The sequence below is a fragment of the Pygocentrus nattereri genome, chromosome 11 (genome assembly GCF_015220715.1).
Source record: "Pygocentrus nattereri isolate fPygNat1 chromosome 11, fPygNat1.pri, whole genome shotgun sequence".
Taxonomy (NCBI): domain Eukaryota; kingdom Metazoa; phylum Chordata; class Actinopteri; order Characiformes; family Serrasalmidae; genus Pygocentrus; species Pygocentrus nattereri.
This window is the reverse complement of record NC_051221.1, coordinates 6,287,071-6,431,249: the sequence shown is the minus strand read 5'-3', so window position 1 is coordinate 6,431,249 and position 144,179 is coordinate 6,287,071. Positions and strand designations below refer to the sequence as shown.

General features: G+C 41.1%; 4 protein-coding genes across 10 annotated transcripts in view; 1 reads left to right on the top strand and 3 right to left on the bottom strand.

The window, feature by feature from the left end:
- Nucleotides 1-190: 190 nt before the first annotated feature.
- Nucleotides 191-14,243, bottom strand: LOC108444540. 2 transcript variants are annotated; one of them, XM_017725760.2, is made up of 5 exons: nucleotides 14,184-14,243; nucleotides 3,091-3,182; nucleotides 2,634-2,975; nucleotides 1,077-1,112; nucleotides 191-678 (listed from the first exon to the last, which is right to left on the bottom strand). In XM_017725760.2, the coding sequence occupies exons 2-5, from the start codon at nucleotides 3,155-3,157 to the stop codon at nucleotides 599-601; spliced, it is 525 nt and encodes a 174-aa protein (XP_017581249.2). In that variant the 5' UTR covers nucleotides 3,158-3,182; nucleotides 14,184-14,243; the 3' UTR covers nucleotides 191-598. The 2 variants fall into 2 exon arrangements, with proteins under 2 accessions (XP_017581249.2, XP_017581248.2); XM_017725759.2 differs by lacking the exon at nucleotides 14,184-14,243 and adding an exon at nucleotides 3,963-4,108.
- A 15,444-nt stretch (nucleotides 14,244-29,687) lies between these two features.
- LOC108444532 lies at nucleotides 29,688-56,308 on the bottom strand. Of its 6 annotated transcripts, XM_037542366.1 has the most exons (10): nucleotides 47,193-47,423; nucleotides 46,852-46,920; nucleotides 44,490-44,565; nucleotides 40,864-40,930; nucleotides 38,792-38,858; nucleotides 38,343-38,702; nucleotides 35,820-35,846; nucleotides 35,485-35,526; nucleotides 32,540-32,627; nucleotides 29,688-31,351 (listed from the first exon to the last, which is right to left on the bottom strand). In XM_037542366.1, the coding sequence occupies exons 3-9, from the start codon at nucleotides 44,525-44,527 to the stop codon at nucleotides 32,557-32,559; spliced, it is 672 nt and encodes a 223-aa protein (XP_037398263.1). In that variant the 5' UTR covers nucleotides 44,528-44,565; nucleotides 46,852-46,920; nucleotides 47,193-47,423; the 3' UTR covers nucleotides 29,688-31,351; nucleotides 32,540-32,556. The 6 variants fall into 6 exon arrangements, with proteins under 6 accessions (XP_037398263.1, XP_017581236.2, XP_017581240.2 ...); XM_017725747.2 differs by lacking the exons at nucleotides 46,852-46,920; nucleotides 47,193-47,423 and adding an exon at nucleotides 56,283-56,308; XM_017725751.2 differs by lacking the exon at nucleotides 40,864-40,930 and having other exon boundaries at nucleotides 47,193-47,421.
- A 23,090-nt stretch (nucleotides 56,309-79,398) lies between these two features.
- Nucleotides 79,399-86,490, top strand: LOC108412064. Its single transcript, XM_017683933.2, has 5 exons — nucleotides 79,399-79,466; nucleotides 80,323-80,667; nucleotides 81,669-81,836; nucleotides 85,098-85,147; nucleotides 85,296-86,490. The coding sequence occupies exons 1-5, from the start codon at nucleotides 79,424-79,426 to the stop codon at nucleotides 85,431-85,433; spliced, it is 744 nt and encodes a 247-aa protein (XP_017539422.1). The 5' UTR covers nucleotides 79,399-79,423; the 3' UTR covers nucleotides 85,434-86,490.
- A 53,792-nt stretch (nucleotides 86,491-140,282) lies between these two features.
- Nucleotides 140,283-144,179, bottom strand: part of LOC108412063 (programmed cell death 1 ligand 1-like) — a 10,647-nt gene continuing 6,750 nt past the window's right edge. Inside the window, exons 4-5 of the mRNA XM_037542609.1 lie at nucleotides 143,340-143,390; nucleotides 140,283-141,267 (exon numbers count right to left, since the gene is read on the bottom strand). Coding sequence (XP_037398506.1) covers nucleotides 141,185-141,267; nucleotides 143,340-143,390 — 134 coding nt within the window. The 3' untranslated portion in view covers nucleotides 140,283-141,184. The remainder of the gene's footprint in view (nucleotides 141,268-143,339; nucleotides 143,391-144,179) is intronic.

Sequence of the window (144,179 nt, the reverse complement as noted above, 5' to 3'; positions counted from 1 at the left end):
TTCTCTGTCTCAGCATCAGTCCAGCTATAAATACATTGTGTAGCTTGTTCCCAACATAAAAGACGCACCAGTAAAGCAGCATCTTTGGAGACGTTTAGTCAGGAGATTAAGCCTAACAAACATTTCTTTGATCAAATATTTATTCACTTGTTCAGAGAAACACCTTATTCAAACAGCACCCTCATCTCACCCAGTTATATGGTTAAAAAAGAATTGGGTTAAGCTTAAAATCAATACATCTCTAACATATGAGGCAGCCATCACACTTGCACAGTCATGTCCAGGCGTGAAACAGCACATTGTACTTTCAGCAGTACTTAGTTAGTATAGAATATATTCCTGATAATGGTACAACCAGCCATCAAATTCTGGCCCAGTTCCCACCAGCCAAAGCCTGTCACAACTGGTCCAGTGTCAGTAGAATGGGATATCATTTCCTGTTATTCTCTACTCTCACCACATGCTTTACAGTGATTTTACCAACATTGTTTTATTATGTCTTTCCACATCCATGAGAGTCTTCCAGATGATGTTCAGAGGACTTCATACCACCTCTCCAGTGAGTCTGTATAGACGTATTTTACGGAGTTTACATAGTTTATGGAAAAAGAATGCATAAAATCAGAATGAATGCTATGATCCCTGTTAAATCCAATGCCTGTTGTGTTGCAATGTCATCTGGAGAGAGAGAGAGAGAGAGAGAGAGAGAGACTTTAAAGAAGTGCTCATGGTAATTGATATTCAGTCATTATAAACATTACATGCTAGAGAAGTTCAGTTCTGAGACAACTGGATTTCCACACTGAACAAAAATCCAGGCTGGCTTAAAATAACGAGGTCACTTAAGTTCTAGTAGTGAGTTAATAGGACTGTCTGTGTTTTACGTCATGTTAACTTAGAATTTGAAGTTTAATAAACTCAAAATGTTATGACAAACACGTTACTAATGTTTTAAAGTAAACCTTTACACACACACACACACACACACACACACACACACACACACACACACACACACACCTACACACACACTTTTTTTTTTAATTAACTATGTGGGAAATGCTAAAATCACTCACCTTCAAGAAACCCTTTGACAAATTCTTGATCTGTTTCTTTGGGGATCAACAAAAGTAAATAAATGTTAGCATTCTGTTCAGCACATCAGCTGTTCATTCAGCTGTTCTTCCACCTTTACAATTCCACCTTTACAGCTCCCCGTCTGGTTCAGTAGCAGGTAACATGTCTTTGTATTGAAGTATGATGACATGTCACAGTCTGCTAACCAGTCAAACAGCATTACCGCCCCCTGATGCGCCCTATTAGCACTGCACTCATAAATATGAACGCACAGGAGCCAAGAGCGAGGAGAGAACCACACTCACACACTGAGCTAAACACCCCCAGCACCTCCTCACTAGGCTGTGATACGCCAGCTGTGTGTACCAACTGTAAATAACCCCCTTAATCTGAGCTTAGTCTGTAATAAAGATGTTGGTCAGAAGTTCAAGTCTCCATAAAGCTGCTAGTCTTGCATCCAATTCATGTTTCCCTTCACAACTTGGACCCTCAGCCACGACTCACTGAACAGAAATCAACGGCAAGCAACACTGGAACTACGGAAAGCTAAACGGTTCAGGAAGGGTTAACGTTAAATAGCCACTGATACCGACTGTGTCAGCCTTTTGTTCATGTAGCCTCTCTTGAACTTTTTTCCAGCTTTCTGTAGTTCTAGTGGCGCTTGTTGTTGATTTCTGGTCAGTGAGTGCACATGCCTTGGGATCGATGTATGAAGGGTAATGTGAATTTGAGAGGGAACAGAATTGGATGTAACACCTGTAAGTGCCATGAACAGCTTGAAGAACGTAAGGATTTAGGGCCACTGCAGCAGACCCTGGCTGACCGGCCATGCAGTCTGCGACCTTGATGTCGAAGTGAATGAAACTTGGAGTTCAAAGAAATCCACATTATTAATTCAGAATTCAGACTATCTAAGAAATCAGGACTCAAATATGGACCTGCTGAACAGATCATGAAAAGCAAGCCGTCGTGTTTTTGAGGAACGTTCTACCGTTCGGTACCATTTCGAGTCAGTGGCTCATACTGTTAAGGCTCAAGAAGCGCTACCTGATCAGAAACACCTTACCTCATCAAAGATGGGATGCTAGTGGAGAAAAATGGTCAGCCTCGTAAGACTTGTAAGACTAACTAACATGCGCTGGCCCTTAAACCACAGCAACCCAGCCCCCCTGTTTCCCTCACAGCCCCACCTCCAAACCCGAATATTACTGCAGGGCCCTTCCCAGCGTGCCCCTCCCATTTTTGAGCATTTTTAAAGTTGGGCCAGGGGTGCAGTTAGCTGAAAGTAGTGGGGTGTAGACGCTCTTTAAGTTAAATAATCTCATCATAAGCTTACAACTGTCTCAATATGAGAAATATATTTTGAATAGATTTAAGAGATTTAATCTCTTGCCAGGATATCATTTTTTGCAGTGAATGGCAGATGTACCCCACAATGAGAACAACTAATTGATAGTGAACAGCTTTTGCTACACAGCCTTTACAATAATGTGTTATTTTTTACATTATTGTATATTTGGTGTGTTCAGTGCGTGTTCTACTGATCTTAGTCTTACCTTCAACTGAAAGCTTCACTCTCTGGATGAAAACCCTTTTAGAACGGTCACCTTCCTTCAAAATCAGGTAGCTTTCATAAACCCCTTCATCATCAAGTCTGATGTTCTTCAACTCCAGTGAACAGTTCCCCTTCAGCAGGTTATGTTCAGGAACGTCCACACGGTCTGTATAGCCATCAGCCTGATGCAGATCCTGCCCGAAACGCTCAAACACCGTCTCAGCATTATTTTGCCACTCAACCTGAGGAGTTTCAGTGGGCACGTTTCTCAACTGACACGGCAGAACAGCTGAGGAACCAACTCTGGCAGATATGGAGATCTGAGAGTCTGCGGAGAGGAAGGCTGGAGAGAAAACATTCGATTGTAAATACATTTTAGGTCCTGTAACACTAAACATCTTATTTTAGACGGATCTTCGGAAATCTAGTTTATAGAAACCGTCCAGTTGTCCACTCACAGACACAGACAGCAGGCCATAAAATGGTGGCAGTGTACAGGAGTGAGGTCATGATGTTCAGGGTCATCTCTGAAGAGGTGTGTGCAGGTGGTCTAAAACAAAAGCCAGTTAAATGTTCAGTCAGCTGTCAGTGCATGTACAGTAGTGACTTACATACACTACCAGTTATATATATATATATATATATATATATATATTATATAACATATACACACACACACACATATACACATAACTGGGGATACAAATGATTCACGCTAGCAGTGGAGATCAGACTGCACTTGTCTGCAGGGAGCAGACAATAAGTCCAAATCACCAGCACCTGTAGTAACACAGGAGTCCAGGAGTCGCTCTTGCTTTCTGTCATTTGCTATTTATGTTAGCAGTCTGTACAGACCGGCACACACTGAGCACTCGTACATTTAAAACAGCCTTTTCTGTAGAAGATAACAGAGAGCTTGATCTGGTAGGTGACAGATCAAAACAGTTCAAAGCTCCAGAGTTTCAGTGTTTGTATATGTGAAAGTGAAAGTTCCTTGAAGGGGATTTCCAACCTGAAGATCCAAATATCTGGAAAAGGTGGGCTGGGGGCTGAAATACAGAACAAACGTGCACTAACTCAGTTCCAGAAGACTGAGTCAGAAGTGACTAGCCATATATTGATTTCATTATCTACTAATCCATGAGCTCAATCAGGCCCACGCTGCCCTAACAAACCTCAATAACTCTTTCAGCTGGAGAACAATGATCTCCAAAATAATAACAGCTGATCTTCAGAACTGACTGTCTGCCACCCAATTCTGTCAACTTCAGGGATTCACATGAGATTTAAACAGCCCAGCTCTGGCGTGTAAAACTGAAGATGTATTTACCTTTTCCCGCTCTGAGCACTCCTCACTGCAAGGAACACCTCACCAGAAGAACAAACTTCATGTATGTCCCAAAACTTTTTCCATATTGTCATCCATAAATTAAGTTTCTAATTATACTATCAGACAGGTAAAGCCCATGGAGTGCTCACTCTCACAGCCACAGCTCACTGGCAAGGAGTGACTACTTAGGCTTCTATTGTGCTGCTAACATTATTTTAAAAAATTTCTTCCTTGTTCCTGTAAGGCATGTTTGAATTTGTCTTTGCCGATTTTTTCCATTGAGGGTAGAAGTTCTAACCAGCAGACACGGGCCATGGTCTTGAGAGGCCACAAACTCAAAACTACATGCAAGTGTATATATTAAAAAAATGTGAGATGATACTACAGTTCACCTTGTTCTTATTCTTTCAAGCCATAAAGCAAAAAGAGAAATAGTCTTATGTGCTTTGAAGGGCAAAGGCTAAACCATCTGTCAGGCTCTGTGTTGAACCTCCCATTTCAACGGCAACAACAACGTCAGACATGTTAAACTTGAGGGAGCCTGAGAAGAGATAACCTGTATTTGTTTATTTCACGTATTTGTACACATTCAGTGGCCGCATTTGCAGCTGATTTGTACATTCGCAATAGATTGTTCCAAGTATTTGAGCCCCCCCGGGGCCGTGTGGTCTGAGGCCACATTATGTGTAAGCAAGCATTATGTAATTTGTTTTGTTTTGGTTTGTGCATCTGTCTCTCTTTCCCATTGTCTGTCCCTCCCCTCTACAGATATATCTGCTTTCTGTCATCAATCATGTGAGGAGGACCTCTGACCAATCAGAATAATGCCTGGTGTAAAAGGAGGGATTCAAAATGCCATTCATTCTTTAAATTCTATTGAAAACGAGTTCAGTGCTCGAAGCTTTTAAAACCAGTGCACATTAGTGACATCTGGTGGTTAAAAACACAAGCAGCAGCTGTAAATCGAATGGGGAATTTTTATGATAAAAGTGCAACGCTTTATCTGATGACTGCTTTAACATAAGCACTAAAGGAAATTAGTTACATATCGATTTTGTTGGCAAAAAACCTCGTATCTCCAAAATGGTAACTTTCCAGGAGAAGGAAAAAACCTACTTTACTTTTAATGTAAGTCAAAGGAACCAGAGTTTTTTTCAAGCCATTGTGGTTAATTTCTTTTAGTCCATTCATCATTAAATTTACACACAATGTAAAGATCAACAGGCACTTTGAATCCAAGGAGTGAGGGAGAGACACCCGTTTTCTGGCAGAATTCCCTTCAACCAATTGACCCAGCAGCAAGTCCTGCAGTCATCTAGCCCAACCAACAAGGAAGCCTGAGCTTAACCCAATGCATGCTCACCATGCCTAAATACTGGCGCTAAATGACCAAACACCCAACGTGACAGGGAGGGGAGGGGGAGCTGCTCCTCAACTATGGTGGCCGCCCAAGCCCAAAAATGAAAGCTCAGTGACAGCTTTGCCTGTTACAAGCGCAAAGTTCAAAAGCCAGCATCTCTGATGGTGTGGGGGTGTGTTAGTGCCCATGGCAGGGGTAACTGGCACATCTGTGAAGGCCCCATTAATGCTGAAAGGTCCATACAGGTTTTGGAGCAACATCTGCTGCCATCCAAGCAGCGTCTTTTTCAGGGACATCCCTGTTTATTTCAGCAAGACGATGCCAAGCCACATTCTGCACGTGTTACAACAGCATGGCTTCATAGTAAAAGAGTGCAGGTACTAGACTGGCCTGCCTGCAGTCCAGACAGGTCTCCCATTGAAAATGTGTGGCGCATTATGAAGCTCAAAATACGACAACAGAGACCCCGGACTGCTGAACAACTGAAGCTGTACATCAAGCAGGAATGGGAAAGAATTCCACCTACAAAGCTTCAACAATCAGTTTCCTCAGTTCCCAAACACTTACTGAGTGTAGTTAAAAGGAAAGGCGATGTTACATAGTGGGAAACACACCCCTGTCCCAACTTCTTTGGAACGTGTTGCAGGCATCAAATTCACAATGAGTGAATATTTGCAAAAAACTATAAAGTTTATCTGTTTGAACATTAAATATCTCGTCTTTGCAGTGTACATAGTTTACACAACGTCCCAACTTCATTGGAATTAGGGTTGTACTAGTCAGCAAGCTAAAGACAGACACAACAGCCCTCAGGCAGACAAGACCACCAGGGACATCTCATGAGCCTGCTTTAGATAAGAGGGTACACTATTACCTCTACCACTGAGTAATCTGCTCACTGTGGACTTGGGTGTAACTGGTTCTGACAGTTCGGTCATGAATAAACCATACAGTACTGTATGTCTACTAGATGGTGATCAGGGTCCATCTATAAAGAGCTCCTCAAACCCACTTTAATAGAAATGATAATCATAGGTAGCCATTACTGTAACCTCCTCAAAGCAGTAAAACCATGAAACCATGCTGACCTTAACCCAACATGCCAAGAAGGCGAGTAACCACAGCAGTTTAATCCTCGAACTGTAGTGAGTCTGACATTAAAATATATCATATTTGTGTAACTGCACACACACGTGTTGGTTTTCTATAGAAATATTATAAAAGCATTTATTCACTGCTAATTAGTGAAAGATGCAGTTCTGCCGCTGTGTTTATGGGTTTAAATCGCCCACAGAGAACTTCCTGAACTGTCTGAAGTCTGTGTGAGTCGTGTGTCCAGGAAGGAAGGAGGGGCGTCTCGTATTTCCTACTGGTTCTACAGTTTGTGTTTCAGTTCAGCTGAAAGATCTCGACGTCCTGCCTGGTGAGTACGAGCTGCTGCAGCACAGACTTCACTGCACAACACTTGCAGGCATTAAAACAACATGATCACATGCAGTTCTACTGATTCATCCCTGATGCTTTGACAAAAAGACTGGGGTGTCGCTTTCAGGTGGAGATTCCAGACGCCTAAACAAAAGCATTAAGAAGACAGTATACCTGGTGCGATTGTGGTGCAAACCTATTTCTGAGCAGCTGTTTGAACTGTTTCTGCTGGATAGTTTCCAGGTTTTATATATATATATATATATATATATATATATATATATATATATATATATATATACACACACACATACACACACACACACAACCCCAATTCCAATGAAGTTGGGACGCTGTGTAAAATATAAATAAAAACAGAAAACGATGGTTTGCAAATCCTTTTCAACCTATATTCAATTGAATACACTACAAACACAAGATATCTAATGTTCAAATGGATAAATTTGACTGTTTTTTGCAAATATTCCCTCATTTTGAATTTGATGCCTGCAACACGCTCCAAAGAAGTTGGGACAGGGGCATGTTTCCCACTGTGTTACATCACCTTTCCTTTTAACACTCAATAAGCGTTTGGGAACTGAGGACACTGATTGTTGAAGCTTTGTTGAATTATTGAATCACTAAATGTTGAAACTACTAGTTGCTCAACAGTCCGGGGTCTTTTGTAATTTGCGCTTTATAATGTGCCACACATTTTCAATGGGAGACGGTCTGGACTGCAGGCAGGCCAGTCTAGTACCCGCACTCTTTTACTACGAAGCCACGCTGTTGTAACACGTGCAGAATGTGGCTCGGCATCGTCTTGCTGAAATAAGCAGGACATCCCTGAAAAAGACGCTGCTTGGATGGCAGCAGATGTTGCTCCAAAACCTGTATGTACCTTTCAGCATTAATGGGGCCTTCACAGATGTGCAGGTTACCCCTGCCATGGGCACTAACACCCCCCCCACACCATCAGAGATGCTGGCTTTTGAACTTTGTGCTGAAAACAATCCGGACAGTCCTTTTCCTCTTTGGCCCGGAGGACACGACGTCCATGATTTCCAGAAACAGTGTGAAATGTGGACGCGTCAGACCTTAAGAGTTACAACCCATTCCTGCTCGCTGTTTATTCCCTCACTATAACTTGCTTTTAACAAAAAGACCGTATTTCTTACAGCTCATATCTGCGGATCTCTCAAGGCCTTCTAAGCAGTGCCAGGCACAGACACCTCTTGCCTAGAAGCATTAGGCCTAACTTTCCTACCTAAGGCTGCCTGGGCCTGAGATACAATGACTCTGTACTCTAGTTTAATGGTTTCTAAATTAATAATTGCTGCAAACATTTTATTAATGATAACTCAAAGATATATTTTATCAATTAATCTCTACACTGCCATGACAAGCCAACCAAACGTGTTTCCTCTGTGGTGTCGCTCCAAAGAACCCTTTGACTCCATGTGAAAACGCATAGGTGTATTTTGTAGGTTTACAGTTACAAACTGAGACTCGTTTGTTGCTGCCGAATTTATCAGTGCCATCTACCCCGTTCATCAATGGAAAAGGATCACAACAGGGCCACCACTTACCAGATATTATATGGGGGGCTGATGCAGTCCTACCAACACCACACACACCCATGCCACCATATTGTGGTTGGTTAGTGTAGTGGTTAACACCTTTGGCCTGTAGACTGGGGTTCAGTCCCCCACCAGGGCAAGAGCCCTACACTATACCAATAAGGGTCCTAGGGCAAGAGTCCTCACACCATCTTGGCCTTCCTGTGTAAAATGATCAAATTGTAAGTTGCTCTGGATAAGAGCGTCAGCCAAATGCCGTAAATGTAAATATTGGTGTCACAGCTGTCCTGAGAATAGTTTACTACCCAAATAATGTCTGGTCAGTGGTGGGTGGTCCATAGCTAATGGGGTACAGGGGGTGTTGTTTAACTGTACAGAAAGACTACATTTTGTAAAAACAAAGTTCACTGTAGATGTATCTAATAAAATGGCCAATGAGTATCTAATAAACTGGTATATAGATTTGTCGTAATGAAAGTAATCATGCATACAGTGTCAGCATAAAGAAACACAGAGATCTTGTGCAGATCGGATTACGTAAACATGGTAAAGTGCTTAAAATATGGAATAAACTCCTGATTCAGTCTATATTCCCAGGATGTCCAGGATTCAGGGGTTTTCTAATTGTATTCTACTAACAAATAAATAATATTGTAAACAACATATTTACAGTATTTATGCTTATTTATGGGGTTTGCCAGTGAGGCAAAATCTCAAAGTGGTTTTAGACTAACAGATTCACTCAACAACAATTTTAATTCACCCAAGAAACAATGACTACACAGTGCTGTGCAAAAGTCTTGAAATTGATTTATAAAGAATAGTAAGAATTAATTTGAGGGAAAAACAATAACTTTAGAATAAATATACCAATCAGACATAAAATTATGAGCACCTTGTTTCTACGCTCATTGTCCACTTTATCAGCTCCACTTACTGTATAGCTGCACTCTGTAGTTCTACAGTTACAGACTGTAGTCCATCTGTTTCTCTGATACTCTGTTACCCTGTTCTTCAGTGGTCAGGACCCCCATGGACCCTCACAGAGTAGGTACTGTTTGGGTGGTGGATCATTCTCAGCACTGCAGTGCTGAGCTACCAACACTGACGTGGTGGTACTGTGTTAGTGTGTGTTGCACTGGTATGAGTGGCTCACACTGCAGCGCTGCTGGAGTTTTTAAACACCTCAGTGTCACTGCTATGAACAGTCCACCAACCAAAAATATCCAGCCAACAGCGTCCTGTGGGCAGCGTCCTGTGGGCAGCGTCCTGTGGGCAGCGTCCTGTGGGCAGAGCAGTTTGTGCAGCATTGTTAGAGGGCATGACAGAAGGCCTGTGCTTCCCTCATGACCACCACTAATACCAGGAAGCAGGGGGCAGACCGCAAGAGGTGCCTGGCACCCACTTTCTGGCCAGGCCAGTGGGTCTGGCTCTCAGCTAAGGATCTTCCACTCCATGTGGAAGATATGTGGGGCCCTAGGTATGTGGGGCCTCTTCTGACCGGATTTTCATTTCCTCGCTTGGGTCCGCCTCCCCACCATCCCATAAGAATAATCTTAAATTATTCATTATCTTAAACTCATTAATCATTTAAAAACTTAACTACTCCTTTGTGTAAAGCTGCACTTTAAACATTATTTTAAATGTCTGTATGGTGCTGACCAATCAAAAATGCTGCTAAACATCGTGTATGTGTGAAAAAGGGTAAATAAAATGAATACAGTGCTGCACAACTGAGTCTGTGGGCTGCTGATTTCTTCCTTTAGGGGAGTAGAATATTTATTTCACAGTTTGAGCATGATGTTATTTAAATGGCTAAGTTAAGGAAAGTTCATCCAGACAAATGTAAAATGAACAGATTAGCTATTCAAGAGAAGTCAGTATAGAATTGATATCAGTATGGGCAGATACTCAAGGTTGCGGTATCAGCATCTAACAGGAAAACTGGTATCGAGCCATTGGTAATTTTAAGGTTAAGGACTTTTTTTTGCCACGATGAATTTAATTACAGTTTGTTCAAGAAACTACTGTTATTGATGAATTCAAGCTGGACTAAGGTGTTTTTGCCAATATATAAAGCATTTTTTCCTCTCTGTCTCTTTAGTACAGCATTTTTAATACATGAAATAATACAGGGAATGTAAGGTAAATACAAATATATTTGGATCATGTAAAGCAAGTACAGTAATCGTAGAGATATTAATATAATAATTTAACACCAGACACTCAATTTCGTGTCTATGATACAAAATTAATTGTAAGAAGGATAATATAGAAATTGTGCATGGTGGTTGGTTAGTGTAGCGGGTAACACCTCTGCCTTCTATGCTGTAGACTGGGGTTCAATCCCATGCTTATGACAATTAAGACAGGGTAATCATGTGGTTGGATAGTGTAGTGGGTAAAATCTCTGCCTTCTACACTGTAGATTGGGGGTTCCACCCCCACCTTGGCAAGCACCCTACACTATACCAATAAGGGTCCTTGGGCAAGACTCCTAACACCACCTTCACCTACCTGTGTAAAATGATCAAATGGTAAGTCGCTCTGGATAAGAGCGTCAGCCAAATGCTGTAAATGTAAATGTAAATTCTTACCACAAACCCCACATCCTGTTCTGCAGTCTGCAGCCTTCTACAAACGCCACAATGCTTATTACTGGTCAGAAGACACACTACATACATACCAAGGAGAGAAAGAATAAAGAGTATCACGCTTCAAAGCACTTGACTCTCAATGGGCCTCATTCTCCAACAAGCTTCTAAGCTTGTTCTTAAATGTGCTCTTGAGAAAGATTCATGACGTGTTCTTAAAGTGCAGACCTGTTCTCACCTTCGTGCTCTTGAGTGTGTGAACACTGGTGAATGTCAGAGTCCTCCTGAAAGCTGCATACCTAGGTTTTTAAAAGCAATTTCTCCTTAAATGGTCAGGGGCTGTTCTATTACACACTTCTATAACCTAAGAACAACTCGGCCAGTTTGCATTGCATCTCCTGTAGTTACTGAATAATAAGCCTTAGTATGTAATAAGCCTGAGATTGTAAGAGGTTTAGAGCAGTTGGTGAATGAGGCCCAATATTAGAGTTAATTACAGATAAACACTCAATTCACCATCTCAGGAACAAATGTGTATGGTCAGACACTAACTACAGCACTGAGCCAAAAGACTAACACAGAGGGTGTTAGAACAGAATGAAGAGAAAGCCACTGTGATATACTAACTGACATGCTTATTTGTGATAAACTGCTTTAAAGGTGATGTACATAAGATGTTTTAAATGAAAGAAACATTAGTGGATCAACAGTAATAAGCTAAAATACAGTGTCTGCTTTTAGTTACCCTGCAAAGCCTAAAACATTCATTCAAATTCAGCGATGTTGGCTTGGTCAGTTTGTGAAATTTCTGCCCGGCTGGCTCTGCCCTGGCCAAGTATAAGCGCAATTTTTGTAAAACAGAAACATCCAGGAGCAACAGCTCAGCCAGGAAGTGGTAGACCACCCAAACTTACAGACTACAAAGGTATCAAATAACAATTGCCTATCCTCTGTTGCATAACTGACTACAGAGCTCCAAACTGCCTCTGGAAGCAACATCAGCACAAGGACTTTGTGTCAGGAGCTTCATGAAATGGGTTTCCATGACAGTGACGCACAAGCCTAAGATCACTATCCACAATGCCAAGTGTCAGCTGGAGGGGTGTAAAGGGCCACCACTGTACTCTGGAGCAGTAAATCAGCTTCTCTCTGTCAGTCTGATGATGAATCTGGGTTTGGTGGATGCCAGAACACTACCTACCAGAAAGCACAGTGTCAAAAGTAAAGTTTGGTAGAGGAGGGATGATGGGTTGGTGTTGCTTTTCAGGCAACATTCTGTCGGAAAACTGACCCAAGCCAGCCCATCATCACCCAAAGGGGCAAATAAAACCTGACAGGACAGCACCAGTTATATAGTGTAGTGTCCAAATTTAAATCCTGCTTTAACAATGTATTTGTCAAATAGTGCTTTTAAACAGCATTTTAAAGGAATAATCTTTCTATACTGTTCTCACACTGTACAATGCTGATATAGTGAGATGTTTCCTTTACTTATCCAATCCTGAAGCTCTACATATGTACATACAACACATATAAAAGAAAATATTCCTGGCTGAGCAAATTAAACATTCACACTTAAGATGGCTCAAGGAGTTATCTGTAAAATTGGGAAATTTTCCCTGAGTTCTTGTTATCTGGAGACGCCGTGGAGAGCGATCTGCTACATGCAGCATCCTTCAGCATGACCGGTTTGTGAGTGGGTCAGTAATGGTGTGGGGTGGCATTTCTTTGGAGGGACGCACAGCCCTCCATGTGCTCTCCAGAGGTAGCCTGACTGCCATTAGGTACCGAGATGAGATCCTCAGACCCCTTGTGAGACCATATGCTGGTGCAGTTGGCCCTGGGTTCCTCCTAATGCAGGACCATGCTAGACCTCATGTGGCTGGAGTGTGTCAGCAGTTGGAGGCCACACACAATACTGAGCCTCATTTTGACTTGTTTTAAGGACATCACATCAAAGTTGGATCAGCCTGTCGTGTGTTTTCCCACTTTAATTTTGTGTGTGACTCCAAATCCAGGCCTCCATTGGTTAATACATTTGATTTCCATTGATGATTTTTGTGGGATTTTGTTGTCAGCACATTCAACTTTGTACAGAACAAAGTATTCAATGAGAATATTTCATTCATTCAGATCTAGGATGAGTTATTTGAGTGTTCCCTTTATTTTTTTGAGCAGTGTACATTGACATGCCAAAAGTCACGGGACAGGAACTACTATCGTCTAGGACCCCTTCTAGCCTGGTCAAGTGCAGCAAATCAACGTGACATTAATTCCACATGTGGACAGAAGGCGTCTGGACGTACGTTGAGCTGTTTGGACAGCCACCATAGCACTCTGGTGTTTGTAGGTGCAGGATCTCTAGATTGAATGAACCTCTCAACCAGATCCCATAAATACTCAATGGGGGCAAATATGCAGGCCATATAATTCATCAGAACTCTTCAGAATGACATCAGCCTGAAACAATTGGTACTGTGACTCATCGGACCATGCCACATGTTGCCAGACACCTCACAACTTATACAAGCATGGACGTTCCCTAGATGTCCACTGAGGTAACGCTACTTCATAATCAATCTAAACACTGCTATCACATGACTTTTGGCATGTCACTTTAATATGATTAGTTAATTAGAACTATTAGTTACTATTAATTAACCTAAAAAAACAATCTATCTAAAATTCTCTCTCAAAATTTTGCTAAATCGGCCCACTCACCCCGTTCTGTTTCAGTATTATAGCATCACACTCTGTAAACGGAGCATCATAAGTAGTGCAGTAGAAAGTTAGCTCCTGGAACACTCCACTACTCTCTTCGGCTCATTACACTGCCTCTTTCCTCGAAGTAGAAAAGCTAATGTCTGTCAATTCTCTTTACTTCCTGTCTAAGATTTGAGTCATGAATCGATACCACAAACTGGTCTCTGAGAACACAATCTTTATCAGGCACTTCCTCGGGGCTCCAGTGAATCATATTCTTCAATAAACCCATTTAGAGCATTTGAAAACACTAAGTACTGCCACAGACCAGTCATCCTCAAAATACGTCTTTTATATGTGAGATTTAATCTTATCTGGATTCTTCTGCTCTCTGCTGAACAGGAACCAGACTGATCTGAAGATCTGAAGCATTACCATCTAAATATTCATCAATGAAGCCAGCTTCCTCTGACATCCCTGGAGGCTGCAGCCAGCTCAATGTCTTCTAGAAAGATACTGACAGGAAAAGAAAAACTTCCAGAAAATTTCTTACACTTACATTCCCTGGTATACACTGCTCTTCGTTCACCCCGTCCTTTATTTGTTCTCCATGCAGTAGCTCCATGGACCATGCAGAGCTCTGGGTGCCATGCATCTGTAACTCAAGGCTTTGTTACATCTCCCACTGGTCCTGATTCTGATAGACAGAAAAAAAATGAAGCAAACTCAAATAAATTATGCTCAGTAAGAAGACATGCATGTTTGTCTCTGAGTCTCAAAGTCAACAGGTGTCAGGCACAAGCATTAGTTTATCCTTTTAAAAGATTCACAAAAGACTCTACGCTATCAAAACCTATTTTTGTGTGTGTGTGTGTGTGTGTGTGTGTGTGTGTGTGTGTGTGTGTGTGTGTGTGTGTGTGTGACTGTCCAGCAGGTGGCAGAATTTAACCAAAACTAAATGTAGATTCTAAAGACACTTTTAACTGTGTTTCATACAGCTGAAGTGAAGTGTGATGGTTTTAAGACATTATTCTGTTTAACATTAATATTTATTAGTTATCAATTAGCAATAATAATATGCCCAGTAAGAATTATATGTACATGCGTATGTGTTTTTAGTAATATATCCATATGCATATATGTTATATTCCATACATATTGCATATATGAAAAGTATTATATGTAATAACATAGCCTATTAGTATTATATATCTATATGTATGTGCATATCGTGCACAAAAAATCATGCACCCTGCCCGGGAAAGGGTCACTGGGACCTACCCCTGGAGCCAGGCCTGGGGGTAGTGTTCCACGGCGAGCGCCTGGTGGCCGGGCAGCCCACATAATCCGGCCGGGCTCAGCCCGAAGAGGCAACGTGGGGAGGCCACCACCTGCAAGGTCCAGCATGGGGGAGTGGTGCAGTGCCATATTGGCAGTGGGAGATTGCGGGGAGGCCCTAGGTGGCCTAGGCCCCTGCAGCAGAAACTAGCTCTTGGTACATGGAACGTAACCTCACTGGGGGGGAAGGAGCCGGAACTTGTGCAGGAGGTTGAGAGGTACCAACTAGATATAGTTGGGCTCACCTCCACCCACAGTGTCGGCTCTGGAACCAAACTCCTGGATAGGGGTTGGTCTCTCTCCTACTCAGGGGTTGCACAGGGTGAGAGGTGCTGGGTGGATGTGGGGATACTCACAAGTCCCCGGCTGGTGACCAGGCAGTTGGAGTTTGTCCCGGTGGACGAGAGGGTCGCCTCAATGCGAATTAAAATCGCAGAGAGGAAAACTTTGACTGTTGTCTGTGCCTATGCACCAAACAACAGGTCAGAGTATTCGGCCTTCCTGGAGCGAGTGGGCGGGGTTCTGGAAAGGGTCCCGCCTACAGACTCCATAGTCCTACTGGGAGACTTCAATGCTCACGTTGGCAATGACTGGGAGACCTGGAGAGGCGTGACTGGGAAGAACAGCCTGCCTGATCTAAACCCGAATGGTGAGTTGTTATTGGACTTCTGGGACAGGGTCATCTGGGATTCTCTGCTCTCCCAACTGCTACCGCGACCCTGTCTGGACTAGCAGTCAACGACAATGATGATGATGATGGTTTTAAGACATGAAGTAGGGAGTTTTTGTCTTTCTTGTTTGTCTTGTTTTCACTGCAAGGTCACTGTGATGACCTCCTGAAAATGTACACAAACAAACACACATTGTCACCACATGATATGAGTCACCACCACAATTTCTCCTTTGAAAAGGTGATTATTATTATCGTTACATGGTCCAGATGTCACATACTGTTTACAGACAACAGGAACTCAGGAGAAACCAGCATGACTATGAATAAGCAAATACGACAAACACAATCCAAACCACAGGAACTCTCCTCTCACATGACGCACCATCCTCTGTTCAGTCTGCTGGATCAGAGTGATGTACGATCAGCTGAGCTCACTGTGACCCGCACAGCCTGGCAAAACCCCTTTCACAGTCCATTTACACACAAAACACTTTGTGTTGTTTTGTTGATCATTTTCTGAAGTGATCAGACCCATTCAGTGGTGTTGAGGTCTGGACTCTCGGGTGGTCAGTCCATCATTCAGCTTCTTTGTTTGATGTGTCCGTCTCCTTTTCTCAGTGAGGTTCTTCTTGATCAGCTACATGTCCTTTCAGACCAACAGAGCTGAGTGGTCTTTTCACTGTGGAAGAATGGACAGAAACACCTGTGGATGTTTTCAGATCTGAAGCAGCTGGATTTTCTCCTCTCTCTCAGAGATGAAAGCTTTACTGTTTGGGGGTCTACCAGCTTTTCTAGGTGGTTGTTAGGAGTCCTGTAGCTTAGAAATCCAGATTTGTAGACTCCTGTTCTTTCACTTTTTTCCATTGACTTTCTCCTTCCTTATAAAAGTGGGGGTCCGACTGTATTTGGATAGTCCACTATAGATTCTCTACAGATGTTCAAATTGTTAACAAACCCTCTGTTGGAACCCTCTGTTGATTCTAAACAATAGTGTGGTTTCAGTTAGGATCTGCACCAGGGTGAGGGTTGGGTTTAGGTTTAGGGTTGAGGTTAAGGTTAGGGTTTGGATTAGAGCAGGTTTGGAGTTGATGAAAATGATGGTCAATCTAGTAGATATTTAGTTGAATGTGACTTGAGAGTAAATGTAATATCAATAAAGCCCCTAAACTGGACTGTCCAAATAAAGTGCTACCCAAATGGGCTGTGTTGTATCTTACATCCTCAGAAACATCTCCTAATAATCAATCACATGAGAGAATTTCTGGTTAAATCAAGGCTGGTGGTCTGTCCCATTTTGCTCTGTAGTGGTCCAGAAAAAGCATAGAAACAAACACCAAAAGAACGACTATTGCTGAGCTTGGAATTTGCTTTGCTTGTAGTCTGTTTGATGTGTGAAGAATGGAATGAAAGCATGATGCTCTGTGTTAAATGCTTTTTCAGAATTGTGAAATCAGCTGTTTGTTTGCTGACGACTCCAGGCGACGCCATCTCCAACAGACGATGCCATCTCCACCACACTCCACCTGGCTCTCTCCCACCTGGACAATAACTACCTACAGCAGAATGCTGTTCATAGACTTCAGTTCAATGTTCAACACCATCATTCCTCAGCAGCTGATTGGAAAACTGAGCATGTGGGGCCTGAACGCCTCCCTCTCTAACTGGATCCTGGATTTCCTGACTGAGAGACCTCAGTCAGGTCTCCAATGCCACCACACTGAGTACTGCTGCCCCTCAGGGCTGTGTGCTCAGTCCACTGCTGTCCACTCTACTGACTTACGACTGTACTGCAAAGTACAGTTCAAATCACATCATCAAGTTCGCTGCACTGTCCTGTCTGTTTACTGTGTCTAGTGTCTGTTTAATTTATTGTATTTATTGTTTCTAGTTAAATTTTTTGTTTGCACACGACGTCTGCACGTTCACACTTTGTACTTTTATTCCTAGTTGCACTGTGATGTTCCTGGAGGAATGTAATTTCACTCCGCTGTGTATAGAGATGGAATGACAATAAAAGCCTCTTGACTTGACTAGATGTTTCTTATTATCACTCAGTGAGAGTTTGGAAGTGGATTCCAGACACTATAATGTACCACCACACACCAAACCTCAGACACTCAGACAGAAACTCACAAAACCAAAACGGAAAGTCTGAGTGACCGCAGTAGATCATTATCTGTGTTTTCATATTTTCAATTTACTTTTGAGTATTTATATTTGACCTGTTTACTTAATAACATTTATAATACTCCAATAACACATAGTTCACTGGGTTACAGGGGTATAAAAATGTTGTGTTAAATGTAGTTTAAAAGCTCAAACGCTTTCACATCAAAGCTGAATGACGGTTTATCTCTGGACCAGTGAATGAGGAAATTTTGAACAATCAGTGGAGTTCCCCTTTAACAGGTCTGAGGCTTGTTTGGATGTTTTCTGTCAAAAAGTCCAAAACTGACCCGTTTCAGTACAGAAGCAGTTTCAGTTTTTGTTCGTGTCCCAGTTTAGCCGTTACTCATGTAGGTGGAGAAAAGCAGATCATATAACTAAATATAGTAGCAGCTGGAGCCTCAGAGCCTGGAGTTATAAACAGCATCCCCCAGAAGTCCCCTCATTTATCAGACTCCATTTCCTCTCATTCATCCATCTCTTTTACTTTCACTCTGTTCTTTTCTTTCACTTTAGTTTTTAAAATTTTGTATTATTCAGAAAACAATGTATATATAATAGTCTAAAAGGGATAAAATGGCACATATTCTTGTTATTATTATTGTTGCTGTTGTTATATTGCAGTAATAACAGTAAAGTAATTCTAAAGTAATAACCTGCACAGTCATTTAAAGTGTAATCAGAGTAAATTCTGTGCCCTATAAAAATTTATTACCACAAATGTTGTTACACAGTGTGTCACAATAGCATGAGCTGTACGGAAACCGATGGCAGTGATTAACCACTGATGGAGCGACACGTCGTCTGCTGTATTTACAGAAACTCAAACATTAGTCATGAGGCTGAGGTAAAACAGAGGGCACTGCACTCATGCTATTTGTCTTTAAAGAGGATATGACGAGTTGTTTTGTGTGACTGTATTCTTTTATAGTTACTATCAGTTCCAAATGGACTATGTAGTTCAAACATGCCTCACATAGTGTTTTCTTCCTTCCTTGAATTGAAAGGGAGAAAACCGGCAAGAACTCACATCAGCAGGAACTGACAAAATGCTAATATTTTAAGTAAAAATAAAAAAAGCAAAAATTCGGCTTGTTCTTTTCTAATATTCCCAGTTAATTCTCACAGTCAGCAAGCTAACCTACGAGACTTTACTGATGTGCAAAGGGCTGGCTGCTGTACACACCCTGATAAACCATCGGTTTTAGGCCCCACCACAGCACAGAGATGTCTCACCACAGCACAGAGATATCTTAGTTAAGATAACAAATGAGCTTCTTCTTGTCTCTGATCAAGGCTACGTATCTCTGCTGGTGCAGCTTTTGACACTATAGATCACTCTTTTCTCTTAGGCAGATTAGAAAACATGGTTGGAATCATAGGAACAGAGTTATCCTGGTTCACATCCTACCTCACTGACCGGTTTCAGTTCATACAATTAAGTAATGTATCATCTAATTATACAAAAGTGAAATATGGAGTTCCACAAGGCTCTGGTTTAGGTCCTCTGTTATTCACATTACACATGTTGCCATTAGGCTTAGTTATAAATAGACATGGAATGAGTTTCCACTGCTAGGCTGATGATACACAGCTGTACATACCAGCCAAAACAGATATTAAATTCAGAATAAATAAAATAGAAGATTGTCTAAAAGATATGACACTGGATGCTGCAGAACTTACTTCTTTTTCAAAAGTCTGTAAAGCTGCTTTGTGACAATATCGTTGTAAAAAGCGCTATACAAATAAACTTGAATTGAATAAACACTGAATTGTGACAGCATTTCTGCAAAGAATAGTGTTCAATAAAACAGAGTCTCCAAATTCTGCACATTTTCATGTTTAAATTTGAAATTTACTTTAAAGTTTTGAGTTTTGTGATTCTGTCCATGTTCTCCACATTTCAGTAATCATTTGGCTGTAAGGGAGCAAGACAATGCATTATGAGCATAAATGAAATGAAGAGGAATTATTTGTGATCACATATTATTTTGTGCTGAAATTAACATTTTTGGCCAAAACTGAGATTCATGGCAGACTTGGCTGAAAATAACAATAACATAGAAAAATAGAAAAAAGAGAAATAAATAAAATATAAACAAAAAAAATTGGGGGGAAAAAAATCTTAAGATTCCAGTATGTACAGTGCTTTGATTTCTGCATCTTTTTCACACTTGAATGTTTCAGATCATCAAACTACTTTTAATAATAGATAAAGATGATCCAACTGAACACAAAATGCTGTTTTTAAATGATGATTTCATTAACTGAAGGAAAAACACTGTTCAGTCAATTTAGTTGACTATATTGAGTGCAGTCACTATCCACACCCAGGCATCACTTAAATAGAACCTGTCTGGAAATGTGAAGCAGGTCTCAAAAAAGCAACACATGATGCCATGTCATAAAGAGATCCAAGTACAGACGTGAAACACTGTCGCTGGAAAAGTTTACAAAGCCATCGCTGAGGCTCTGAGACTCTAGCGAACCACAGTGAGAGTCATTATTCACAAATGGAGAAAACATGAAACAGTAGTAAACCTTCTGAAGGAGTAAATGTCCTACCAAAAATCAGCCAAGAGTGTATTGACAGGTCATCCAGGAGGTCACAAAAGAACACGGTTTTTGTAGGCATTGGTTACTTTCACTTTCAGATCCTCAGTCATCTACTTGATGGAGCTCATGGTTGTTAAGTGTTAGCACAAAGTCTGAGGAGTCAGAGAATTTATTATTTTTTTTTAATCATCAATATCAGCTTAGAGAATGAATGAATGAATGAATGAATGAATGAATGCAATGATCAATTCCTAACGACAGTTCGTGGACTAACCAGGCCTGTTATGACAATTAAGACCTAACAGGGTAATTATGTGGTTGGTTAGTGTAGTGGGTAAAATCTCTGCCTTCTACACTGTAGACTGGGGTTCCACCCCCACCTTGGCAAACACCCTACACTATACCAATAAGGGTATATATACCAATAAGGGTATCTTCACAACTAGAACAGCCTCCAAACTTTAGCATGTATAAAATAACTAACTTGTGGTTTAAGCAGTTAAAAATAGTCACTTCAAAAATCAACAAAATATGTAGTTTGACCAGGGGTGCCAAAACCTTTGCATGCAACTGTGCACATGCAGATAATATCCAGCGATTAGATCCCAATCTCGGTGTCCTCATTGTGCTTTGTGTTTGCGGAGTTAAAACTGGCTTTTTGTTCTTAAAACAACAGCTCTGAGCAAACCACTCTAATCTGAAAATGAAAGTAACCTGCGGAGTGTTTATAAAACGTGTCAGTGGAGAGGTTATCAGTCTCAGGCTGCTCAAAGCCAGTGGGTGCAGTTATATAAGCACACAGCATACCTCAGTGGAGTTCACTTTCACTTTTGTGTGCCCTGGAATCCTCCCTGGAGTTTCCACTGTCAATCAACTGAACTTACACGCAAAGTCAGTCTAAGTGGGCTTATAAAATGTTTGATTCATATTCCCCTCACATATTTTTACTTCATCACTGGGTAGGAATTTCAGCACCAATTGAGTCTGCTTGTGTGATCAAATATGACCTTGAATTCTTGGAAACTACACTATATTGGTACAGGGCCGGGGGTGGTGGACCCAAGTGTGGAGTTGTAATTTATATTTATTTATTTATTTAGTTAGTTAGTTAGTTAGTTAGTTAGTTAACTAAATGAAATTAAACCACTTCATTTGAGTCCATGAGAATATGGATTGAGACACAGCCCGAGTTTATCGCTGTTTCCTTTAATGTAAAAATAAAACTGTCCAAATAAATGTTTGTCCTTTTTTACATTTGTTTCAAGGTTACTGCTCTTCAAACACGAGTGTTGACAGAAAAACGGTTGAGGGAAAAAAGTTTGTCCAGCACATCCATTTCTCAGAAATGCTGTGATGGGTGATATACAGGCCTGGAACTTTGCTACAGGCTGTCAACCACAGATATGTGTGTGCTGAAAAAGCACTTACTGTGTTTTTCAGTTGAGAAAACTGCATGTGTAGTACAAACTTTAGAGGAAACTCAAACCGAGTAACTTCCTGACTCTGGTGTCTGACACACTTTGGACCGTATAGAACATTTTAAAGGCATAATTTGGAGAAATATAGTAACAAAGTAATCATGTGGAACATGTCTGCAGACTACAGCATTACAACAGCTCACATCTGCTGACAGACTCTTCCTTAATTGGATTACAACGGCCTACACAAAGGCTGTGGCTGAAAAATCGTAAATGTCTTAATACATATTACTACAGTATTCTGAGGCACGATGAATGTCTCAATATATACTCAGACAGTATTCTGAGGCACGATATCTCTTTGTTTTGTACACATCAGTTACCTTCAATTTCAGATTCTCAGTCAGCTACTTGAAGGAGCTCATGGTTGTTGAGTGTTTGCACAAAGTCTAAGGAGTCAGAGTTTATTACACTCTGAAATAATCAATTCCTAATGACAATTCTTGGCCTAACCAGGCCTGACGTGACAATTAAGGCCAAGCAGGCTTACACACAGGTGGTGGCTGAAACATAGGAAATGCTGTCCAGTCATACAGTATTCTGAGGCATGAAGGCAGCCAGTCCTGTCTCAGTATAATGTTTGTATGTAGCGCTGCTTGTTTAAGATCCTAAGTTTGGCTGTATTTTGAAGGCAGCTTAGAGGTATCTTTCCATATTCCTGTCATGAGTGACTCTACCAGGAGTCTGAGCTTCACATAGTTTAACTCTTGGCTTCCTAGGACCACGCAAGCCCTCTCCACAACGCCAACATAGCGATCCTTAGAGAGGTTCTTCAAAAGCATTAGACAAGACCTTATCTGCCCAGTGGTCAGAAAGCTTAACAATAAAGGGGGTGTATAAGGGTGTATAATTCCATAGAATGGATAGTGAAGCCAAGGAGCTGTTCGGTAGATGGAACCATTTCTCTTAATGAGATGTGTGAGTGTGAAGAACCTTTTTAAAGTTTAAAATAAAACCAATCCACCACTCACTGCTCTCTTCTTCCCTAATGCTGTGAGTGGACACTTGTACTTTGGAGCGGTGAGTTAAAGTTGATGAGGTCATGTTGGAAAAAGCGTTGTAATGCTGTTAGTATAGTTTGACTGGATCACCTCTGCTGTCTGTGGCTGGACATCTGCAAGTCTGCAGCTGAGCTCCCACTTAGTGGACATAAAAGTACATTTTTTCTTTATCAACTCCAAACATCATGAGTTTAACTTCCACAGCTGTTACTTGTTATCTGTCTCACCGGTGTCTAGTCTGTAGCTCTGCTCTCTCACAATAAGACCCAGACGTTTGCTTCTTTGCTGTCTGTGGCTGGACATCTGCAAGCCCCCACTGTGTGGACATAAGAGTACATCTTCTCTTTACCAGCACCAGACGTTGTGCGTAAAGCATGAGTAAATCATCCACAGCTGTCTCTGTGTTATCTGAAATGTGTGAGTTCAAATAGCTATTGTGGAACCATGTACTGGTCAGTACTCACTGCCTAAGGGCCCGTAAATGTCATGTTTGATTAAAAGGTCAATAAAAGTTAAGTAGCAATAGTTGATGACTGTGCTTTATTATTTTTTCAGAAATACTGGAAATAGATGGTTGGAAAGGACAGGAGCTAAAAAAAAAGAAAAGAAAAAAAAGAGGCAGCTACCATCAGTCCATCCAATTCTGCAGAAATAACATATTTTTTCACCAAATGTTTACAATCTGGTGATTAAAACTAAATAAATAAATAAGGAGGTGTTGACTCACTTGATGAATATTGACTCAACGTGATTCTCTTCTGAGCGACTGCTGTGAAAAAAGCATTCATATATAAAATGTGAAAAAAATTCAGATATAAATGAAGAATTATGAATTTTCAAACTGAAAATGTCAAATTTCATTCAGCTTTCTAAAATAAATAAACGTTGTACGTGAAGGTACAGCAAGAAAAAGTTGAATTAAACTCTCATCTTCTGATGCTCTATTTTCACCGAAAATCTCCTCCAGTCTTTGTGGAATTAAGAAATGGTTTATTTATTTCTTACTGTATTTATTTAACTGTTGCATTAAAGCAGTCGAACACTCGAGGAGTGTGTTATCACCAATAACATCACGGCTGTGATGATCTATGGCGACCGAATCACAGCCATGAGGTTATATCAGGATAACACACTCCCTCTTGGGTTCTACTGCTTAAATATAATAATGTTACAAAGTGCTGCTAACATACCCGCACTCTTTTACTATGAAGCCACGCTGTTGTAACACGTGCAGAATGTGGCTTGGCATCGTCTTGCTGAAATAAGCAGGACATCCCTGAAAAAGACGCTGCTTGGATGGCAGCAGATGTTGCTCCAAAACCTGTATGTACCTTTCAGCATTAATGGGGCCTTCACAGATGTGCAGGTTACCCCTGCCATGGGCACTAACACCCCCCCCACACCATCAGAGATGCTGGCTTTTGAACTTTGCGCTGATAACAATCTGGACAGTCCTTTTCCTCTTTGGCCCGGGGGACACGACGTCCATGATTTCCAGAAACAGTGTGAAATGTGGACGCGTCAGACCACAGGACACTTTTCCACTCTGCGTCAGTCCATCTCAGATGAGCTATGCCCAGAGAAGCCGGCGGCGTTTCTGGGTGGTGTTGATATGTGGCTTCGCTTTGCATGGCAGAGTTTTAACTTGCACTTGTAGATGGAGTTCACTGACAGTGGTTTTCTGAAGTGTTCCTGAGCCCATTTGGGAATATCCGTTACAGAATGATGTGGGTTTTTAATGCAGTGCCGCCTGAGGGATCGAAGGTCACGGGCATTCAATGTTGGTTTTCTGCCCTGCTGCTTACTTGCAGAGATTTCTCCAGATTCTCTGAATCTTTTGATGATATTATGGACTGTAGATGATTAAATCCCTAAATTCCTTGCAGGTGCACATTGAGAAATGTTGTTCTTAAACTGTTGGACTATTTACTCACGCAGTTGTTCACAAAGTGGTGAACCTCGCCAGTCCTTGCTTGTGAATAACTGAGCCTTTCAGGGAGGCTCCCTTTATACCCAATCATGACACTCACCTGTTTCTAATTAACCTGTTCACCTGTGGAATGTTCCAAACAGGTGTTTTTTGAGCATTCCTCAACTTTCCCAGTCTTTTGTTGCCCCTGTCCCAACTTCTTTGGAATGTGTTGCAGGCACTAAATTCAAAATGAGTGAATATTTGCAAAAAACAATAAAGTTTATCCTTTTGAACAATAAATATCTTGTCTTTGTAGTCTATTCAATTGAATATAAGTTGAAAAGGATTTGCAAATCATCATTTTCTGTTTTTATTTATGTTTTACACAACATCCCAACTTTATTGGAATTGGGGTTGTGTGACTGACTCACATTTACCTCCAACAAAGTCATACAACATAAGGCCTTCCCTGTTTACGCTGCTCTTTTTTTTAATTATTCTGGCATTTTTTAAAGCTTGATTTTCATTTTTTGGTAGCACCTTTGTTTATACTGAAGATTAAACTGCTCAATTTAAAACTCTGGTTTGCCCAAGGTCAAAGCAGCAAAGAAAACCCTGGACTCAGTCAGAGAGATGCTTAAAACTAAACCAAATAAAGTCAAGTCAAATTTATTTGTAGCGCTTTTTACAACAGATGTTGTCACAAAGCAGCTTCACAGAATTCCAGAAAAGACAACGTTTTAACAAGAATGTAAAAAGCCCCAGGTGTGAAAACCAGGGGCAACGGTGGCAAGGAGAAACTCCCTCAGAGCTGAGGATAAACCTTGGGAGGAACCAAGGTCTCACAAGGGGGGACCTACCCTCCTCTGGTCTAGCTACCTACAAATGATTATACTACTAATATTAATAGCAGTAGTATTAGTAGTAGGAATAGCTGGGAGTCTATGAAAACATCAATGTAGGGTGGGCAGCTAGTCCAAGGCAGGTGGCGGTATCTGGGGTGTGGGCAGCTGGTCTGAAGTGGGTAGCAGGAGGGCTTGACAGTCAGTCGTCCATCAGTGTCCGGCCAGACATGTGGGCGGTGGTATACTCGGAAAAAACACAGGGAGATGGAATTAGTAAATATAAAACAGGGAATGTGAACATTTCCAGAGTGTGGCTAACGACTCCGGCAGATCTGACTATGACAGCTTAACTAACAGGAGAGAACCAGAAGGACACACAGACACGGCAGCACTCTGAGACAGTCTGGCATCCCTCCGCTCCACCGTCCACCAACCTGAGTGACCGCGTGCGAGCAGCGGGACGACAGCACCAGCGTCTCAGTTTACTATAGTTCCCTGTGTCCATGGACCCCTGGATCTGCTGCCTTTATCTAGGGGGGAACATTAGCTACCAGAAGCTAAACTGAACAAGTGAGTTTTCAGCCTGGATTTGAAGATTGAGACTGTGTCTGAGTCCAGAATAAAACATATCCATAAATAAGAAATGAACATTGCCGTAGAAGTAAAGCGAGCCAAAGCTGTGGACTGGGTTGCAGAAGTGGAGGCCTTGTTTATTTTTCTGTTCCTTCTCACTTGGAGTGGAATGTTATGTGGAGTGGAATGTGGATTGGAGTGAGCAGGAAAGAGTACAAGCCCTGAACTAGACTAGGACACAATCAGGTTAACCCGTTAACATCTCAGGCTTATTATGCAGTAACTACAGGGACTTCAATGCAAATTGGTTGAGCTATTCTTAGATTATAGAAGTGTGTAATGAAACTTCAGGGCCTTTAAGGGGTTAAAGAGCATAAGCTTCCCAGGTGGTGAAGACCGGAGCTGCTTTTGCACATCAGCAATGGAAAACTTTCATTTAGCATTGAATTTGCCTATTTTGCAAGTACAACCACCAAGGAAAATTCACCGCAGTCAGTCTCTTTTCCATCCATCCATCCATTTTCTAAGCCGCTTCTCCGTCAGGGTCGCGGGGGGGTGCTGGAGCCTATCCCAGCAGTCTTCGGGCGGAAGGCAGGATACACCCTGGACAGGTCGCCAGTCCATCGCAGGGCAGACAGACAGACACAGACAGTCACTCACACCCATGGGCAGTGCAGCATGTCCAATTGGCCTGACTGCATGTGTTTGGAAACCGGAGAACCTGGAGGGAACCCACGCAGACACGGGGAGAACATGCAAACTCCACACAGAGAGGACCCCGGTCACCCGGCCGGGGAATCGAACCCAGGCCCTCCTCGCTGTGAGGCGACAGCGCTACCCACCATGCCACCGTGCCGACACCAGTCTCTTTTCCTTTCCTTTGAAACAGCTGTTTTTTCTCCGTGTTTCAATTACAAGTTACTTCAACATGGCAGAGACTCTGTTTATATGCAATCTTCTCTGGACTAAATAGACAGAAAACTGCCCTCTAGTCAGAAATGACTAGATTCTATTTATACCACCATTTGTATGCTCAAAGACTCTGACCCGTCCTTAATATTACACGGTTAGTAATGAAGGTTCTGTTCAGGTACAAACAGTGTAAATGTTGCCTCAAAGGTCCTACAGTGGTTTTAAGGTCTGATTGTGAGCCTTAAATCAGTTTCTCCAGGTGAAAAGTTGGTATTTGTACCTTTTCATAACCCGAAAGTTTTAAAACAGAACAGTACAATAAAAGCCTGGAGGGTGTGTGGAGTCAGTCCAGCTTAGAACAGATCATTTCAGTGGATTATGGTATAAGGTTAAACAAGCCACAGTTTACTTTAAGATTTTAATTAGTTTGACCTCAGTGCTGCACTTTAATGCTGTATTACATAAACCAGGAGGACTACAGCTGAGAATAAGTGTGCAGTTTGCAGCATTTGTATCTTGAGTCCTGAACTTGAAATGGTAAATAGGTCAATTGAGTCCTCTTGAAGGCTCTTTTGATGGAATTAACTTAATTTCCTGGTTGCTTTCTTGGCTGCAACTCTAGAAGATATTCATTTCAGCAAATAGTTTATATAGTTTACATAGAGGTATCACTTAAAACCATCAGTGATTATGATTACTCTCAGCCAGAAAGGTGTCACATACAGTTAGGTCCATTTGGCCATAAGTGACCCTGTTTCTCATATCGCCATCATATCGTTGCTGTCAGAAGAAAACCTTGAATCTCCATTTTTGGCATTTTTCAGTTTATGACACAATTTGAAAGTATCTGTTACTCTTTACATTGTTTGTAAATTTTATGATGAATGGCCTAAAAGAAATGACCCAAAATTACATGGGAAAAATTCTGGTTCCATTGACTTACATTGAAAGTAAAATATGTTTTTTCCTTCTCCTGCAAAGTTACCATTTTGGAGATACAAGGTTTTCTTCCGAGAGCAGCGATATATTTGTCCATATACATATGATTTCTGTGGAGTACAGTGCATCCTGTGTAATATTTTTATTTGAAAAGATCTTCACACTTGGACCAGAACATTTTACACTGATCCATGTTAGATTCCAGGATTTAATGCTCATCGGAATTGCACAAAACTCTGAGTGGTGCTTTAAAAGTGGGATGATGACAATCTCTAATTTTCATATAACATTTGATTTTCAAAAATCAAAGCCATTTCTAAAGAGGAAAGGTGTAAACATTTGTGTCGTAGTTCTTCTAAGACAGAAATATAAACGAGAAATAGAAGAATTTCTTTTTTAAAGTGTGTAAAATTGGTGGTTTACCATCTTCAGGTCTTCCACCATGTGTACACTCGTGGAACTCCATTCTTCACTATGTTGAAGGTTTAGGACCAGCCCAGAGTCCCACAGAATGTACAATCAGTTTGTTCATGTGTACTAATCCAGATGGCATGTGTCCATAAGGAAGTAATGGTGTAGCTCATCCTGGCAGTAAAACAAAGCTGCTGGGGGTTTGCCCAGGTTCATGTACATTCCTTTATGATGCCAGTTCCTGATCAGCTGTGTTTGTGTAATGTCTAAAATTTCACTCACTTCCTTCTTGTAAAAGCTTAAAAATGTCCTACTCCCACATGTTTACAGAAGGAAGGAATGTAACCTATCAGATTACTGCTGTTTACCTCTACACTTTAGTATCTGTAGGCTAGTTAAACCACCTGCCACCTACTGGATCACCTGTGGAAAGAAATAACACTAATGCTGCATCTTCAATCAATGCATAGCAGATTTATGACAAACACTCAACAGTCAGTTAAGCTGTTCATAGAAGGCTGTAAATCAAGCCTACAGGTCACAAGGTTCAAATTTGAATGTGTGTAAAAAAATGTGCTACTTTATTACACCTCAAAATTGTTACATAAGAAATGTACTGTTATTGAAGGAAACTGAAAATGTGGATAGTTTCCTTCAAAAACGTGCTGTAACCTGAAATACTGATTTCATTCTCATAGATCTGTGGGCAGGATGGCCAAAATGAAGTCAAATGTCAGCGTCTTCAAATCAGATGGTCAGAGTTAATTAATCAGTGGTGGACGAAGTACACAAACCATGTACTTGAGTTAAAGCAGAGATACCCAAGGTAAAATATTACTCCAGTAAAAGTAGAAGTTCCTCCCTTTAGACCTCCACTTGAGTAAAAGTACTAAAGTATTTGCCTCTAAATGTACTTAAGTATCAAAAGTAAAAGTACTAAAATATCAATTATGGCTCTGATGTCCTGTTATCATTTTTATAACCAGACTGGCTTCATGAACTCATTTCAGGTGAAAGTCCTCCAGCGTCTCTCTTGGTAAACCAGTCTTTTAATAGAACGTCATTAATTAGTGACGCTGATGTCTATTAAAATGATCAGAAGCACAAAACACTGAAGGTAAACAGTTTCCATCAGGGAGAACCGAGTGGCTCTGAAATCACTTTTTACACACAAGCAAAGTTTCAGTTTCAGATTTATTTACAACTTAGTTCCAAGTTTAAGTTGAATAAAGTCACCCAGAATGGAGAAACTTCAGTACAGATACACGAAAAAATACTTAAGTACAGAAACCAATTACATTTACTCAGTTACTGTCCACCACTGTAATTAATGAACTGCTCATAACTGCCTACAATCCAATAACATGATTCCAGAGCTAAGCACAGCACAGAACACATGGACGAAAGCAGAGAAGCTCTTTCCTTTATTTCATGATAAACAGAATCACAGACACACATTTATTATTCACATTTTCACAAGCGGTATATCTGTTACCCATAGATTACTCTTGCAGTGTAAAATGTAGTAATGTTATAACTGATGTTTGGGGGGAGGAACATGGATGAAACCCCTCATTCCCAATCTGACCCAATCTGAAAAACTATAAATTCACATCTTCACCTGGCGTTCTCATGATGAAGTGCTCTCAATCCCCACCGCCACCTCATCTCCTTCCTGCTACAGGCAGAACTCTCAGAGTTCTCCCTTTAACTCAATGTGTCATACTACCACCACCATGTTGATCATGGTCTGAACTCACAAACATAAGATTTAATTAACTGAACTCAGCTCAGTGGGGTCTGATAAAGACTTATCTGGAATGCACTTTGTCTAGATCCTCCTCTTTGACCTGTCTGTCATGAGTGACTCTACCAGGATCTCTTATGAAAGTTCCAGACAGCTTAGCTCTGAGGTTCCCAGGACCACACAAACCTCTCTACCACGTCAAGCTAGCGATCATCATAGAAGAAAACAATAAAAAAATGCTTTCTATGTTAGCTTGCAAGCTGTCCTCTGTATCTATCTGTTTAGTCTCCAGGACGACTTCAGTTAGGGCTATGTTTAGTACAGTATCTATTTAGTTCCTAATTTCATAATCTCATCATTAACTCTTGATTAGAAAACAGCATCACACAAACATCCTATCTAGACTAATCCTCCTACATCCTGTCCTAACTTTAGGATGAACCCCAGCAGGATCCTAACTTCTGTTTACGGTGTGTTTCTATGGTTTTTAGGTGGCTGAGTCAGGCAGCGTAGTTCACTACCAGCATAATGAGCTCCATTTATTTTTCTAAGAAACAAAGGCCAAGAGGGAGGACAGGGAAGGAACAACAGAAAATGACACCGAACGAGGGACGACAGAAGGCACAACATGATGAGGAAAACAAGAACGGAACACAGAGCATGCAAAAGTAAACAGGAACCAAAACAGACACAGGCACAGAAATGGACACACAGACACAGAAGGAGAGACAGGAACAAGAGCCACAACAGGAATGGGCACAGTCACAACAGTAGGGAACAAAACAACACCAGAAACAGACACAGATGGAACAGGAGGCCCACAGGGAGCAACAGACACAGATGGAACAGGAGTTCCACAGGGAGCAACAGACACAGATGGAACAGGAGTTCCACAGGGAGCAACAGACACAGACGGAACAGGAGTTCCACAGGGAGCAACAGACACAGACGGAACAGGAGGCCTACAGGGAGCAACAGAAAGAGGCAAGGGCAGGATGTGCGAGAACAAAGGGGTTGCGATGTCCTCGGAGGCAGGCGGGCCTGAAGCGATGTCACTGGAGGCAGGGGGTGCCGCGGGTAGTGGCCACGGGAACAGGTGTGCCACGGGTAGCAGCCACGGGGTCAGGAACTCGGGCGGTGTCCATAACGCCGGGAATGGACTGCAGCAACAACCTGGAGGAACAAGCAGAAACAGAGTCCATCTCACCTTATCTTGCGCTACAGGTCACCAATCAGGGGCAGGGTCTGGAAACAAAGGGGCACGACCGGGAAGAAACAAAACAAATGTACACGGACAGGACTGGGAGGGGCCAATTGTAACATGTAGACTTTCAGGCCTAATGCAATTCAGGGGGTCTATTGACATCTTAGTCAATTTCCAGCCCACTAAGTAAAGAATCTGAAAAAAAAATCATTGTTTCGTGGTATAGTTCTAAAGATATCAAGCTTTTACTTGAGAACATTTAAAGTTTGTTTCCTACATCTCCGACTGTTACAGATGAGACTCTTGCCCAGAGATAAATTATTTACATTACTTTTTTTTTTTAAATTAGGTTGATTATATTTTGGTTTCATTTTTGCTCCATTTGTTTTATGATTGACTTTTTGTTAATTGAACTAGGTTGGAGACCTGATTGTTTTTCCTATTTTAGCATTTGTTTTTGTGGTGAATTTGACCTTATTAATTCTATAGTCGTAACATTATTTTCTATCATATTGGTTATTAGACTGTGTAGATTCTGGTTGAGTTTATCCTGTGGGCCTCTGAATTTGACCTTATTAATTCTATAGTCGTAACATTATTTTCTATCATATTGGTTATTAGACTGTGTAGATTCTGGTTGAGTTTATCCTGTGGGCCTCTGAATTTGACCTTATTAATTCTATAGTCGTAACATTATTTTCTATCATACTGGTTATTAGACTGTGTAGATTCTGGTTGAGTTTATCCTGTGGGCCTCTGACTGAAATATGGTGGAGCTGATGCAGGAGGCATCTGAACAGGAAGGGGCCCCCTGAATGTAAACAATGCTATATATGGGGGCTACTCTGGACAATAACGTATGTTTATACCAAATTTGGCTAAAGAAGATCCATACATCGAAATTGAGGACAGAAACCAGATGGCCACACCGGTATAAAACCTGGAGTCGTAAATGTACGTGTCAGAGAATTTTGGATCTTCTCTCCAAGCTCTTTTGCGAAGGCTTGTCTGTGACTTCGACCTCTCAATGGTAATAAACATCTTTATAAGATTAGAAGAGTTTGTTCCTACACCTTTACAGCATCGCAACTAAAGAAACCACATTTTCAACCTGGCTTGCTAAAGTTTCAGAAAGCATTTCTCAAGGAGGTCCGCACCTTTATCCTCAGATAATTTAGAAGAGTATGTTTAGAAGGATTATGAACATGATGATCGGAGAGAGAGAACAGACCACTTGTGCACTACCTGTAGAGACAGAGAAGAAATTGAATTAGATTTGAATCCTGTAACACAAAGGTTGATATATATATATATATATATAAGTGTATATACAAAAGTGTGTGTGTGTGTGTGTGTGTGTGTATATATATATATATATATACATACACACTTTTTTTTATATATATATATTTCCAAAAGTATTCAATTGTCTGGCTTCACATGCATATGAACTTGAGTGACATCCCATTCTTTGTTACTTTTTACCCCCTTTTACCCTGTTCTTCAGTGGTCAGGACCCCCATGGACCCTCACAGAGCAGGTACTATTTGGGTTGTGGGTCATTCTCAGCACTGCAGTAACACTGACGTGGTGGTGTGTTAGTATGTGTTGTGCTGGTATGAGTGGATCAGACACAGCAGTGCTGTTGGAGTTTTTAAACACTGTGTCCACTCACTGTCCACTCTATTAGATACACCTACCTTGTCGGTCCACCTTGTAGATGTAAAGTCAGAGACGACAGCTCATCTGCTGCTGCACAGTTTGTGTTCGTCATCCTTCATCAGTGGCCACAGGATGCTGCCCACAGGACACTAACACACCACCATCACATCAGTGTTACTGCAGTGCTGAGAATGATCCACCACCCAAATAGTAACTGCTCTGTGAGGGTCCATGGGGGTCCTGACCACTGAAGAACAGGGTAAATGGGGGCTAACTAAGTATCAGAGAAACAGATGGACTACAGTCTGTAACTGTAGAACTACAAATTGCAGCTATACAGTAAGTGGAGCTGATAAAATGGACAATGTAGAAACAAGGAGGTGGTCATAATGTTATGCCTGATTGGTATAAATATGTATGTAGTTCATAATAAAATATGGGGTTATATTCCCCAGCCGGTCGACCAGCATCCTTTCTGTGTGGAGTCTGCATGTTCTCCCCGTGTCTGTACGGGTTTCCACAAAGTTGGGCAGTTAGGTTAATCAGAGACTGAGAGTTGAGGGTGTGAATGTGTATGTCTGTCTGCCCTGTGATGGACTGGCGACCTGTCCAGGGTGTTTCCTGCTTTCCGCCCATTGGTTTTCTGCCTACGCCCAATATTATTTATCCCTAGGCTAGAGATAACTCTGTTTTGTCCTGTATCTATGGGCGTTTTCACACTCGAGTCAAATGGTTCTCAGGGCTGTACTGGGCCATTCCCTGCTGGTCTGGGCTCATGAAGCCAGTTAGGTTTTCCATCTGTTGTGTCACATATCCATTAATACATGTATTTGATTAAAACTCTAATTTTTATCTTTCTGTCACTTCAACACGAGTCATTTGAATCTGTGATCTCAGACATGAGTCTTTATCCTCCAATCTGGTGTTTTTAATTTTAGGTTCACAAGAACTGAGCTTGTACTGCTGTGAGGTGCACCGTGCACTCGCTTTAGCTTAGTGAGCATTAGCTTAGCTGGGAGGCTGCGGCATCAGAAAACAGGTTTACTTTCGGCTTTCTGTCCCTCCAATATCAGCCGTTCGAGTTCGCTTCCTCAGATATGAGTCATTTTCATCTAAACTTGTGTCAGTGAAGCTTCAATCCAACCTGTTCTGTAGTGAGCAGAGCTGGCAGCTTGCTAGCTAACGTTAACCAGCTACTCGCTCCTGGTTAGCAGCACCACTTGACTTTTAGAAATTGTGTTGGTTTGAAGCTTTGACGTTTATTGAATGGTGGACTTTAAAATTGTGTGCTGCTTTCATTTATTTGGCTTCCATGTGAGCGAACGGAACTTATTTGATTGTCTTCGGTTCTGTGGCCCCAAGTATGGTTAGCTAACCATGACCAGGCTAAGCCGGGTTTTCAAGCCTTCCGTGTCAAACCGTGTCTGTGTGGAAAAGCCACAGGAAAGGTTCCCCTTCACATTCAGAACCTGGCCCTGCAGAGGAAAAGAGGCCATAGTTTTCTGTGCCAATGTGAACCAATGAACTCAGACCCCTCCTAAATGGTTGAACTGAACTCAAACCTTATAACAAAGGTCTTGAGGCTCACTTTGCGCAAACAGACAGTCTTCTAGCACTTTACAGGATAAAAACAGATCACCAAAGATATGATATAAAGATGCAAGGCATTATAGTATAAAGCCTGCCCACAATCTCTAACACTTTCATGTCCCACTGGCATCGAACAAGAAGTGTCTGAGATCTCATTGATGCTAAAACCGACCAGAAAGAAAAGAGTCCTCTTTAAATCTCAATTACACTGTGGTACACTGAGGTCTTTTGTAGCAGGTTTCCTCTGAGGTTCACTTCAACCGAACTGAGTTTGGTTTATTTAGCCTCTTATTCTCCAGGGTATATTTTGGTTTGTCCACCTGAATTGTTTGTGACCAAATCATAAGGCAAATTATTCAGTAACTGCATGAAATAAATGTAATTTTTTATTTTATTTATTTTTTGTAAAAGCTGCCAGAATATGTGTTTTATGATCTACTCATGTTGCTATATGCTTACAATTTACTGCTTAAAGCCAAAAATCTCAGATGCTCTTTGTATTATTTTATAAAAGTACTGATTCCAGAGCAGATCACTGAAGAGACGCCGTCTGTTTATAGTTTATAGCCCAGATTTGGGGAAAAACGGGTCGACTTTCAGTAGAAAAACAAACTGAGTTCAGCTTCTTTTATTATAAGGGTTTAAAATGACATCACCGTCTATTAGACTGGAGAGAAGAGTTACAGCCTCATTTGACGCCCAGCTTCTGAATGTAGCTTACGAAATATGAAAGTTATGAAGAACATGACAAAGTGCGGTGTGGAACCACTGGTGTTTCCAAGGAGAGGCTACAAAACTATATATGAACACACCCTTATGAGTACCAAAGCTTAAATAAGTCTTTATTTACTTGATGCAGACTGCTTTAAAAGTGAAAACACCTCCACTGATTCTGTAGAAAAGAAGACACAATTATTAATTCTAGTTAGAACATTACAATCTAAGTTCATAATCATAATATCTGTATTCTAAAGAGAAAAAAATGTAAAAAAAAACAAAAAAACAAAAAAAAAAAAAACTGTTGGACTGGAAAATGCAACAAGAATGGCTTTTATTAGACTAGACTAGTGGCTCTATTAGACTAGACTAGTGGCTCTACTGGACTAGACTAGTGACTCTATTAGACTAGACTAGTGGCTCTACTGGACTAGACTAGTGGCTCTATTAGAATAGATGGTCACTCACCTGCTGCTGCAGCTTCCTCAGGTGCGTCTTTGGACAGAAGAGAAAAAAGAAGTGACCCTTCAGAGCAGTGCACTGCTTTCACATCACAACTGATCTCTCAGTGCACTCTTACAGAGTGTGATGCACATTCTGGCACCAGTAGAGATGAAAATTTTGCCAAATATTTTGACAGATAACCATCACTAGTCGACAGTTCACTGTTAATGACAACCCTAAAATCAACAGAGCAAAACATAAAACACTGCAGAAAATGCTACCTCAGAAAGTGATATGATCTTAAATCTACTCAATATATCTAATATTTCTTAAGTTAAGACTGATATAAGCAAAAAAGCTTTTCTGTGAATATAGTGAGATCATTTTACTTGATAAAATTACTTAAAACTAGTTAAAAAGTCTAGAAAGAAGTTAAATACAAAAGGTGTCAGTACAATTCAGATATGTATTTACATTAATCTAACATGCCTGTATTGAAAATTGACAGAATTTAATTTATTTAACCTACGTTTGTGTGCATATATCAGAATACACTCACATAGAGATCAATATATTGGCTTATATTTAAATGTTGCAACATGACACAAGATGTTCCTATACAGAAAAATATACATGTAAAATGTATTTATAAACTAGATTTGAAAATGTGTATGAAAATGGCCAAAACTGTATTTTTGAAAGAACTTTTGTGCTTAAAATGCATTTTGAAGTGGAAGAATATACTTGACAGTAGCTCGGCAGCTCAGCTCTGGAAAGCCATCGTCGACCTCCATGGTCTTCAGCGTTTCCCTATTTCATCTGTGATCTCCAGATGTTGGCCTGATTGCAGATGTTTTCTTATGTAGAACGTTGTTGTAGTTCTGCTGTTGTCCTCTCAAAAATGCTTCCAACCTATCACTGTTTTTAGCTAGTTGATTTTTAGTGGTCCTATCTAGCAGAACGTCCTCATGCGTACAATTCATAAATGTTCCTCAACTTTAATCAACAGCGATGGTTGGCCAGTTGATTATTTGTTGTTTAATGATTTATTGGATAATCTTTTACTACTGCGACACTTTTGGTTTTGCTCCCAAGACGCTACAGGCCACACCAGATACTATATTGGTAATTCTAAGGGAAAAATACATTTTTAAAAAGATCTATTCATTTTACATCCAGTCTAATTGATAATCTTGCATCCTGTCATATCCTTTGCTAAACCAGTTTTTGTTATGTAAATCACCTTCTATACCAGTGAAAGTAGAAGAGCTGATCTGATTCCAAGGAATTTTCAGTTTCTGCTTTCCTAAGTATTTTCATATGATAACACTTATTTCCACTTTCACAAAAAAACGCCCCATAAATAGTGGATGAGATGTAAACAGAGTCGTTCAGAGTGGTTCGGTGTGAAATGCTCTGTTCTAGATAAACTTACAGAGTCATAACTGTTCACAGTGGTGGTGATAGGAACCCGGGGCCATATTACACAAAATTCTTAAGTCTGAGATCTGCTTTGTTGTCAAGACATTATCTACACTGAAAACGGTGCTTTCACTAACAGCCCCAAATGCTGCAGACTCGAACTCCACTGCCCCTCTGATTACCTTCCTGTGTTAATGTTGTAATAATGACGACATATTACAGTGATGGTGGTGAATAATGAGGAGACGCAGCTGAACATGTGTCTGATTATTAGGAGGAGTAACGTCAGCGTGCTCGGCTAAAGCGTTTGGGAAATGGAGACTGAAACTGGGGAGCGGCATAGCTCTGATAAACAGCAGGGGGTGCTCTGATAAACAGCAGGGGGCACTCAAACAGGATTCACTACTTACAGTTGATCTGATAAACAGCAGGGGGTGCTATGACAAACGGCAGGGGGCGCTCTCACAGTATTCACTACTTAGTTTAACACACTTTAGTTTTGTTTGACTTTCTTTATGTCACCCCAGTAACGGTAACTAATGTTCGCTGTCTGACTTACTAACTTGATTACATGTTTATGTTTCAGCTGGGCGTGTATGGTCGGTTGCTAGGTCACAGACACAACTGTCAACTTCAAACGAGTAAGTTAAGATTTCCTTAAGATAAGAAAAGATGCTGTAAGATAGGATTTTTAAATTAAGGTCTGATTTTCTTCTGTAATATGAATTTGTGAAAAATCTTATCTTGACCAGTCAGATCTTAAGACAGAAAGATCAGAGTTTTCTGAAATATGGCCCCAGACGTCCACCTCTAAAAGCTCCCTCACAGAAAGTTATTAGATGAGATGTTTATGAATTCACTTTTGGTTTTGCTCCCTCTTTGTAGCAGTTTAACACAAAAAAATCAGGACTTTTTTCCTAGTGATGCTACAGGCCACACCAGACACTATGCTGGTAACTCTTGTTTTCTTGGTTTCACCTGGTTTCACGGTCCTGTTCTGTGCAGGGTTCAGTAAAATCTTTCAGTAAAAAGCTGATTGTACATTTATATTTTTGTTTAGTGTAATTTTGTAAACACCTGGTCAGGGAAGCAGTTGATGAGACCGATGTAGTTAAATCTCCTTACCCTCCACTGAGAGCTCCACAGCCTGGATGAAAACCTGTTTAGAGCGGAGGGACCTCCTCATTTGTCTCTCCAGCAGGTAGCTCTCATATGGACCTGAATCATTTAGTCTGACATCCTTCAGCACCAGGGAACAATCCCCACCGAGCAGCTTATCTTCAGGAACGTCCACACGATGTTCGTACCCCTCACCCTCATACTGATCCCCACCCTGTCGCTCAAACACAGTTTCGGAAGGAGTGCGCCACTCAATGTGGGGTCTTTCACCAGACGACTGTGTTTTATTCCTCCAATCACATGGAAGAACAGCAGAGGAACCAGCTTTAACAGATATGTAGATCCTAGACTGTGCAGAGAGAGAGCCTGTGGGAAAAAGGACAATGTGGAGTAATTTTAGCTCCTTTTAGAACGTAATTATTTTATAGAAACTGTCAGTAGTTTGTCCAACTCACCAGCACAGCAAGTAAGTAACAGGATGAGAAGGACGGTGGTCATGATCAACAATGAAGAACTCGTGATCTGCAAAAAAAGTAAAAATAAAAACAAAGAATTTAGCATTGTCACAAACAGGAACATATTCCCAGCAGGTCTGTAAATCACCTTCTATACCAGTGAAAGTAGAAGAGCTGATCTGATTCCAAGGAATTTTCAGTTTCTGCTTTCCTAAGTATTTTCATATGATAACACTTATTTCCACTTTCACAAAAAAATGCCCCATAAATAGTGGATGAGATGTAAACAGAGTCGTTCAGAGTGGTTCGGTGTGTAATGCTCTGTTCTAGATAAACTTACAGAGTCATAACTGTTCACAGTGGTGGTGATAGGAACCCGGGGCCATATTACAAAAAATTCTTAAGTCTAAGATCTGCTTTGTTGTCAAGACATTATCTACACTGAAAACGGTGCTTTCACTAACTAACGGTGCTTTCACTTTCACAGCTGAACATGTGTCTGATTATTAGGAGGAGTAACGTCAGCGTGCTCGGCTAAAGCGTTTGGGAAATGGAGACTGAAACTGGGGAGCGGCATAGCTCTGATAAACAGCAGGGGGTGCTCTGATAAACAGCAGGGGGCACTCAAACAGGATTCACTACTTACAGTTTATCTGATAAATAGCAGGCGGTGCTATGACAAATGGCAGGGGGCGCTCTCACAGTATTCAAACACAGTTTCGGAAGGAGTGCGCCACTCAATGTGGGGTCTTTCACCAGACGACTGTGTTTTATTCCTCCAATCACATGGAAGAACAGCTGAGGAACCAGCTTTAACAGATATGTAGATCCTAGACTGTGCAGAGAGAGAGCCTGTGGGAAAAAGGACAATGTGGAGTAATTTTAGCTCCTTTTAGAACGTAATTATTTTATAGAAACTGTCAGTAACAGGATGAGAAGGACGGTGGTCATGATCAACAATGAAGAACTTGTGATCTGCAAAAAAAGTAAAAATAAAAACAAAGAATTTAGCATTGTCACAAACAGGAACATATTCCCAGCAGGTCTGTCTGTCTGCCCTGCGATGGACTGGCAACCTGTCCAGGGTGTATCCTGCCTTCCGCCTGAAGACTGGTGGGACAGGCTCCAGCACCCCCCCGCGACCCTGACGGAGAAGCGGCTTAAAAAATGAACGGATGGATGGAGCTCCCAGCAGTTAAGTCCCGCCCATTCAGCCTACAGCAGTTTAGCTACACCATTCAGTTACAACAGTTTAGCCCCACCATTTCTTTGGAAAAAACGAGAGAGTAATTAAAAGTTGTGCTGTTTCTGGCTGTCAGTAAGCAAATGGAATACTGCATTCTTCCAAGCCATCTACACACCTGAGTGAGTGAATCCCCCGCCTACTGATCTCTGAGGATTTACATTTAACCCTAAACCACTTTTTAATACAGAACAACCAATCAGTCATTTACACATATCGGCATCAAGGTGCAGAAACAAAAACAACTGGAGAAAGAACTAGACACAAAAAATACATCCTTTAATTTCATACCCAGCCTAACTGATAGTCTTACACCCATTTGCACCTTTTCTAAACCACAGTGTTTGATATGGAAATCACCTTCTGTACCAGTGCAAGTTAGGAGAGTGCTGAGTTGATCCCAAAGAAGGTTCAGCCTTCACTTTCTTCAGCACTTTCAAATGATGATACTTTTATTTCTACTTTTACCAAAACCACTGTATAATGAGATGGTTGAGATATAAACTGAGCTATTCAGAGTGGTTTAGAGAAAATTACAGAGTCGTCATTGTGGTGGTGGTGGTGATGATAGGAACCAGACATCCACCTCTAAAAGCTCCCTCACAGAAAGTTACTGCAGGAAATGGATATGAATTCACTGCCTGATGACTGAAACACTGGTGTACAATAGTTCTGAGAAGGTTTTATCTATCAACAGTGGAGTGGTACATGCAGGATGTGAGGCAAAATAAGTCTTGTTTATGTTATTCAGGACTTCTTGAGTTGCATAAACAGCAGAAAAACATAAATAAACAGCCGATCTTGCCAAAAAAGAGGAAAGTTCACATACCAGAGAGTCCTCCGAGCTGGAAACATTGGAGAGATTGGAGAGGTTTTTGTCTTTTCCTTTATATTTTCTACAGTGAAGATTAAAAAATAGGCAGTACAATTACATGTTGTAGCCTGATATTTGCTCTGGCAGTAAAACAAACACCTGTTCATTCACTGTGTCCTCTGTACATGAAATGGGGCTTAAAACGTGAATATCATGTTGACAGAACAAAACCTCGCATCTCTAAACTTTACAGGAGAAGGAATAAAACTACTCTAATTTTAATTTAAGTCAATGGAACCAGAGTTATTCCCAATTCATTGTTAGTCATTTCTTTGAAATTCTTCATGACATTTACACACTATGTGAAAAACAACAGGCATTTTCAAACTATGTAAAAACTGATAAATAACACTTATAGTGTAGTCTGACTTTGCCTACAGGCTGTGGCTCAGTCTGCACACCACTGTACTAAACAGAACTGACGGCTTATCATAAATGGGCTAGCGGAGCTGAGCCCTCTCTCTCTTCCAAAGGAAGAAATGCATCAAGGTAAGGTTTCATTTCTGACATCAACATACTTTCAGTTAATGACTAGAAGGTGATTATTCTGGACCTCTGTGGACCTGAAAACAAGAGTGCCACCAAAAATCATTAAAAAAAAACAAAAAAGAATTAGCTAAGGCTGTGATTACACAGCAGGTAAAAGTGACTCAAATCAGATCTTTTTCCTCATATGTGACATAGATGTGTCTGTGTGTCTGTATGAACAGCAAAAAACGCACTGAATCTGATATTTTCAATTCCGACTTGAGATGCTTTCATATGTGGCACTGAAATCCGATCCGTACGTCAGTCCAACTCGACATTCGTCATCACTTCATGCTGCTGAGACTCACAAACATTTCAGCTCATGCACGCACACACACACACACGCACACACACACAGACACACACACACGCACACACACACACACACACACACACACACACACACACACACACACACCTTCTAAGCTGCTTCTCCTTCTGGGTCACAGGGGGTGCTGGAGCCTATCCCAGCGGTCTTTGGGCGGAAGGCAGGATGCACCCTGGATGGGTTGCCAGTCTATCGCAGGCAGACAGACAGACACACAGATACACAATCACACACACTGTCACACCTAGGGGCAATGTAGCATGTCCAATTGACCTAACCACATGTCTTTGCACTGTGGGAGGAAACCAGAGAACCCGGAGGAAACCCACACAGACACACGCATGCAACATGCAAACATGCAAACTCCACACAGAGAGGACCGCGGTCGCCCAGCCCGGGAGTCAAACCCAGACCCTACTTGCTGTGAGGCGACAGCGCTACCCAAATATTGCCGCCCATGTTGCATACAGATCACATTTAAAAGATGGTGTGAGCAGCCAAACAAAAAAAATCTAATTAGATAGAAAATTAGATTTGGGCCACTTTTACCTGCTGTGTAAATGTAGCCTAAGATTGGGCGACGAAAATAACCCCTTACAGCCATTACCTATTTGGGCTTTTTGTGCCTAGGAAAAAATAAACACAGTCCAATTTCAAAAGATTGCAGAGTCTAAAGGGTCTTTAAAATGCAGCAGAGAAATTAGTCTTTTTTTGGCCAAATTCTACAAAAATGTAACAGAGCCGGTGTTGGAAAAAGCCTACATACTTCTCACGTACTGACTGTGCCCAAAAGTAGGAAGCAGTATGTGACCAATATGAATTTTCCTAGTAAACCAAATATACCCAGCTGATGTACTGCCCAGCCAAATATTCCAGCATGTTGGCATAAAAATTATGAAAATGCAGTGCACTGACTTTAAACGACACTTTTCATCTTTATTATTGTTACACTGTTAAATATGCATTTCAACTTGAATTCATTATATAGATCATTTTTCTAACAGAAATGTAATTTGTATGTACACTGTGCATTTGCAAACTTCGGCACATGCAAGTGTAAGCTTGACGCGTCAACTTTTCACAACATCAACTATTTTCTTTCCAGGATTTAGTCTTAACCTGTCCAGGGTGTATCCTGCCTTTCGCCCGAAGACTGCTGGGATAGGCTCCAGCACCCCCCGCGACCCTGACGGAGAAGCGGCTTAGAAAATGGATGGATGGATGGATGGATTTAGTCTTATATGGATCCATCCATCCATCCATTTTCTAAGCTGCTTCTCCGTCAGGGTCACGGGGGATGCTGGAGCCTATCCCAGCAGTCTTCGTGCGGAAGGCAGGATACACCCTGGACAGGTCGCCAGTCCATCGCAGGGCAGACAGACAGACACAGACAGTCACTCACACCCAGGGGCAATGTAGCACGTCCAATTGGCCTGACTGCATGTCTTTGGACTGTGGGAGGAAACCGGAGAACCCGGAGGAAACCCACGCAGACACGGGGAGAACATGCAAACTCCACACAGAGAGGACCCCGGTCACCCGGCCCGGGGAACCGAACCCAGGCCCTCCTTGCTGTGAGGCGATAGCGCTACCCACCATGCCTCCGTGCCGCCCGTTTTATATGGATACAGAAATGAAATGAAAGGAAGCAACTTATACGACTACTTTACTCAGAGTAACACTGAAGCCATATCAGTTTCAGATGTTGTGGCTATATTACAGAAACTTTCTGTTTTTGAGTTAAGAGATTTAGAAATTTTGTTTTATCTTACATCATCTTCTCAAGTTAAGGTCGCTAATCAACTGTTATGTCTATTGCCAGTAATTAAAATAACGTTAAAAAGGTTAGCTAGCTTTGGATACTACTGACGATAACAAAAAAATAAACATATAAACTAGAGATCATAGCGCCCTCTGCTGATTATCAAAGCGCCCCCTGCTGTTTATCAAAGTCGCCACTCCCCAGTTTCAGTCTCCATTTCCCAAATGCTTTAGCCGAGCGCACTAACGTTCCTCCTAATAAACAGACACACGTTTCAGCTCTTGTCTTCTCATTATTCACCACCATCACTGTAATATTTCATCATCATTAACACAAGAAGGTAATCAGAGGAACAGTGGAGAAAAGAAAAACATCTCCCAGTGAAAGCCACGTTTTACAGTAGAAATAACTGGAGCTCATTATGCTGGTAGTGAACTACACTGTCTGACTCAGCCTCCTAAAAACCATAGAAACTGACCTTAAACAGAAGTTAGGACCCTGCTGGGGTTCATCCTAAAGTTAGGAAGGATTAAGGTGATTTAGTCTAGTTAGGATGTTTGTGTGATGCTGTGATGCTCAGGCTCCCGTGTGGGGTTACACATGCAGACCAGCTCATTATTACCAAATACACGCATAGTGAAGATTAAATGACTGACCTCTTAGCAAACGTAGGAAGCTGAACCTCCTCACAGGCACAAACATACTACAAGTGGTGGATTCAGTTTACACACAAATAAATAAATAACTGCCTTCCTCAACTTTCAGGGGCTGGAGTTATGGAGTTACTGATTGGTGCACTGACAGGAACCACCCCTTGGCAGCTCTGACTGGCTGGAGTTTTGACACTGATGTTGGGTCGGTGAGACAGTTGAGCGAGCTCTGAAAAGGATTTGTTGTTGTGCAGTTTTCCAGTTTTGAGTGAAAACCCTAAGTGCTCTGTTGAGAAAATCTGAAGCTGTTTACCTGCCGCACTTCATGCTGACCAGTGCATTCAAGTTCATGAGCTGCGCTCAGAGCACCGCAGTCCTCTCTCAGACATCTGTGGGAATCCAGCCCAAAAGGAAATGAAAATGAAAACAGTAAAATGTAAATGCAAACCTCTTTTTGCCATTTCCTTTTTCAAACATCTGCGCAAATATCCTGCCAAAATTGAAAATGAAATGAAATGCCTTCATTCGCAATTTCATTTTTCACAAGAGCATGAGCCGTTTGTGACAAAAATAAAAATAAATTGAAAACAGATATTTGTCATTTCATTTTAGTCGTTATTCTGGATTTTCTTGGCCAAATCTAAAATGAAAACGCTAACAGACAAAAGAAAACACAAACTTCACTTTGGCTTTGGCTTTTCTTCATGAAACACAGTGAGCAAAGTGACAGCTCTAAGCTTTAACTGTCAAAATGAAAAGGAAAAATGAAAACAGCGCCACCTGCTGGAGACTCACTTTTCATTTTCCAGTTTTCTTTTTCTTTTTCTAACTGACCAACATGCAAATATATGTTAATTAGCTCTAGGCAGGGCTACAGGGTACATTTTAGGACATCCTCAGCTTTCTGCCTCAAAATTGCCATCATTCCTCAAGATAAAAGACTTTGATTCTCCAGAAAAAACACTGTCATGACTCAGATCTGGTGAAACTAAACATCAGACCAAATGGCCTCAGAGAAAAGGTATCACAACAAACGGCCCCAAAGAAAAGGTATCGGACCAAACGCCCCCCGAGAAAAGGTATCGGACCTAATGGCCTCAGAGAAAAGGTATCGGACCAATCACAAGCCTGGTCGAGCATAGACTGGTTCGTATGACTTAGAAAACTATTGTGTATCTTGATATAAATGCCAGTGTAACATTTTCACAGTTTTTTCTGAGGCTGTTTGGTCTGATACCTTTTCTCTCAGTCCATTTGGTCACCAGATCTGAGATATGACATTTTTCTCCTCAGAAGGCTGGGGCTGTCCTAAAATGTACCTTGTAGCCCCACCTAATGCTAATTAACATATATTTGCATGTTTGTCAGTTAGAAAAAGAAAAAGAAAACTGGAAAATGAAAAGTGAATCTCCAGCAGGTGGCGCTGATGTTCGTTTTCATTTTCCTTTTCATTCTGACAGTTAAAGCGTGTCAGCACTGAAAACGGAATCACGAACTGTCACTTTGCTGTTGATTCATCCATTTTGCTTTTTCATTTTAATTTTGTTAGATTTGCAGCCGATCGCTATGAAAAAGAAATAAGAAAGTAAACTTTGCATTTTGATTTTAGTTTTGACACGTATTCTGTGTTTCATGAAGAAAAGCCAAAGTGAAGTTTGTGTTCTCTTTTGTCTGTTAGCGTTTTCATTTTAGATTTGGTCGTGAAAAACCAGAATAACAAATAAAATGACTCGTGCTCTTGTGAAAAATTAAACTGCAAATGAAGGCATTTCATTTCTTTTTCAAGCCAACTTAATGTTTGTTCACAAACTTTCCCTTCCTAGTTATTATTATTATTAGTAGTAGTAGTAGTAGTAGTAGTAGTAGTAGTAGTAGTATACATTTCTAGAGGGCAAACAGCAAAACGGATTTGGCATCGCTGATTTGAGCCTGTCTTATTAATTTTGTTAAATTACTGCTTATGAACATGTTTGAAATAATATTAACACTGCATGTTGTTTAATTATGCTTTTTTAATTTGTTTTCATAAGTGAAAGAGTTCCTACCTGTACTTTATCAGTAAGCGTAAGCTGCCTAACATAGATACAGTAGTTGACTATCAGGTCCAGGCATATGTGGAAACGTAGGCTTGTGTCCTTATTTTCTACTATCAGCTAACTTTGTAGGACAGATTTTGTCTTATGCATCATACATACATCCAAACAAAGACCTGCAACCACGCAGGGGAAAACACAGGGCTTAAATACAAGATGGTAAACGAGGGACAGGCAGAAACACAGGTGGGAACAATCGGGGCAGAGTCACTAAACAAGGGGGCTGGAATAAACCAAAACAAAGAAAACATTTGGACTAGACCAAAACACAACACGAACACATGGACAGGACTGGGAGGGGCCAATCGTGACACTAAGCTACCTAGAAACACTGAGGAGTTACCTCCAAGAACCGTGAAAGGGGTTCTAAAGTTCATACATTTTACACCTTGTTTTCACAACACTATTTAGTAGTTTTAAAAGCCTGTTGTTACATTGTGTTGTCAAAAGCTGCATTATTAGTGTAAGCCATTTGAAAATCAGTGTGCTTTTGTAGTTATCTAGCCAGTAGCTACAGCCATTCAACACAGCTAATGTCAGCAGCAGCTCTGCTATTACAGTTTATTATTATAGATTTCTTACCTATTTTCAAAGATGGCAGAGTGTGCAGAGGACTTTGTGGAGGTCCATTCTCATCATGACATCCGAAAACTCATAAAACACATGTAAGTTCACCAGTCATTTTGGACAGAAAATTAAGTGGTGATGTTTGTAGTGTAGACATAGCAATGCCCGGTTCTTGTGCTGACAACTTTGACTTTGTTTACATCTAAACCATTAAATGATTAATTAATTTTGCAAAATCACTGGAGTTCTCCTTTCATTAGGTTTATTTTATTAAAAAAAATAAACATAATTAATCTTACATGACAGAAATCTACTGTATGTAAATATAAAATGATGCTGTTCATACTCGGTCATACTTGTCTTAGTCTCGGGGTAAGGTGGACTCGGTATCGGGGTAAGGTGGACTCGGCCTCATCTTAGTCTTGTCTCGGTCTGGGGTAAGGTTGACTCGGTCTTGTCTCTGTCTGGGATAAGATGGACTTGGTCTCATCTCAGTCTGGGATAAGATGGACTTGGTCTCATCTCTTTTTGCCTTGCCTCTGATATTTATCTGCCATGCTTCGAGCCCTGGACTATTTTACCACTCTGGTATGTTTTGTATTTTGCCTGTTTACCTAACTTTGAGACCCGTGCCCTTGTTTTTGTCCACTCTTTTGGATTTGTCATTTTTAATAAAGCCTCATTTAACTATCTGCGCTGGTCTTCTCCCAGCGAGGTCGTGACAGGCAGGAGTGAGTATTGTTCCATTGTCGAAGGTATACAGAAGACTGGGGATCAGATTTACTAAAAGAGGTGCTACCTAGTTGTAACTTAGCAACCTGTAACTAAACACACAACAGCACATTTTACCCAGCACCACAGCTTTGCACATGGGTAATTTATAACCTGGATTCCCCATATAAGAACGAGAGGTGAAAAAAGAGCCGAGTTGTAGGATGTGCTGGTCCACACTGCTGCATGGTGCTGCTGTGTGTGTTACTCAGTGGTCTGCTAGACCCACCACATTACTGTTTATTGAAATCAATATAGCCACCACACACACACAAAAACACACACACATTTCCTAAGCCACTTCTCCCTCTGGGTCACGGGAGAGCCACAACAATTTATGTAAAATGACCAGATGTTTAAAAATATCATCCCCTCCATGGATCACCACCTTATCGTGGTGGAGGGGTTTGCGTGCTTGATGATCCTAGGAGCTACGTTGTCTGGAGCAAAAGCTCCTGGTAGGGTCTCCCAGGGCAAACTGGTCCTAGGCGACAGGTCAGACAAAGTGTGATCCATAATTACCCCTATGAAAACACAAAAAAAACAGGACTTGTGTACCCTGCCCGAATCAGGGTTACTGGGGTCCCACCCTGGAGCCAGGCCTGGGGGAGGGGCTCGCCAGCGAGTGTCTGGTGGCCGGGCATTTACTCATGTTGCCCGGCCGGGCCCAGCCCAAAGGAATTACATGAGTCCCCCCTCCCATCGACCCACCACCAATGGGAGGGGCAGTAGTAGGGGTTCGGTGCTTTGTGCATCGGGCAGTGTCCGAAGGCGTGGGCCTTGGTGTTCTGATCCTCGGTTACTGAAACTGGCTTTTGGAACTTGAAATGTTACCTCGACCTCGAAATGTTGGTGCATGAGGTTGAGAGATACTGGCTAGATATAGTTGGGCTCACCTCAACACACAGCTTAGGCTCTGGGTCCAATCTCCTTGAGAGGGGCTGGACTTTAATGTTTTCTGGAGTTGCCCATGGTGAGAGACGGCAAGCAGGTGTGGGCTTTCTCATAGCCCCTCGACTTGGTGCCTGTATGTTGGGTTTTTTTTCCGGTGGATGAGATGGTAGCTTCTCTATGCCTTCGGGTTGGGGAATGGGTCCTGACTGTTGTCTGTGCTTATGCACCGAACAGCAGTTCAGAGTACCCAGCCTTCTTAGAATCCTTGGGAAGGGTGCTTGAAAGTGCTTCTCCTGGAGACTCTATTGTCCTACTGGGGGACTTTAATGCTCATGTGGGCAATGACAGTGAGACCAAGAGGGGTGTGATTGGGAGGAATGGTCTCTCTGATCTGAACCCGCGTGGTGTTCAGTTTTTGGACTTCTGTGCAAACCACAGTTTGTCCATCATGAACACCATGTTTGAACACAAGGATGTCCATAAGTGCACATGGTATCAGGACACCCTAGGCCGCAGTTCAATGATTGACTTTGTAGTCGTGTCATCGGACTTGCGGCCATGTGTTTTGGACACTCAGGTAAAGAGAGGAGCTGAGCTGTCAACTGATCACCACCTAGTGGTGAGTTGGATCAGGTGGTTGGGGAAGATGCCAGTCAGACCAGGCAAACCCAAACATATAGTGAGGGTTTGCTGGGAACGTCTGGTAGAAGAACCTGTCAGATTGATCTTCAACTCACACCTCCATCAGAACTTTGACCAGATATAGGGGGAGGTGAGGGACATTGACTTGGGCCATGGGCCATGTTCCGCTCCTCCATTGTTGAAGTGGCTGACTGTAGCTGTGGCCGCAAGGTAGTTGGTGCCTGTAATCTTTGAACCCGGTGGTGGACACCCCAGGTGAGAGATGCCGTCAAGCTGAAGAAGGAGTCCTACCAGGCATGGTTGGCCTGTAGGACACCAGAGGCAGCTGGCAGGTATCGACAGGCCAAGCAATCTGCGGCTTCAGTCGTCGCCAAGGCAAAAACCCGAGTGAGGGAGGAGTTTGGTGAGGCCTTGGAAAGTGACTTTAAGTTGGCTCCGAAAAGATTCTGGCAAACCATCAGGCGACTCAGAAGGGGAAAGCAGTGTGCCTAGCACTGTATATAGTGGAGATGCTGTGCTGATGATTTTGACTGAAGACATAATTGGGCGGTGGAAGGAATACTTTGAGGACCTTCTCAATCCCACCAACACATTCTCCAGTGAGGAGGCAGAGTCTGGGGACACGGGAAAAGGCTTGTCCATTACTGAGGCCGAAGTCGCTAAGGTAGTCAAGAAGCTCCTTGGTGGCAAGGCTCCAGGGGTGGATGAGATCCGTCCTGAATTCCTCAAGGCTCTGGATGTTGTGGGGCTGTGTTGGCTGACATGCCTTTTCAACATTGCGTGGACATCAGCGGCGGTGCCACTGGATTGGCAGACTGGGGTGGTGGTGCCTCTTTTTAAAAAGGGGGACCGGAGGGTGTGTTCCAACTACAGAGGAATCACACTCCTCAGCCTCCCTGGTAAGGTCTATGCAGGGGTACTGGAGAAGAGAGTCCGGCTTATAGTCGAACCTCGGATTCAGGAGGAGCAGTGCGGGTTCCGCCCTGGTCATGGAACACTGGACCAACTCTTCACCCTCTCCAGGATTCTGGAGGGTGCATGGGAGTTTGCCCAACCAGTCCACATGTGCTTTGTGGATTTGGAGAAGGCATTCGACTGTGTTCCCCGGGGTATTCTGTGGGAGGTGCTTCGGGAGTACAGGGTACATGGCTCTTTGCTACGAGCCATTCAGGCCCTGTACAAACAAAGCAGGAGTTTGGTTCGCATGGCAGTAAGTCAGACTCATTCCCAGTGAGAGTTGGACTCCGTCACGGCTGCCTTTTGTCACCGATTCTATTCATAATTTTCATGGATAGAATTTCTAGGCGCAATCAGGGGATGGAGGATGTCTGGTTTGGTGACCTCAAGGTCACATCGCTGCTGTTTGCAGATGATGTGGTCCTATTGGGGACATCAGGCCGTGAACTTCAGCTTTCGCTAGATCGGTTTGCAGCCGAGTGTGAAGCAGCTGGGATGAGAATCAGTACCTCCAAATCCGAGACCATGGTTCTCAGGTGGAAAAGGATGGAGAGATCTCTCTGGGCCGGGGATAGGCTCTTGCCTCAAGTGGAGGAGTTTAAATATCTCGGGGTCTTGTTCACGAGTGATGGTAAAAGGGAGCGGGAGATTGACAGGCGGATTTGTGCTGGGTCAGCAGTGATGCTGGCTCTTTACCGAGCTGGAAAATAATGGTGGCCACACAAAATATTGACACTTCAGGAACTGTCTCTTAGGGGTGTACTTGTTGCCAGTGGTTTAGACATTAATGGCTGTATATTGAGTTATTTTGAGGGAAGAATAAATTTACACTGTTATATACAGTAAGCTGCACACAGACGACTTTTCATTGTGACAAAGTGCCATTTTGTCAGTGCTGTCCCATGAAAAGATAAACTTAAATATCTGCAGAAATGTGAGGGCTGTACTCACTTTTGTGATACACTACATACATATATATATATACATACATTGTAAGTTTGTCTTAATGATGACATAATCATGACCAACAGTGTGCTACACACACCAGCAGCACACCAGACTCGGCGATCCAGTTGGAAACGCACTCCGTCCACTGTGGGGACCGCACGGCAGCGTCGGGGAAGAACAAAGGTGGCAGTGTCTGCATCTACATGAACAACAGGTGGTGTTCAGACATAAAGACTTATAACAACAGCTGACTTAGAGCTGCTGATGGTGAAGTGCAGAGCCTTTTATTTGCCTAGAGAGTTGAGCTCGGTGTTTATTCTGGCTATTTACATCCCACCATGGCAAACTCGGCCACGGCGCTAGGACTGCTGCATGACGCCATCAGTAAACAAGAGTCCGCGCACCCGGATGCCACGTTTATTGTTGCTGCTGCTCAACCACTGCAACCTGAGGACTGTCCTCCCCAAGTACCATCAGCACTTAAGTTTTCCAATGAGGGAGAGTAACGTACTCAACCAAGTTTACAGCAACGTGAGGGGGGCCTACAGGGCCGTGCCTCAGCCACACTTCAGACAGTCTGACCACATCTCCATGTTCCTCTACCCAGCATACAGACAACTCCTCAAGCAAGCACTTCCAGTGAGAAAGACTATCAAAGTTTGGAATGAAGAAACTGCTTCAGGACTGCTTTGACAGTACAAACTGGGATGTGATCAGAACTACTGCTATGAGAGAGGACTGTACTGTTGATCTAGAGGACTATGCTTCGGGGATAATGGGCTACATCAGCAGCTGCATTCAAAGCATTGTCCCTACAAGGTGCTGAAGAAAATACCCCAACCAGAAACCCCAGACAAACAGTGAAGTTCGGTCCATGCTATGTGCTTGTCATGTTGCATTTCTCTCAGGCAACACTGAAGATTACAAAAGTTCCAGATATGACCTGCGTAGATCTATCAGAGAGGCCAAGAGACAATATAGGCTGAAGTTGGAAGGCTACTATACCACCGCAGACTCCCGTTGCATGTGACAAGGACTACAGCACATCACCAACTACCAACAGATGAGCAGGGCGGTCACAACCAACCACACTACACTACCTTATGAGCTAAATGAGTTTTATGCTCACTTCAAGGCCTTCAACACTGGCAGACTGAGAGACATTATGGCCACACAGAACACATCATTCACTGTGACATCAGTGGATGTGTGCAGGACCTTGAAGAGAATAAACCAACGGAGCCGGCCCAGACAACATCCCCTGACTGATCATTGGTGGGGACTAGACAGCATCTCAACAATCTTTCTTTGAATGCAGACAAGACCAAAGAAATGATTGTTGATCCAAGGAGGAAGCGGGAGCTGCACACACCCCTGTACATAGGTTAAACAGAGATGGAGAGGGTGAAAACCTTCAAATTCCTTGGCATCCACATGAGTGAGGATCTCACCTCGCCTCACAACACACACCTCATTATCAGCATGTGATCAAAACTGCACAGTCCATCTGAGGAGCAGCCTTCCCCTCACTACAGGACATGTATCACACCAGGGTCATCAGGAGGGCCCACATCATCATCAGGGACAGTACACACCCCCAGCACAGACTCTTCACACTCCTACCTTCAGGCAGACGCTACAGGAGTGTGATGTCCAGGACTAGAAACTGTTGGTCAGTCTTGTATTCACAGGCCATCAGGCTGGTGTACACCTCACTAACTACCTCTTCCCCCCTCCCAGTTTGAACTGGTTTAACCTTGCACATAATAATTGCACCTTACCTACACTGTATTGCTGCTGTTAGAACAATACTGTTTACATCTATTACCTGCACAGAACAGTATTGTTTACTGTTTACATCTATTACTGCACAGAACAATATTGTTTACTGTTTACATCTATTACCTGCACAGAACAGTATTGTTTACTGTTTACATCTATTACTGCACAGAACAATATTGTTTACTGTTTACATCTATTACTGCACAGAACAATATTGTTTACTGTTTACATCTATGACCTGCACAGAACACCACTGTTTACTGTTTACATTTGTTACTTGATGCACTTCATGAACATTTGCACATACGCATGTGTAACTTCAATTTTATTTAAACTTTGCACATACTGTACATTTTTACTTTTTACTGTTTTTAGAGTTATTCTTATATTTTCTTTTTTATTATTCTCTTAAGATTATATTTCATGAATGGAGAAACAGCAAACTAAGAATTTCATTGTAGAGTGTAACTGCCTGCTCTGCTGTGCATATGACAAAAAAACTCTTGAATCTTGAGTCTCTATATATATTTAATTTTTATTTTGGCTAGAGTCTTTGCAAAGTCTTGCCAGATTATATTCTGTAATTGTAAGTCATTTTACTTAGTGTATATTTGCTGTCATGATTGTTTACAGGCTTTCTTTCCTTTTAAAAACATTTTTTTTGGATTTCATCTTTAATAAGGCTGTAATAAGGCCAGCTTGGGCTTGGATCCACTTTCCCATCTGTTCCTTGACCATACAGGGGCCTGTGAATCACCTCTTCTTGTTATGGTATTAATGCTAGAGATGGACTGATCACTTTTCCCTTCCGATACCGATACCTGATCCTTTAGTATCTGCCAATACAGGGTACAGATACTAAATCTACCTAACCTAACTCACCTGAATGTTGAATGTTGTTTCATATCCAGATTTCTCAGGTTGTTTGTCTCACAGATGTGTCTCAGTCACTCACTATTCTGGCACATGAGCACGTAGCAAGGCACACATCACCAGATAGATAAACACTTTTGCAGACTTGTATTGAGTAGCACTAGAAAACTTCAGTGATGAGGAAGCATCAAGTAGAGTTGACTTGTATGTTCGTTTATTGAAGTCCCAGTACTTCAATGCAGTGTGTTGCAGTAATTTTAGTACTATATTTGTGAAACTGAAACAATGCACAAACATAACTTCGGTTACAATTAAATATAAACAGAAATAATCCCCAAGAACCTAGATGAACTGATCTATTCACAAACTAAGATTCTCCAAGGTTAAGACAAACAGATGGACTTGGATGAATAAGTGGATGTCACCCATGCGGCTCTCTAGCTCTCTAACTTGATTGAGGCAAAAATGGCCGCTACAATCATCTGAATACACCCCATGTGACTCTTAACAACCAATGGGAAGATTAGCACCTAAATAATAAAATAATGGAAGTGCCCAGCAGAGGGTGCTATAACTACAAAATAAAAATGAAAGCATGTAACATAACACTCCCTGCCTGGAATTGAAGACAATTCCACAATGAAAGACACTCTAAGGTGAAGAAGTGTCTGAGTGGTCCTTAGGAGACAAGAGCACCACCACCTCAGTGATGGGGCGCAGGAAGACCTTGGAAGTGCCTCCCCTGGAGTCCTTGAGCTCCAACTTCGTGACATTGTCATCGCTGCCAGGGAAGGTTTTCAGGACCAAAGCCATAGGCCACTGGTTTCTCTGCACTTGAATATCATGAAGAAGTACTACATCTCCCTCCTTGATGTTGGGATGACTCTTCTGCCATTTGGAATGACCCTGCAGGGTAGAGAGATACTCATGCCTCCATCTCTCCCAAAAGATGTTGGCCAAGTGTTGGACTCTTCTCCACTGTTGGTGATGGAGATCTGCATCAACAAAACACCCAGGAGGAGGGGCAGAACTGCAGACTTTTTGTGTAAGAATCATCATTGGAGTCAGAAGGGATGGAGCACTTGCATCTGTTGAGATGGACGGAAAAGGTCTTCTCTCTCTGTTCTCCTCCTACATGGCCTGCTGTTAGTGTGTGTGTGTGTGTGTGTGTGTGTGTGTGAGGGTGGACAACATGGACAGGCTGCTGACTGGCTACAGCTGCTAAACAAAAATCCTGTGCTGGACACTTGTGATATTTTAAACATCTGGTATTTTTACATAAATTGTTGTGGCTGTATTGATTTAAATAAACAATAATGGGGTGGATCCAGCAGACCACTGAGTAACACCAACACCAACACCACACAAGGGTTAATATTCTGAAAAGCAATGAAGCCTTCCATCTGGGTAAGTCTGTTCTGATCAACTTTGTTAGAGCCCCGTAGCCTGAAGAGTTTTTACAGCATCAGCCCGGGTCTTTTTTTACGCACTCTGTAAAAACTCATTTGGAATTTGAACTTGGTGACATTTACTTAATGTAGAAATGAGTTTACACTCTGCAGCTGTTCTGTTAAATGACTGTTACGTGTTCAGTAAAGCCGGTTTACTCACGTCTGTAAGGTAAAATCATTACTGTTTCACAGTAGACGTCAGGCTCACACATTTTCTCTGCTTTGTCTCTCTAACATACTGAATTTAAATCACACATGTATATCTTTAGAAAAAATTCAGTCTTTTTAAATAATTAATATCACATTCAATCATATCACATATCAATTCCAGCGTGTAAGTTGTGTTGGATGCATTTCTTCTCTTTATAATCACCCTTCTAATCAGAAGATCACGGAATTTAATCAGAGCACACATTTCACACTGCTCTCTCTGTCTCTCTCTATCTCACTGCTCTCTCTGTCTCTGTCTCTCTGCTCTCTCTCTCTCTCTGCTCTCTCTCTATCTATCTCTCTCTGCTCTCTCTCCCTCTCTCTACATATATATATATATATATATATATCACACTGCTCTCTCTCTCACACTTCTATCTTTCTGTCTCTCTCTCTATCTCACTGCTCTCTCTTTCTCTATCACATTGCTCTCCGTCTTACTCTATCACATTGTTCTGCCTCTCTTTCTCTCTCTATCATTCTATCTCTCTACCACACCTCTCTTTCTCTCTCTCTTACACACAGATGGATGCTGAGAGTGTGCAATGTTAGCGATATTTGGAGCTCCTGAGCCGGAAGCCGAGACAACACGTTTTTTTTAGGTTTTTTAGGTCATTTAGGAAATAACTGTATTAAAACTGTGTTCTAGGCTATGAATCTGTAGTTCCAGGTTATAGGGCTGCAGTTTCAGCCTATATGGTTTTCCTAAGTTATATGCTGTAATTAGATGCTGTGATGTCATGAAAGATGATAAAAAAAAAAAAACATAATTTTTTTTAATGAGAAACCACAATTTAGCTACTAGTAGATGAGATTCACAAGTTCACTGAGCAGCATATCGGTGAGAATGTTCTAAGACCAACTGAAACTAATCATGAAATCATTAACACTGATATATGTATTTTTAGCTGCACTTACCATCGACAGGGGATCTTTGTCCTTTTGTTCTTGAGAAGGGGGCTTGTGGTTTCAGTTCTATTGTGCTAAAAAACAAGGGGTGGTGATGAGGGGAGGGGGGGGGGTCACGCTCCTATCAGAGCTCACGGTCCCCAGAATTTTAACTGATGTCACCATTGTGTCTCATTATAGCACAGAGTACAAAAGCCTGGGCTTGACAATCAGTCAGTGCAAGGTATTGTTTTCTCTGGAACTTACTGAGTGTACTCTCCCTGTTAACTGACGTTTGACTGTGATTTTGACCTTTTGGATTCGTGTTTTTGACTACGTTTTTTGCCTTTCCCTTCTTTGGTACTTTTGCTGGTTGATTGGATTCGTTATTGGACATATGGCCTGAACTTGGACTACTCCTTTGTGTTTTGCCCCTTTTTTGTTGCCTTGGCTGCTAGGTTGACGATTAAAGCGTCTAACCTCTCATCTGCTAGAGTCTGGGTTTCAGTCACGTCGCAAAATGGGGAGAGTTTGAAGGGGCTTCCTGTAATTTTGAAACTGACAGGTGCGAGTGGTTTTGGTGCAAAGCTGTTTTTTTTCCCCCCCAACCATATACTGGAGCCCCCCTGTCCTGCTTTGTTGGCAGCAGACAGAACACAAAAAAATGCAGGGCAGCAGGCTTTGAGGACCAAGGTTGAGAAACACTGGTGTAAAGCTTACTACCACTGAACTCTGGCACAGTGGGAACATGTTCTCTGGAGTGTTGAATCACACAGTATCTGGCAGTCTGATGGACAAATCTGTGTTTGGTGGATGTAGAACACTACCTACCAAAATGTATAGTGCCAGCAGTAAAGTTTGGTAGAGGAGGAATAATGGGCTGGGGGTGGAGGGTGATGTTAATGCTACAGCATACAAAGACATTTAACACACACATGCTTTTACAATCACATTCCTATAATTACACACTCTAGTGTCCTGCATAGAGTCCTGATCTCATCCCCACTGAGCACCCTAGGGATGAACTAGAACGGAGACTGTGAGCCAGACCCTCTCGTCCAACATCAGTGTCTGACCTCACAAAGGTTCTTCTGGATGAATGGGCAGAAATTCCCACAGACACTCCCCAAACTCTTGTAGGAAGCTTCCCTGAAGAGTGGAAGCTGTGAGAGCTGCAAAGGGGACCAATTCCATGTTAATGCCTTTGGATTTAGAATGGGTTTCATGAAAGCATGATGGTCAACTGTCCACATACTTTTGTCCATGTAGTGCGCTATGAATAGAGCAATGGCTTGTCTCTAGAAACAGTTATCATATATTATGTAACACATTTATTTATATATATATATATATATATATATATATATATATATATATATATATATATATGTATATATATATATATATATACACACACACACACACACACACATTTTCTTAGCCGTTTCTCCTCGAGGGTGGAGTGGGGTGTTGTGGGGGTGTTGCTGTAACCTATCCCAGCGGTCATCGGGCGGAAGGCAGGATACACCCTGGACAGGTCGCCAGTCCATTGCAAGGCCTATATGACACATATTAGTTATATTATTTCTTATCATGGAAAGCACTTACTTAACTATGACATCTATAGTGATAGCAGTTTGAAAGGTGGGCTTACAGAACAAAATCAGGATGCAGAGTGTTTAGCCTTATTCGGACAGTGGCATGTTTAACAGTGTAAAATGCTGCACTTAATAGTTATTTAGTGAAATACCTGCTAATGGGCCTCCCCCTACTGATTAGTCAGCAAAATGCAGCCTAGTGTTGATAAAGGAATCATGGGTAACTCTCTGCAAAGTAGACTGAGGGTGCGTACTGTGGGTGAGTACTGCCTTCCAACTACGCCCCAAGAAAAATCAGAATAACGCTGTAAAATATGGTAATATCAAATGGTAGCATAGACATTCATAAATAACACCACTTAGAGACCAACATATGGAAGGTGGGACTATCAGCGTGAGCTATTTCAGTCATTGTTGGAGCAACACTAAGGTCAGCTAACTCTAGCTTGGTCCATTTGGACAGATAAGATGACCAAATTGAAAATGAATGCATTACGAATGGCTGTCATACTTACTGCAGACAAGCTAAAGTGCTTGTGGCTGTAGTTATTGATTTATTTATTCTGCTACAGGCTGTATCGCTCTAATTCTACCGTCATGTGATATAGCTACAAGCTGGCTATGTGGATAGGTTGCTGATTTTCATGTAAATTGGGAGTGAACATTGGGTTATTTTTGTTTGTTTTCATTTCGGTACTTTTCACGCAGAGAACATTGTATCTCTAGAAAAATGACTGAGACGGACACTGTGGACAGATAAGCTGGCTGAATTGCACTACAGAGAGCCTAAGCTGATAATCATCCACAAGCCTGTGTACACATGTTGACGTGACGGATACCACACGTGTGTAACCGTGACGTGAGGAGCTTGTTTCACAGCAGATGAATGATTTCACGGAAAGCAAAATACAAAAGCCACTTCGGCACCACTATGCGGCCCAGCTTCCTGTGATTGTTCTCTGTTTTATGACTGTAGCACCCTGAAAAAGAATTTTATCTCCTCTAATTTGCATATTTGTCACACAGAATGGCTCCAGACCTTCATACAAAATGAATGAGAACAGGGGGAAACACAAAACACAGCTTTTGAATGATTGTTTCATTTATTGAAGGAAACACCTCTATCACCCATCCATGTGGAAAAGTGATTTCCCCCCTAAACTCACTTAATAAATGGCTGAGCCACATTTAGCAGCAACAACCGCAATGAAAACCTGCAATGAAAAGTTCACCAAGGAGGAATGTTGCCTTCTCCAGGGTGCAGTGCTGTGAACTTTTCCTCTGATTTCTTTCAGATTTCTCAGTGCTGTGAACTCTTCTTCTGATTTCTTTCTGATTTCTCAGTGCTGTGAACTCTTATTCTGATTTCTTTCAGATTTCTCAGCACTGTGAACTCTTACTCTGATTTCTTTCAGATTTCTCAGCGCTGTGAGCTCTTACTCTGATTTCTTTCAGATTTCTCAGTGCTGTGAACTCTTATTCTGATTTCTTTCAGATTTCTCAGCACTGTGAACTCTTACTCTGATTTCTTTCAGATTTCTCAGTGCTGTGAACTCTTACTCTGATTTCTTTCACATTTCTCAGTGTTGTGAACTCTTACTCTGATTTCTTTCACATTTCTCAGTGCTGTGAGCTCTTACTCTGATTTCTTTCAGGTTTCTCAGGGCTATGAACTCTTACTCTGATTTCTTTCAGATTTCTCAGTGCTGTGAATTCTTACTCTGATTTCTTTCAGATTTCTCAGCGCTGTGAGCTCTTCCTCTGATTTCTTTCAGATTTCTCAGTGCTGTGAACTCTTCCTCTGATTTCTTTCACATTTCTCAGTGCTGTGAGCTCTTACTCTGATTTCTTTCAGATTTCTCAGTGCTGTGAACTCTTACTCTGATTTCTTTCAGATTTCTCAGTGCTGTGAACTCTTACTCTGATTTCTTTCAGATTTCTCAGTGCTGTGAATTCTTACTCTGATTTCTTTCAGATTTCTCAGCGCTGTGAGCTCTTCCTCTGATTTCTTTCAGATTTCTCAGTGCTGTGAACTCTTACTCTGATTTCTTTCAGATTTCTCAGTGCTGTGAGCTCTTACTCTGATTTCTTTTAGATTTCTCAGCACTGTGAGGTCTTACTCTGATTTCTTTCAGATTTCTCAGCGCTGTGAACTCTTACTCTGATTTCTTTCAGATTTCTCAGTGCTGTGAACTCTTACTCTGATTTCTTTCAGATTTCTCAGCGCTGTGAACTCTTACTCTGATTTCTTTCAGATTTCTCAGTGCTGTGAACTCTTACTCTGATTTCTTTCAGATTTCTCAGTGCTGTGAGCTCTTACTCTGATTTCTTTTAGATTTCTCAGCACTGTGAGGTCTTACTCTGATTTCTTTCAGATTTCTCAGCGCTGTGAACTCTTACTCTGATTTCTTTCAGATTTCTCAGTGCTGTGAACTCTTACTCTGATTTCTTTCAGATTTCTCAGCGCTGTGAACTCTTACTCTGATTTCTTTCAGATTTCTCAGTGCTGTGAACTCTTACTCTGATTTCTTTCACATTTCTCAGTGCTGTGAGCTCTTACTCTGATTTCTTTCAGATTTCTCAGTGCTGTGAACTCTTACTCTGATTTCTTTCAGATTTCTCAGTGCTGTGAACTCTTACTCTGATTTCTTTCAGATTTCTCAGTGCTGTGAATTCTTACTCTGATTTCTTTCAGATTTCTCAGCGCTGTGAGCTCTTCCTCTGATTTCTTTCAGATTTCTCAGTGCTGTGAACTCTTACTCTGATTTCTTTCAGATTTCTCAGTGCTGTGAGCTCTTACTCTGATTTCTTTTAGATTTCTCAGCACTGTGAGGTCTTACTCTGATTTCTTTCAGATTTCTCAGCGCTGTGAACTCTTACTCTGATTTCTTTCAGATTTCTCAGTGCTGTGAACTCTTACTCTGATTTCTTTCAGATTTCTCAGCGCTGTGAACTCTTACTCTGATTTCTTTCAGATTTCTCAGTGCTGTGAACTCTTACTCTGATTTCTTTCAGATTTCTCAGTGCTGTGAGCTCTTACTCTGATTTCTTTTAGATTTCTCAGCACTGTGAGGTCTTACTCTGATTTCTTTCAGATTTCTCAGCGCTGTGAACTCTTACTCTGATTTCTTTCAGATTTCTCAGTGCTGTGAACTCTTACTCTGATTTCTTTCAGATTTCTCAGCGCTGTGAACTCTTACTCTGATTTCTTTCAGATTTCTCAGTGCTGTGAACTCTTACTCTGATTTCTTTCAGATTTCTCAGTGCTGTGAACTCTTACTCTGATTTCTTTCAGATTTCTCAGTGCTGTGAACTCTTACTCTGATTTCTTTCAGATTTCTCTGTGCTGTGAACTCTTACTCTGATTTCTTTCAGATTTCTCAGTGCTGTGAACTCTTACTCTGATTTCTTTCAGATTTCTCAGTGCTGTGAGCTCTTACTCTGATTTCTTTCAGATTTCTCAGTGCTGTGAGCTCTTACTCTGATTTCTTTCAGATTTCTCAGCGCTGTGAACTCTTACTCTGATTTCTTTCAGATTTCTCAGTGCTGTGAGCTCTTACTCTGATTTCTTTCAGATTTCTCAGTGCTTTGAACTCTTACACTGATTTCTTTCAGATTTCTCAGTGCTGTGAACTCTTACTCTGATTTCTTTCAGATTTGTCAGTGCTGTGAGCTCTTCCTCTGATGTCTTTCAGATTTCTCAGTGCTGTAATTTCTTCCTCTGATGTCTTTCAGATTTCTCAGTGCTCTAAACTCTTCCTCTGATTTCTTTCAGATTTCTCAGCGCTGTGAGCTCTTACTCTGATTTCTTTCAGATTTCTCAGTGCTGTGAACTCTTACTCTGATTTCTTTCAGATTTGTCAGTGCTGTGAATTCTTACTCTGATTTCTTTCAGATTTGTCAGTGCTGTGAGCTCTTACTCTGATTTCTTTCAGATTTCTCAGTGCTGTGAACTCTTACTCTGATTTCTTTCAGATTTGTCAGTGCTGTGAAGTCTTCCTCTGATTTCTTTCAGATTTCTCAGCGCTGTGAGCTCTTACTCTGATTTCTTTCAGATTTCTCAGTGCTGTGAGCTCTTACTCTGATTTCTTTCAGATTTCTCAGGGCTGTGAACTATTACTCTGATTTCTTTCAGATTTTTCAGCGCTGTGAGCTCTTACTCTGATTTCTTTCAGATTTCTCAGTGCTGTGAACTCTTACTCTGATTTCTTTCAGATTTCTCAGCGCTGTGAGCTCTTACTCTGATTTCTTTCAGATTTCTCAGTGCTGTGAGCTCTTACTCTGATTTTTTTCAGATTTCTCAGTGCTGTGAGCTCTTACTCTGATTTCTTTCAGATTTCTCAGCGCTGTGAGCTCTTACTCTGATTTCTTTCAGATTTCTCAGTGCTGTGAGCTCTTCCTCTGATTTCTTTCAGATTTCTCAGTGCTGTGAGCTCTTCCTCGGATTTCTTTCAGATTTCTCAGTGCTGTGAACTCTTACTCTGATTTCTTTCAGGTTTCTCAGTGCTGTGAGCTCTTACTCTGATTTCTTTCAGATTTCTCAGTGCTTTGAGCTCTTCCTCGGATTTCTTTCAGATTTCTCAGTGCTGTGAGCTCTTACTCTGATTTCTTTCAGATTTCTCAGTGCTGTGAACTCTTACTCTGATTTCTTTCAGATTTCTCAGTGCTTTGAGCTCTTCCTCGGATTTCTTTCAGATTTCTCAGTGCTGTGAGCTCTTCCTCGGATTTCTTTCAGATTTCTCAGCGCTGTGACTCTTACTCTGATTTCTTTCAGATTTCTCAGCGCTGTGAACTCTTACTCTGATTTCTTTCAGATTTCTCAGCGCTGTCGACTCTTTCTCTGATTTCTTTCAGATTTCTCAGCGCTGTGAACTCTTACTCTGATTTCTTTCAGATTTCTCAGTGCTGTGAACTCTTCCTCTGATGTCTTTCAGATTTCTCAGTGCTGTAATTTCTTCCTCTGATGTCTTTCAGATTTCTCAGTGCTCTAAACTCTTCCTCTGATTTCTTTCAGATTTCTCAGCGCTGTGAGCTCTTACTCTGATTTCTTTCAGATTTCTCAGTGCTGTGAACTCTTACTCTGATTTCTTTCAGATTTGTCAGTGCTGTGAATTCTTACTCTGATTTCTTTCAGATTTGTCAGTGCTGTGAGCTCTTACTCTGATTTCTTTCAGATTTCTCAGTGCTGTGAACTCTTACTCTGATTTCTTTCAGATTTGTCAGTGCTGTGAAGTCTTCCTCTGATTTCTTTCAGATTTCTCAGCGCTGTGAGCTCTTACTCTGATTTCTTTCAGATTTCTCAGTGCTGTGAGCTCTTACTCTGATTTCTTTCAGATTTCTCAGGGCTGTGAACTATTACTCTGATTTCTTTCAGATTTTTCAGCGCTGTGAGCTCTTACTCTGATTTCTTTCAGATTTCTCAGTGCTGTGAACTCTTACTCTGATTTCTTTCAGATTTCTCAGCGCTGTGAGCTCTTACTCTGATTTCTTTCAGATTTCTCAGTGCTGTGAGCTCTTACTCTGATTTTTTTCAGATTTCTCAGTGCTGTGAGCTCTTACTCTGATTTCTTTCAGATTTCTCAGCGCTGTGAGCTCTTACTCTGATTTCTTTCAGATTTCTCAGTGCTGTGAGCTCTTCCTCTGATTTCTTTCAGATTTCTCAGTGCTGTGAGCTCTTCCTCTGATTTCTTTCAGATTTCTCAGTGCTGTGAACTCTTACTCTGATTTCTTTCAGATTTCTCAGTGCTGTGAACTCTTACTCTGATTTCTTTCAGGTTTCTCAGTGCTGTGAGCTCTTACTCTGATTTCTTTCAGATTTCTCAGTGCTTTGAGCTCTTACTCTGATTTCTTTCAGATTTCTCAGTGCTGTGAACTCTTACTCTGATTTCTTTCAGATTTCTCAGTGCTGTGAACTCTTACTCTGATTTCTTTCAGATTTCTCAGTGCTTTGAGCTCTTCCTCGGATTTCTTTCAGATTTCTCAGTGCTGTGAGCTCTTCCTCGGATTTCTTTCAGATTTCTCAGCGCTGTGACTCTTACTCTGATTTCTTTCAGATTTCTCAGCGCTGTGAACTCTTACTCTGATTTCTTTCAGATTTCTCAGCGCTGTCGACTCTTTCTCTGATTTCTTTCAGATTTCTCAGCGCTGTGAACTCTTACTCTGATTTCTTTCAGATTTCTCAGTGCTGTGAACTCTTACTCTGATTTCTTTCAGATTTCTCAGCGCTGTCGACTCTTTCCCTGATTTCTTTCAGATTTCTCAGCGCTGTGAACTCTTACTCTGATTTCTTTCAGATTTCTCAGTGCTGTGAGCTCTTACTCTGATTTCTTTCAGATTTCTCAGCGCTGTGAACTCTTACTCTGATTTCTTTCAGATTTCTCAGTGCTGTGAGCTCTTACTCTGATTTCTTTCAGATTTCTCAGTGCTTTGAACTCTTACACTGATTTCTTTCAGATTTCTCAGTGCTGTGAACTCTTACTCTGATTTCTTTCAGATTTGTCAGTGCTGTGAGCTCTTCCTCTGATGTCTTTCAGATTTCTCAGTGCTGTAATTTCTTCCTCTGATGTCTTTCAGATTTCTCAGTGCTCTAAACTCTTCCTCTGATTTCTTTCAGATTTCTCAGCGCTGTGAGCTCTTACTCTGATTTCTTTCAGATTTCTCAGTGCTGTGAACTCTTACTCTGATTTCTTTCAGATTTGTCAGTGCTGTGAATTCTTACTCTGATTTCTTTCAGATTTGTCAGTGCTGTGAGCTCTTACTCTGATTTCTTTCAGATTTCTCAGTGCTGTGAACTCTTACTCTGATTTCTTTCAGATTTGTCAGTGCTGTGAAGTCTTCCTCTGATTTCTTTCAGATTTCTCAGCGCTGTGAGCTCTTACTCTGATTTCTTTCAGATTTCTCAGTGCTGTGAGCTCTTACTCTGATTTCTTTCAGATTTCTCAGGGCTGTGAACTATTACTCTGATTTCTTTCAGATTTTTCAGCGCTGTGAGCTCTTACTCTGATTTCTTTCAGATTTCTCAGTGCTTTGAACTCTTACACTGATTTCTTTCAGATTTCTCAGTGCTGTGAACTCTTACTCTGATTTCTTTCAGATTTGTCAGTGCTGTGAGCTCTTCCTCTGATGTCTTTCAGATTTCTCAGTGCTGTAATTTCTTCCTCTGATGTCTTTCAGATTTCTCAGTGCTCTAAACTCTTCCTCTGATTTCTTTCAGATTTCTCAGCGCTGTGAGCTCTTACTCTGATTTCTTTCAGATTTCTCAGTGCTGTGAACTCTTACTCTGATTTCTTTCAGATTTGTCAGTGCTGTGAATTCTTACTCTGATTTCTTTCAGATTTGTCAGTGCTGTGAGCTCTTACTCTGATTTCTTTCAGATTTCTCAGTGCTGTGAACTCTTACTCTGATTTCTTTCAGATTTGTCAGTGCTGTGAAGTCTTCCTCTGATTTCTTTCAGATTTCTCAGCGCTGTGAGCTCTTACTCTGATTTCTTTCAGATTTCTCAGTGCTGTGAGCTCTTACTCTGATTTCTTTCAGATTTCTCAGGGCTGTGAACTATTACTCTGATTTCTTTCAGATTTTTCAGCGCTGTGAGCTCTTACTCTGATTTCTTTCAGATTTCTCAGTGCTGTGAACTCTTACTCTGATTTCTTTCAGATTTCTCAGCGCTGTGAGCTCTTACTCTGATTTCTTTCAGATTTCTCAGTGCTGTGAGCTCTTACTCTAATTTTTTTCAGATTTCTCAGTGCTGTGAGCTCTTCCTCTGATTTCTTTCAGATTTCTCAGCGCTGTGAGCTCTTACTCTGATTTCTTTCAGATTTCTCAGTGCTGTGAGCTCTTACTCTGATTTCTTTCAGATTTCTCAGCGCTGTGAACTCTTACTCTGATTTCTTTCAGATTTCTCAGCGCTGTGAGCTCTTACTCTGATTTCTTTCAGATTTCTCAGCGCTGTGAACTCTTACTCTGATTTCTTTCAGATTTCTCAGCGTTGTGAGCTCTTACTCGGATTTCTTTCAGATTTCTCAGCGCTGTGAGCTCTTACTCGGATTTCTTTCAGATTTCTCAGTGCTGTGAGCTCTTCCTCTGATTTCTTTCAGATTTCTCAGTGCTGTGAACTCTTACTCTGATTTCTTTCAGATTTCTCAGTGCTGTGAGCTCTTACTCTGATTTCTTTCAGATTTCTCAGTGCTGTGAACTCTTACTCTGATTTCTTTCAGATTTCTCAGTGCTGTGAACTCTTACTCTGATTTCTTTCAGATTTCTCAGTGCTGTGAACTCTTACTCTGATTTCTTTCAGATTTCTCAGTGCTGTGAGCTCTTACTCTGATTTCTTTCAGATTTCTCAGCGCTGTGAGCTCTTACTCTGATTTCTTTCAGATTTCTCAGCGCTGTGAGCTCTTACTCTGATTTCTTTCACATTTCTCAGCGCTGTGAACTCTTACTCTGATTTCTTTCACATTTCTCAGCGCTGTGAGCTCTTACTCTGATTTCTTTCAGATTTCTCAGTGCTGTGAACTCTTACTCTGATTTCTTTCAGATTTCTCAGTGCTGTGAACTCTTACTCTGATTTCTTTCAGATTTCTCAGTGCTGTGAACTCTTACTCTGATTTCTTTCAGATTTCTCAGTGCTGTGAACTCTTACTCTGATTTCTTTCAGATTTCTCAGTGCTGTGAACTCTTACTCTGATTTCTTTCAGATTTCTCAGTGCTGTGAACTCTTACTCTGATTTCTTTCAGATTTCTCAGTGCTGTGAGCTCTTACTCTGATTTCTTTCAGATTTCTCAGTGCTGTGAGCTCTTACTCTGATTTCTTTCAGATTTCTCAGCGCTGTGAGCTCTTCCTCTGATTTCTTTCAGATTTCTCAGCGCTGTGAACTCTTACTCTGATTTCTTTCAGATTTCTCAGCGCTGTGAACTCTTACTCTGATTTCTTTCAGATTTATCAGTGCTGTGAACTCTTCCTCTGATTTCTTTCAGATTTCTCATTGCTGTGAGCTCTTACTCTGATTTCTTTCAGATTTCTCAGCGCTTTGAACTCTTACTCTGATTTCTTTCAGATTTCTCAGCGCTGTGAGCTCTTACTCTGATTTCTTTCAGATTTCTCAGTGCTGTGAACTCTTACTCTGATTTCTTTCAGATTTGTCAGTGCTGTGAGCTCTTCCTCTGATGTCTTTCAGATTTCTCAGTGCTGTAATTTCTTCCTCTGATGTCTTTCAGATTTCTCAGTGCTCTAAACTCTTCCTCTGATTTCTTTCAGATTTCTCAGCGCTGTGAGCTCTTACTCTGATTTCTTTCAGATTTCTCAGCGCTGTGAGCTCTTACTCTGATTTCTTTCAGATTTCTCAGTGCTGTGAACTCTTACTCTGATTTCTTTCAGATTTCTCAGTGCTGTGAACTCTTCCTCGGATTTCTTTCAGATTTCTCAGTGCTGTGAGCTCTTACTCTGATTTCTTTCAGATTTCTCAGTGCTTTGAGCTCTTCCTCGGATTTCTTTCAGATTTCTCAGTGCTGTGAGCTCTTTCTCTGATTTCTTTCAGATTTCTCAGTGCTGTGAACTCTTACTCTGATTTCTTTCAGATTTCTCAGCGCTGTGAGCTCTTACTCTGATTTCTTTCAGATTTCTCAGCGCTGTGAACTCTTACTCTGATTTCTTTCAGATTTCTCAGCGCTGTCGACTCTTTCTCTGATTTCTTTCAGATTTCTCAGCGCTGTGAACTCTTACTCTGATTTCTTTCAGATTTCTCAGTGCTTTGAGCTCTTACTCTGATTTCTTTCAGATTTCTCAGCGCTGTCGACTCTTTCCCTGATTTCTTTCAGATTTCTCAGCGCTGTGAACTCTTACTCTGATTTCTTTCAGATTTCTCAGTGCTGTGAGCTCTTACTCTGATTTCTTTCAGATTTCTCAGTGCTGTGAGCTCTTACTCTGATTTCTTTCAGGTTTCTCAGCGCTGTGAACTCTTACTCTGATTTCTTTCAGATTTCTCAGCGCTGTGAACTCTTACTCTGATTTCTTTCAGATTTCTCAGCGCTGTGAGCTCTTCCTCGGATTTCTTTCAGATTTCTCAGCGCTGTGAGCTCTTCCTCGGATTTCTTTCAGATTTCTCAGCGCTGTGAGCTCTTCCTCGGATTTCTTTCAGATTTCTCAGCGCTGTGAACTCTTCCTCGGATTTCTTTCAGATTTCTCAGCGCTGTGAACTCTTCTTCTGATTTCTTTCAGATTTCTCAGCGCTGTGAGCTCTTACTCTGATTTCTTTCAGATTTCTCAGCGCTGTGAACTCTTACTCTGATTTCTTTCAGATTTCTCAGCGCTGTGAACTCTTACTCTGATTTCTTTCAGATTTCTCAGCGCTGTGAGCTCTTACTCTGATTTCTTTCAGATTTCTCAGCGCTGTGAACTCTTACTCTGATTTCTTTCAGATTTCTCAGCGCTGTGAGCTCTTACTCTGATTTCTTTCAGATTTCTCAGCGCTGTGAGCTCTTCCTCTGATTTCTTTCAGATTTCTCAGCGCTGTGAGCTCTTACTCTGATTTCTTTCAGATTTCTCAGCGCTGTGAGCTCTTACTCTGATTTCTTTCAGATTTCTCAGCGCTGTGAGCTCTTACTCTGATTTCTTTCAGATTTCTCAGCGCTGTGAGCTCTTACTCTGATTTCTTTCAGATTTCTCAGCGCTGTGAACTCTTACTCTGATTTCTTTCAGATTTCTCAGCGCTGTGAGCTCTTACTCTGATTTCTTTCAGATTTCTCAGTGCTGTGAGCTCTTACTCTGATTTCTTTCAGATTTCTCAGTGCTGTGAACTCTTACTCTGATTTCTTTCAGATTTCTCAGTGCTGTGAGCTCTTACTCTGATTTCTTTCAGATTTCTCAGTGCTGTGAACTCTTACTCTGATTTCTTTCAGATTTCTCAGCGCTGTGAGCTCTTACTCTGATTTCTTTCAGATTTCTCAGCGCTGTGAACTCTTCCTCGGATTTCTTTCAGATTTCTCAGTGCTGTGAGCTCTTACTCTGATTTCTTTCAGATTTCTCAGTGCTTTGAGCTCTTCCTCGGATTTCTTTCAGATTTCTCAGTGCTGTGAGCTCTTTCTCTGATTTCTTTCAGATTTCTCAGTGCTCTGAACTCTTACTCTGATTTCTTTCAGATTTCTCAGTGCTGTGAGCTCTTACTCTGATTTCTTTCAGATTTCTCAGCGCTGTGAACTCTTACTCTGATTTCTTTCAGATTTCTCAGCGCTGTCGACTCTTTCTCTGATTTCTTTCAGATTTCTCAGCGCTGTGAACTCTTACTCTGATTTCTTTCAGATTTCTCAGTGCTGTGAACTCTTACTCTGATTTCTTTCAGATTTCTCAGCGCTGTCGACTCTTTCCCTGATTTCTTTCAGATTTGTCAGCGCTGTGAACTCTTACTCTGATTTCTTTCAGATTTCTCAGTGCTGTGAGCTCTTACTCTGATTTCTTTCAGATTTCTCAGTGCTGTGAGCTCTTACTCTGATTTCTTTCAGGTTTCTCAGCGCTGTGAACTCTTACTCTGATTTCTTTCAGATTTCTCAGCGCTGTGAACTCTTACTCTGATTTCTTTCAGATTTCTCAGTGCTGTGAGCTCTTCCTCGGATTTCTTTCAGATTTCTCAGCGCTGTGAGCTCTTCCTCGGATTTCTTTCAGATTTCTCAGCGCTGTGAACTCTTACTCTGATTTCTTTCAGATTTCTCAGGGCTGTGAACTCTTACTCTGATTTCTTTCAGATTTCTCAGCGCTGTGAACTCTTACTCTGATTTCTTTCAGATTTCTCAGTGCTGTGAGCTCTTCCTCGGATTTCTTTCAGATTTCTCAGCGCTGTGAGCTCTTCCTCGGATTTCTTTCAGATTTCTCAGCGCTGTGAACTCTTACTCTGATTTCTTTCAGATTTCTCAGGGCTGTGAACTCTTACTCTGATTTCTTTCAGATTTCTCAGCGCTGTGAGCTCTTCCTCGGATTTCTTTCAGATTTCTCAGTGCTGTGAACTCTTACTCTGATTTCTTTCAGATTTCTCAGCGCTGTGAGCTCTTCCTCGGATTTCTTTCAGATTTCTCAGCGCTGTGAACTCTTCCTCGGATTTCTTTCAGATTTCTCAGCGCTGTGAACTCTTCTTCTGATTTCTTTCAGATTTCTCAGCGCTGTGAGCTCTTACTCTGATTTCTTTCAGATTTCTCAGCGCTGTGAACTCTTACTCTGATTTCTTTCAGATTTCTCAGCGCTGTGAACTCTTACTCTGATTTCTTTCAGATTTCTCAGTGCTGTGAGCTCTTACTCTGATTTCTTTCAGATTTCTCAGCGCTGTGAACTCTTACTCTGATTTCTTTCAGATTTCTCAGCGCTGTGAGCTCTTACTCTGATTTCTTTCAGATTTCTCAGCGCTGTGAGCTCTTACTCTGATTTCTTTCAGATTTCTCAGCGCTGTGAGCTCTTACTCTGATTTCTTTCAGATTTCTCAGCGCTGTGAGCTCTTACTCTGATTTCTTTCAGATTTCTCAGCGCTGTGAGCTCTTACTCTGATTTCTTTCAGATTTCTCAGCGCTGTGAGCTCTTACTCTGATTTCTTTCAGATTTCTCAGCGCTGTGAACTCTTACTCTGATTTCTTTCAGATTTCTCAGCGCTGTGAACTCTTACTCTGATTTCTTTCAGATTTCTCAGCGCTGTGAGCTCTTACTCTGATTTCTTTCAGATTTCTCAGCGCTGTGAACTCTTACTCTGATTTCTTTCAGATTTCTCAGTGCTGTGAGCTCTTCCTCTGATTTCTTTCAGATTTCTCAGTGCTGTGAACTCTTACTCTGATTTCTTTCAGATTTCTCAGTGCTGTGAGCTCTTACTCTGATTTCTTTCAGATTTCTCAGTGCTGTGAGCTCTTACTCTGATTTCTTTCAGATTTCTCAGTGCTGTGAACTCTTCCTCTGATTTCTTTCAGATTTCTCAGTGCTGTGAGCTCTTACTCTGATTTCTTTCAGATTTCTCAGTGCTGTGAACTCTTACTCTGATTTCTTTCAGATTTCTCAGTGCTGTGAACTCTTACTCTGATTTCTTTCAGATTTCTCAGTGCTGTGAACTCTTACTCTGATTTCTTTCAGGTTTCTCAGTGCTGTGAGCTCTTCCTCGGATTTCTTTCAGATTTCTCAGTGCTGTGAGCACTTCCTCTGATGTCTTTCAGATTTCTCAGTGCTGTGAACTCTTACTCTGATTTCTTTCAGATTTCTTAGTGCTGTGAGCTCTTCCTCTGATGTCTTTCAGATTTCTCAGTGCTGTAATTTCTTCCTCTGATGTCTTTCAGATTTCTCAGTGCTGTAAACTCTTCCTCTGATTTCTTTCAGATTTCTCAGTCTGAGCATGTGCGAAAGACCGATGGCGGTACCAGAAATAAGTGAGCAGCATCGCCGTGAGACGCAGCAAAACAATTTTGGACTGACACTGAAACCAAATTCGCTTTGACAAAATGAAGGAATGAACTATTCTTCATCTTCTAGATGATGTGTGCTCATATTTTCAGATAAAGTGGCTCAAAAAAACAAAAAAAAATTAATCTTCTTCTGTGAGATTGTTGGCTGGTTATAAAGCAGAAATCTGATGTCTGAACTTCACTTAGTGACTTGTGTGGTATCATGCACTCTTGGAGTATCCCTTAGCTCTCTAACAAGCTGTCACTTAGTGAGATGAGTGGCATGTTATGGTTTTTCTCCTATATTTGAGCATTCTTTCCCACTGCCAGTGTACTAGGTTGTGACTAGTTTCAGGCTAAAGGGCTGTAGTTCCAGGCGATAAGTCAATTCCAAGTTAAAGGGCCATAGCTCCAGGTTAGGAATCTGTAGTTCCAGGTTATAGGGCTGCAGTTTCAGTCTATATAGCTGAATATATGGCTATATGGCTGCATATCCAGGCTATAAGGCTATTCCAAGCTAAAGGGCTGTAGTTCCAGGTGATAAGGCTGTACTTTCAGGTCAGGCATGAGGGGCAGATGATCAGCCAATGGAGATGGGGCTCTGTTGGCTCCCATGTCACTGAGGGGGCTAAAGAGAGAGAGAGAGGGAGAGAGAGAGAGAGAGAGAGAGAGAGAGAGAGAGAGAGAGAGAGAGATTGATTAGCATGACAGACAGGTAGACATTTATTTAGTGCTAATTCTGGTAGCTTCTCAGTGTTCCAAAATTATCCATCAGGATCAAGCAGGGAGGACAGTCGTCAGCTCGTAGAGAAGATAGATGGAGAGAGAGCAAGAGGCAAACCATTTGTATGTTAAGTCAGTGTATGGAGAGATCTTAGAGATTCATAGTGCAAACAACTGATGTCAGCAGAATGCTTGTGCAAACAGAAAAGCTTTGAGTCTTGTTGTGAATGTAGAGAGTGAATCTGAGTCCCGGTCAGAGAGCTATGTAGGAAAAAGATCAACCACCTGCTCTGGTGTTTCTAACTCTAGGAACCGTCAGCAGGTCGTTACTTTGTGTGGGATCATATCACTGAATTAATTCACTGAGACACTGCAGGCCATTTAATGATTTATACGTTAAGAGAAGGATCTTATACTCTACACCACATTTAACAGGTAGCCAGTGTAAGGACTCTAGCAGCTGCATTCTGGAGCAGTTGGAGCTTATTTAGTAAAGAGCTGGACCGGCCAGCTAAAACGGTGTAGTCCAGCCTGGAGGTTATAAAGGCCCCAGTTTTTCCACATTGTTTAGGGCTAGAATATTATACAGTGTAGCGATGTTAGGCATGTAAAAGAATGCGGTTCTAACAATTTTGCAGATGGCAGTTCCAGAGAAAGAGAGAGAGAAAGAGAGAAAGAGAGAGAAAGAGAGAAAGAAAGAGAGAGGGAAAGGGGGAGGAGACTTGGGGGAGGGGGGTGGTGGATTTTGTGAGAACAGTTTGGGGATTGTGCACCAGTGCACAAAGCAGGTCCATAAAGACGTGGATGAGCCAGTTTGGTGTGGAAGAACTTGACTGGCCTGCACAGAGTCCTGACCTCAACCCTATACAACACCTTTGGGATGAATTAGAGCGGAGACTGTGAGCCAGGCCTTCTCGTCCAACATCAGTGTCTGACCTCACAAATGCGCTTCTGGAAGAACGGTCAAAAATTCCCATAAACAGTCCTAACCCTTGTGGAAAGCCTTCCCAGAAGAGTTGAAGCTGTTATAGCTGCAAAGGGTGGGCCGGCATCATATTAAACCCTATGGATTAAGAATGGGATGTCACTCAAGTTCATATGCGTGTGAAACCAGACAACCGAATACTTTTGCCAATGTGGTGTGTGTGTGTGTGTGTGTGTGTGTGTGTGTGTGTGTGTGTGTATGTGTGTGTGTGTGTGTGTGTACATATGTGGCACATATACATGACATTTGGTTCAGGAAGTTTCAGCTGCCAACCTGCTGAAGTTGAACCCGTGTATAACCTCTGTACACATAGGTGTATCATCTATTTCAGGAGTGTGAAGTGTGCCCTCACGTTGAGCTAATTGTGTGTGTGCGTGTGTGTGTGTGTGTGTGCTTGTTCCAGCCTGCAGAGTCAGACAGTGTGTCAGATGGAGCTCCTTTCAAACTGAATCTTTATGACTTTGATATATCCATCAGATGCAAGTTTCCAACTGAACCAAACTGAGCACTTTCACTTTTCCCACTCAATCCAACAGTTCGTTCAGTACTTTATTTAGAAAGACAGCCATTTACAGTAAAGTTCATTTAAAAGGAATGCCACTATTTCCCTTACTGGGAACAGGACACAGACGGTTATGATTAACTAAAGTGGACGTCCAGCATTTTTTTCAAATGGCCTAACCTAATTATGAAGATGTAGATAGAATCAGTCTGAGTGGTGGTGATGGGAACCAGGCGTCCACCTCTAAAAGCTCCCTCACAGAATCAGTCCGTACTGGAAATAGTTATGAATCTGTTAGCAAAGTAAAGCTTACACAGCGGTTTCTGAATGAAAATCGCGTCTGGCCTGTTTAGGTGAGGCCGTCTTCTGAACAGAATCGTTATTTATCAGAGTCCTGATAAAATGCGATGACAGTTCTTCACTGTTCACGTTCATGATCAAACCCATCTGTTGCTGGCATCCCACACACTCACAAATCAGATACAAGGACAAAAATAATGTACTTTGAGTATGCTAAAAAAAGAAATGTTCTATTTACTTGAAGTTATGTCAAGTGATTCCACGCAAACAAGTGAAGTAGCTTCTCGCATGCTCAAAGGAGTCACACATTGCTCTCAGCAGTAGGTTATCTGTAACTGACAGCCAACAGCAGTATGGCTCAGCGGTTAACCACAGAGTCTCAGAATGCCTCACACCGTGGAGAGGGGGTGTTTTAACCCTGAGAGCCCTGAGCCTGAGCTTTTGCAGTTTGCGAGGCTTCTTAAATCAGGTAAAGATTAACTTGCAACCACGATACACAGGGCTCTATTGTCTAAGTTAACCCCTTCCTGACTTATGAAACCTAGGACAGACTCGATTCAGCCCCCGTCCCGGGTCCGGACATATTCAAAGTTAGGTTTTCGTTCAACTTTTGGTTCCCATTATGTCTCAGTTTTACACATCTTCTGGAAACCCCTATTTCCAACCTATTGTTGAAAATTTTCTCAACTTTGCTTTATTGACTCATCCTGCAACCCCCCCCCCCACTTCACTTTATCACTTTATGCAGTTTTTCAAACTAGCCTGTTTTTACACAGCTGTGTCATCACCAAACACCTCGGAATAGTCCATTATAAACATAACTGGGAGTGAATCTCTATTAAAATTTCAGAAAATAATCGTTAGAATTATAAATAATAGCCAACAGCCCCACGTATATTGGTGTGCATTGACTCTCGGGGATCATAAGTGGTTGCATGCTTTTGCCTAGTGCAGGGGTCGGCAACCCAAATCCTAAAAGGAGTCACTCCATCTTGGATTGTCCATGTTACTGAAGTTTTGTACATCTTGGCTGTAAATACGTCTCAGTTTGTGCTAATGTCTTAGTATGGGCTAAAACATCCATCCATCCATCCATTTTCTAAGCCGCTTCTCCGTCAGGGTCACGGGGGGATGCTGGAGCCTATCCCAGCAGTCTTCGGGCGGAAGGCAGGATACACCCTGGACAGGTCGCCAGTCCATCGCAGGGCAGACAGACAGACACAGACAGTCACTCACACCTAGGGGCAATTTAGCACGTCCAGTTGGCCTGACTGCACGTCTTTGGACTGTGGGAGGAAACCGGAGAACCTGGAGGAAACCCACACAGACACGGGGAGAACATGCAAACTCCACACAGAGAGGACCCCGGTCGCCTGGCCGGGGAATCGAACCCAGGCCCTCCTCGCTGTGAGGCGACAGCGCTGGGCTAAAACATACAATGTAAATTAAAATGCAGCCTTGCTTTGCTCTGCTTTAAGCTTCAGCTCTGCTATAGCTGCTTTTCTCACATCTCCAGCAGGAAACTTTACCACACAGTGGAATAATTTATTGGAAAATGCCTCTTGATATTTGACTTTTTACGGGGAGCGGAAGTTGCTTCTTATTCACCAGCTCATTGTTTGAATTTTCACATTTATTTATATTAAATCTTTCCGTTAGCTACTAGCTAGATGAGATTGTTGTCTGCATTGCTCTGTGATCAGCAGTCTGAGTGCCAACCTTCAGGGTTAAAGGCTGGAGATTTAGCAACGTTGAAGACCAGTTTTAAATATATTTCAGCGTTTATGAACATGTACTGTTAAAACTGCATTAGAAATGTGTGTTAGAAACTTCAGCAAAGCTTTATTTTACTGCAAAGTAAATTTATTTTTGCCTAAAAACAACCTGCTGTTGAGTCGCATGAGAACAGTAGAAGAGCTGCATGTGGCTGTAGAGCATGTCACCCTTGGCCTAGTGGAAAGAGAGACCCTCTAGTGGCCCTGAGAGACAGGAAACTGCAGTTTCCAGAGTGACACTCAACCACCAGTTAACTCAGCGTCTTTTAAAACCACAGTCTGTGAAAGAGTGTGTAGTGTTTATGGTTTTTATTTTACTGTTCTTCTGCAAAGATGTGACACGCAAGATCTGCCATAACATTTGAAGTGAGAGAAGTCCATCAACTACGCTCATTCCCATTACCAGCTGCACAGCACAGCGAGGTTTTCCCACAGTGGGATATGACTGCCTTCATAAAAATAGCTGTGTTTGAGTATTTCTGTGGATGGACTCCATGTCTTCTCTAAGGACATGTGCAGTGGTAAAAGGCATTGAGGCAAGAATGGCACCAAAGCATGATCATAAACCCAGGTGCTGCTCAGAATCGTCCAGGGTGACCTGCACTCAGACAACAGATTAGTGTGCATCTCTGGTCACTTCTCAGTAAGTTTAAATCTTTTCGGCGCGGTTTGACATCATTTTAAATAACCTTCAGTGGTCAAAGTTTCTCCACAGAACCTGGAACATTACAGTATTTTGCCATTCACTTTCATTGATAGCCCACATTTAGCCAAGAAAAACAAACACAAAAAAAACAATATCTGCATTGAAGTTACACTCCTCACTGATCAGCACTCCATAATTCATAAAACGCCATTTCCACTGTTTTGAAAGGTTGAACTATGCAATACGCATAATCCCAGTCTCTGTTAAATGATAAAGGGCCCTTGAGTTCTGTTTTCGCCCTTTAAGTATAGAAATTAGTGGCAAATGTCAACTATGTACTCAAATAAAAATAAAACTCAAACACACCTCTTAAAAATACAAATTCAGTACTCAGTTTACTCAGTGCTGTTGCAAGTTTGCATATAAATATATTCAAATCAATCTTTTCTGTTGAGTTTATAACTCAGTAATTAGCAAGACTCGATGACAAAATAAAGATTATAAAGCATTTTCAGTAATAACCATCATCAGCGCTTTTCAGATTAGTAGAGATAAGATAAAAGTTACTTTGTGCTTTCAGTCACAAGAAAATAAAAAAAGCAGAACTGACTGTAAGATTTCTCGACCAATAAAGGTTTCAGCTTTTAATGAGTTTACTCAGCGTCTGATACAGATTTGTACAAGTTACAGCGCAGTGTTAACTTATTGTGAGGTCTGGATATGGCTTTGTCACGTTTAGGAATGAAAACTCAACTTTTTTTGTGCAGTGCGGTCCCTCAAACACTCAAAACACAGGAAAATGAGAAAAAAAACAGAAAGAAAAGTAAACGTTACAGACCTGGTTGGATGCCTGGGGGCAGAGAGACCCAAAGTTAATTGGTTGCTTCACCCAAATGACTGAGCTAAGAGATATAGAGATGCTCGTTCTGCAGGTTTGTACTGAGGTCAAGGGGAAACCACTCCATCGCCTTGATGCTGATGCAGCTGATGCATGACGGTACTTGACTTTCCACCAGGGTGCTGAAAAATTTGAAGGGGGTGCTACATCGATGGCTTTTAGGATAATGCAGTAGTCACCATAGTGTGGCTACACCATGAAATCAGTACTGGTATGATTACGGCATGTACGAAATTTAAATATTTGAGTGCACATCTAAGGCTTGATGTCACCTGCTTTTCATCTGAATTTAAACTAGCCTTGAACTCACACTTTTGCTCTTCCAAGAAGAGGTTTGGTAGAAATAAAGTGGTGTAGGTGGAAGTAACTGATTGCATAGGCAGTTTGTAAAAAAAAACTATGTAGGTCAAATTGGCATGTCCATGTGCACTACTTCTGCAATATCAATAACCTCTTCCTGACAACACTGCGCTGTAAGACTGTGTAGAGTTTCTAGCCTTTTTCCACTGTAACAGCATTTTTTAATCCTTTTTTTAACCTAATTTAACTTTTATTTTATTTAATTTTCAACCTGATCTCGTTTTTCTTAATTGAATGATTTTCTTTTAAATCATTAGTTGTTTTTCTTTTCTCCTTTACATTTTCAAACAACTGTGTTTTCTCATTTGTAAAGCACTTTGAATGACAGCAGTGTATGAAAGATACTGTACAAATAACCCTGCTTTGCCTTACACATCAACCAGAATGCTAGATTCACACATCCAACACTGAAACACTTGTCACGATAAAGCATGTGTCCACTCACAGACACAACTTCAGCCCAATGAGGATGATAAATCAAGTTAAACATAACTGACATACAGTAACTTTGATGTACAAAGATGTAAATACACAACAGCTAAACCTAACCAATCAAGGCTAAAGCGTACTGACACAGCGAGCATGAAAAATGTTCATGGACCATTAATGTCTTACCTTAAAAGGTTTATTACATTTTAGGTTAGCAGTAAAAGAGCATTGTAAGTACCAAAATTGGCTTTGCATGTGTATAAAATTACATATTCTACTCTTTCAGGGACAATGTCTCATTTTTCCAGGTCCCTCGGGTAACTTTACATCTCTTGACCACAGCTGGAGCTTAAAATTCAGACATCATGGTGCTCATAATTAACAAATAGTTATGAGCGTAATGGTTGCTAAGCAGTAATGGGAGGGCTGAGAAAATAGGTGGATACCATCAAGATATTTCACCCAATGAACCATGAACAATACTGCTAACAATGGGCTGCTACCTGTCCTTACATGGTGCAGCCAACTCTCTCTACAGCAAGGATTTAAAGATCTAAGGATCCTGAATACAGAGCTCTGCACTGATTGTCCTGGTGTTGTGAGAAAGAAGGCCGCTACCTGTAGCACTGTATGGAGGCCTGGTCTTTAAGTTTAGACACAAGGCGATCCTCACTACAGGATGGTAGTAGCTTATTAGCCCTAAGATAACAACAATTTGCATGAATATTATTTGGCTGTTCTAGATGAAGCACAGACATCTGAAGTTGCTAAAACACACTCAGTGTTTTATATGAAGCTCAGTAGAGCTTCAGTAGTGAGGCCTGGTATGGAGCTGCTGCCATTCATCGGAATCAGTGAGTAACCCAGCTTGGAAAATGCGAAAATTCGAAATTCATTGCTCTGCTTTTAGCCTTCATATTCCAACAAAGGGTTAAAACATCGATATGATTCAGAAACAGGTCACTCATCAGAATCTGACTCACCATCCAGAGTCATTTCGTCCATCTGTTACCGTCCATCAGCCAGAGATTCAGCTCCAAAATCACCCACAACCCTCTCACTACTGTTATATCTCTGCTTTTAGCCTTTATGTTAAAAAAAGGGTTAAAACAGTGACAGGATTCACATCAGAACACTCAGCAGAACCTGCCATCACTAGGCAGAGTGAGAGAAACCAGCTTCACCACCACACAACCCAGAAATACTGCACACACACACAGCCAGATCTCTGTAAAACCTGCTATTAGCTCTGCTTTAGCCTTCATATGGCCAAAAATGGGCTAAATAGAGCAAGAAATTAATGACAGAATGAATGAATGAGTAGATGAATGATGTTTGTATGCGTGTTTTTGGGCTGGTAATGTGACTGATGGTTTAGTGGATGCTCTAAAAGAACTGGATGCGGTGACTTTCTGTTTTATATCTAAAACTGATTTGAAACTCAGTCTAGGAACTGAAAGTTTGTATATGACTAAGTATCACGACACAAGTGATAACAACGACAAAAGTATAAACAATCAGAAACAGGCACAGATTACTGGAGGATCTCAGTGAGAAATGGCCAAGCTCCTGACTGTGTTTCTGACACAGCTGCTGTTTGGTGAGTATTTGCAGATTACTGGGTGGAGAAGAATAGTAATCAGCTGTTAGTGAATGATCTCACTGTGAAGGTCATGAATAGTGTTCTAGCTGCGTATTGGAGGGATAAAATATGCAATACTATCATCTGGAATGTGTGGGTGGCAGTATAACATGCTCTAGCAAGATATGTATTCCTAAATCCTCTGAGTCTCCAAGAGCCGTTTTACAGAGACTTCTTAACTCAGAAATCTCATCTGTTTAGTCACCATGACGACTTCAGTATGGACTGAATTTAGGACAGTAACCAAGTTCATGATCTTGTCATTAACTGCAGATAAGAAAATATCATACAAAAAAAAAACATTTGTCTACATCGGCAGCCAAATAAGTCACATTTTAATGTTACTTTGATTACGTATTTATGCTCCAGTTGTGAGCAAATCAGAAGTCATGATAACAGCTAATTACTGGCCTTGATTGAGGAGCATAGTATTTCTTAATTTTGAGATGAGATTATGTAAGATAAGTGTCCTTAATTACGATTTGAGACAAATTTGTGAAAAATCCTTTCCTGACCTTGTCAGATCTTAACTCCTATCTCTAATAAAAGACAAGAGGTCTCTGTAGTATGACCACTGGTCAGTGAGACTGAAGGAGGTTCTGAATGTGTCTTCTTGGAGAAAACACTGGCTGAGGGATTTTGGAGTGGGGATGCACCATTTATGATGTTTTAATAAGGGTCTTGCACATGCAACTACCCAAATCTAATAAATACATTGTTTAATCAGAAGCTCTGATCTTGGTCGATTCTGATTGTGCAGCCCTGGTTTGGAGAGTGATGAACCTGCTGTCTTACGGTTCTCTTATTGTTATAGGAACCTTCAGACTGTGTCTCCTTCAGAGTACTTCATCTGACCTCATATCTGTCCATCCCGGAGAAAACATCACCCTGCACTGTGACATCACTGCGAATTTTGAGATATCATGGTATCACCAGAGCTCAGAAGAGATGAAGCTGCTGGTTTCTGCTGGAAAAGACAAACTGAATAAGTCATTTTTCCTCAATCATGATGTGAGTGGAGGTCACTATGATACAACAGAAAACTTCAATTTAGTGATTATTGGCGTTAATGAGACTGATTTGGGGCTGTATTACTGCGGAGGACGAAATGGTTCAAATCCCGTTAATTTCGGAAAAGCCATCAGGCTGAACTTTGCAGGTGAGAGCTAATATCTTTTGGAAAACAGGGCACTATAACTGTTGTGCATTCAATTTGAAAGCTGGCTCACTAACTCTTTGTACATGCTTTTATAAAGGTTTTTGTAATTATCCAATAATTGTCCATCATTTGATAGACTTAGCATTAGTCGGTCATCATTGGTTTGTCCATGAATGGGCTCTCTTCTAGCCACTGGAATTTTACAATTGGCCATAAGCAGACACTGCTCATATTTTTAGAAGTATAAGCGAGTAAAATTGGTTTTAAATTCTGCATTTCAAAATGCACTGTATGCCCTCATTTCAAACTAGTCCTAGGATTTTGATCGTGTTAGCTTGAAATGGCATTTAAACGCACTGTGTGTAAAGATAAATCATTAGTAAAAATGTGTAATTTGTAATATTAAATTGGTGTTGAAGGATTTTTTTAAACTCACCAAATTTCTATTGCACTGGGCAAATGTGGGACAGATGTTTATAGTGTCAGATGTTCATATAAATGAACATAAATGAACATCGTTCTTTAGTAAAACGAAAGAAATGATTTGTACTGTTGTGTCCAAACTTACAATGTTTGCTCACTGCATCACATATCAGCTGGCAAATATTGGTGAACAGATCAAAAGCAAATTTGCCTGCTTGGACCTGCTTGCGAAATAGTGCTTGGACCCCACAGACTGGCTTCATTTATTATTATTATTATTATTATTATTATTATTATTATTATATGTTACAAATTCATTTACATTTATGAATATATAAATGTATGGTTTACAAGGTAGTTGTAAACTTGCTTCCAGTAAAGCATTTGTCATTTCTAATAAACACACCATGTCAAACACACACTCTCTGTGACGTGTGAATGGCTGCACGTTCAGGGTGTGGTTAAAACAAAAAGGCGATATGAAAAAGCTGTCCAGTAGTTTCATTTTTGATCTTACAAGGCAAACGTTTATCATCACCTCCCCCACATGTCTGTCTGTGTTTTGTTTTGTGTTTCAGATGATGGAATTCCTGAGTCTGAAGTACCTGTTAACGTGTCAGAGCGTTCCCGGCTCTCTGCAGGATGTGGACTCCCCTGGATTATGATTATAACCCTGATGTGTGTCTGCATGTTGTGTGCCCTGATCAACATCATCTGCATCTGTGTGTTCTGTAGCAGAATGCAAGGTGAGAACTATTTACAGTCCTAGAACCCTCTCATTTCTGACTGGGAACAGTTTTCCAAAGACATTTAATACATAACTGAATAAATAAATTTAAGAAGTTTTACAGGTTTGTACTGTATGTTCTAGGTTTTAACTAGGAATGATGAAGTACAAGCTCCAGAGTTCTAGACAATTATTCTGGGTATACTCAGAAAAAACATTCTTTACCTGAACTTAATTGAATTATGGAATGTATTTCAACAAGTTTAAATGAATTGAATTTCTTTCAAAATAAGGCAATTTAGCTGAAGTTAATCTGCTGTCAACTTATTGAAGTTCATTTGAACTTGATTAACTATTGTTGGCTTAAATTGATCCAACTTTCTTACCCACTGCTATAACTGCTCTGCCACAACCTCCAAAGAGTCCAGCTTGACTCCTACAGAGCCGGCCTTCCTAATAAGTTTGTTTAAATTGGTCAGAGCTCTTTTGTTAATGTTGTCTGAACTGAGCTGAACCACACCACTGTATCACCTCACCTGTTAACACTCACTGCAATTTATCACATGTATTACTGTAATGACACTTTTTCACTGCGCAGTTTACACTGTAATATTGAAGCAACTTGGAGTTAGTCATGTCTATAATCTGTGCTTTTAGTTTACCTCACAACACTCAGTGCCTGCTGTCATGCAAATACAACAAATCTGTCCCATATGCCATATAAATATCTGTCTATCTATTTATCTACAGATTGGCTGATTATTACAGGCTGATTTAATGTTTGGGATGATTACATTCTTTTAAAACTACTAATTTAAGTACATTTTTAAAAATGTGAGTTTAATTAATATGAACTTGTTTTTTGAGTGTACCATGATGGTATCACGATTGGCCCCTCCCAGTCCACTCCATGTGCGTTTGTTTTGGTTTGGCCCATGTGTATTTGTTTTGGTTTATAGTCCAGCCCCCTCATTTCAAGACTCCACCCCTGATTGTCTCCACCTGTGTTTCCACCTGTCCCTCATTTACCTTTATGTATTTAAAGCCTGTGTTTTCCCTTGTCTGGACTGGTCTTTGTTTGAATCTCTGTCTGTTGTTGGTGTTATATGCTGTGTTGGCTGTACTGGTGTTTGTTTGATTCTGGTTTATGTCATGTCTGGTCCCCGATCTAGCCGTGTGGTTCATTGACCCTGGACTGTCTCGACCCAGATGTTGCATTTACCCTTAATAAATCTCGCTTCTCTCAGCAGGTGCGTCCGCCTCCTCGCTCTCACAGATGGCGAGCTCCAAGATAATTTAACCAAATTACACTGAAATGCCCAACAGCAGAAAATACTTCTCTAATTTATCTTCATTAGATAAAATTATCTAAAATGTCACACATTTAAACAGAAATTTAATGATAAAAATCTCTAGTAAAATCGTAAAAACACCCAGTTAAACCTAAGACTAAAGCAGATTTCTTGCACAGATGACATTCGTCCGGCTTCAGCGAAAAATATGGTAAGGGTTTAGCCTCTGCCGCCTGCTACCACCAGAGGGCGATGGCAGCAAGGTGCCCAGTCTGCACCGCCTCTTGCCAGCAGTGGGCGATGATGGCGAGGAACCACACACTTATCAGACTTACCGGATACTGTGGCCTTCCCTACATAAAGCTGTGGCAAATGACAGTGTTTGTCACATCTTTGTAGAGGGGTGACTGGTATGGTACTTAGTATCAGATCAGAAAAGCAAAGAAAACAAAACTGCCCCAAAACCACAAAGAGGGCTGAGAAGAGAGTAATTACCCATAAGAGCAAACAAGTGAAGGGAAGCATAAAGTCTTCCTGTTGTAATCACTTGCACATGGGTCCGCCTCCCCACTGTCCGTAACAAATATGACGTAAAATTGCAAAGCGAACCACAGATGACGTGCTGGTGCTCCATTCGCTGTGTCGCACACATGGCAGCTGGGCGAAGACACTGCTCGACAAAGTCTCTGATTGGTCGGTAAAAAAGACGTGTGTGCCATTAAACAAAGATGGACAAGTTTGAGGAGCTTCGTCTTCGGCAGACGCACTGATGTTCCACTGTGCATTTGTTAAGTAAACAATGAATTCCATGTTCCGAGAGCCAGTTTCAGTAGCCGGGTATCAGAACGTCAAGGCGCCCGCCTTCGGCCGCCACCCGATCCACACTGCACCGAACCCCATAAGCGCCTTTCCCACAGGTGGTGGGTCCATCAGAGAGTGGTCCCATGTGGCTTATTCGGGCTGAGCCTGGCCAGGACCCATGGGTAAAGGCCCGGCCACCAGGCGCTTGCCGAGGAGCCCCTCCCCCAGGCCTGGCTCCAGGGTAAGGCCCCGGTAACCCTAATTTGCCTATTCGCCAGCTTCTTGTTCAAATTTCCCCATTCCACCTTAAATGGTGGCTACCAATAGTTAGAACTGTAAAGGAATAGTTTTCTAGCAGTCATGAAACTAAAATGTTATAGCGTCACATGGAGTGTCCGCGACAGGCAACACCAAACACAAAGTATGCAAGGTTGTAAGCTCGCGAAGGCGCTTTCGGCTTCGCACAACCCTCAAAAATTTCATTTCGCAAGAAGTGCTGAGGCCTTAAGGATCATTGCCTTCTTTTATAACACAGAATTTTATGTAACAGACAAGAACCTACAGGAACTACAGAGACTCTTATGCCTTTATATATCTTTGTCCCATCTTTTTACCCCATGTACTTACTTAGGACTCAAGTTTTACTTTCCTGCTTAAATGTATGACATTACACTGGTAAAGCAAGGATGTTTGTATTTACCACCATGTTCTCCAACTACTGCATGTATGGGCTTTGGGTCATCGGCCCCCTCAAAACTAAATTACAGTTAGGTGTTATAGTTTTTAGGTTGTATTGACTAAACTCATCTTATCTGGACTCCACGCTTTGTTTTATTGTTCTGTTTAAAACATTCAGTTATGAAAAGGTACTTTTCATGAACGAAACCTTTGTACCTTGTACCTTGATGAACGAAACATGTACCTGAAGAGAACCTTCATTTCTAACAGCACAAGAAACTCAAGACCAGTCCCTACATTCAATTCCATCCTTCATAGAATCAGCTTTTTCTCTTTTACTCCAATCAATGCATGTAGAAGTGAATCCTGAAGTTAATTAACAGAAGAGAGAAACAGATACATTGTTCAGGCCAGCTGGATCATATGTTCAACATATGTAAATAAATAAATGCTTATTTTATAATTTTGACATTTCTGACTACAATTTGTCAAAATTAATTGTTTTTCAGGAAAGTCAACTTCATGCAGCTGCTGCAGTGACACCAGAGATAAAAATGCGGTATGAGGAACATTTTCAATTTAACGACTATCTAGAACACCTGTTATTGTTCAAAAGTCTGATCATAGTGGAGATTATAACAAATCTGCTGGTTTTATGCTTTGTTCCCTATAACTAGACAAAAGCTGACTATGTTGTCTCTCCACAGGAAGGAGACCTGCAGTACATCAGCCTTAGACATGAAGTAAAGCCCTCAGCATCCACTGCGAGAACCTCAGCACCTGCTTCGGACAGTGTGACCTACGCAAAAGTCTCAGTACAGGCCAGAACAAATTTATCAGCATGAGATGTTCATAATCACAAATGTGTTATTTAGCAAGGTGGACAAGCTTTACAGAACACTGGTGTGAATCCCATTCACAACTCACTTTACATCATTATACTTACATTTGGAGCTGTTCATTTCTAATGATTTGAATATGTGTGAAAGGCCACACTGTTATGATAGAGATGTAGTTTTTCAGGGATAAACGACTGATGAAGTATAAAGTTAACAGCTGGTTTAGAATTGATGGTTAGCTAACTCTGCTGGAAAAAACAGCATAGCTGTTCATCAGTAAAAACAGGATAATTTTATAGGAAAAGGCAAAAATATTCTTAACATTATGTGTAAGTTAATGTGAAGAGGTTTTATTCCAATGATTTTGGAGCATTTTCATTGGTCTATTCATGGAGACTTTTTTTTGGGACACTGGTGTGTTTTGGATGCCAGTATGATTGTCAACTAGCATGACCAGGTGAGATGATCAGCTAGACCTGCATCAGACCAGTATACACCAGTTTATTCCAGAATAAACCAGCTTTGTCAGGCACCAGACTAGTATGAACTAGTTTACACCAACATAAACAAGCTTAGACCAACACCAGACCAGCCTAAACCAACTTAGACCAACATCAGACTAGCGCAAATCATTTTAGACCAACACTAGACCAGCATACACCAGTTTATTCCAGAATAAACCAGCTTTGTCAAGCACCAGTCTAGACTAGCTTAAACAATCTTAGATTAGGTTAGGCTAGCCTTAATCAACATAGACCAGGTTGGACCAGTATTATACAAGCATAAACAAGATTACACCAGTTTAGACCTGGATAAATCAATTTAAACCATCTAAGACCAGCACCCGACCAGCATAAGCCAGGACCAGACCAGCATTAACCGACTTGGACCATCTTGGACTGGTGACAAACCAGCATACACCAGATTAGATCAGTTTAGACCTGCACTGGACCAGTTTAGACCAGCATAAACCAGTTTAAACGAGACCATCTTGAACTAGCAAGTCCTAGCCGGTGTTGTTTTATCTCCAAAAAGATCTGCAGATCAGAGGAAAATGTTCTGATTATAGGCTAATACTAAATTAATAAACATGTATTAATGGACAGAAAAGTCTGAATGACCTAATGCAATAATAAAGTACAATAAAACAAACTTGTACCTGCATGTCTGATTTAATTTGAATCCATTCGCATTCAATCTGTTATACTGTAGATGAGAAGAGGATTATAGTAAAGAGCTGAAAGCACACCCAGGGTTCCTGTAGTGACCACAGGAAACTGAAAGAGGCCAGACAGCTGGACGTTTTTCAGTAGATAAATGCCAGTTGAACAGTGGATGTCATCCATGAATATTACTACATCTGTGCATATGTACAGTCAGCTCTATATTTGTACACCTGTGGCATGCACCTGTCCCCCGGACCCTAATGATGACCATAAGAGCTGGCAGGAAGAATTTGGGACATGCTTCCCACCTTCATGCATCTCATGGCCGTCATCGTTGTTATCCAATGTCTGGCAGCTGATGTCCTCCTGCTGTTGTCACTCGTGTCCCTTGGTGGTGTTCAGGATTTGGGCCCCGCCTTTCCTCTGTTTCTCGTAGTCATAGATGGGGCCCATGCCAGTGGATGGGTCCATGCCACAACATCCTCCAAAGAAAATATTAGTAATTTCTCTTTTTTATGTTTGTTATACAGGACATTTCAGGGCAGAGGCAAGAATTCATGTCTTCATTAGGGAGCCTCTGATATTCCACCAGAGCTATTTGTGGGCCCCTTCCAAACTCTGAATACTTCAGGAAGGGTCTTTGCAACAATTGCATAAATCTACCATGGCCTCCTTAAAAGGCCAAAATTGAGCCAAACTCAAAACAGAAAGGTGCCACAAATGTCAAACTCAGTGAGGCACAAGTCACATCAAGAGCTGCAGAGGTGCGAGTCCGAGATTAGAGGGAGTCTCTGAGGTGTGAGTTCAAGTCAGATCTCAAGTCTCTGAGGTGTGAGTGCAAGTTGAATCTAAAGTCAGTCAATCAATCAATCAATCAATCAATCCATCAACCTTTATTTTGACTCAGAAGTACATTGAGGGCATCCCTCGTTTTCAAGTGGAGCCGAGCATTTACAAAAACAGGGATTGATAAAGAAAATAATATCTATATTTAATCATTTTAAATTAAAAGAAAATTTAAAAATAACAGTGAAAAAAAGATAAAAATAGATAAAAATAATAAAAATAAAACTTGAGGTTTAATTGATGAGATTTAAGATCAAAAGAAGATAAGAGATTAATAAAATAAAGGAATATAATTATTATTATTATTATTATTATTATTATTATTAAAATAAGTTAAAAAGTACTAAAGAACTAAGAGAAGAACTAAAACAAGAAATAAAAGTTACGAATAAATAAGATTAAGTAAAACAGGTACAGGCTGTCTGAAGGTGGTTTGATATTAAAAGTTTAAAATGACTGAGTGACTCCAGTGAGCTGAGTTGTAGTGTGTCCTGTAGTGAATTCCAGCTGGTGCTGTGACTAAAAGCAGATTTTCCCAGTTCAGTAAAAACTCTTGGTACCTGGCAGCTGATCCAGTTACTAGAGTGAGTCTGATAATTACTGTTATTTGTATTCATCAGTGAAGTGATGTACTCTGGCAAATGACCGGAGAGTGTCTTATAAATAAAAATCAACCAGTGTGTTTCCCTTCGTACCGTTAAAGAGGGCCACCCAACTTTGGCATACAGCTCACAGTGATGAGTTCTGTACGGATCTCCAGTGATGAACCTCAGGGCAGAGCGATACACTGGGTCCAGTAATTTGAGAGAGCTGGAGGAGCATATTTATAGATAACGTCACCAAAGTCCAGCACTGATAGTAAAGCTGCTTCAACTAGTCTTTTTCTGGCGTGTGTGGGGAAACAGGACTTATGTCTATAAAAATAACCCAGCTTCTGTCGGCATTTACTGGCTAGTTTATTTATGTGTGGTTTAAAACTGAGTTTATTGTCCAGCCATATGCCAAGGTGTTTATATTCTGTGACTCTCTCAATGGTGGATCCTGCCAGGGTAGTAATATTTACAGCACTAAAATCAGTATTAAAAGATCTGGAAAACAGCATGAACTTAGTTTTCGTGGCATTTAAAACTAGTTTGTGCTTATATAGCGCCACCTGTAGAGCATTAAATGAGCTCTGTAATTTTCTTGTTGCAGCATGAATAGAATCAGCTGAGCAATATAAAATCGTGTCATCTGCATAAAGGTGAATTTTGTAGTCTGAGGTTGAAGCAGAGGTAGCAATATCATTTATGTAGATATTAAATAAGACTGGACCCAAAATTGATCCTTGTGGTACACCTTTAGATACAGATACCAACTCTGATTTATAATTATTCAATGTCATGCATTGATTTCTGTCAGTGAGGTAGTTTTGGGTCCAGTCCAGCGCAGTTGCATCAAAGCCAATCTTTTCTAAGTTCCGTAAAAGAAGAGTGTGATCAACTGTGTCGAATGCTTTTGTTAAGTCAATAAAAACAGCTGCACAATGTTTCTTCTTGTCTATGTCTGAATAAAGATTGTTTAAAACCAGTGTTGTAGCAGAGATAGTGCTGTGACCTCCTCTGAAACCAGAATGATATTTAGATAAAACAGAATTTTCATGAAGAAATGATTTCAGTTGCTGGTTTATTAGAGATTCTAACATGTTTGCTAAACACAACAGTTTTGAGATTGGCCTATAATTATTCAGATCTGTTGTCTCACCACCTTTATGCAGAGGAATTACATGAGCTGTTTTCCAGACCCTGGGAATTCTGCAAGATAAAACTGAAGAATTAAAAATGTATAAAATGTATTCTAAAGTAATCGGGGCTGCAAGACATAATAAAGAGGGGTCCAGCCCGTCTTCTCCAGTGGCTTTTCATGGATTAATTTTAGCCAGGGCATTAGCAACTGTCACGGTTGGCCCCTCCCAGTCCTGTCCATGTGCTCCTTTGTTTTGGTTTCAGTCCTGCCCCCTGTTTGGTTACTCCGCCCCGATTGTATTCTCCTGTGCCTCATTGTTCTGTGTATTTAAGCCCTGTGTTTGCCAGTCTTTGTATGATTGTATGGGTCTTTGTTTAATGTGTTGATTCTGGGTTTTGTCATGTCTTACCCTTGTTCTATCCGTATCGGCTACATGAACCTCGACTGTTATGACCACGACCCTGGATTTGCCCATAATAAATCTCGCTTATCTCAGCGTGTGCGTCCGCCTCCTCGCTCCCCCTTACAGCAACTAAGTATGGAGAAAATTGCTGGAGTGAGAAGAGACCATGCGTTTTAGAAACAGTAGAGCTGAGATCAGTTTTATTCAATAGGTTTGTGCTATTCTTATCAAAGATGTGGCCGGCTGCAGCAAAGTGTGAGTTAAAAGCTTGACATATTTCCTTCTGGGCAGAAATCAGCTGATCGTCAACTAAAACGCTTGTTGGAAAAAAGGGGGGAATTATTTTTTAGAGAATTTACTATTTTCCAGAAGTTTTGAGGGTTTCTAGTGCTGGTGATTTAAGCTAAAGTAATATTCTGATTTAGCTTTTCTAACAGCAGAAGTACTTCTTAACTGTCTAAAGGTAAACCAATGGTCTCTCTTCCCTGAGCGTCTAGCACTTGACCAAGCTTTATTTCTGGCCTTAAACAACGAGGAAACCTCACCCGTAAACCAGGGACTTGATCTGTCTTTTATTCATGACTTTTTGAATGTGCCGTGTTTGTTTACCACTGTTAGGAATGTTTTACTGAAGTGGTTTAGTGCCCCATCAACATCTGAGATTTCTAGTGTAAGGTGGATTTCACTCATTGCTAAGTCAGAAAGGAAAGCTTGCTCATTAAAATGATTAAAATTTCTTCTAACCACCAACCGAGAGCCTGTTTCATTCATACAACTGTTTCTAATGCATCCGATGGGACAATGATCACTTATGCCAAGTTCAAAAACTCCTGAGGCAGTAAGTTTGTCAGCTTTATTGGAGAGTATTAGATCTATCAGGGTTGACTTGGTGGGTTCTTTCAGATTTGGGCGAGTCGGTTCATTGATTAACTGTGTTAGGGTAAGATTGCCACATATTTCCTTTAAGTGATCGGATGCATTAGAAAGCCAGTTGAGGTTAAAATCACCAAGGACCAGCAATTCAGAAGCACTAAATTTGGATAAAAGATCTGCTAATTCCTCGACTGCAGAGTGTGGGGCAGAGGGAGGCCTGTATATCCCAATTAAAACAAAAGAGGTATTTTTCCCGAGTGAAACCTGGAGGGCTAAGAACTCCTAACATTTTTCTTTAGATACTGCACATAAAACATTAGCTTGTAAATTTACTCTGGGATAAATAGCAACTCCCCCTCCCCTTGAAACTCTGTCTTTTCTATGGAGGATAAAATGATTTAAAGCTATATCTTCATCATTGGTACAGTTTCTAAGCCAGGTCTCTGTTAAAACGATTATATCAGGATCAGACTGTGCAGCCAGGACTTTAAGATGATCCATTCTTCATCTTTTTGTAGTAGGCTTCTAATATTCAGATGGATTATACCTAAACTTTTTCTTTTTTTAAAGCTTTCAAGACTACTCAATGGGTTATCTGTACAGTTTTCTTGGGGGTTTATAGTAATTTGAGATGGCTTAATGTGGATAAGATTATCAAATTAATAAAAACATTAAGATTATGTGGATTATTGGCATTTCTTGTAAAAATGCTGGTCCTAGGTCTTCTACTACTAATGACTACTGGTATAATTGAACTTGCATTGTAGGTCTTGAGTAGTCATTTAAAATTAAAAACAGAGTAAAACATATTGTGTCCTAACATCTGTGCACCCAGCCTATTGGGTTGAATCCCATCAGATCTATAGAAGGAAGGGTGATTCCAGAAGAGGTTAAAGTTGTCTATAAAAGTCAAGCCTTGGGAGATGCAGGTATTCTGAAGCCAGGTATGAAGGTTTAAAAGTCTACTAAAATGACCTGAGCCTCTTCCTAGTGAAGGAATTGGTCCAGAAATAAAAACAGATTTACCACAGTCTTGTATGGAGGACAGCAGGCATGTGAAGTCCTTTTTTAACAGTTCTATGCTCTGGTTTTTGATGTCATTACATCCCATGTGGATTATTATCCTCTCCACTGAGTGTTTCTTTAGAAGACTGGGAAGCTGCAGCGTAATGTCAGAGACCTTTGCCCCAGAGACTGAGTGGACAGCAGCTGAGCGAGGCTGAATGTTCCTGACGATTGAGTCGCCAACTACGAGGGTGGTTTGAGGCCTGCGGGTCTGTCGCGGGGGTAAACGATGAGGTCGTGGCTCGGTGATCAGCGGTGTTTGATCATCAGTTTCTCGCGGGGGAGAGCAGCATTCAGGCCGATCGTTCAGGGTGTGAGTCTGGAAGGGAGCTTGGCCGGATGGTCTTCTGGAGGCGGGGATGTCCCTTGGAGCTAAGCCACGCTTCTGCAGGCCAGACACGTAGTTCTTCCAGTTTGCACTGATTTAATGGTTGTACTACACTGTATCACTTTACTGTCCAGCAAGTATTAATTTTAAATAAAACATTTCTATATTTCTCAAGTAACTTTGTTTTTTTAAATGATAAATGAAGAGGTGGAAAACAGACCCTTCAGCCATGCTATGAATGTTGTCATTGCGAAGTTTGTCCATCAGAGGACGTGTAACACGATGGTGTAATATGATGTGTTAGTCCATTTTTTCTTGTTTCATATGTTCATCTGCTGCACCTCTTTAGTGGGGATAAAAAGCCTGACTCACCAGACTCATGTTCCTTATTAAATCTAAATGTTCAGAGCCAGTGTGCTCCCTGACTCACACTAACGACCCCATTTCTACAGTAACTAAATCAGACATCTCTGATGTTGGCACATAAATCAAAATGACACACAGGCCACCAGTATTCTTCATAAATATCAAACAGACTTGGTGTGGAGCTGCAAAATTAGATCAGCCTGAGTCACGGATCAAAAGCTGTGTAAGAATTCCGCTTTTGCATTGAGGTGGTCAAACTGTCCACACCCCTTTCACTTTTTTTTCATGAACCCAAAAAATGACTCAACACTGCGGCAGTTTGCTTCATTTAACCCCCTGAAAATGGGCCACTTATGAAAAAAAAAATATATCCAAGCAGTTCACGAGAAATGATCATCAGTTGACCGTTCCTGACCTGTCTAAACTCCTGCACATCACGCAATTATTAAATGCATTGACACTTTTGTTGTGTTGCGTTTTACTTTTGTTGTGTTGTGGCTCACGTGCATTGTGTTGTGGCTCACGTTCATTGTGTTGTGGCTCACGTTCATTGTGTTGTGGCACACTTTTGTTCTGTTGTGTCTCAATTTTGTTGTGTTGTGGCTTAGTTTCATTGTGTTGGTTGTGTCTCACTTTTGTTGTGTTGTGGCTCACATTTGTTCTGTTGTGTCTCACTTTCATTGTTATGGCTCACTTTTGTTTTGTTGTTTGATTAATGGAGCATGTGATGTAAATGGTGTCTATGAACTTTTGGACATACAGTGCTGCTTTCCCAGATCCAGATAGCCCAAGCCTACTCTTCTGTTGTTTTTCCTCTAAAAGAGATGGAAAAGTGAGCTTGAAAGGATGGAAAGCGCAATGATCTGTGGGTAATGACAGTTCACTCCAGCGTCATCTGTAGAGGGAGAGAAAGAGAGAATGTAATCGCTGATCTGAGTGGAAGGAAAATCCTGATTTAAGACTCTGAGAAAACTGGAGCTCCAGAAGATTTAATTCAGTTCCAGCTGCTTAGAAAGAACCACAGAACCTTAGTACATTAATCTGTTCAGAGCCCTGTGGCAACATTAGAAGATCATCAGTGGTTCTTATGAATATGGATACTTTAATAAGATCTTCACATCAACATCATTTAGATCAGAATCCCATCCTTCAGATCCTTCTTTATGACTTCCACCCACAAAGATATAAAGATTACACCCTGTTTGTCTTCACAGCCGGTCAGATTAACTATATTACTATGCCACTGTAGGTCACTGAGTGTTTGAGAAATGCTGAAGGCTTGATATTCACTCACCTGCTACAGCTACCCTGTCACTGAAGTTTTCCTCAGGTGTTTCTTTGGGGGGAAAATAAAAAGAAATAAATGTTATTTTTCTGTTCAGCAGCATGAGAACCTGTTCTTCACAGAGGGGTTACAAGTGATCTAGTCCGGTGGTCCTGCCCTGGTCTCCTGCTGTTCTCCTGCTCAAAAACATCCCCTTCAACTCAAGAAGGGCTTGTTAAAGGGCTGATTAAGCGGAATTACAGGAGAAAACCACAGAAATACAATGCAAAGTTAATCCAGGATCACAGGTTGAAAACACAGTAGGTGTACTGAAGAACTAAGACTGAGAAACTCTAATCTAACTCACAACGGTTGGAACAAAACTTTGTATCTCCATTTTTCAGTTTTTGTCATATTCTGAAAATGCCTGTTGTTTTTTACATTGCCTGTAAATTTCATGATGAATGGACCAAAAGAAACATCAAAAAAAGACTTAAAAGAAATTCTGGTTCCTTGACTTATATTAAAAGTAAAGTAGGCTTTTTCCTTCTCCTGTAAAGTTACCATTTTGGAGATACAAGGTTTTATTCTGACAGCAGCGATAAACAGCTTTTACCAGGCAGATTTACTAAGAGAAACATTCACTACTGACTAAGACTTTTTCCGCTGGTGGGGATTTCATGTGGATCACACGTCTTTTGCATAAAAGCCCATTTCTGCCAGTTATTTGTGAGATTCAAACTGTTTCTAATCAGGGTGGAAATATTTTGACAAAGATAATGACAAAGTCGGAAAAAATGAGTCGAGACTGTGTGGTTTTACATAATAAGCAGGTGTTTTGAGAACATGAGAAGAATTTGACTTAATAGGTCGGAAAATTCAAGAAAACAGATGAGTTTTTGAGTTTCTGTTTTCGGCTCGTGGGAGGAGCTGAGCCTGAGTTCTGTGCTGGAGATCCCTGTTTTGTTCCACTGAGCGTCACTCAAGTTGCTGAAGAGCTCTATAATTTTGAACTGCTTTGCTCCATGTAATGCATAAAAGAATCCACAGATGAGATTCTTCAGTAAAGCTGAGATTTCAGAGCCATAGAAAAGTCAGTAGGTGCTTATTGTTGCAATTGTTGGTTGTAAATATCTGGCCTAGCGTAAGTTTTACTGATCTCAGTCTTACCATCTACTGAGAGCTCCACGCTCTGGAGGAAGACTCTTTTAGTACGGAGGGATCTCTTCGTTCGTCTCACCAGCAGGAAGCTTTCATAAACTCCTGCATCCTCAGGTCTGACGTTCTTCAACTCCAGTGAACAGTCCCCCTTCAGCAGGTGATCTTCCGGAACATCGACACGTTCTTTATACCCCTCACCCTGATACAGCTCCTCACCCCTTCGCTCAAACACCGTCTCAGTATACGTTCGCCACTCGACGTGAGGACTTTGGGTAGACACGTTTCTCCAGTCACACGGCAGAACAGCTGAGGAACCCACTCTGGCAGACATGAAGATGCGAGAGGGTGCAGGAAGGGAGCCTGGAGGAAGGAAGGAAGGGAGTGGAGTGGGGTGGGGTGGGGTGGAGTATTAAAAACACTGAATTCTAGCATTTTGTAGAAGCGGTTGATGTTATTAGAAGATGTGTGGAGTTTAGTCAGACACTCACCAGCACAGGTGGCGATGCATAAAATGACTGTAGTGTAAAGAAGTGAGGTCCTGGTGTTCAAGGTCATCTCTGGAGAACTATGTGCAGGTTTTCTGAAAAACAAACAAAAGCAGCATGTAAATAAAGGGGCACATTATAGTTGACTATGTAATATAGTGTTGAACAAGGCCGCCACAACCACAGTGGCGAGCTGGCATTGGCGCCACCACTGTTCAGAGTACCATGGCGATACCCCAGCATGAACAGCCTGAGTGATAGAGCCAGTCAGAATCTCCATTTCAGCTGAGAGGAGCTCTCAGACCTGCCCTGGATGGTGCTGACCTGTCCAGCTTTTTTCTTTAGTTTGGTTTGGACCTGCAACTCCACTCGTATTCAGACCTGCACCAAACAGCTGAACCGCGCTGGTTTATGAAGGAATTCAGAGTACGGAGCCCTGCTGGTGACATCCCATAGAAATAAAAATGTGTGGCCATGACTTAGTAAGACATGGGAATGAGTCGTGCCCAGCACATAATTATCTTGTTCTCTCATCTTACTAAGTCACGGCCATGCATTTTGTTTTATACAGGACGTCAGCAGCGGGGCTCCGTACCAGAGCACATTTATTTACACTGCACTGTCTGCAAACCTGCTGCCTCAACACTTCACAAGCGCTCATGCCGCTCCTGCACTGACAGAAGCAGTGAAATGATATGTGTTAGACCGTTTTTTCAGTGACCTGAACGGTTACACTGAAACTGGCATCCACACAGATGGTAAGCGTCTCTACTTTCTAGTTTCTCTGTTTTCATGGTGGTGAATGTGAGAGGAACAGGTGCAGCCCTGCAGAACATCTGATCAATGAACAAACACCCATTAGACACTGCTAATATATCATTAAAACAAACGGAACATACCCCAAAAATAGAAGTAGTATCTAAATATAAATGGCAACAACATGATAGAGTAAAAACTTTATTACTTTGGTTGAAGTAAAAGTATTCTGAATATAAAAATACTCAGCAGAGCAGAACTCCATCAGTACTGCAGTACTGAAGTACATGTACTTGGGTAAGTGTAACTAGTTCTACCCACCTCTAAGTAGGTTTATAAAGACATGTTCTTAGCATGATGTGAAAGGCAGTTTTAGTCGGTGACCTCATAGCATTTCTAATTGTCTTGTTTTTTGGAAACATTATGTTTTGTCCCGCCACTTTAGGTGGTGACCCCTGACACTTTGCGTCTGAAATATCCCAGGTGGTTTTTAGACCCCTCAGCTGTTACTTACCCTGCTGAAAAAGGACTCAACACCAAAACAGGTTTGCTTTCTAAAAGGATCTGGCTTAATGGTGTACAATAAAGGGCATTGGTTTCATGTAGAACAGCTTTAGATCCCATTAGGAAGCCATCAAATGCATTTAGAACAACCTGTTAAACCATTAGAATTACTGAATACGAATTACTGACCACACTGAACAGGCAACTCTAGTGCTTACAGTCTCTCTAATGCAGTGTGAGACCCTGCAACTCATCTCTCCACAGCTGGAATACCTTTTGACCCTCGTATTCCAACAAAGGGTTAAAACAGTGACATGATTCATCATCAGATCACTTATCAGACTCCACCTCATCATCCAGAGTGATTTCCTCCATCTGTGACTGTCCATCAGCCAGAGATCAGCTCCAAAGTCACCCACAACCCACTCACTACTGTTATATTACATCTCTGCTCTTAGCCTTCATTATTATAAACAAAGGGCTTTCAGTTTACAGTGATTTTGAGTATTAAAAACATCTGATATTAAACATATAGCTCAATTAGTAATTAAATTAAAGCCTGCCTATCTGTGTATCAGAGTTTTGGCACTCAGCATGAATTCCACAGGACAGAAAACCAATAAAACACGTCAGCCTTTTGGTTATTATTCATTTTTACTCATAATAACTTACAGAATGAATCACCATCAAAATTATTGCCCTTTCAGCTCACAGACACTCTACACTGAGTGTTAATGAAAAGATAAATACAACTGCACTTGTTTTCAAGATCTCTATAATTAAAAAAATACAAAATTTAGCAGGTGCTGGGTACTTTTTTGATCAGGAATGTCCCAAATTCATAAAACTTTCAAATTTCTGTCAGCATTTAGGTGTCAAACAATGGTAGGTCTGAGCAGCCCAGTGTCTCCTGAAAATGTGTGACTTTCAAAAGTAAATACTTTATAATTGTAACTCACCCAAAAGTCCGTTTATCCCAAATTCTACACCAAAAGATGTGAATTCAGATCATAATTTATATATATATATATATATGTACCGTTCTTCCAGAAGCACATTTGTGAGGTCAGACACTGATGTTGGACGAGAAGGCCTGGCTCACAGTCTCCGCTCTGATTCATCCCAAAGGTGTTCTATCGGGTTGAGGTCAGGACTCAGTCCAGGACAGGCCTGTGAAGTTCTTCTACACCAAACTGGCTCATGCAGGTGTTTATGGAGCTGCTTTGTGCAGTCCTGTTCCAGGAAGGGGGCGTCCCCAAACTGTTCCCACAAATTCATCATCCCCCAAGTCTCCTCCCCAGCACTCCTCCTCCCTCTCTCTCTTTCTCCCTCTCCCTCTCTCTCTCTCTCTCTCTCTCACTCTTTCTCTCTCCCCCTCTCTTTTTCTCCCTCTCTCTCTCTCTCTCTTTCATTTTCATCCCCCCTCCTCCCCCCCTTCTTTCTCTTTCTCCCTCTCTATCTCTCTCTTTCATTCTCATCCCCCCTCCTCCCCCCGCCTTCTTTCTCTTTCTTCCTCTCTCTCTCTGTGCGCATGCAGGTGTGAGCAGTGGAGCGAGCAGAGCGTGGTGGGAGTGAGTGCGTGTAGTTGCCGTTCTGCCAAGTTTCTTTTCCGTTAGTTTGTAAGTTTTGTTGTGTTCCTGAGGTTGTTTGTGTGAGTGTGTGAGTGCGTGTGTGAGGTGTAGCTGCATGGTGAGTGAGTGTGTGGAGGGTCTGCTGCCAGGAGTATGGCGTCTCCGAGCAGCATGTATGAGAGCCTGACTCACAGGCCCCAGGTGAAGGTAGTGTGCAGGGTGAGTGTAGAGGAGTGCTGCCTGGCTGCAGGGACAGCAGTGGGCCACTCCAACACCATCTCTGCCTCTCGTATGAACAGCGCTGTTGTGCTGTTTCTGAAATCGGTGGTTCTCTTTCAAGCATTCGTTTCAGTATCTCACTATGGGGTACGCCCCTCTGTGTAGTCCTCAAAAGCACTTGTATCAATACGCCAGCCCCTATTGCCTGGAAGCCGTGACGTGCGCCTCAGGGAGGGGCCGTCTCTCCTCCATATGTAAGGACTGACGCCACGTCACTTGGACATTCAAAAACCTCTCCTCGCTTCACTCAGAAGCTCGGCTTCGACACGACCGCACTTGGGCGCTTAGCTTAACTGTCCACCTGAGCTAACAACTCGGTCGCCGGGCGCTAACTTTCCACTTGTGCGGTGGTGTTAACCTCATTCCTTCACCGTAGGAAGAGGCCCGAAGCTTACACAGTTCGGCTGTCTCCAAACAGCGAACTTTCTCGCTACATTGTCTCCAAACAAGTAGCGAACAAACCGGATTGCTAGCCAATCTTCGGCTAGCACTGGTGGCTTCACCCACCTAGCTAAAGTTTTGCAAAAAACTTCCCCTGGCGCTCGCAATGGCAGAAACGCTCACGGGTGTTTCTATCCCCAAGGTGGAGGAGAAACCTCCTCCACGAGTGTGTCCATGCAGTAGTAAAATTTCAGGCACCGACACTCACACCAGATGTACCGCGTGCCTTGGGCTGCAACACGCCCAAGAAGCACTAACCTCACCTGATTTCTGTGAGCATTGTGCACGCCTCTCCCTCAAGCGTCTTTGCCGCAGGCTAGCGCGCCAAGCTAGCCTGTCTGACCGAGACCCGTTGTTGGTAACTACACCAAGTTCAGCAACTGTGGGTGCAGAAGACTCGGAGGCGCCTGCCAGCACGAGCTGGGGCGATCAGCTTGATGTAGCTGAACCGCTGATAGATGATTTCAGTGGCCTCACAGCCATACAGCGGATCTCCGCGGTCATGGCCAGCGAGTTGCACTCACTGGGCGAGTCTGAGGGGCTTTATTCTGAGGAACAGGACTGCGATGAGTCCATTTTCATCCCGTCAGCACAGGCTACCCAACCAAACACTGCGGGAGCGGACAACTTGCAGTCCCTCAGCGTGGATCTGCAGGACGTGTGCAAACGGGCAGCTGGGCAGTTGGGAATTCTGTGGCCCAGAATGCAAGTTACTCGCTCCTGGAATAAACCATTCTCCGCCAAAAACCCCATTCAGGGAGGGTCAGTGCTAGACTGTGTAGATATGGAAGGAAGTGGCCTCTCTCACCTGCCTCCAGTTGAGTCCGTAGTGGCCTTCCACCTGCACCCAGGGCAGAAAACCATGACTGGGGCCAGCCCTACTTTCCCATCCAAATCTGACGGCTTCCAGTCCTCCAAGACTGAAAAGTCATATCATTCGGTTGCTACAGCCGTCAGAGCCTTCAATGCCTCATCCATGCTCATGGCATACCAGGCTAAGCTGCAGGAGGAGATGACGTTCAAACCAGACCCAAGCAGCTGGGATGAGATCTGTGTTGTGGCTGACCTCTGCCTTCGACTACACAGATGTGCTGTCCAAGCCTCTGGCAGAGCAATGGGCATCATGGTGGTACAGGAGAGGGCCCAGTGGCTCAACCTTTCTAGCCTTTCTCACAAGGAGAAGGTTCAACTTCTGGATGTTCCAGTAGACCCCAAGGGCCTGTTCGGTCCTGCTGTTGCTGCCATAAAACAGTGCTGTGACGAGAAGAAAAGATGGCAAAGCTTTGCAAATATGTCTCCCCAGGAAGACACAAATGACCGCAACTGCTGCTCCTCGCCAGACCTTTGCACAGGCAGTGGGCTGCCCACCCTCGGCCTTCAGCATCCCTAAGTGCCCCATGACGCAAACAGGACCTCCTGCACAGCCCAAGTCCCTCGATGCAAGAGTTGCTTGATCCAAGAACCCCCCTCCTCCCACCTCAACACAGAGGAGACAGCCAACCCAGGCCTCCACTCCGGGTGGAAAGAAAAAGCACCATGGTACCGAGGGCACAGCTGTGGGAAGGGAGCAACCAGGATGGCCAGACGCTGGTTTCTCCATCCCCCCAAGAGTGGCACTTCAGGCATGCAGAGCCCCAGTTGGTACTCAGTTCTCACAGCCTGGCAAAGAAACTGAGAAGCAATGTTCAGGTGGATGTTCCTTTAATACCACCAAGTTTCAAAGGCACACGCCAGTGTTCTTTCATAAAAGTGCTCCCCATAGCGCATCCAGGCTTTCAGCCAAGGGCGCTATCACATACATTACAAACACATGTAGTGTTAAAAAACAGTGTTCATACCATGTTGCAAAACATTCCAGACACAGTGTTAAACCAAAATATGGCTGCCCACAAAAAAGGTCGCAGGAGCACCTGGATGGTGCAGACCTGTCAGGTGCCTCATACCGGGGCGCAGTTCCCGCTTACACCAGCAGATGACAAGCGCCACTGGTGTCAGTGGAGTTCCCCTCAATGCCACTCGCTGTAAGAAGGGACGCATGGCGCGCATGCGTAACCTCAAAATGGATGTGGAGAGCGATAAACAAGGGGTACAGACTCCAATTTGCCGTCATTCCACCGCAATTCAGGGGAATATTATTCTCAAAAGCCCTGGCTGAATCAGGTCATGTTCTTCAAGAGGAAATATTCTCATTGATGAAGAAAGGAGCAATAAGAATTCCATCCATCCATCATCTTCCGCTTCTCCGGGGTTCGGGTCGCGGGGGCAGCATCCTGATCAATGAAGCCCAGACCTCCCTTTCCCCAGCCACTTCCACTAGCTCCCTGGGAGGGATTCCGAGGCGCTCCCAGGCCAGCTGGGCGATATAGTCACGCCAGCGTGTCCTGGGTCTTCCCCGGGGTCTCCTCCCCGGTGGACTTGCCTGTGACACCTCCCAAGGGAGGCGTCCAGGAGGCATCCTAACAAGATGCCCGAACCACCTCAACTGGCTCCTCTCGACGTGAAGAAGCAGCGGCTCTACTTTGAGTTCCTCCCGGATGACCGAACTTCTCACCCTATCTCTAAGGGAGAGTCCAGCCACCCTGCGGAGGAAACTCATTTCGGCCGCTTGTATTCGTGATCTCGTTCTTTCGGTCATTACCCAAAGCTCATGACCATAGGTGAGGGTGGGAACGTAGATCGACCAGTAAATCGAGAGCCTTGCCTTATGGCTCAGCTCTTTCACAAGAGTAAGAATTGTGCCTCCCAAAGAGAGCAGGTGCGCTCTGGTCCCAAAGAAGGGAGGGGGTTTAAGACCGATTCTGGATCTGCGTGCTCTAAACAGGCACCTCAGAAATTTCAAGTTCAGGATGCTGACACACACAGCCCTGCGTTTTGTAAGACGAAGCGACTGGTTCACCTCAGTTGACCTATAGGACGCCTACTTTCACATCTCTATATACCCCCCTCACAGAAAATTCCTGAGGTTTGCTTTTCAGGGCGTGACCTACAAACATCTTGTTCTTCCATTCGGACTTTCTCTAAGCCCGCGGGTGTTTGTGAAATGTATGGAAGCGGCCGTTGCTTAGTGTGTTTAGTCCCTGTTTTGGACTGGCCCTCGCCATCACAGTTTTATGCCCTTTTATTATCTTGATGAGTGACATTAAGATTGCTGCTCTGAATATGGGGTGAGAGACCGGGGGAAGAGGGCGATGTTTTAGGAGTTGGCGAAACAGAAGCGTGCTGATGTGTTCTTTCTCCAGGAAACACACAGTGATGGTGTTACTGCTGTAGAGTGGGATGGACTGGTCATTTTAAGCCTAACTCCGCTGTAAGTGGTGGAGTTGGTGTTTTATTTTCGAGTAATTTTATTCCTCACTCGTACACAGTAGATGAGATTTTACCTGGGAGGCTGTTGAAAGTACAAGCCTGTTATGAGAACGAAACCTTTCTTGGACAGGCTGAGAGTGTTTTAATCTCCAACTGTGATTTTACAGACTTTTTAGTCCTGGGTGGGGATTTTAACTGCATAGCAGACGTCCTGGATAGAAACCTCCCAGAACCACACACTGCTTCCCGCCGGTGCCTGTGTGAACTCTTAGAGGCTCGTGACCTATGTGACATATGGAAGATTTTACAAAAAAATCTATCTCATTTTTACAAAAAACATGCTATCTCATGAATCTCCTTTTTTATTATTTTTCACTTTTTGACATAATTTGAAAATGCCTGTTGTTCTTCACATTGTATGTAAATTTCATGTTGAATGGACATAAAGAAACAACCCAAAATGACTTGGAACAAATTCACATGTAACGGCTTAAGCACAGTGTAGAATCTTTTAACAGACTATGCATGTTGTAGCTTACAGTGACTGCTGTGTTACACAATCTGATCTGAAGGTCTGAATATCACTGCTATGGCCTGTAGCTTATTAGCAGTCTGCTGACCAGGTTGACCTGCGCTAATTTGCTGCTGTCTTCATGCTGCAGTTAATAAACCAGATCATTCCATGAGCTAGCAATCCTTGTTAGATTTGCAAGGTTTTGAACCAGCCTAGTCAGCTTGTGCATCTAAGGAAACTAAACAATATACAAACAAATCCGACTGCAGTCTGACCATCCAGATCAGATTCTGTCCTCTTGTAACAGCTGAAATAGTCGGTCTAAAAAGCCAGAAAAGTAAGAAAGAAATCAGCTTTTTCCTGCAGTGTAAACAGTCTTACTGATCCTTAACCTCAGAGCAGGTTTCTTCTCTAAGCCCTCTCTGAAGAGCAGGAACACTATCTTCACTCTGGGCCAGCGGGGGGCGGTGCTGAGCCCAGCTGTGCTGGAGGGACCCATCCTTATTCCACATGCTGCTCAGAGAGGAGACTGCAGGGTGAGTACCAGAGACCACAGCCTCATCTTGGATACTTGGATACAGCTTCATCTGCACACTGCACTCCACGTCATGGCTAGTTTGGAAGGCTAACAGAAATTTTGCACGTTTTGCAAAGTATTGTTGTTCATTTGGAGTGGAGTTTGACCTTCTGTAGCCAAAAGAATCCACTGTCAGGAGAAAAGGTGCTGTGCAGGTACACGTTTTTGTTTAAGGTACAAACAATGTAAATGTTTCATTAACCCTTGTGTGGTGTTGAGGGCTGTACGGCCCATTTTCAATGATGATTTATTATTATTTCAGCCTCAGATTCTTGGTTTTTGCTCATTTTCTGTGAAGGACATATAAAACAACCGATTTTCAGGGTCTTCACATTTTTCACCCCCCACACATTTATACTGCACATGTGGTGCTGTGTCCTTCACTCTGTTCTCTTATAAATTGTAATGGCTGTATTGATTTAAAAAACGTGGTGGGTCCAGCAGACCACTGAGTAACAAACCCATCGACAGCACAGAAGGGTTAAAGATAAAACAACACATTTTACAAATAAAAAAATGGACTGTTTGCTCAACAGCTTTAAGAAAAATATTATTGTGTGTTTGTTTTTTTTTTGGTTTTGGTTTCAGTTTTCAGCCAACTGTGTTGTGACATCATAGTAGTAGTTTTTAACTAGAATCTACAAACAAGCCCTAAAGCCACCTTCACCACAGGTTTCCCTTTGCTACACCATTGACTCACTGGAGTTCACCTGAAACATCTGTCCTCTGCAGAGGTCAGATGATGCGTTGGTATTAAGTATGAATAAGTGAACACATCCTCTACAGAGAACACACTTCTGCTCATTTTAGTACACAGTCACTGTTTATTTACTGAATTTACCATATTGGAGAAGAATAAAACACAAAATGTGGCCTCTGTGAGGAATATTTTGTTTCACTTTTCCAAAATATTACACTCAGCACATAAAATACATTTTAAATTTTTTATTTTTTTATTTTTTGTGTATGTGTGTATCAGGAGTTCATTGAAGAAATCCTGGCTCCCCATTTGGAGGGATGATCACGTTTGTGAAGGAGAGCGAGGCTCTGATGGAGAAGGGGCAGCTGGACAAACTTAAGAACGATGAGGGTAAGAGGTGAAGCTGGAGACGGTTCTACTGCTACTCTCTGAAAGGAGAATTTTATAGGTTTTTAAAAATCCCTGCGTAATTAAATGGTTAAGATGTAATCAGAGTTAAGAGTCTGAATTGTTCACAATGGAGGTGATAGGAACCAGACGTCCACCTCTAAAAGCTCCCTCACATACACTGCCTGATGTCTGAAACATTGTTTTATGACAGTTGTGTGATTTAAAGTTTGGCTTTAAATGTATTTTAGTCCATTTATATGAATCCATTCACGGCGGAGGGATACACACAGGGCATTGTAAAGCAAAGTAAACTTCACCAAAGAAAACTTCCGATTTATGACTATTTTCCATCCCCATCAAGCTCAGAAGACTCGTGGAGGTTCACTGGTGGTTCTGGATAGTAAATAAAATGTCAATAACTGTGTTGTAGTCATGGCGACCCCTGGTTCCTATCACCACAACTGTAAAACCGCTCTGACAAACAAAACGACTTGATTTACATATCAACCACTGAATTATGCAAAAACTTTGGGGGAATTCCTCTTTAATAGGTCTGGGATTTCTTTGGCTCTTTTTCTGTCCAAAAAATCTCCCAGTTTAGTCGGAAACCGTTTCAGTTTTTGTTCACCAAAACCTCATTTAGTGTTATTTTAGCTGTTATTTATATAAATGGATAGAAACAAATTGAATAGCTACAAATGGTAGCAGCGGGAAGTTCATGTTTATAGGTAGCAGTGTGTCACACAATGTCCGAAACAACAGAAGTGAGTCTATTAGAGGTTCTGACCAGCTTGTTTCAGTAATGTTTATGGCAATGTGATAATATCATAATGGTACAGCCCCAGTAAAGAGATGGACTTTACCAGCAATGACCATCCTTCATACTTCAGAGGAAATACTGATGTTTTAGATTTAGAGGGGGATTTTTCTGTTGTTTATGTTTGACATAAATATTGGTTTGCGGGGGAGTTTTGTGACATCTGCTGGTTAAGTGATACTTTTTTGATCCCACAACCGGGGAAATTCCACCTCCGCATTTAACCCATCCGTGAAGTGAAACACCACATACACACTAGTGAACACACACACTAGGGGGCAGTGAGCACACTTGCCCGGAGCGGTGGGCAGCCCTATCCACGGCACCCGGGGAGCAGTTGGGGGTTAGGTGTCTTGCTCAAGGTCACCTCAGTCATGGACTGTCGGCCCTGGGGATCAAACCGGCAACCTTCTGGTCACAGGGCCAGATCCCTAACCTCCAGCCCACGACTGCCCCTAGGTTAGGTACTGGGATTACCGTAATAAATATTCGAAAGAGGCTGCTGAAAGAGGCCACTGCCATCAGGGAATACCATCACCATGGAGAGGTGTACCTGGTCGTCGGGGCCCAGGGTTTAAGAGCAGAACCTTCCCACTTTCCTTTAATCTGCTTGTTTTCTGCCCACAGTACATCCTTATGTTATCACTTCCCAGGTAAACGGCTCAAACGCACCTGCTGTCCACATGATTTAAAAAAGAAGAGGATTCAGTGGACGAGGTGATCTTCTTCCATCTTCCATCCAAGGCTCAGTTCCAATGCTTGCCTGCCCATTGTAAATGCATTTGATGGTAGTCCAGGCTCAGCATTGGCACTGCCATTGTGCAGCCCCATGCACAACAGGGTGTGATGCACTGTGTCCCATAACCATCATTAAAAGTGTCTGTCACTTGCACCACAGTAGCCCTTTTGTTGGTTCGGACCAAACGGGACAACATTTGTTACCTTGTGAATTGATTAACCATGAACGCCCAACACCCTGTTGCCAATGGATTGTCCCTCCCTGGTTCACTGTCAGTAGGTGCTCACCACTGCTGACCAGGAGCCCCACACAAGTCTTGCTATTCCAGAGTTGCCTTGACCCAGTCATCTGGCCGTAATGAATTGGCTTTTGTCAAAGTTGCTCAGGTCCTCAGTACGTTGAATATAAGAAACACTGTTTGCTTACCGTCTGATATACCCCAGACCTTTTCATGTACCATTATTACAAGATAATCACCATTAATCACCTCATCTGAGTGGACAGAATGTTTTGGCTCAACTGTGTATATTTCTTACTATTAAGTGTTGCACATGCAGGGTTTTCGGGTGAAGAATGCTGTTGATGTTTGTACCAGAGCTCATTTTCGTAACTTGTATGTTTGCTAAAGTGTTTAAAGTGACTGTTTTTGGAATCTGTCCATCAGAGTTTTGTCCCAAATCCTTTACCTCCTCAGTGATCTTCAGTCCTGTTTTGCACTTTGCAGGTGATCTTTAAAGTAAAGTTTTCTGAGTGCTTTACTTTTCATTACATTTTAAAGCTATTGAAGCCGTTTAGGTTCTTGTTTTTGTCTTAGGGAGTAAAATCCTTATGATGGGCAAACGACATGATGGTTTTTACTTCTTAAAAACCTCTGAATGCTTACAGCAAAAAATACCTTTTCTGTCTGTGTTTCCTTTTGTCCACTAGGGGGCGCTGACCCAGCTAATCCAGTTCTACCATGTTTTCCATTAAGTCCTCTCTCAGCCCACGTTCCGCAGCCTGCCTGTCCGCTCCGAACTCATCAACCTGCACCATCTCATGGTGGAGGTCAAGAAACACAAACCCAACTTCTAACCAACCTTGAAATAAAGACCTGTGGAAGTGAAGATCAGTTAAAGAGTGAGCTAGGAAAAGGAGAGCAAGAAGAAATCCGAGGAAAAGAATACTGTAATGGAGTCTCTGGGAATGGCGGAACGGCTCTGTGTGCAGTTCTTGCAGTGACGTCCATGACGTTTTCATTCTGCTCTCCAAGAAACGTTAGAATACCACTATGGCTCTTTGGAGGAGAACGTTGACCATAAACTCTGCTTATTAACTCTGCTTATTAAACCATGAAATTGAGACGGGACCAAGGTCTTTTGGTGTTGGCTTTCAATGTCTGTCTGCTACCTTGGTGGAAAGAATTCCTAAGATTTCCTTTGAAATGAATCATGTACAGGTATCCAGTGGTTGCGTGAGTTGTGAGGAATACAGGTCTCAGTGGTTTAACAGTGATGGATTGGCTCATCTGTTCTGAATGAAGTATGTAGTCCTGGAATGTCCCAGCACCACCATGGATCCAGCACTTTGGATGGTAGGATTGTGTGGGGGGGGTGTATATGAGGGAGTATGACGGTCTGAATTTAAGTTCCATGGCATATTAAGATGTTCATGTCTACAAATACGTTGCTGCTGGTGTGTAGGTTGGACAGGCTTTACAGAAAGTCCTTTTAAACCTATTGAGAAATTAGATTTTATCAGAATACATCATTTCACATTGGACTGCTACCTAAAAGTTGAGTTGTAGCTGATTGATATTAGCTGGATTAATCAAATCAAATCAAATTTATTTGTAGCGCTTTTTACAACGGATGTTGTCATATATACGTATATGTAATATATTGCGGCTGTTGAAATAAAACCTTGGAAAGGAAAAAAAACAGGAGACAGAAAAACACTTTTAATGTAAGTCAGTGGAACATTTTTCCATTAAATTTTGGGTTGTTTCTTTTGGTCCATTCATCATGAAATTTACATACAATGCAAAGGGCAACATGTGTTTTCAAATGATGTCAAAAACTGAAAAATGATAAAAATGTGTGTATATATATGAGATTTTCTCCCAACAGCAGCTATATATTGCGTTGGTACTATATATAGTGGTTGGTTAGTGTAGTGGGTAACACCTTTGCCTTCTACACTGTAGACTAAGGTTCAATTCCCCGCCTGGGTAAGCACCCTACACTATACCAATAAGAGTCCTTGGGCAAGACTCCTAACACCACCTTCGCCTACCTGTGTAAAACAATCAAATTGTAAGTCACTCTGGATAAGAGCGTCAGCCAAATGTGTATATATATATGCATTGCTACATATTATTTATATTATATCAGAGTCATCAGGAAAGCCCAGAGCACTTACGGAGTCAGAATGGAGCCACGGTTCTTTCCAGTTATGTACTAGCATATAACTATACAGAAGCCATATCTAAATGTTATTGTAGCGTATTTTGGCGCTCAACAGGCAAAGATTAGTGTTATTTATTCTCACTATTTGTCCTGTGGCGCAGAATCTGAATTATGGCTGTTATGGCTCAATGTTTGATATGATATGCTACAATATAATTTCACATTCGCTCTGCAGTTTTACATGGAGTGGAAGTTCATTCTGCCCTGCTAACACATATCTAGAAGTAAATACAGCTCTTTATGAAGAGGGTCTGCTGTTGTTGTGGTGTGAACCGCTCTGTTCTAGAGAAACTTACCGAGTCAGAACCGTTCACAGTGGTGGTGATAGGAACCAGACGTCTACCTCTAAAAGCTCCCTCACAGAAAGTTCCTACATGAAATGGTTATGAATTTGCTGCCTCATGCCATCATTTTACAATGGTTTTAGGAAGATTTTGATCTAAAGCACATTGTTTTAATCATTTTTCGGGTTGAGGGATACATGCAGGGTGTTGTGAGGCAAAACAGTCCCTAAAGAAAACCAGATTTTCCACTATACGTGCTGCTTCTCTGGTGGTTTTGGATGGTAAATAAAATGTCTATATTTGTGTTATATTCCTATCACCACCACTGTAAAGACATCTCTACAAATGACCTATTTCACATCAAAACAATCACTGTTTACATCCCAACCACTTCCCCTTTAACAATCTATTTGACCTGTAGGGGGCGTACACACACAGATATTCTTATAAAGGCTCCTACACTAAAGACAGGATGCCATTATTTATATTAATCTTAAATATTAATTAATAATTAAGTCATGAATTCATTCATTGCTATATTTAATGAAGGAGATATCCTGCCACTTGTCATGGAAACCTCAGTGGCACCACTATGCTGGTATCTATATGACTAAGCTTTCTCTTTCCAAACCCTGTCCTCTGTTTCAGCGCTGGTCTTTTAAGATGCCCTTGCTGAATGCACCATTGGAAACCAGCACTGTTGAGTAAACAAAGATTAGTTGAAATGGACAAGCCCATTTCTTTGCCTTGACGAGGAAGTTGACTGAAGGATAGGTTTAATAAGTGTATTTTGAGCAGTAATAAAAATATGGCATATATTAACACTGAAAATGCAGAGCCTTCACTTTACAAATAAAACCATGCATTTTTGTCTTGACTTCTCACCTATTACTTCATATGCCAGAAAGGATGGCACGTTGACTGACTCGTGACTCAACTCTAAAAACCGACTCATGAAATTTCATGAAAAAATCATTATTTGACTCGTCACAGACTCTCAACCCAGAGAACGTTTATAAAACCTCATGTTACCGGAGAGGAACAAAGTCCTGCTGAGTTATAGATGGACTCCGGCAAGTTCAGCGAGTTCAGTTTTATAACCATAACATTTCATTACCGGCGTCTCGCAGTCGGCCTTCCTGGAGTTTCCAGTGTTTAAATGTAAACAAGGTCAATCCATGCAGCGCCAGATGTTCAGGTTTCTCTCCTAAGGTCACCTTTTATGTGGGTCATTACTAACTCTTCTCTCTGTTGCTCCATAAATCCATAAAAATGGACAAAAATAATGATTTTTTTAAATCAAAATTGATTTAATGCACAGTCGATTGGCCATTTAAAACCGGCCATACATGTTTATAGAAGCCACACAAAGCACATGCGATGAACATGTTTCGGTTTAGAGGCTGTAAACAGGCATGTGCACAGATGGACCCTTTTGCCCTCATGATGAACACTTGCCTTCCTGTTTGGCATGTATAATAATTGTCATATGGCCGTTCTTTAAAATCCAGTCTTCATGAGTCTCAGATCAGGCTCACCTTGTGAATAGAGGTAGTTGGTTCCACAAGCTTCATCAGTCACTCTGATGCATCAATTATGTAAAAAGCCTTTCTACCAAATTGATGGACCACAATGCTCTGAAATGCTGTGGTGCAGTATGTATGAGAGGGGGGGAAGTGCTAAGGGCCTGGAGAAGAGCAGCTCGCTGACTTCACCTGCAGAGAATGTGAGAAACGAGTGTAATTTAAGGCTTCGCTTGGAAGTCTGCAGTGTTTTCACCCACGAGGCCTGGAGCTTGCCTCGTGTCCTTGGCTGAAGAGAGGAGAACGTAAGACTAGTGTCGTTGTGGTTTCTTTAGTTGCGATGCTGTAAAGGTGTAGGAACAAACTCTTCGGTGACACTCGTCTCTTGCATATAAAGATGTTTATTACCATTGAGAGGTCGAAGTCACAGACAAGCCTTCGCGAAAGAGCTTGGAGAGAAGAACCAAAATTCTCTGACACGTACGTTTACGACTCCAGGTTTTATACCGGTGTGGACATCTGGCTTCTGTCAAAATAGCCTCAGTTTGTTCAATGTATGGATCTTCTTCAGCCAAATTTGGTATAAACATACGTTATTGTCCAGAGTAGCCCCAGTCGCCTAACCCCCATATATAGCATTCAGGGGGCCCCTTCCTGTTCAGATGCCTCCTGCATCAGCTCCACCATATTTCAGTCAGAGGCCCATAATAAACTCAACCAGAATCTACACAGTCTAATAACCAATATGATAGAAAATAATGTTACGACTACAGAATTAATAAGATCAAATTCACCACATCGTTCTCTACATTTGAATGTTTTATCTGCTGCAATGCCTGAAACGCCAGCATGGGAAGAGAATTTTAGTTTGCATTGAATTTGCTTGATCATTTGCAAGCCACATAGACAAGAGAAGCATGAGAGCCTTTATTTTATGAGGTTATAAGGTTATTTTTAGTGGGTGCATTAACTTATATTAAATTACACATAAAAGAAAAACAGAACTGTTAAACTGACGCACGTCAAGACAAGTCAAGTTTATTTATATAGCTCCTTTCATGCGCTGCTGTCATTCAAAGCCCTTTACAAATGAGAAAAATACAGTCAATTTCAAAAAGTACGTTTAAAGTTCAAATAAAAACTAAACTGAAATAAGCCATCCTTTCTTCACTAAAGTCAAATAAAGCGTTTTAGTGGTTAAGGTGTGTAGTTTACATTAGGATTCTCGTGATGTTTTTGTTTGTGTTACCATCAAATTCAATTCATCAGGGACTTTCACCTGCTAAAGGCCACGTAGGCTGAAACGTCAATATGAATGCCACGTTGTTTTGCTTAGTAGTTCCCAGAAGAGAAGGAGAGGCCAACAGGCCAACCACCTGCTCTGACGATAAATAATATAGTGTAATGAATACACAAGGGGTGTTAACAGAGCAGTGTGGTTTCAGCTGCCTGACGTGATCTAGGAGCTATGAGAATAGTGGCATAACAAGGGCAGATTCCAGTGGCATCATGGAAAATTAATGCAGGCTACTCCTTTCTGTCTTTACAGTGATCAGCAGATTGGTTTCTGAAGTTCTAAAAGTTCATTTAGTTTGACTTTTTAAGCTGAAACGTATCTCTGTATCTGTTTGCCTTCTAGTGAAAAATGCCTCACATAGCAGTAACACAATCTGATTCTGAGAACTTGAAGAACAGGATTGCTCCTAAGATTAAATTTCTAGCCAAGATAAACTGAAAGAACTTACAAGACCATGAATTCTCCTATAAGAGCTGCGTTCATGCTATCGATCAATATTCCAGGTCCAGCACTGGACTAACGTTTAACTGGATGCATGTTGATGGCAGAGATGATAGACCTGCAATGCGAATGACTAAATGGAGTCAGACATGACTGATGATCCTCAACCGGTGTGGAAATAAATAAAGCTACTGATATTTGAACGTGTTTTGAGGAGATGGTGACTGTAATAGAGCTAATGTGCTGCTGAAATGGCCGAGATAGTCATTTCTAGTCATAACACCTCCATTCGTGGTAGTGAACCTTAATGAACGGAAATGTACCTGGCAGCACCTTTTATTCTGGCTGTGAACTGCTCAGAGCGAGTGTGTGGTGCGCAGCACTTGTTATTGTGTCCACATTCTCATGGACTTTCCATAAGTAGTCTACCAAGTAATTATGTGATACTTATTAGTCCCAAAAACAGGGAAATTCTACCTCCGCATTCCACCAACCCATCCGTGAAGTGAAACACCACATACACACCAGTGAGCACACACACTCGCAAGAGCAGCTACGGAAGTACACGAGTGCATCTCAAGACGTCTGCTGTTCAGCCTGTTAGTGTGGAATCAGCCATTATTAAATAACTGAATGATCTAATGACGTTTAGTGGGTTGTAGAAATTCTTTCAGTTGTCTTTGTCTGAAATGTGTCTGAAATACTGACTAGATAGAGAGGCCAGGTGTTCCTCATGAAGTGAGGCCTCCATAAATTGAACGTGGCATGTAAGTAGAGGAAGAGCGTTAAAAGAGCTGCGACCTGGAAGGAACTCGGTTTGATGCCTTTAAAAAGAGACGCTTCAAAGCAGAGGTGTGTAATCTGGACCTGTATTCCAGTAAAAAAAATTCTTGCTGCCATAAAAGCAACATACCTTTCCAACTTGGCAATGTATCAGCTCAAAAAGCTACGTGAGTAACTTATAGAAGTGCAGTGGAACAATCTTAGAACATCCAGCGTAGCAGCTGAAGTTTGTTAGACTCTGTATTTTTTTTAGAAAAAGAGAAGAAGAATGATAAATCTCCAAAGTGAGAAGTGTGAACTACTGTAAATCGGTCCAGGAGCTGAAGCCACATAACAGGCAAGTAGTACGTATCCTACACATTCGATCAGTGTATGATTTATGACCCCCCCCTATGTGATTTATCCTACTTCGATTGCAGCACCTCCCGAGAGCCTTCGCGCATGGCCGCTCTACATGGCCACACCTCCCACACTCCAATGGCAGCAAGAGCCAGTAGCAGGATGCTACAGTTTTAATTAAAACCAGAATAGTCTATTATTCCACATCCTCTAGCATTCGAAAACTATAAAAATAAGAATTTAGCTTTGACAGCCAAGACGCAAAGCTGTTGAGAAGCATTACAGCTTTGATCACTTTCACACAGTATATGTAATCACGTTCATGTTTACAGCTTGTTGCTCACTACAGCATGGGGAAAGTAAGAGTTGGACTTCTGGAGATAAAATGGGGTTATTATGAAAATTCGCCAGGTTTTAATGTTATGCATTTTTCATGGACACAAAATCAGAGGTGTAAAATTCAGGTCCAGAGAGTAAAAATCCTTCCTGGGACTTTCTTCCCACAGCCTGGCCGTTTCTAGTTAGGTCGAATCACCACCAGAGCTGTCCAGGCAGTTGGAACAAAATCCTGTGAATGATTTTTGCTTTCTGGACCTGAATTTTACACCTCTGCCCAAAATTACTTCCAATATCCCTGTGGCTAGTTGTGTTTTTTGTAGTCTATCCAAAGTCCTAAATGGTGCACAATCTATGAGAACTATGCTGTCAGAAAAAAAGGTCTTCAAAACGTATAATTAGGGAATATGATTGTACTGTAATACATTTGTTATATTTTTCAATTTATATTGACTGAGCACACCCAGTCTTGACTCCAGGCTTATAGTTTTACTGTTCTGTTTTCATACATTATGAAAAGGTACAAATATGTACCTTTCTCCTGGGAAAACCTTATTTAGGGTGCACAGACGGATCTAAAAACCATTGTTTTACCTTTTACAAGCAGTGTAAAATTCACAACCAGAAAGTAAAAAAAATCCTCCCCAAAAACTGCCTGGACTGCTCTGCCAGTGGTTAGATCTAACTAGAGAAGCCAGGACGTTGGAACAAAATCCTGGGATGGATTTTTTAACTTTCTGGACCTGAATCTTACACCTCTGCCTTTTACAGTGTATTGACATAGTTTATAGCTTGATAAGCCAAAATCTACCTGCAGACTACTTTCTTCTGTCAGTGTACAGCTAAAAATAAGTGTGTACTACGCATCATTTGTGTGTATTTTTGAACTTGTACTTTAATTGTAGACTACTACAAGTAAGTCCCTGAGAATGCAGATTGATACAGAGCCCACAGGCACAGGTTTGCTGCTGTTGCCACCCTGTTTCATTTCCTGTACCTTGACCTTTTTTATGTAGAAGACATAAAACTTTATTTAGTCTCTTATCCTGTTTCAACACAATCTCTCCTCTATCATTACATTACTGCAGGTTAATGCCCTTCAGCTTTGAAAGGAAACAGAAATTAAACAAGTCTGTACAAAACATGTGTTTCTCAGAAGTCATTTGACTGGTAAACTACAGGGGTGGGACTTTGCTGCAGGTAATTGATATGATATTGGGCTCTAATATACATGTAGCTGTTTCCTGTTTGAAAGTACTATCAGAAGGCTCCATATGTTTCAACGGAGCCCTGGCTGAAAAAATTAGGATCTATGTGTGTCGACGGAGCCCGAGCGAGGGGGCCCTAGTTTCAGGTCCCAGGAGAGAGTTGGGCCTCTCTGTGTTTCTAGAAGCTGAGGCCATAATAACAAAAAATAGATGTAAGCCATACCATAAGATGTGTTCACATGTTAATGTATGGATTTTGCGTTATGTGTGTGCATAAATTTTGTTTAAAAAGCTGAAGCATCTTGGACTTGGAGGAGATTCCACATTGGCTTCTGGGTCTCTGCAACAAGGACTTTAAGCACTGTCTTTAATTTGAAATAAAGTTGTTCATGTTTAAATTCAGATAGTGTCTACAGAGCTTTCGTCATCCCACCTACACAACTGAGAATAAACAACATTACTGTATAATCAACCTTGCTGTGTGTTTTTCAGTAATGAAAAGTGCATGTATAGCACAATAGAGGAAACATTAGCTGTGTAGCCTGTCCTCTGGGCTCTGGGCTCTGGTGTGGGGAACATTGTGCACTGCATAGCACAGGAAATAATCATCTGAAAGGCATCTGTAGACCACAGCATTAGAACATCTTACCAAAAGCAGAAACCTAGCTGAAAACATCTTCTCTGTAACAACAAACTACACTAATGTTGCCATAATACAGCTTCCCAGTGCTTCTGGATCTTTTCCTGCATACTCACCTGGACAGCCTGGTCACCTACAGAAAGAAAGTGAAGCTGTAGCTCCATCCTGTAGGAAAATAAAGTGGGAAGGTGATTTGTCTGTGTAAATTTCCAGATAATGATAGCTTTGTCTACCTGGGTCTTATGGAGTTGACTCACTTCCTTCTTGTATAAGTTTAGAATAATGTACTACCTACAAGTTTTTACTATAGCTACTAGTTTATAACCCCATAGCTCTTATTTTACCTCAAACGCTTGCTCTCTGCAGGCTAAATAAACAAGAACGTGCTATCTAATGGGTCATCCAGTGGAAAGAAATGGCACAAAGCTATACATTCACCTTCTCTATAGAATTCTATAGGATTCTGTAGTGTTTAATTTTTCAAAAATATTTGCTCTGTCAAGGAGTCACAAAACATCATCATATTGTTTGCATCAAAATAAATCTTCACTGACACCTTCCAAGTTATATAAAAATACTTTAATGTAATATTTCTCTCATCCCCTGCAATAATGACCATTTCTGTCCTTCAGTGTGTTCTACAGTGTGACATGCATAAAAGAACCAAAATTTGTTTTAATCTCTAAACAGGGGACATGAGAGGGCATTCAGGGAGATTTATCTTAAATTGACATTGAGCTATTAATAATTAATATCAAAGAAATAGGACATTTATGGTGCAGTTGAGTGAAAATGCCCAAAAAAGTAAAAGTACATTTTCACACCAATTACATTTCACACACATATGTATATACATATATTTATAAATTCAGAAATGCAGTTGGATGTGCAGGTTGGAGTTTCACCAGGAGGCTGATTCACGCATACGGACCTTCACTCACCTTCACCATGTAACCCAGGACTCTGACCATAACCATCATCCATGTGCTTTGCTATTGAAGAATTTAAGGATCACTCTTAGTCTGGGTCCCCCCTCTTGAACTTTCTGCCATGAGTGACTCTACCAGGAGTTTGAGCTCCAGACAGTTCAGCTCGTGGGATCTTAGGACCACGCAAGCCTCTCTACCACGTCAAGGTGATGATCCACAGAAAGGGTCTTCATAGCAATACACAAAACCTTTGTTACGCTGCAACCCTGGGTAGCTTTCTCTGTTCTCCAAAAATCTCTGTTGCAGCCTACGGCGAGTGTCAACCTGCATTTCTGAATGAGGTCCATGCGTTTTCTTTCTTCAGATGAGATGAAATAAAATGTTTATAACAAGGATAAACATTGTGATCTGTGAGGAAATATGGATCATTCCTGCATTGCTTTCTTGAATACCTGTAGAGACAGAGAGAGAAATGATCAATGGTTTTGAATCGATTGTTGATGCTAGGTAATTTATATGCTGGATACATCAATAATAGATGATTAGCCCTTTTACTCTCTTTAGCATGAAAGAGATATATTAGCACTAAAATACAGGATGATTAAAAAAGATTTATCTGATTTCAAAGTGCTATATTTTTACAACTGTGAGGGGCTGAGGAACCAATCACAATCCAATTGAAAGAGGGGTCATAGAGTTTCTGACTGTCAGTGGAAGATGGGCTCCCATCAGTCTGCAAGGAGATGAGGCCCCTGAGCAAAACGTGTTCTGCGTTCTCCACATCAATAAGAGTGAATCCGTCATAACTGTGCAGCGTGATTTTCGTGGGCAGTGAAGCTCCAACCGGTCGGAGAGTTCGGCGTTGGTTTCACAACACTGGATCTCCGAAATCGCACTGAAAGAGCCGTGAGTGCATCGACACCCGAGACGCTCAAACCAGTATGGGATGAGTTTGACTTGATTTTTAAAGAATAAAAATGATCTCTTATATTTACAGCATTTGGCAGATGCTCTTATCCAGAGGTGAAAGTAGCGTTAGGAGTCCTGCCCAAGAGGCTTCCAAGTGGCGAAACCGTCTAAGCGTTGGCTCTGTCATCAGGAGATCATGAGTTCGATCCCTGGTGATGCTTCAGCCATCCGTAGCCGGGAGTCCAACAGAGCACAATTGGACTCGCTCTCTCTGGGTGGGTAGGATGGCCCCCCTTCTCCACCCCATCACTCAGTGCGATGCTAGTCAGTGCAGCCGTCTGTTAGCTGACCTAACAGATCTGGCAGTTGGCGCTTTCCTCCGAGTGTGTTCGGCTGTCCCGTGACGTTGTGTGAGGAGAAGTTAGAAAAGAAGCGGTGGCTGTTTTCACAGGTCTTGGAGGAAGACTGTGCTGCCTTCACCCTCCTAGCGTTGGTAGCATCGTGTGATTGGAGGAGTCCTAAGTAAAGGGTGGAACTGTAAATGACTAAATTGGGGGGAAATAAAGTCTTGCCCAAGGACTCTTATTTGTATAATGTACAGTGTTTACCCAGGTGGGAATTGAACCCCAATATACAGCATAGAACACAGAAGTGTTACCCACTACACCAACCACATGCCCATTTTGGTTACGAATCCATGTGTTTGCAGTATTAGCCTGCTCTATATTCAAGAGAGCAGTTCAAAAAAGGTTTATAAATGTCATGTGCTATAAAAAAGAAACAAGGCCAGTAAAAGTTATTAATAATAGTTCAGGCCTATGCTTTTCTTTTTTAAGGAAATGCGAAAATCAGATGGCCACCAGGCTGGAAGCATTGGAAGATTCATATTTTATAGCCAGCCAACAATAGCCAGTCCAATTCTGCATTGACTCAGTTGATGCATACTGACTTAACATGTCACTGTCCTGAATTACTTTTGTGGGAAAAGTGGAAATATACAAAAAAAAATTTTTACACATTAAATTCAGCTTTATAAACCAAATGTGCTGCAGGAATGCACAACAACGACTTGAAATAGAAAAGACATTCACTTACTTTCTGCTGCTTTATTTTCAGTGTGAATCTCCACCAGTTTGTCTTTGTTAGAATAAAAAAAAACATCATTAAGTTAAAAAGACTCTAAGTAAAGGTTTATTTAATCTTAAACTAATCTTAAAATTCCATAAGACTACAAATGATTTACTGTATAACTCTGTAGACTCTGATGTTCTGTAGTTTAATCTCCTTACCATCTACTGAGAGCTCCACGCTCTGGAGGAAGACTCTTTTAGAACGGAGGGATCTCTTCGTTCGTCTCACCAGCAGGAAGCTTTCATAAACTCCTGCATCCTCAGGCCTGACGTTCTTCAACTCCAGTGAACAGTCCCCCTTCAGCAGGTTATCTTCAGGAACGTCCACACGGTCTTCATACCCCTCACCCTGATACAGCTCCTCACCCCTTCGCTCAAACACCGTCTCAGCAAAGGTGCGCCACTCAACATGAGGACTGTGGGTGGCTGACTGTGTGCTGGTTATATTTCTCCAGTGACATGGAAGAACAGCTGAGGAGCCCATTCTGACAGATATGAAGATTCTAGATTGTGCAGATAGAGAGCCTGGAAAACACATAAAATATAAAATTAAGGAGATCAATATATAAACATATATAAAGTACTGTCCCAACGTCAGCGATCGGTCTTTCATTTATTCAATTTCTGGTGAAAACCAACATTAAATATTCAGATTTAGGAACATTACACAGAAGCCTCCAGCACTCAGTACAATATTAAGTCTATCAGTATTAACTTTGTCCACAATTTACTATTGTGGACCTACTGCCACTTTAACTCCTCCATCCTTCCGATCTCAAAACCAACCAGTGTCACCACCACCATCATCATCATCACTTTTATTTATAAAGCCTTTCCCATGCTCAAGAATGTTTTACAATCAAAGAATATCAACACATTAAACAAAAGGACAACACAGGTAAACATTCAAGTAAAAACGGAACAATGATACCACAATGAAAACAAGTCTTTAACAGAGATTTGAATGAAATCAGAGAGGTAGCATCCCAAATAGACTGTAGGAGAGGATTCCATAACTTGGGAGCTACTACATTAAATAAGTGACACTTATTAGTCCCACAACTGGGAAATTTGACCCATCCGTGCAGTGAAACCCCACATACACACTAGTGAACACACACACTACGGGGCAGTGAGCACACTTGCCCGGAGAGGTGGGCAGCCCATTCCACGGCGCCCGGGGAGCAGCTGGGGGTTTTAGTTAAACTTGGCTGTCGAATTAAGCTTTTTTTTTCTGGATTTAGCTTAGCATTTTCCACTAATGGGCTAACTAGCCAAGCTTGGCCACTGTTGAAATAAGTCTTTTTAAACCTGCTTCTGGTGCCTTACAGCTCTGCATGACTTCAACTATTCCCCACCTTAAAACACCTGATCAAGCTCACCAACTGATTATCAACCCATTCATGACTTGATCAGCTGCACTGAGTCAGGAAATCATTGAATCTGTGGTGCTGTGTGTGTCATGGCAGTACAGCGCTGCACTCAGTACAAGGTGATCCACCATGTTGGGGCAGTTTATGCTGATGGGTCTTCTGAACATGTAACCAATTACTCCAAATCAGTTGACCAATAGAAAGTGCAGGTAAAAGCCCTCTTATAAGACTGTGGAAAAGTTCCAAAAGACGTGATTCCAGAAGCAAAAAAGTATCAAAATTAGCAGATAGAAGAAAATGAAAGCAAAAACTGCCAAAATTATTAATATATTCTTATCAGAATGAGAAAAAAAAGAGTAGCAATCTTTTTGAAAAATTACGTTTCAAAATGAACTCCATAAAGGAGAAAGTCGAAGGTAAATAAATGGAAAAAGAGTTTCTGAAACTGGATTTCCTAACAACCACCTGGAAGCTGATAGATCCCAATCAGATAAAAAGCCATCAGATAAACAGCATTCAAAACTTTTGAGAGAGAGGAGAAAATCATCCATCCTTCCACTGTGAGCAGACCACTCAGCGCTGTGGGTCTGAAAGGACGTGTAGTTGATCAAGAACCTATACATATAAACACAACTGAAAAAAAGGAAAATTCACACCAGAACAGAATCTGAATCACTTTATTGCACCAAGTATGTTGCACATACAAGTAACTGTATTGGAGCTGTACCTGTACAACACATTACATACTAAACAGAACAAACAGGCAAACAGATTGTGAATAAACATTTCTCTAAAGGACAATAAAAATAAAAATACAGTAAATACAATATAAAGATATAATGTAGGGCCAGTGTGAAAGGAGCTAAAGAGATCTGTACAATTAGAGGTCTGAGGAGACATAATAATAAGTATTACATACAGAGTATTACAGAATGGTATGAACATTAGTAAAACATCTGTCTAGCTGTGCAAATATCAATGCTACAGAGGAGTTACTGTAATACAGTAAGGAGGTTTGTTGGTTCAGTTTAAGTTTAAAGTGCTTCATCGTGCTGCAGTTGCAGACGTTCTGAAGTGTTTGTTAATACATTCAATGATCCTCTCCTGATTATGAGCTGGAGTTTGGCCTGTTTGGCATGAGGTGGAGGAACCAAACCAGCTGGTTTTGTATGATGTGAGGGTGGACTCATCAAGCTCTGCAGCCAAACCAGCTGGTAGAATTTCTTCAGCTCTCTCAGGTAGAACAGTCTCTGCTGAGCTCTCTTGGCGATGGAGACCATGTTACACTCCCACTTCATGTCCCTGCATATGGTGGTACCCAGGAGTGACCCCATACCGGAAACCACAGAGCTATTGTTTTTCAGGGGGGTAGAGCTGATTCCCCCTGAAACCTACTGATCATCTATGTGTGTTAAACAGCAGCGGGTGGTTGCTACTCCACCAGATGCTCGACTTTCTGTAGGCGGACCCATCCCCTATGAGGATATGAGGCCCACCACAGTGATGTCATCTGCAAACTTCAGGATCTTCACAGCTGGCTCCTTAGGGACACAGTCAGTAGTATAGAGATTGAAGAGAAGGTGTGGACACTGTGGTACTCTGGGGTTCTGTTTCCCTAGCTGCACACTCTAGTTGGTCACAGTAGTGGTGGAAGCTGGATGGAGAGACTAAATCAGTCCCCAGAGCTTTTTTCACCTTCTGTCTACTCTTATCATTCTGCTTATTGATGGTGACATGTGGGGCAAAGGGGGCAAAGGTGAGAAAGCCAAGATGTGGGTGGAAGGGCAGGGGGTTGGGAGAAAATGGGTGAGACACTAAAAAAAAAACAGTGTACCCACTAAATACTGTAAATTTTGATGTTATATTTAGTTGTTGAGGCTTCTGTGTAATTTTATATTAAATATTTTCATCTGTTTGTTCCTGTGATGCATAATTAATGGAACTTAAATAAATGAAAGGTGGTCTCGGTCTGTTGTACAGTATTGTAAATATGTTAGACATAAATATATGAAAGAACAAAGTAGTTATATTTTAGACTGTAGTTCATTTTATAGAATGGCCACTAGTTGTTCACTTACCTGCACAGCTGGCAAGCAACAAGATGACAGTCCAAAGGTAGGCACTCATGATCAAAACTGGAGGATTCACTGACAGAGTGAGGAGAAAAATGATGAGCTATTGACTTTTACAATGATTTACCAAAATCTCTGTTGGAGCCCCATCACAAGGGGAGAATTGTGAAACTGAGATTTTTTTTATTAGACATTTCTACATTTCGATTATGTTCTAATACTAGTAAGCAAATACTTTGGAAATTAATAATGAACATTGCTCCAGCAGTTTCAACCGATAAGTGTAATAAAGTCTTATAAAATGTAAAAGGAATTGATTAATCTTAAGTGTTTGAGCTCATTGCTGTATGCAGGAAATCTTGAACTGAGAAAGGACCGAGACCAGCTGTACCAAAAAACGGTACCAGCCCAGGCTTCAACCTAAAGCTTGGTCCAACTTCAACATCTAGCTTTCTTTTTATGGAAGCTCACTCATCTCAGGTACAAGAGAAATTAAATCACATATAAATGTCTCCTTCTCTGTTTCTGGCAGCGATATTAAAAAAAATGACCCTTTTCCTCAAAATGTTCACTTATTTCTAAATAATTAGTTGTTTATTCAAGTCTACCTGCCTTAGTATCTTCAAATTTTGACCTGATATGACTTATTTTCTCAAAATATTGACTATGAAACAATAATACTTACTATCTAGAATAATGACTTGTGAAAATGACTTATGGTAAAATTTAAAAGAGAAGGTGGGGCACTTTTCTCCAGTAGAGCGCAGAAATGGGCTTCTATAGAGAGATTGTTACCCAACTTGGGAGTGGTTTAACCACTGACCCCACCCCCACCAGTTTAAATAAAAACAATAACTCCCTGCCCTCCGTGACCCAGCAGCTGTTTAGTTACTATGAAAACATGACCGAGTGTGACATTATGATACATATCAATACGTAAGACTTTTAGGTCTTTTCTATGGAGCCCTAAGGAACTGTAGGGAAAAAAGTCATTTAAAATTTTTTACAAGTTAAGAAAACACTTTAACAAGTTGGCACAGCCTCTGCTTGTTTCAATTAATATTGCTGATCAAAACCTCATATCTCCAAAATGGGAACTTTACAAAGGAAAGAAACCTATTCTACTTATAATGTAAGTCAACGGAACCAGACTTTTAAAAAAGTCATTCTGGGTCATTTCTTTTAGTGTATACCTCATTAAATGGACACACAATGTAAAGTTCAACAGGCATTTCCAATTTATGTCATCAACTGAAAAGGGATACGAGGTTTCGTTTCAACAGCAGTGGTATACCGTCAACAGCCCTGGGTGAGTTACTCAAAAAGTAATCAATTACAGATTATACAAATTATTAATTACTTCTATTACAAAATGTAATGAAGTGATGGTTAATAAATTCCTCCTGGAAAAAAAAGGATTCTCACTATTAACCTCTGTATCAAATGGAAAATTCATTTCAGTGCTTCATTTGAAACAAACACAGTAACAGCAAATATAATTGAACTCTGCACCTTTAACCAAGGCATTAATAATAATTATGAATAGCTGATGTTGTTTGAAAATCTGGAAAGTAGCCAGTACAAACAGTTCAAAGACAGCCACACCCCTTGAAAAGCCTGCACCACAGCTTTTCTTGTTTCTTGTAATGCCTTTGCTTAGGTGCCTGGAGCTGTGATCAATACTAGAACCGTTTAAAATAAAGGGGCTACATGCTGATGACTATGGGCTGTGAGTGCATGTATGCATGCAATATAGGGAATCTCACTCCAACCACCTGAAAATCTCACTCCAGCCTCACTCCAACCACCTGAAAATCTCACTCCAGCCTCACTCCAACCACCTGAAAATCTCACTCCAGCCTCACTCCAACCACCTGAAAATCTCACTCCAACCACCTGAAAATGTCACTCCAGTCTCACTCCAACCACCTGAAAATCTCACTCCAACCACCTGAAAATGTCACTCCAGCCTCACTCCAACCACCTGAAAATCTCACTCCAACCACCTGAAAATGTCACTCCAGTCTTACAACAACCACCTGAAAATGTCACTCCAACCACCTGAAAATCTCACTCCAGTCTTACAACAACCACCTGAAAATGTCACTCCAACCACCTGAAAATGTCACTCCAGCCTCACTCCAACCACCTGAAAATCTCACTCCAACCACCTGAAAATGTCACTCCAGTCTTACAACAACCACCTGAAAATGTCACTCCAACCACCTGAAAATCTCACTCCAGTCTTACAACCACCTGAAAATGTCACTCCAACCACCTGAAAATGTCACTCCAGCCTCACTCCAACCACCTGAAAATGTCACTCCAACCACCTGAAAATGTCACTCCAGCCTCACTCCAACCACCTGAAAATCTCACTCCAACCACCTGAAAATGTCACTCCAGTCTCACAACAACCACCTTAAAATGTCACTCCAGTCTCACTCCAACCACCTGAAAATGTCACTCCAGTCTCACAACAACCACCTTAAAATGTCACTCCAGTCTCACTCCAACCACCTGAAAATGTCACTCCAGTCTTACAACAACCACCTTAAAATGTCACTCCAGTCTCACTCCAACCACCTGAAAATGTCACTCCAGTCTTACAACAACCACCTGAAAATGTCACTCCAACCACCTGAAAATCTCACTCCAGTCTTACAACCACCTGAAAATGTCACTCCAACCACCTGAAAATGTCACTCCAGCCTCACTCCAATCACCTGAAAATCTCACTCCAACCACCTGAAAATGTCACTCCAGTCTCACAACAACCACCTGAAAATGTCACTCCAGTCTCACTCCAACCACCTGAAAATCTCACTCCAACCACCTGAAAATGTCACTCCAGCCTCACTCCAACCACCTGAAAATCTCACTCCAACCACCTGAAAATGTCACTCCAGTCTTACAACAACCACCTGAAAATGTCACTCCAACCACCTGAAAATCTCACTCCAGTCTTACAACAACCACCTGAAAATGTCACTCCAACCACCTGAAAATGTCACTCCAGCCTCACTCCAACCACCTGAAAATCTCACTCCAACCACCTGAAAATGTCACTCCAGTCTTACAACAACCACCTGAAAATGTCACTCCAACCACCTGAAAATCTCACTCCAGTCTTACAACCACCTGAAAATGTCACTCCAACCACCTGAAAATGTCACTCCAGCCTCACTCCAACCACCTGAAAATGTCACTCCAACCACCTGAAAATGTCACTCCAGCCTCACTCCAACCACCTGAAAATCTCACTCCAACCACCTGAAAATGTCACTCCAGTCTCACAACAACCACCTTAAAATGTCACTCCAGTCTCACTCCAACCACCTGAAAATGTCACTCCAGTCTCACAACAACCACCTTAAAATGTCACTCCAGTCTCACTCCAACCACCTGAAAATGTCACTCCAGTCTCACAACAACCACCTTAAAATGTCACTCCAGTCTCACTCCAACCACCTGAAAATGTCACTCCAGTCTTACAACAACCACCTGAAAATGTCACTCCAACCACCTGAAAATCTCACTCCAGTCTTACAACCACCTGAAAATGTCACTCCAACCACCTGAAAATGTCACTCCAGCCTCACTCCAATCACCTGAAAATCTCACTCCAACCACCTGAAAATGTCACTCCAGTCTCACAACAACCACCTGAAAATGTCACTCCAGTCTCACTCCAACCACCTGAAAATGTTACTGCAATGCCATCTCAAAGTTAACAACCCTGCAGCAGCTCTCTCCAGTGTGGGAGAGAGAGCACTACTCTAACAGTCTGCATAACGAGCAGAGCAAGCTGGCTTTGTAACATAGTGTCATACACTTTACAAACAAACAAACAAAGAATAAAGAAATAAATAGTCTATTATCTGCTGCTACTGTTGACAAAGCAGCATAGATATAAAACTGCAGATGACATTGACTTTTTTAAACACCTACAAGTGGTGTGCTACGATGACTTAGTGTGGCAGCAGTTGGTACTTACCTCACACTCAGAGAGACATGCCAGGCAGGACAACCAGCCATGAAGTGAAAAACGAAACAATGGTGGTGGATAAAAATACCAGTCAACGTGCATCTCCCTAGGGAGGGAGGGAGAGAGAGGGAGAGACACATCTCCAGAGTACTGAGTGATTTAACCTGTGTTTCATTATCAGTGTGAGTATAGCAGCGTAGTATATAAGCCCAGGCTTTATAGCTTCAGTGGGAGGTATTGCTTCCTAGAGAACTTACTGACTGTTTATTTCTGACTGCATTTTTCTGATTCATGACTATTGCCTTAAACAACTGATTGACTCTGCCTTTTTGCCTGACCCTTTTGCCTTTGATATCAGACCTTTTTGCCTGCTTTTTTCGACCAAGTCTTTTGCCTTGCCCTTTTGTTATTGTTTGCCTGGTGTTATGATCACTAATTGTGATCCTTCTGTTTTTTGGTATTGACCCACACCTGTTCTTTGACCACCTGGTGATAATAAACCCAATCTTCTATGTTTTACCCGCAAGCGTCTGGACTCTGCTGACCTCTTTTACCAATAAAGTAGATTAGAATCCATGAAAGGCTTTGCACGCTTAATTACTGTTTAGCAAGTCTACATTAAAACAAATACTGCTTGATTAAAAGTCAAAATTATGAGTACATCGCCTGAATATTAGCCTATATTTACAGATCTGAATCATTATAAGCAGTAAATATTACATACATTACTTCAAACTGAATGACCGCACTGATATCTTTATTATCTGTAAAGTGAAATCGAGGACTAAATGTATTTTAAGTACGTAGGTGACATTTCAGATGCAGTAAATTTACAGTTTTTCTACAGTCCAAATAATGATCTGAATATTACAGTACAACACTTTTCAAACTTCCAGTGTTGGCCTGGTTTCTCTAATGGCTCGTCATCCACAGAGATGATCTGTTTTGTCTGTATACAATGTGCATGCAACAAATGAAAATAATATTCAGAATAATAATACACAGAAACAGAAAGCCCCTTTCGCCCTCTGGTGGTAGAGACTGGTCTAGCTGTGCCTTCTATGTGGTTGGATGTTCTGTGTTCCCCCGACACATTGCTTTATGTGGCCATTTGCTTCCACAACTGTGAAAAAACCTAAATTAGCAAGCTGACAGGCACTTGCTAACCTAGTATAAAGAGTATCTGTTGAGCTAGGTTAGGTTACACTCTAGACAGTCTGCTATTGGGTGGAGGTCTCACTTTCTAAACCACAGCAGTGTCTCCTCCGTTCCCAAACACTCACAGAGTGCTGTTAAAAGAAGAGGTGATGAAACACAGTGGTAAACAGGCCCCCGTCCCCACTTTTTTGCAGCATGTTTCTGGCATCAATTTTAAAAATGGGCAAATATTTCTCGTGTTTCAATTTTTTATTTGTGTCTTTGTAGCATTTTCAGTTAAATAAAATGTTTATATATATATATATATATATATATATATATATATATATATATATATATATAAAGCAATAAAAACAACTTTTCAAAAGTTCATACAAAAAGAACATTTCTCAATGTACGATTACAAAGAATTTAGGTGGGTCATCATCTGCCTTACTTAATATCGGGAGAAGAATCAGGCAATCCAGAGAAATCTCAGTCCATGTAGGGCAAGGCCGGAAACCACTGTTGAATGTGCATGACCTTCAAGCCCTCAGACAGCACTGCATTAAAAACCATCTTGCTACTGTGTTAAATATACGCACATGGGCTCAGGAGTTATTCTGAAAAACGTTGTCACTTAACACAGAAAAAGTGCCAAATTGAAGTTTTGTTTCCAACCACATGATCATTAATAAACAAATGTTTTATTTACAATCGCTGGTTGGTTGAGAGAGGACCAGTGATGAAGATCTAAATGCTGATACATGATACATTTCAGAACTGAAAATTTTAAATATATTGTGGCGACTGCCAGTTGCTCTATTACTGAAAAAGGGCTTTGGACATGGTACACAAAGCTGTGCCAGTAGCTCCGCAACCCCATCTTCTAGTTTAAGTGGTGTTAAGGTTTTGATTATGTTTGCTGGACTATGGGTTAATTTGTGTTGGCCTGTGTGACTGGTGTGGACAATTACACACAAACATAGACAAATCAGAACTGTTTTGAGCAGTGACATCTGGCCAAAGGAAAGAAAAATAATACTCTTCGGCAACAATTAGGCTATCCTCTAGCTACTAGAGATGCCAGAGGAGCAACATAATAACTCAAGAAGTGTGAAGGTGCTTGCATTGCCTGGCCAATCTTCTGACTTACATCCTATTGAACATTTAGATAGGATTTTAACACTGTGAGTTCATCAGAGGTACGCTTGGAACCTTGGAGAACTTTGGAGGAACTGAACCACAGTGCTGCAGAAAATGACTGCCTGCTTGCCATAGATGTCTTAAAGCTGTAACTGCCAGCAACAGCTTCGCAACAAAGTTCTAATGGGCCTCTTTGATAGAGGTGCTAAGAAAAAGTCTACGTCAGATTCATGGCGCGTTCCCACGTAAGAGAACACTGATGAATGTCAGAATTTGTGTAAGTGGGTTTAAGAAGAAATTCCATCTTAAGAACGGTTGGTAAATGAGGCCTAATGTTGTTAAACTGTGATCTTTGAGTTCTTTTCTCACATTGAGTTCAGTTTAAAATTCTTTGTTTATGCTTATGGATAATATTTTGGTCATATTTCTAAATACAAAGTTAAAAAAATGTGTACCTTTGAAATGTATGCATGCACCGGATGTTTATTGAATAAGAACAACAAATGTGTCTGAATACTTGTTTTCTCTTACTGTATGTTTTTCATATATATATATTTTTTTTTTTTTTTTTTTTAATGAGGAAACTTGTTATTAAAGAGCAGATAAACTGAACCCAGTTTAAAAGTCTGTATGTAGTGAACAGATAATCTCTCAGAACAGGTAGATACTATCTGCAGGCTTCAGTTACTGTCAGTTAGTCTGTATAGGTTTCACTATAGTAACCTGTGTAAAACCCATTGTTTCTAAGGGTCTGTTTGGAAGCATAAGCTCAGAGCTACTCTGTAACTAAGGAATTACTTAGTTACTGTCACTAACACTGTCATTGTTTGACAAAGTTCTGCACTCTTATTAAGGGGTTCTTCAACCATGAACTCACATTTGAATGTTTAAATGTTTTTGTCTGGTTAAATTGTTCTTCTCTAAGATGGAGAAAATGTTTTTCTATATAGTCCCAAAATATGTAGTGTGCTGTATATTGATCATTCTACTAAACTGGTTTAAGGTCAGAGATGAAAACACTTGACTATGTTTTGAACTGACTTAGATTAATATCCTTTCGCTTTGAGTGACCCTAAACCTTAATTATGCTTATTTAATTAAAATAAATGACTTAATATCCAGCAAACACAGTTTTGAACATCAGCATATTTTTCAACAAAACACAAATTGACTGCAGAAAACATTTACAGCATTTGGCAGACGCTCTTATGCAGAGCGACTTATAATACGATCATTTTCCACAGGTAGGTGAAGGTGGTGTTGGGAGTCTTGGCCAAGGACTCTTATTGATATAGTGTAGGGTGTTTACCCAGGTGGGGCACTGAAGCCCAGTCTACAGTGTAGAGCCACCTGAAACCAATGTTTCAGTAGTGACAGTTCTTGATGTTTCAAACTGATTTTCAGACTTTGGGACACATTTAACTGAAAAATGTAATCGAACTGGCCACCGTGTGGCCATGAGGGACAGGGATGCAGTCTCACTTCCTGCTCTAAAATGCAGGGGCGTGGTAAAAAGGCCCCACCTACTGATTAAAACTCTTTGTGTTTCAGTAGTGATGTGAAAACGTGGGAGAGTATTTTATTTTATATTTTAACAAAAAATGAAACTCATCTAATGAATCTAAATCTTTCAAAATAAAAAAAAAAATATTTTTGAAAACAATACTTAAAAACAAACTCTTTGTGTTTCAGTAGTGATGTGAAAACGTGGGAGAGTATTTTATTTTATATTTTAACAAAAAATGAAACTCATCTAATGAATCTAAATCTTTCAAAATAAAAAAAAGATATTTTTGAAAACAATACTTAAAAACAAAATACAAAACGTTTGAGTATTATTTTCAGAAGTGTAAATTTAGGGGTTAGAGTTTGGTGCAGATACCTCTCAATAGAAAGAACCCTATATATTATGATTTTGTATACATTTAGCTTATTGTGGGCTGAAGGTCAGGGAACCAGCCCTGTGACAGGAAGGTTGCCAGTTTGAGCCCCTCGACTGACAGTCCATGACTGAAGTTGACCAAGACACCTAACCCCCAGTTGCTCCCCAGGTGCCGTGGATAGGGCTGCCCACCTCTCTGGGCAAGTGTGTTCACTAGCGTGCATGTGTGTGGGTGTTTCCCTCCATGGATGGGTTAAATGCAGAGGTCTAATTTCACAGTGTGCAAACACAGTGACCAATGGTTCTTATTTCTATTCTATTATTATCATTATTTCTATGTGTGCCTTGGTTTTAAACACAATTCTTGTAAATATATAAGGTCTGAATAATTCTTTTTTTTTTTTTGAATGGTCCATACATGGGACTAGTACTCTTAGTTTTGAGTCTTCTGAGAAGAAATAAGCATTATGGTATTTGTAGCTCGTAGCTGACCACTAAAAGAACAGGATGTGGTTCATGTGGTAAAGAGAACTTAAGCTACTGCATCCATGACCTATAAAGTACTATGGTGAGGGTCAGTATTTCTACATTTCCATTAAAGTGAGTCCAGTGCAGGATCTCTATGAGAAATGGCTAAACTTTTGACCATATTCATCCTACAGCTGCTTATAGGTGAGTTAATTGCTTTTAGCACATTAATAGATATAAAAAAGAAATTAATGTTTCTGGACACTGTTGTGCCAAAGATTTTGGGTTTAGCATGGGATTAGTACATCTAAAGAGGGGGAAATATTATGCATGCATGTTTAGCTTCACCATCCCGGTTGTGTTTAAATCTATGGCTTAATAACGATGGGTTGGGGTTGATGGTGACATCTTCACACACAAATTGGACTGGATGAAGTTCTCAGTGAAGTCGGATATTGTTTTGTGTTCGTCAGCTGTTCACCAAAACTCGGAGTCGGATGTATCGCTCATAAGTGGAAGGGAGATTTTTTTTTTTCTGTCCTCTTTAGTAGCAGATATTAACCTGCATTCTTCTCCCTCTTTCAGGAACCATCAGACTGTGTCTCCTTCAGAGAACTTTGGCTGATCTCAGATCTGTCCATCCTGGAGAGAACATCACTCTGCACTGTGAGATCACTGCAGATCATGAGATATCGTGGTATCAGCTGAGCTCAGAGGAGATGAAGCTGAAGCTGTTGATAACTGTGGGAAAAGGGAAACTAGACAAGTTCTTTTTTCTCAGTCATAATATAAATGAAGATCACTATGAGGGAACTGAGGACACCCGTTCAGTCAGTTTGGTGATTGTTGGAGTTAAGGAGTCTGATTTGGGGCTGTATTACTGTGGAGGACGAAACAGCACCACATCCATTCAGTTCGGAAAAGCCTTCAGATTGACGTTTGGAGGTTTGTATTCATATTTTATTAAGGCTACTTTCACTTTGTATTTACTTTATTTAGGTACTCAGTCCACTCAAACAGAAGTCTATAGATTCATCCTTAATTTTATTTAAATGTATCTTTACACTTTGAACTAAACCTTGCATCTCCTAAAAAGAAACTTTACAGGAAAAGGAGATTTTCCTTCTTTTATTGTAAGTGAATGTAAAGGTATTTTCAGTCATTAGGATCCTTTTTATTGATCTGTTCATCATGAACTTTAGACTCAACATAAAGGGCAGTTGGCATTTTCAAATTATGTAAAAAACAACAAACTGACAGTGATGACACACACACACACACACACACACACACACACACACACATACACACACCTGTTCAGTTGCTTGTTAACACAAATAGATAATCAGCCAATCACATGGCCACAACTCAACGCATTTAGGCGTGTAGAGGTGGCCAAGACAACGTGCTGAAGTGCAGACCGAGCATCAGAACGGGGAAGAAAGGGGATTTAAGGGGCTTTGAACGTGGCGTGGTTGTTGGTGCCAGACGGGCTGGTCTGAGTATTTCAGAAACTGCTGATCTGCTGGGATTTTCCAGGGGGGTCCAACCTTTTACTATCAACCTTTTACCTAATAAAGTGGCCGGTGAGTGTATGTGAGGATTTACATACACAAATTAATCTATGGTTTAGAATAATGTGTTTGGCTGCAGTTAGAATTGGTGGGCCTAATATATTTGGATAGTACACTATAGATTATCTACAGTTCTAAAAAACAAAACTGGTGATTTTCAACAGTGTTAGGGGTTAGGCATTTCAAAAGCACCAAGAATAAGGTAAGGGTTAGTTTTTGGGTTGAATATTAAGCCCAATAGGTTTACCAGAGGAGGTCCAGTAACGTAATTTGTGAGATTTGACTAGCCGTTTAATATGGGATTAAGTTATCTCTGCAGTTTCTCCAAAATACCTCAGGTAGCCCTGATGAAAACTCTACAGAGTTTCATTTAACTTGGTAAATTAGTCTACACCCAACATTCAGCTGTCAGTACTTAACCTCTATACAGGCTTACATAAGACTGCTAAAAGTGGTTCATGATTGAGTTAGATTAGCTTGTTTTGTCAACACTTATGAAGATATAACACATTTTATTTGTTTGCTGCTCCTTACTTACACTTATCAATGTAATGTGCCATTTTTATTTAGTGTACTAACTGCACCTCAGTTCTCAGAAATGCCTCTAAAAGTGTCCCAGAAATGACTGACCTAAATTCAATCCCCTGGTTCCTGTTATTAATGCCATTGACGGATTTAGAAAAAGAACTGAAGGATCCGACCCTTCCTCACCCGAGAGGCCACCCAGGTGCTAGTGCGGTCTCTTGTTATCTCAAGGCTTGACTACTGCAACTCGCTCTTGGCTGGTCTTCCCATGCAGCCATCAAGCCTCTGCAGCTCATCCAGAATGCGGCAGCACGACTCGTCTTCAATCTGCCCAAGTTCAGCCACGTCACCCCACTGCTGCGCTCCCTTCACTGGCTTCCTGTAGCTGCACGCATCAGATTTAAAAACCTAATGCTGGCCTACAAAGCCAAAAATGCACCAGCCCCTACCGACTTGATGGCAATGGTGAAATCTTGAACTGGACCACAAGCCCTTCGAGCTTCGAGTACAGCTCGGCTTGACCGCCATCCTTCAAGGCGCGTGGAAGACAAGCGTCGAGACTGTTCTCTGTACTGGCACCCAGGTGGTGGAATGAACTCCCACTGGCTGTCCAAACAGCAGAGTCTCTTGCTGTCTTCAAACGTAGACTGAAGACTCATCTCTTTACACAGCACTTAAATGAGCATTGAACTATAAGCTGCACTTATTTTATTGTACTGCACTCTGTATTGTAGTTTATTGTATTGTATCTTATTGTTATTGTATTGCATTGAATGGCTCAGAGTTCTGCGTTCAACTCTGGTTCTTTTTCTCTCAGGACTGTCTTTTTCTCTAAGCTATTGGTAACTAGCAAAGATACTTTCTCTAGATTGACAAAGCACTTCTTGTAAGTCGCTCTGGATAAGAGCGTCTGCTAAATGCTGTAAATGTAAATGTAAACATGTTCTCTTCATTTGATCACACTATAAGGAAAAAATGTGGTGTTTTTACTGAAAAAAGTGCCTTAAAATTTGGAATTTCACGACAATCTGCGTTTTACTCTTTGTCAACTTCTTCATCTTCATCTTCATCATCGTTTACCGCACAGGCCAGATAGGGTCACGGTAGCAGTTGAGAGAGCAGAGAATCCCAGATGACCCGGTCCCCCGCAACTTCCTCCAGCTCATTCCCGGGGATCCCAAGCCGCTCCCAGACCAACTTGGAGATGTAATCCCTCCAGCGGGTCCTAGGATGACCCCGGGGTCTTGTCCCGGTAGGCTGTGCCTGGTACACCCCCACCGGTAGGCATTCAGGGGCATCCGGATCAGATGTCCGAACCACCTCAGCTGGCTCCTTTCAATGTGGAGAAGTAGCGGCTCTACTCTGCACTCCTCCCGGATGACTGAGCTCCTCACCCCATCAAATAGAGTGTAGCCCGCTTCCCTACAAAGAAAGCAGTCAACTTATAAGGTTCAAACTTTTAAAGCAGCCTGTTAACTTCTCTCAGTTAAAACACCACCTATTTTCAGCACAGGCCTTCCTCAGCACCACTGTGTTCTGTCCGGCTGTGTTTGTGTGTTATAGATGGGGACCATCAGAGTAATGGCTCTTCAGTACAGTCAGATTCTGAACCTTCACCAGATCCTGCACTCTACTGGATCATCATTATAGTCCTGATGTCTGTTTGCTTCATCTCTGTCCTGATGAATCTCATATTCTCATGGTTGTTCTGTTACAGGGCGGCAGGTGAGAACTTCCTAATTGAAGGCCTACATTCACCTAATTCAGAATTCAACGTTACCTTACTGTTAGTCCCCTCATAGGGATCCTTTTGCTGTAGATGATAACCAGCACAAAACATAATGAATACAGTCTTTCTTTGTATTTGTGGTTTCTGTGAATGTTTTCAGTGAACAGAGACATCTTTTGTTTCAGGAAAGTGCGACAGTGATGCCAACGCTGTTGACTCCATCGAAAAGGTACCAGAAATATTGGTATTATACAGTGATCTTGCTACTTTTAATTTCTTACACTATGTGACAGCACTGCTATCTGATCGACTCATACAAGCCCAACACACACTAACACACCACCACCACATTAGTGTTACTGCAGTGCTGAGAATGATCCACGACCCAAGTAGTACCTGCTCTGTGAGGGTCCATGGGGGTCCTGACCACTGAAGAACAGGGTAACTAAGTATCAGAGGAACAGATGGACTACAGTCTGTAACTGTAGAACTACAGAGTGCAGCTATACAGTAAGTGGAGCTGATAAAGTGGACAGTGAGTGTAGAAACGAGGAGGTGGTCGTAGTGTTATGTATACGATTTAGTGATCGTTCTACTTCATTTAGGCTGTTCATTAATTTGTGGAATTTCTCTTCATGCCTGCTTCATCCTGCTCCCGCCTGCAGTGGGCTGGTTTCCTGCCCGCTCCCATGCACAACAGTTAAAATTAGTCCTGCGCCACAAAACATTGTGACGGGTCTTGTGGTAATCTGCAGGAGTGCAGACCTCTACTAACCAGTGGTCTACTAACGGGGGGTGATCTGTTATTCTCTCAGGGCTTTATGATATTCACAGAAGAGCAGAAAGAGTTAAAGTCTATCTAGAGTTGGGGTGCCAGAACCTTTCTTGTGTTGAGTCGAAAACCAAACAAAAAAAAAGAAGACAGGCTGGTTTCAAAATCACTATTTATAGTGTGTTTTATACCAAATTGCACTATATTTTGTTACTAAAATACTTCAAAAATACAACTTTAAAGCAGAACTGAAATGGTCCTAACAGTCATTCATCAGATTGTTGGATAAAGTGCATCTATGTCTTCTTTCTGACTGTAATTATAAACATGCCAAAACTCTCAATAGGAACAACATCCACTGGTCTATCTCTATTTTCCAAAAGACACTGATAACTGATAACTTTAACTGATGATAAAGGTTTAGCTCTGTCCACACGCGGCACAACCATGTTGTGGCATTCACCACTGAAAAGCTTGTTTGCTGTAGTATCCTACTAGAACAGTGACACAAATGGTGCATGTTTTATAGTGGGAAATGCAGCTGTGTTGCCCACTCTTAAAAAACATCTCATTTGCATATCTAAATGTATTTTTTGCCAAAATTCCAATACAAACAATAACTGTATCAGTATCAGCCATCAGCTGGCAACAATTCACTGTGATATCTTGCTTTAAAAACGTGCTCCACTCACTTGTAGTGTCTTGTATTAAAATGAATGTATCTTTTTTTATGAAGCAAAAGTTTGAGCACCCTGCTCAAATGATGTTGAATTTCTCAGTGTGATTTTCTGCACATTTTAATACACAACAAAACTGAATTTTCTTATTTGAACAAATTGGGAACAAATTAATTATATATGCCCCGTTCAAAGGCTATGGCACACTTTACATTTATACAAATATCCATACACGTCACTATAGTAACCTGTGTTACTACCACTGTTTCCCTGCATTGTGGCTCTGCAGTGAAATGAACGTGTACCTGTAGTGTCTCCTGGTTAAACACACTGCTGGAGGCAGGGCTGGTTTTTTCACTAGGCATCATGAAAATACAAATTATGTTTTGTGTTTTTTTTTTTTATTATTATTTATTATATTATAGTTTGTCTTTGTATTTTTATCGAACCATATTGGTAGAAATTTTTTGTTTATGTCCAGCATTTCTCAAAACTACATCACAATTATCTCCCAATATCGTGAGACAATTTCACTCAAAATGAAAAATTACTTAAAAAATTATGAAAAGACTTAAAACAAATTAAAGGGCCCATATCATGGAAAACACTGTTAGTTGTAAAACATACTGTTTACAGTCCATACAGTCTGTATATAGCTTGCTTTGGAAACAGCAGGTTTTCTGTCACAAAAAAAAAACAAAACATTTACTTAAAGGCAAATTATCTGTCAATTCAGCCTGCAGCACTTTGGCTCCACCCATTTGCACTGAAGTTATAAGGAGTGTTTCAGCCTGCACTGCTTTTTAAAGGAAACACAGTACAGGGTGATCAGTCAGAAGAGAGCTCATTTACATAAATCAGTCTTAAAGGTACAGTAACAAAAAACACCTGTTTGATTCTGAGGGATCAAGAGAGCAGTGGCATTGTTGACAAACTTATGCAATATCTCAACTCTCATTTCAATGATTTGAGCATGATTGCATTTTGTTTTACATTTTGCACAACTTTTTTGGAAATAGGGTTGAACTTATCATTCAAGCAGTAGTATAAATAGTCATTTATAATTGAAAATGTATTAAAGTGAATCTAGGGGGCCTGTTAAAATGGGCCTGGTGCAGTTGCTAAAATTCATCAGTATTATCTGTAATATAGAAAGACTGTTTATTTGTACCTCATTCTATTCTGTATAGGTCTACCTTTTCTTAGGCTGGCTGATAAAGCAAACAGTTTTAAAGGAGGGAGGATTGTAGTGGGAGCACTGGGGTGTCAGGTGTGACTGAGTGACAATTGCAAATTGTTTACACGGCTCACGGGTCAGACAGGAGGACCCCTCTTCAGAATTTTGCAAAGGTGGTGAGCACTGAGTCTGATTATTTGAATGTCTTGTCTAGGCATGTACGCACTTTCTGCTCTCTTTATTCACTGTCAGCCTTAAATACACCCAACGGGCCTTCTGACCCCAAATAAGTGCGGTGTTGTTTGTAGCACGTTGCTGACCGCTGAAAGAACAGGATGTGGGGTATGTGGTAGAGGGTCTGACGATCTAACTCTTCAGTGGAAATTGAGCAGTCCACTTTTATAGGTGTGACCTATAAAATGTTGTGGTCTACCCACATTTTCCATTCCATTGTTTATTTGCTCATAAAAACACAAATATTAGAACACAAATTATGTATGTCAATGGATTATTCTCTGTCCTCTCCTCAAGAAAGTCCTGTATTAATTAGTTTTTAATCCAATACCTGCTTTATCAAATCAATAATTCATTATGTATAGTTTTAAGAAGCATCACAACAGCATTATAATATGCCACTCTGAAAAGTTACCAATAGATATGCAGAGTGTAATAATATTTCATTCACAGAAATAAATACTGAAAACAGATGCTCACATGTGATGACAATAAAAAGAAATAATCATTTACAGCTAAATTAGCCATTCTAGTCCTGCAAATGTGACCAGAAATGGTCACCTCCAGCCACACAATGCAGCTTGATGGTAATCAATGTTGATAGTGACAGTGCCGAACTACCCCAAAACCCCACGTTCAAATGTACTTAAGTATAAAGTAAAAGTACTAAAAGAGTAATTCTGGCTCTGATGTCCTGTTATCATTTTTATAACCAGACTGGCTTCATGAACTCATTTCAGGTGAAAGTCCTCCAGCGTCTCTCTTGGTAAACCAGTCTTTTAATAGAACGTCATTAATTAGTGACGCTGACGTCTATTAAAATGATCAGAAGCACAAAACACTGAAGGTAAACAGTTTCCATCAGGGAGAACCGAGTGGCTCTGAAATCACTTTTTACACACAAGCAAAGTTTCAGTTTCAGATTTATTTACAACTTAGTTCCAAGTTTAAGTTGAATAAAAACTGGCTTTAAACTCAGGATCACAGATGAGCTCCTTTACTATGTTGATCTGTAGGCGTCTGTTCATAAACATAAACCAGCCCAAACTCATTTACTATAAAATGAAATGGTGTTTGTAGAAATTCAGAAAAAAGCCGCGTCAGTCTCGACTGCATATGTGGACATATTTCTATATTGAGCTCTATTTACACAAAGTTAGGTTAGTTCATCATTTATGTTGAACAGACTCTCCCAAAGTTTTACGCTGCTGCGCTGACGTTGAACCGCGTGCTGCACTGGGTCGGTATGACCAACAGGTCAAAACCAGCTCTAAACAAAGTGACCGCTGGGCCCTGATTGGTGCTCTGGCTTTGCGCTTCTTTCGTTTTGACATGTTACGTTTTTATACACACAGAAACCAAAAGGAACGACAGATTTCTCAGAATGTAGGAGGAAAAAGTCGGATATTAGACTCTGAAATGTAGTGGAGTGAAAGGAAAAAGTCGCCCAGAATGAAAAAACTTAAGTACAGATACACCAAAAATACTAAAGTACAGTAATGAATTACATTTACTTAGTTACTGTCCACCACTGACCTTTGGTGAGTCTAAACACTCTTACAAATGACACTGCCAGTTTGTTGTCCATGTACTTTCTGAATATTCAGGCTTAGGGTGTAGTTAGTGTGGGTTTATACTGCTGTTATGACACTTATCTGCTGGTCTTTGTCTCTTCAGAATGTGGACCTACAGTATGTCAGTCTCCAACACACTGCAGTGACCAGAGGAGCTGCTCGAAGAAACACAGTGTCTTATCTGGACAGTGTGACCTATTCGGGAATCATCACTGGACAGCGTGGGGTTTCTCAAAACAAACATAAACAAAATAAACACAAGTAAACATAAAGGTATCTGCTTTTGGATGAGATGTTCAGAAAGTTCTTGTGAATCACCCACAACCCAGCACACATGAAACGGGCTGTTGTAAAGTGGAAGAGCCTCATCAAGCCAATGCAGTAGTAAAGCAGAAATGAGCAGTAATTAAGCAGTAACTACAATGAATTGAACATTTTCCAGAGCACTTATATTATCACAATTAGGTATATAATGTGTGTATTACCTTTTGAGTCCTATTAATGCCTTAATAATACATCACACATTAGCTTTAAATACAGAAACACTGACCACAGGTCTTCAAATCTGGACCTTGACTCCAATTATTGGTCCTGAATGTTGTGATCATTTGTAGGTATGACAGCAGATACCAGACATCAACAGATCTGAGACCCCTGCTCTATTCTGAAGTGAAGAGTTATAGTTAATATTCTAATAAGGTGCTAAATTCAAGTGCATAGACTATATTTTAGCATAGATTCTGCAAGAACCAAGCTTCTTAACTTCTTATTATCTTATAATCAATGCCTAACCTGTTGGATTAAGTTTCAGATTTTGTCAGAAGAGCATTAGTTAGATGTTTTCATAAGAAGAAAAATTTATAATGTATAATACACAAATGAAAATGCTCTGGATATTGCTTGGTTCATCATATATCTTGCTTAATAAAGTAGTAATGAGCATCCAGTAAATGACCATCTACTGATTAATGAGTTAAAAGTAGCATTACAATGGCATAATAATATCCCACTCTGAAAAGTTACCAATAGATAGCCAATAGGCAGAGTGTAATAATATCTCCTTCACAGAATCTACAAATACTGAAAACAGATCCTCAAGTGTGATGACAATGAAAACAAATAATCATTTTTAGCAAAATTGTCCATTCCCGTCTTAGAAAAATGTGCCTACAGGAACAAACTCACATTTAATATCATTCAATTGCAAAATATTCTAGCCATCCAGCAATGAATATCCTTCACGTACCTAGTTGCGATAAACTTGTGCGTCATCAGCAAAGCAATGAAAAGAAATATATTATTATCATGAAAAATACATTCCATAGGAAGCATGTAAATGAGAAACAGGATAGGACCCAATATTAACCCCTGGGGGACGCCTGAAGTAATAACCTTAAATGGCGAGAAATACCTACCCAAGCTTAAACATTCCTTATTTAATCTGAAATTCCTTTGGCTAAGAATAGCAAGAGCTTTAAGCTGACAGATAGTATTAGCCCAGTGACAGTTGCTCCACACATTTACCTGTCCATTAAAACCAGCATGCTTATAACTCTGAGTGTTCTGGCTACAACACACTTGAACTTACAGTGTCCATAAAACCTGTAAAATATATTTTTTTTAATCAATTAACTTTATTGTCTAGTTACCATGGCTTTTTTGTTGTTAGCAGTGTGCAATACTGTAAATGTTAAGCTTAATGTCACCACAAAACATCATGAGTATTGAATAAATGTGTACATTTAAAAACATCAATGTCCTGGGTTGTTATTGACTTAAAAAGCGTAGTATATGTATTTGAAAATAAAGCAAAGAAAAAAGAAGAGATAAGATGAGACCGATGCCTTCAAATGTCCAGCTTACCACAACCCGTCTTCCAAAATAATATATATATATTCCATATATATATGTTTAGATAGAGCTCCATCTGTTTATGATCTTTGCCACATAGTGGCTACTGCTACAGATGAATAATGGAAAAAACATTTTTATTTTTCGGAAGGCAGTACATATTTTTAATAGTGGCATATAATGACGTAAATCACAGTTTAATTTACAGATGAATAAAATGCCTGTTTTTGGTAAATAAACACTAAATAAACAGTTTATATGTTTGTTGTAACAGAATGACACTATAATATGACAGAGTTAAAAGTATAAATTGCATGAATAATGCAATGAATGCTTCCAGCGGTAGGCTGAAGTGTACTAACATTGTTTTTGTATGCCCAATTAACACATGGACTGATGAAGAAAGACTATCTTCATCTTCATTCATTAGCACAGGCATTAGTCAATGGTAACCTAATCTTATGGTTGTTATAATATATGACATTCATTATTTTCTGATTAATTATTAATCATTAAACATGTACCCTTGTTATAAAGTGTTACCAATAAATTAAATTAAACAATACGCTGGGGAACCATGGCAGGCTTTTTTTTTCATCCTTTGTTCTTTAGCAGCAGCAGATTGAATTGGTAACTTTAAACCAATGAATGAACGCCACAGGGGAGGATGGGTTTAGTAATATAAATAGTAGTTATAAGTGTTGAACTTCCTATATTGTTTATTGTTTAGATTTTTTTTAATATCAGATACAATATATCTTTATTTTCATGGGGACCCCAGACATCTGCACATCTTGGCCTATTGCAAAGACAACCCCTGCTTTCAAGTGCTCTCAACATAAAACCAAATTTCATCTATCGGTAGCTTTCTTTTTCTCCTCCTTTTCTTCCTTCTCTTCTGCGTCTAAAGAAAAATAAAGCTGTTGTTCGATTATAGGATTATAGGATCCTCGGCCTCCATCCTCCATGATCAGAAAAAAATCAGGAGGAAACATGCTCAGAACAGGCAGATGTTCAAATTCAAGCTGGTCTTTTTTCACTCCCTTCTCAGAACAAGAGCAGCCATGAAAGGAAGTAGCACTATGATCTTTGGGGGAGGATAGTTCATTCTGGAATCACCTGGAAAAGAAAGAAAAAGGGAAATAATGTTCCACTGGAAACAGAAAGCATTACACAATATTAAACTGGAAACAGACAAAACATCAGGCAGCGTTAAACTGGAAACAGACAAAACATCAGGCAGAGTTAAACTGGAAACAGACAAAACATCAGGCAGCGTTAAACTGGAAACAGACAAAACATCAGGCAGCGTTAAACTGGAAACAGACAAAACATCAGGCAGCGTTAAACTGGAAACAGACAAAACATCAGGCAGCGTTAAACTGGAAACAGACAAAACATCAGGCAGCGGTAAACTGGAAACAGACAAAACATCAGGCAGCGTTAAACTGGAAACAGACAAAACATCAGGCAGCGTTAAACTGGAAACAGACAAAACATCAGGCAGCGGTAAACTGGAAACAGACAAAACATCAGGCAGCGTTAAACTGGAAACAGACAAAACATCAGGCAGCGTTAAACTGGAAACAGACAAAACATCAGGCAGCGTTAAACTGGAAACAGACAAAACATCAGGCAGCGTTAAACTGGAAACAGACAAAACATCAGGCAGCGTTAAACTGGAAACAGACAAAACATCAGGCAGCGGTAAACTGGAAACAGACAAAACATCAGGCAGCGGTAAACTGGAAACAGACAAAACATCAGGCAGCGTTAAACTGGAAACAGACAAAACATCAGGCAGCGTTAAACTGGAAACAGACAAAACATCAGGCAGCGTTAAACTGGAAACAGACAAAACATCAGGCAGCGTTAAACTGGAACAGACAAAACATCAGGCAGCGTTAAACTGGAAACAGACAAAACATCAGGCAGCGTTAAACTGGAAACAGACAAAACATCAGGCAGCGTTAAACTGGAAACAGACAAAACATCAGGCAGCGTTAAACTGGAAACAGACAAAACATCAGGCAGCGTTAAACTGGAAACAGACAAAACATCAGGCAGCGGTAAACTGGAAACAGACAAAACATCAGGCAGCGTTAAACTGGAAACAGACAAAACATCAGGCAGCGGTAAACTGGAAACAGACAAAACATCAGGCAGCGTTAAACTGGAAACAGACAAAACATCAGGCAGCGTTAAACTGGAAACAAATTATTGCACAGTTGGTTAGTTCAGAGGAGTGTGTGTCTTAGCTAACTGACCAGTTGTCAGAGTTTGTCTGGAAATCTTAGTTTCAGATTTCTCTACATTAAAACGCTGAAATCAGTCAGAAAATTGGGGTTAGACGCCTCCTATAAGTTCTCTCCTAATTAGATCTAAACTTAGCAAATTTTCTGAATGGCTACAGCTAAATGAGTTCTGAGATTTCCTCTTGAGACCGTAGTGATTTATTCCAACTTAATGTTTCGAAGCCAGTAGATCGTTTTCTGCCATTAGCTAACATGGATTTATGCAGTCATATTAAACTATACATGAAAAATGTTGTTATTTAGATTTTATGGATATGGGTGTTGTGCAGAAAACAGTACATTTAATAATGTACCAAAAAAAAAAGATCCTTGAACACACATTACCCTTTTGGACAAATTATTATTATTATTAGTAGTAGTAGTAGTAGTAGTAGTATTAGTAGTAGTATGAAAAGAAATAATACAATAACCACAATAATGATGATAATAAATAATAATTCTACTTTATATATGTATTTTGTGTAGCTGGTCTTCGGAACTTATTTTCCTTTTTCTTTTTGTGCCATAACAACATTTTCTGGTTTACAAATAAAAAAGTTTCCTAATTATACCAGTTCAAAGAGATCGAAAGGACACAGCGCAGTCTTTGTTATGTCTATGAATTCCATCACTTTGTCATTCTCATGTTCAGGCTTGTTCTTACTGTGATCTGAGATCATCTCTGATTTACATCTATCATCAGTACCTGAGTCTCTGTGTCACTAACTCAAGATCAGAGACTCGACAGCCTTGAGTCTTGAGAATCCAGACTACTGACGCAAACTCAAAGGCATTGTTATTGCTGCCAAACATCTGACAAAACTATTCTTTTTTTAACCAGTATAAAGTTCTTAGTTACAGAAAAGAATGTGTGGAAATATCTGGTAATCCACTCACCTGTTGCTGCTGGATTTTCATTTGAATTGGATGAACTTTTTTCAAGTGTTTCTTTGAGAGAATAAAAAAAAAACATCATAAAAATACTGTATTGTATTAATTAAAAGTCATCATGGCTCAGCCTAATGTAATCATTCAGTTCGTAATGACATTACGATTTAATTAACAACATTTATGAAAGGGTGGATTCAGGTAGTTTTGAGACCATTTAAGACTCATGTTTATTCCTATTTTAGCTGATGCTTTCTAAATGAAAGCATAATTAAAGAATGTCTCTATTATTCAGAGCTTTTGACCTTTGTGCACCATATAACAAAGAACAAACTGTACCATTTTACCTGTATCAACAGGTTAACAGTACATCTGAAAGTATGCATGTAAGCATGATTGTACAAACTACTTCTTAAATCTAATCAGACCTGTAGACAGCATAGCATACCAGTGAGATAAAGACTGTTACACACAAAACAGGCAAATTATGACTTTTGTTAGGCTGAGCCCGCAACCACCACTCCCCCCCCCCCAACTTTCCAGGAGCTGAAATTTTATATGTGCTTTCACAAAGCCCTGAGGTGCAGTGAAGAAAAGGTACTGAGACACTTTTGCTTTTGTTATTTATCATAATTCTAGTGTGCAAGTCCACTTCACTTTCCTCCACACACATAATGTCTTTGGACTGTGTACAAAAAAGCATGCATTCATAAATACGAACAAAGATTACAAAACGAAAATGGAAAAGTATTCAGACACCACAAATAAAGAGGTCATTCACTTTTTGTAGCATTGTGCCTTCAGTTGAGACAAACCGACTTCAGGTTACAATGGTCCATCTGATGGACT

Coding starts and splice junctions, on each gene's coding strand:
- LOC108444532 (XM_017725747.2), bottom strand. CDS start 44,527: ATGAACTTGAATGCACTGGTCAGCATGAAGTGCGGCAG. Junction 38,859..40,863: donor CCAGCTCGGAGGACTCTCTG/GTATGTGAACTT, acceptor CTTTTTTTGCAG/ATCACGAGTTCTTCATTGTT. Junction 38,703..38,791: donor GTTACTTACTTGCTGTGCTG/GTGAGTTGGACA, acceptor TTTTTCCCACAG/GCTCTCTCTCTGCACAGTCT.
- LOC108412064 (XM_017683933.2), top strand. CDS start 79,424: ATGGCCAAGCTCCTGACTGTGTTTCTGACACAGCTGCTGTTTG. Junction 81,837..85,097: donor GTTCTGTAGCAGAATGCAAG/GTGAGAACTATT, acceptor ATTGTTTTTCAG/GAAAGTCAACTTCATGCAGC. Junction 85,148..85,295: donor ACACCAGAGATAAAAATGCG/GTATGAGGAACA, acceptor GTCTCTCCACAG/GAAGGAGACCTGCAGTACAT.
- LOC108444540 (XM_017725759.2), bottom strand. CDS start 4,054: ATGACAATATGGAAAAAGTTTTGGGACATACATGAAGTTTGTTCTTCT. Junction 3,183..3,962: donor AGTGCTCAGAGCGGGAAAAG/GTAAATACATCT, acceptor CTTTTGTTTTAG/ACCACCTGCACACACCTCTT. Junction 679..1,076: donor TGTCAAAGGGTTTCTTGAAG/GTGAGTGATTTT, acceptor CTCTCTCTCCAG/ATGACATTGCAACACAACAG.